At 35.8% G+C, this 144,179-nt stretch overlaps 1 protein-coding gene across 26 annotated transcripts; it reads left to right on the top strand.

The window, feature by feature from the left end:
* The first annotated feature begins 38,782 nt into the window (after positions 1–38,782).
* CSNK1G3 (casein kinase 1 gamma 3) lies at positions 38,783–143,595 on the top strand. 26 transcript variants are annotated; one of them, XM_070233147.1, is made up of 16 exons: positions 38,998–39,134; positions 41,016–41,155; positions 43,337–43,553; positions 73,853–74,278; positions 80,832–80,872; positions 85,318–85,387; positions 99,547–99,695; positions 101,235–101,469; positions 114,158–114,243; positions 114,364–114,448; positions 116,607–116,755; positions 118,035–118,130; positions 122,055–122,150; positions 131,777–131,883; positions 132,389–132,412; positions 141,176–143,595. In XM_070233147.1, exons 4-16 carry the CDS (start codon positions 74,101–74,103, stop codon positions 141,228–141,230), a joined length of 1,371 nt encoding a protein of 456 aa, XP_070089248.1. In that variant the 5' UTR covers positions 38,998–39,134; positions 41,016–41,155; positions 43,337–43,553; positions 73,853–74,100; the 3' UTR covers positions 141,231–143,595. The 26 variants fall into 26 exon arrangements, with proteins under 26 accessions (XP_070089263.1, XP_014586199.1, XP_014586198.1 ...); XM_070233151.1 differs by lacking the exon at positions 43,337–43,553 and having other exon boundaries at positions 116,610–116,755; positions 122,055–122,144; XM_070233148.1 differs by lacking the exon at positions 43,337–43,553 and having other exon boundaries at positions 116,610–116,755.
* Positions 143,596–144,179: the final 584 nt, after the last annotated feature.

The raw sequence follows: 144,179 nt of genomic DNA, 5'->3' as shown, positions 1-144,179 counted from the left end.
AATACAGAGACACAAATGTAAGATGAGACTGAAAGCAATAGATCCTTGTTACTCATGCTAAAGATTTTGGCCATTTTTATAACAACAGAGGGACATTTTGAGCGGGGGAGTATATGATTAGATTTTCTTTGTTTTGTTTTTAAAAAATGAAACACCTAACTCTGGCATTTAAAAAAGATTGTTCAAAATTGGGTGGAGGCTAGTTGAAGTGAACAGAGCAGAAGCCTGGTTGGATTGTACTAAGCAGTGAGTATGAGAATAGGAAATGGATTAGCAAGACCATATCCATCTTTCTAATTTGGTTACAAAGAAAAAGGTTAACACAGGAAGACGTGAAATCATAGGGAGGTTTGCTTTCATTTTTGACACATCTGAGTATGAATACTGTAGAGAGGGCAAGAGTGAAGGTAAGAAAGATGTTGCATTTGCAAAGATTCAGAGAAACCTAAGAAATCAGACTTCTCTTGGGGATCTTACACAATAATTAGGTACATGTACACTTGAAAAGACCCCTCTTTATACCAGGAAGGGCATATGTCACAATATGGCACATATGATAAATTATATAGTTTAGTGTGAGGGAGAGATTGGGTGGGGTTATTAGGGAAGATGTGGTATATAAACTGGGCCTTGGAAAATGGGTAGAATAAGGGTATCCTGAACTATGGTGATGCAAAGTTAGATGCAAGAGACTTTTCAAAAGAAGAATCCACTTCACTTTGTGATTAGGCCGATACAGACAATTAGGACTGAGGGAAACTCCAAGGTTTCAAACCTAGGTGCGTGTGAGTTAGCGGTACTAATTTTGGAAAGAAAAGGGCTGGTGCTCTGTTTCAGTCTCAGAGATGATTTGTTTTCTCCCGCTAATGAGGCAGGGAGCAAGGATCATGAGAGGCAGGGCAAGGGGTGAAATAGAGAAACTGACCAAGATTCAGAAGCTACCAAACTCAATCTCCATTTTGTGGCTTATTTTCTCTTAATGTTTCCCTGAAAGGCAAATCTACTCACATGCAAGTGTAAGCTCAAAGTTATTATGCAGTTTTATCTGTCAGCGGAAAAAAGAGATCAATAATGCCTCATGTTGATGAGGGTGTAGGAAAATCAGCACTCTCATATACTTGTAGTCAGAGAGTGAATCAGAACAAACTTTGTACACTCTGGCAATAAGTATTGAAATTATTTCCTCAGGATAAATTTCATTCATGAAATTCATCCCAAGGAATGAATTGCAAAAAGTACAGGTATGAGGATTTACATGGTAGAGTTACTTATAAGAGTGAAAAATTTGGAAACAATCTACATGCCCTTTGTTAAGAAATAATTAGAGTACAGTATGTCTGCACAGGGAAATATCATGGAAATGTTTTTTTTTAAAAAAAGGATCTCGATCTATATGTGTCAACATACAAAGATGTTCACAATAGAGTATAATCAAAAAATAACAATTTACCAAATACGTATGGTATGTACAATTGCATTCATGAAAATACTCTTTATGTACACACAATAAAAGTCTGAAAAGAGACACAACCAGAGACAAAAATATTATTTTGGAAAGATATGTAATCAACTGTTAAATGTGATTGAGAGTGGGATCATGGCTGCTATCTACTTTTTTTTTTTTTGCTTGTTTATATTCTCTTGTACTCTCTGTTTGGTAATTGATGTAGATTGTCTTATAAGGAAAACATTGTTTTTAAGCTTAAAAAATACCAATCTAAATAATTTGGGATTTACATACATGTCAACGTTCCCATCCATCTTAGCTTAATGGGCTAATCATGAGAAAAAGGAAAATAAATGGAACTTTTGGAGCTAAAATGGGTAAATGAAAAGCCATCTCAAACTCTCAACGCCACAGACTTTTTTTCTTCTTGATGTGTAAAAGGTTCTCTAGAGACTTGAAGTGTTAATGCACTTCACTAAGTACTCAACAAAAAAGTAAGATGCAGCAAGTAAAAATGGCCTTTCAAAATTGGATAGATGCCCAAGTAAAACCCAATTAGTAACAGACTCATCCAAAGTTGAGACTAAGAACTCATTTCTGTTAGAATAGTCCTTGGTCCAGATCAGAGATCATTCTTTTAGGAATTCAAGTCTTTCCATGATGGACATAGCTTAGTTTAGGATTCTTGGGACCCTAATGCTTAACATACCTATGAGAGAGCCTTTCACTCAGAAGACTCACTGAAACAAATGAATTAATGAAAGAATAATTAAATAAATAATTATATGGCCAACAGGGCAGTCTGAACTGTTCAAAATTAGAAATTTTGAGAAGCTGAATATGACAAAATAATAATGTTAATAACAATAATAGTAATAGTAAAAGTAAAATAATAGTTGCTGTAAGGTAAGGCAAATACATAGCTCTTAGAGTCTACTACAAGTGACACCAGTGAATGATATTAGGAAAATGCTGTCTCAGTCAGTTCCAGCTGCTACAGCAAACACCATAGTCTGGGTGGCTTAAACAGCAAACATTTATTCCTCACAGTTCTAGAGGCCAGAAGTCCAAACTCAGGGTGCCAGGACGGTCAGGTTCTTGGTGAGGGCCCTCTTCCTGGTTATGTCCTCACCTGGCCTTTCCTTGGTGCATTGCATGCATGCAGAAAGAGAGAGATCTCAAGTCTCTTCCTCATTTTATAAGGGCATTAATTACATCATGGAGGCTCCACCCTCATGATCTCGTCTAGACCTAATTACCTCCCAAAGACCCCACCTCCAAATACCATCGCAATGGGGGTTAGGACTATAACACGTAAATTTAGGGGGTACACAAACATTCAGTTCATAACAAATGCCAACATAACTTACAGAGGCAGAATGTCTCCTTAATCACAATATTACTGGTTGACCATCGATTGATGCCATTGTTTTTATAGACAAAAAAATGGGTCAACAAAAGTTGGGTAGTCAGCTTGAATGCCTAAAAAAATGGAGATGTCAGAGAGAAAACAGCATACCCACTCAGCATGTCCAGTGGAGGGGGGATGCTCTAGCCCTGTGACTGCTCTGCCCAGTCCCTGTGGCAGGTGACCCTGGTTCAGAGGCTGATAAATCAGGTTATTATAGGGTGATGTCATTAGGCATTTAAACATTACAATTGTCCCTCCTCTCCTCTCAACCACCACCACTCTTTCTCTCATTTCACTTTCACTAAATAGCTTCTGATTGTAATGTGCTTTCCCACACATATTTCCTACAGGGAAGGAATGTGCTGCTCTTGCAGACTTCAAAAGTCCATGGGATAGCTACATTTCTCTTCTCAGCTAGCTGTCATTCGCATTTATACAAGCTATCTTCTGCGAGCTTATCTGGTATATGCTGGATAGCTAGAGGTTAAATACAGCTGAGGAATGCTGACCAAATAAGATGAAATCTCTTAACTGTTTTACTCATTCATAGAATTTGGCCCCTTACTCACAGTCTTCCTTTTTATCCCAAACTCTGCCATCTTCATGGGTGATTTAAACATCCATATGGATATCCCATCCAACATTCTGGCCTCTTGGTTCTTGGTGATATGCACATATTCCATTAGCTTTTTCTTCAGTTCATCTCACCCACCTGCTCCCACAGCCATATCCTAGATCTTGTTGCCACCCCCGAAACTGTTTTACATTCCAAGTCATTAACTCATATTTCTTGTTCTCTGACCACAACCTTTCCTCTTTCTAGCTTGCTGGTTTACTACTCTCATGTCAACTTCTTCTTAAGGTTCTTTAAGGAATCAAAGCAATTCAGAGTTTTCTCACAGATTCTTGTAGTCATTTTCTAAAGATTTTTACTCATCCATCTTTCTTTTTTTATTGTGGTAAAATATACATAACATAAAATTTAGTATCTTAATCATTTTGAAGTGTACAGCTTAGTGGCATCAGGTACATTCACATTGTTGTGCAAACATCCATCTCCAGAACTCTTTTCATCTTGTAAAACTAAAACTCTGTACCCATTAAACGCTAACTCCCTGTTCCCTCCACAACCCCCCACCCCCAGCCCCTGGCAATTGCCTTTCTACTTTCGGTCGGTATAAATCTGACTACTCTAGGTTCTTCTTGTATGTGGAATCATACAGTTGTCGTCTTTTTGTGACTGGCTTATTTCACTTAGCATAATGTCCACAAGGTACATCTGTGTTATAGCATGTGTCAGAATTTCCCTCCTTTTGAAGGCTTAATAACATTCCCTTGTATGTATAGACTATATCTCGTCTATCCATTCATCTCTTGATGGATACTTGGGTTGCTTCCACCCTTTGCCAACTGTGAATGATGCTGCTATAAACATGGGTGTACTCATTCATCTTTCTTGTTGCTGGCAGTCTCTGAAAGGCTTTATAACTTACTCATTTACAGAACAAAACAGTGCTAAAATAATTCTTCAAATATTTGCCATTTATCTTCCATCCTTACTTTTTCTAAAAATGATAGTGATAATTCAAACCCACCTTTTGATGGTGCTTTTGACTAAGCTATTTTATACTTCTGAAATGCTATTCACTGATTGGTTATGCCATCAATAGATATGGTACTCTATTTATGCTAGCTAGCTAACATATGTTTATTGAACATGCAAAGGTATGTGGAGTACTTCCTTAAGAGGGTTTAGACTAATAATGTGGCTTTCAAATCTAGTTTTTAAAAGTATTTTTAATTAATTGCGTAGCCAGCTTTCCTCTCCTTCAGACATATAGGAGATTTTTATTTCCCTCCTTTGCTTGCAGTTAGGAGAGGCCAGAGACTAGTTCTGGCGAATGGGTTGCAAGAAGAGTGTGTGCATCTCTTTCAGGCTGCAGCAATGTAGGTTTACTTCTGGGTCAAATCTCTCTCTGCCTTTGCTGCATCAACTAAGAAGGCCACTTATTCCAGATGGTACAGCTATAGGATGGTGGAACAAATGATCACTGAGTAGCCATATGGAAGGAATTTGCCATGGACAGTTGCCCAGAACCTCAATAGATATTTTGTAAGCAAGACTGTAAGCAAGATATAAACCCCTGAGATTTGTGGCGTTACTTGTTTAAGTAACATAACCTACTCTATTCCAACCAATACAATAGTGGACTCAAACATGTAAGAGGAAGACAAATTGCTTAGTGTGGGGGGAACCCCTTTACGTGTAAGCAGCCCAATTCTTTCTCCAAATAAAGGTGGAAGAGGTGCTGAGAGTCCTCACGTAACTTGATGAGGCAGAGGGGATCACCTTTCTTGTTCACAGGCAAACATAGCCCAGTGACCTAGAAAGGGATATAGGAGGCATCCCCCGGTCGCAGAGCTCTGCCTCCCAGCAACTGTGCCATGGGCGTTGGTGCAGGAGAAAGCCTACCTGACTCTGTGGATTTCTAGGTTTGATAATTGCTGATGCCTGGGCTGAAATCAAGAGGCTTTAACATGCTAAGCCGCTACCGTTACTCAGCCTCTCTGCTCTGGTCCAGAAGATTTCTGACTAGTGCCTGGTCCTGCATGGCTTCAGTGTTTTCTGGGCTGTTCACATACCAGACAGCTGGTACTTTTGGCATCTTGTGTGAACTCTACTCAGAAAGCTTTTTCCCTTACCCTTCCACTTTCAGATTTATTCCTGCTTTCCCAGCATCTGACCGCATTCATAACTTTTTCCTCATTGTTGACATCCCTCCTCCATAATTATTTATACTCACTCCCTTGATTATGCTGCTTCTGGCTGCTTGGGGGAAATGCTCCACCTCTCCCTGCCAGGCCTCCACCTCCCCTTAGGCTTCTGCAGGCAACATCTTGCAATTTACCCTGATCCCTCGTTTAGAATCTAGACAAGTAAACAGGAGATTTCAATACACTGCACCCAAGAAATTATATAATTAGCCACCTCCAGTATCATAAGGAAACACAACAGTCAACCTGTCACTGCATTTGTCAGCATTATATGATATTCTGCCCCCAAATGTTAAATCTCATTTCAATAAATTGTAAGGGGTTGTCAAAATCCTTTTGCAACATTGGAATTGTGTTGTCTTGAAACAAGACTGTTTTAAATATAAATTGCTTCCATATAATCATAGATTTATTTTTAAAGACTTTTCTGTTATTTTACTTGGAGGTTGACTTAATTATTTTTATAAACATACCACATACTAATTATAGTAGTGGTAGGTAGTTGATTTTTTTTATTGTCTTTTTGTGGGGTTGGGGGAAGGGCTTCCAGGATCTCAGTCCTCTGTTATTTGTGCAGAATCCCCCATTGTGCAATCGCTTCTATTACAGAAGCCACAGTAATCAAATAGTCCATCTTCATGTGCCTGGAGGCTTTTATTCAGACATGTGACCAAGACTCTGTTTGTCAGAAATTTTTCTTGAGGAATGTGGGGACATCTGAAAATCATTCATAGTGATTTATTTGAGAGATTTATCTTAAAAGAGGAAGGCAGGGGTCGGCCCTGTGGCTGAGTGGTTAAGTACATGCGCTCTGCTTCAGCGGCCCAGGGTTTCACTAGTTTGGATCCTGGGTGTCCACCTAGCACTGCTCATCAAGCCATGCTGAAGCAGCGTCCCACATGCCATAACTAGAAGAACCTGCAACTAGACTATACAACTATGTACTGGGGGGCCTTGGGGAGAAGAAAAAGGAAAAAAAATAAAAGATTGGCAACAGATGTCAGCTCAGGTGCCAATCTTTAAAAAAAAAGAGGAAGGCAATTGTCCTAGTGCTGCAGCCTCATCCAAACTCGTTTCTCCAGACTCGTAAAGACAGTCAAGTTTCAGAATGCTTTGGGGGGATTATAACGGCGTACACAGAAGGAAAAGTCCAACACGACTAAAGATTTGCATGACTAGAATGCTTCCCAGATGTCTCTTGTGTTGCATCTAAACACCTCTTTACCCTCTTGAATGGTAGCAACTACATTTACTTTTGATAGATTTTATTCCCTAATCATCACTGTAACCAGGGACTCCACTTGTCTCTGTAGTGCCTTTGTATAAATTAAGAAAAGATGCTCCTGCTCCAAGATACTTTACTGACATCTATCAGAAAATTGTTATAATATACTGATTTTATCAGAACAAGACACTTTACTACCATAAGCCAAAAAAATTGACATAATATATATACAAAATTTCATAATGTGAACAACATAACTTATATGTGACAGACATGATTATAACCTTCTTCTTAGCTTGTTTTCCAAGGGCATGAGAAATCCCAAATTGCTAGGTAGAGGTTGTTGCTTCCAATTCAATGGAATCATCACTGCTCATCTGGTGGAAGAAGTCTTTGAGTACTGAGAATTTTGTATCAGCAGAGCACCAAAAAGGAAGGACAGTGGATCATTAGGTTTAAGAGTGAGAGGCGTCACTCCCAATTCCATCCATTGGTTCTTGGACCCATGTATTATTGCTGTAGGAGAAAAGCAGCAAATATTTGCCTCTGGTTCAGAGCACACACTGTGTCTACTCAACAGCACCAAGATTGGCAAGATATCATTTCCTAAGCTACGTAACTGAATATTCAACAGGCATTCTGCTATTCTGTAAGGCAAACTGCTTTCAAGTGATGGCACTTGAGACCAGTGATCCCATGGGCATCAGTATATTGCCTTATTTCACTAAAAAGTAAACTTATTAAAAGCAATATTTTGAAAGAGAAGTTGCTAATGAATAAAGTGTTTGTTAAATCCATAGATTGTGCTGCTTGCAGATGTATGACAGTCAAGAAAAGCAAATTCAAATCCAAAATAAACGTCTATTCCAATGAAACAAAAACTGCACTTTCATGAAGAAATGTAATTATCCTGACACCAAGTGCCTTTCTGGTCCCCCTGGAGTTGGATCCCACACTGGAGGCTCATGTCTGGCTACTGCAAATGTCAAGTTGGACATTCAGCAGTGGCAGGAGGCAGGCCAGCCTTGGTGAGGAGAAGTTCATATAGTTGAACTCATGCATAGGTTCTATTTGTCTCAGTGTGACCACTTTGTTTATGAGCTCATCAAACAAGCACAGAGTATCTCAGGGATTGTCCAATTTTATTGCAAATATCTCATTTATGATGGGAAGTTCATGAATGGGGTCCTATGGACAGGTGTTCAGTCTCTACTAGAACCCAACAGCAAGCCAAGCTGTTTCTCAAAAGGAGAATTATTATTTGGCAAAGAGGATGTGCTTATGCTCAAACACCCTATGGGTCTCTGCTGTGATTTGTTTATTGGAATTTTCACTGGCGTTTAGAAAGCATTCCAATCTGCTACAGAAATTTTGAGCCCTGTTGGATTTACTAGGTCATAAAAGCCAAGTAGCAGCGCTGCCTGCAGTGAAGCCGCAATTGCCTAGCCTTCTCAGGTCACTGGTTACACTCAAAGCTTGCAGTCATTTGGGTCACTCTGTAAACGAATCAAAGAAGCACGTCTATATTATATGTTGCTTCCAAAATCCAATGAGGCCTATCAAGTATTATGCCTCTTTCTTTAATGGTATTGGATGCAAGGTGTATTAACTTGTCCTTCACATTGGCAAGGATATTCACAAGTGCTTCAGACAGGTGAGAAGCCTATCTAAAGTCACTGCTACTTTCTATTCCTGGGTATTTTCAGCATGAAACGATAATGTATTAGACTAGCATGATGCCGTATGAAATGTGAGACAATCAAGTACCCTATGGGCCAAATTGTGGCACAGAGTTCTCGAGTCGTTGTAATCCTGAGACAAGATAACTATTTTGTTCAGGTATATACTGTTATATACAGATATAACAGAAATATACTGTTCCTGCCAGACGAAAATAAACTTCTGATTCTGTATTTATCAAAATAGCATTTGTCAGGCCCATAGATGCAAAGCAAACACTCTTCTTATTTGGTGCAGTAAAGAAACCATATCTGGATTGGCCACAATGATTTCAAAAACAGGTTAGGTTTATGATAATCAACTGGATGAGAATATTTATGAAATATTTCGGAGTCCTATATGATTTCTAAATAGTCAAACAAACTACTTCTGCATTCTTTAAGTCTTTGAAAGTAGCATTTAACTTTGTATCTGCACCACTCCTCTCCCAGCCTCCTCCCAAGGATGTGATGTGGCTTTTGGTTTACTTTCTGACAAGGAGGAGGAGTTCTAAGAATTTTCCTTGATCCATTCTACCATAATAGCTAGGGTTACCATATAATTTATCAGTAAAACTAGTACTAAAAATATTTTTAAAGTATTAAATTATCATTAAACCAGTATACTTTTGATAGGGAAAAAGAGTTCTATTAAAAATAGAGATCGGTGGGGAGGAGGGCAAACAGGGGGTTAGGCTCACATGTGTAGTGATGGACTATAACCAGTTTTTGGGTGCTGAACATGATGTAATCTACACAGAATTCGAAATATATTACAATGTACATCTGAAAACTATATAATGTTATAATCCAATGTTACTGCAATAAAAAAATGGGGAAAAAAAGAAAACATAAAAAACAAACAAACAAAAATAGAGATCAGGAATCCAGTGTGGGGATTTGGTCATTTACTGCAGTTATCTATGCTGATATTGCATTTAGGAACCAGAAAAATAACCATCAGAAGGTTCAGGAACCCACTGGGCCTCTACAGGCTGGATTTGGCTTATGACATATTCATTGCCTGACCTCTTTAGCCTCTGTTCGAACCAGTCAATCATATTGATGATCTATCCTCATTCCCTGGAATGACTGTTAGCCCAGAACCAATGTCCAATAATCCCTGAAAGGTCTGGGTATTTTCCTTTCCCTAGTCCACAGTTACTCTGGTAAATAAATAATTTCCTTTGCGGAAAGCTAGAAAGAAAATCATAGAACACGCTTACGAAGTTATCACAGGGTGATTTCTTAAATTCATCCTGCCTCATCTCGATACTAGAGCAATGCTAGGGAGGTCTGTGGGCGGACTCAGGTCTGAGAATTAGGTGGAGCGGTGACTCTATTGTGTAGCTGAAAGCAGGCCTCCCTAAGTCTAGAGGGGTGTTGCTGCTGTTGTTTTATGAATCAAATAGGGCCTCCATGGGCTACTCTCTAGGGATTCGAATTATAGGCCTGGAGACAATCAGGGTCAATGGAAGACAGGCACATGGACTCAGATTTGCCATACAACTTCCTCAAGTAAGTCCATTACCGGGTCTTCAACCAAGGCAATTACGGCCTTGTCCAAAAACGGAGAAGAGACTACCCTTTGAGACATTCTATTCCTACTGAATATTCCTATAGATCCTCTCTTTTTCAATAACTGGATCAAATTTTGAGTTTTACTTTTGGCCATTTTAGCCCAGCAACTTCAAGAGATAAAAGGTTTTGCGTGTTTATTTGCTTGTTTTTTTAGACATTGCTATAGATGTCTGTTGCCATTCACTGACTTCAAGCTATCTTGTAACCAACTGAAGCAACTACTCAATCCAGTCTCCTCAATCTCCTCATCCTAGGTTGAACATAGGATTTATCATCCACACCAGGACACTCTGGAGAGTGAAAGGGGGTGCTATTAAAAACTATGATGATACAATAGGCGTAAAATATCCAGGAGAAACTGGACATATGATCACTCTACTCTTGCTCTTTATGTTGTCTTATGGCATTAGCCCAAAGTCTTATCTTTAATGGATATTTCATTCATAAGCCTTAATACTAGCTTAATTGTATTGTTTTTAAGTCCAAGCATACCAGATAACCAATCCCAGATTCCTCACATTTCCATCAAGGTCTGTTTCCAGAAATTTCCCCATACTTACTCATCTTAGCAATTTCTTTCCAGTCATCGTTCTTAGTATCAAATGATACCTAAGAGAGACTGTTTGGGCTACCTTGATTTCCATTATTTCATAGGATGCTATACTCTGGAGTGCCTGGAAGATCTGATGTAGGGTCATCTAGCTCAGTGGTATCTGATACCAACATCAGATCTACCATGAAGACAGCGTAATAGCTCTCTTGCAGTTATATTTTGATATCTTATTATTATCATGTGTTCCAATGGACTGTAGCTTATTCAAAAAAAATTAACACTAAGCATTTTCTTTCTACGTTGATGAGCATATCCTACCTAGTCATTTAAATGGGTGTTTTAGTTGAGGCAATATATTTGTGTAATTTGCAGGGTTAATTGTATAGTTTAGAGCTAAGGATTTCTTTTACTACCCAGAATAAATTAGTGATTCCAGTGTGTGTAATAAGAGAATAAAGAACAATGCCAATGGAATGGCAAATGTGGCAAAAAGTGATCATTTTCATGGTTTGGAGGAGAAGGGGCCCAGGATCAATCCTCTGGCTCCAGGACAGAATTTTGTCTCATCAATAAGTGAAGAGTTGGATTAGGTAAACTATAAAGTAACTTCCAGCTCCATTATTCTATGCATTTTTAAAACACCAGCATGGAAAAATATCTGAATAATTACATATCACTTGAATGTGTATGCTTACAAAGTTTAGGGTGCTTTTTTGTTTTTTGTTATCCTGCTTGCAAGAGAGGTGGGCTGAAGGGAGAAGAGCTGTTGGGCTTATTCTATGCTTTGGCAGAAGGAAATCAGTGTAGGCATAGTTCAGGAAATCACTCTGTCACCAGTCTAGAAGATTCTGAAAAGAGGTGCTTGACAAGAGGGTGGGCATGCCAGGATAGAGGGAGCCACCCATGTGGACACTGCAGATTTCAGTTTGAGTATGGTGCTGCTGTTGGCTTTCTCCTTTTTGACATGGGTTATACCCTTTACATACCAAGCTGAATTTCAAGCCTTTCCCACTATTGGACTCTACCATTTGCAACAAGATACACATTTCCTGTGTGGTTACAAGAAGTTTTGCTTTGTGCAAATGAACGTGACTCATGTCCTAAATGTTGCACTCTAGAAAATTAAATAATGTTTTCATATTACTATTTTGAAAAGTTCTTTGACAGTTATTTAAATGACTCGTCTTAGTACCTTTGATGCCAACTAATTGTTACCTTCTCTTGAGTGTAAGCCTTGTTAGACAGTAAATGTTTTCCAGAAAATACATTTTAAAAAAGAAGCTGAAGAAAAATATTTAAAAGCAGATGTTTTACAACTGCTTTTGTGATCTAGAGGCAGACAGTTCATCTTCTATCACGTTTTCTTTTTGTGTTTGTGTGACTCTTGGATTTGATTAACGATGATGAAAAACAATACTATAGGATCAGGAAAGAATACATTTGTCCTTTGAAAGTCATTATTATTGAATTGCTCAAAACTCCTGAAATTATGCTTATCCAGTAAAACTCTGTGGTTTGATGTTCTTTTGTTTCGAATCCAGTTTTCCCAGTTGAAAATTGGGGCTTTGATCTTTACATGTGAATTACTCAACACAGGCCTCAACATGCTCAATTTTGTAAGAAATTATTGTGCTTTACTTCTGGAATGAATTTCCCCAGGGCTTCTTTAATGGTTTGTGCTTTAACACGTGATAGTTTTTAAGTTTTTTTAATTTGACCGATTCCTTTTAAATTTGAATGAGATTCTGCTGTTCCTCATGTACTCAGATGATGCTATTAACTCACGGCCAGTAGGGCACGCACTTCAAGTAGATTTTATAGTAGTGGTGATGTGAGTGCATTGAGACCCAGAGGCTCTTGGCCACTTCTCCTTGTGACGAAAGATGCTCCTGAGTATTTAGGATACTGGTGTAGTCTTTAGCTGTAAAACAGCAAACCTGGAAGTTCACTCAGGGCCTACTCTCAGTCTGGGTCACCTTGGCACCATCTTCAGACCAGCTGAATTAACTGACGACAGACAGTTATTTTCATCTCGGATGTATATCTAGGCTTTTGCTGTCTTGTTTTCTCTTTCTATTTCCTTAGGTTGGAATTGCTTTATTTGCTAACATTTCCTAGCTTAGGTTGAGTTTCAAGCCAAGGACATTACTGCAAGAGTAGCAAGAATAGAAAATCAATACATTACTGATTGCCAGTGAAAATGATTATGAATAACTTCAGTTACCTCTTTATGGTTTAAAGTCCATTGTTCTATCTCCCTCATTTATGGCTTTCTGAGTTTTCATAATGAAAATTTTGTGATTGAATCAAAGATCTAGCAGAAATTATCATGTCTATACAAGTTTGTGATGTGTGTGCCTTTTTTTTAATCTTTCATCACAGACATAAAAAGGATTATTTTCCTCTTTAACTTTTTAATAAGAAAAGTATCATTTTCTTGGTGACATTTATAATAACATGGTCATCTTTAGCCTGATCTAATTTAAGGTAAAAATATTTATCTGTCCACAATAATTTTTACTCAATTTCAGTACATTGAAAAATATATTGTTAGTATGATAATATATTTATTTTAGACCTGACATTTCCTTCAAACTTTGAACATGAAAGAAAATATTTAGCAAACCTATTAACTTAGAAATGTTTTAAATTTTAGAGAAATTACAGAGAACTAGGTCATCCTTTAAGCATTTGGGGCTTAGGAAAACGTATTCATTAGCTGTCAGAAAGTGGGGTGGGTGGGGGTTAAGATGGAGGAAGCTGCCTGGCTTGGTAGGCTCCTGGAGAAATATGACTCTGCAGACAGAGGGCAGCCCTTTGGGGCTCTCTAAACTGCAGACTCAGGAACATTGATTCTGACTCTACCTTTGCAAAGGCTGATTCTGAAAAGAACCAGAATCTTGCTGTCATCTTCAATACTGAATCACTTACGATACTTCGGTTGCAGGCAACAGAAATGGCCTTAGTTAATTTAAATGAATGAAGTAATTTGCTAGAAGGATATGGATATTTCCAAAATCCAGGAAATACTGAAGACACAGACTTCAGAAAAGACTGGAACCAGAACAATTTTGCTGATCTAGGTGTCCATTGAAGTCCAGACTAAGGAATGAAACAGCATCAGTTGTTTTCCATCCCTTCTTTCTTTCCTTTGTGACTCAAATTCTGAGAGAGAGAAAGTACTATTTACCTGTCTGGGGTCCTCGACCAAGGGTGGGCAAGACTGATGAACATACTGCTATGCCTTTATTCACTGGGGATGGGGAGGGGTATCAAAGGGAAACTAGGAAGCTATTAGCAGAAGAAGGGCAGGAAAAAGATCAACGGATATCCCCTGTAGGCAGTATTTTTCTCACCCTAACATTTTAGGACTTGTCATATGTGTTGCCCCAATACGCTCCTCTCTCCAAAGCTCTGTACTCTTGACACTATTCTCCTTTCTCCACAGCCCTATACTCTTGACGCTATCCTCAGTGATTCTCCACCCTTTCCATTATAGGCTTACCCCCAAGGAAGGACTTTAAAACTCTGGTTCAGCTTTGAGAGGACTGTGCATTGAGGAGCTCTTACTTTGGTTAGGCTATGCCTTATGGTTAAGTTCTAGCACAGGCTCTGCTTTATTCTTGAGATCCAATCTCCTTGTTTCTGAGACTCCAGTTCTGGTGACCAGGACCTTATCTTACTTCCCGGATCTGAGTTGGACTAGATCCTTGCTTTACTTCTTGCTTGTCCCTCATCCCCACCATAGGCTTGGATGCTTTCTTTCACTTCCATTGGGTGCTCAGTACCCTGTTCCCTACTGTCAAACTCCCCTGGGGCTCTCTGTCTGATTGCTTCTGGATTTCCCAGTACTGTGCTTCTTCCATCAGAACACTTTCGATGTTCCTGGTGGGATCCTGCTGATGCCAACTGACTGTCCGCCAAATTTTTCTCTGTTTTTTAAATTCAGAAACACCTCTTCATACAGTTCTGGCTCACCCAGGATTCCCATTTAACTCTACCTCTTAAATTTATTTTAGTAAATATTGAATAAACACAAAATCCTAATGATAATATGTGTAAGGTTTAAAGACATGACAAATAATGATCTCCAATGTACCCACCACCCAGTTTAAGAAACAGGATACAAGGCCACCTTATTAAAGTAACTCTCTGCCTGAGTGGTTAGGATGGGCCTATCTCACCTTTGAAGTCAGGAAAATTGTGTTAGAACCTCAGCTCTCATACTGCCTGTGTGATCTTAGACAGGATACTGCAACTCTCTGAACCTTTAATTGGTAAGTTTGAATTAGATGACAGCATTGTTAGCACTCCATAGATAGAAATGGACTTCCTTTATCCGAAGGGTCTCAGTGAGTATCGAGCACTCTGCCCCTCCTCTTACGCCTACTCCCCATGGCTATAACCAACATGTTTAAATCCACCTTGTCCTGAGGTAGGATGCTCACTGGTAGTTGAATCAGAGATCCTTAAATGCTTTGCAAGTGAATAAAAGATTGACCTTAGAGCAGAGCCCAGTGGAGACCTAGGGGTCCTTACTATAGAAAAGAAGGGTATACAGAGGGTCACACTAATTGAGGATTCAGTATCCACACCCCTAGGTTACAAGGTTACATAAGGAACTAAAAGTATCAACAGGAAATTATTCATCCTTAACCCAACCATTTAAACACTGATCCCATTTAAACATCCTCTGTCTTAATACCGGTGTTTACTCCAGACTCTTAAGTCATCTACATTGTGAGTCAGGCTTTTCTGGAGTACATGTCTCAATTATAGAATTTATTATTCTAGATGTTTATTATTCATTTAAATTTGTCCCTTTACTAGACAGAGCTCCTCAAGTTGTAGGGATATTTCTTGCTTTTATTATCTTATCTCCCTGTCCTCCGCACCATGACTGAGTCTCAGCAGGTGTTCAATAAATGTTTGAGTTTCAGGAAAGGTGCAGAGGCAGGGTTCGGCCTGCCCAGCCTTTCTTAAAGACCCAACTTTGATCTAAAAGTAGCGTTTAAGTATTATATGTGCAAAGAAACTAGCTCTAAGATCGCTGCTTTGATACTTTTGATACTAAAAAGAACCAATTTGCACATGTGATTCATGGAAACATGCAATAATGTCAAATCGCCATTTTGTACAAATTAAAAAACCTTTAGACTTATCCCAAACTTCTATCTTATTATTCTAACATCATGTACTCTGCCATTCTGATTCTGTGGTTCAGGCCTGGTGGGCTCTTGAGTGGGCAGGGAGAATACTTGCTATTCAGCTGAAACAGTGAGCAGGAGCTCTTAATGGGAACACTGAATCTTCTCCTCCAACCACACCCCACGTTCCCTACCCCCTGTGTGCTAACTACCACATTATGAATGTGGGGAATGCTCTATAAATGTTGGCAGACAAAATCACACCCATAAGTTAGTTCATTTCAGCTTAAATGGATATGTCCAAGAGAATTGCCACCCACATATGAAATTCCTTGGTTTTTATAGTACCAGTTGTTTTTTCTTAAAAGAAATCCCATTCTGCTAGCAATAAAAATTACTCAAAATTTCAACAATTGTGACATTGTCTTGCAAAGATTACTAAGGGTCTTTTAAAATTCAACTTAGGAAAAAAATCTGTAAATATGTAAAATGTTGCATTTGATTAGGGAAAACAACAGAATTTAACATGTCAGATTCTAAGGAGGACATAATAAGTACTTTAGCAGTTACTGTGTGTGGGTTGATTCTGCAGTGGCTGAACAGCTCAGAATATTGAAAGAGCAGTACTTCTGTGCGTGGGCAGTGGGCGGGAAGGGATGTCCTATATGCAGGCAGCTAAGTGGCAAACATGTTCGTCATTGCAATACAAGGGAAAACATTAGGATAGCTTATCAGTGTAGAACAATTACACATAGACTTCGTGTCAGGCGACATGCATTAAAGCAAGGGACGGTAACCCAGAAGCCATGGTTTAATTCTGGCTCACTTGTCCTAAACAATCCTTGGTCTAGCTCTCATCAGCCCAAGTTAGATCTGACCAGAGACACGTTGGTCATTTGAGGTACCGTAACTTTCCTTTTTCCATAACGTCATTGGGACCTAACCACCTCTGTACCACCCAACTCCATCGTAGTTTCCTGAATTTAGAATTCACTGAAGTTGGGTTTATATGACTAAGAAGTAGCTAACGGGCATTTTGATGAATAAATTCCAAAATTTATCATTCTTAAAAAGGTGAATTCCTGGGTTTAGGCATACTGTGCTTTTAGTCTTTCTTCTAGTATCAGTTCTCGTGTGTTTAATGGCCTTAAGAAAGTGAAACCTATTTTTTTTTGGAGATAGGGAAGATAAAATCACATTTGAAAGCAATTTGAATCCGGAAGTTATTTTTAAGTGAGGATAATTATTATTAAGTGCAGTAGAGAAAAGAACAATCTGAAATTGAAGCAGCCATCACATAAGAAACATCAATCAAATAAAAACTTTTAAATATAAGAAAATGCTTGAAAATGTATGGAGGTGGGACAACAAGAGGAGTATCCGATGGCAATACTCTAGGAAAAAGGCCAGACTCTAGGAAAAAAGGTGATAATCTTAGGAAAAAGACAGTTTGGCATGCCAGGAAACTCATTCTTGGAGGCAATGGGAACAATCACTTTCAGAGTTTAATCCTAAGAGTTCTGGAAAGGTTTGTCGACAAGAAAATTCTCACCCACTTTTCAGTATCTTTTCCCTTTGAAATCCCTCTGGAGAGATTTTTGGGGGCAAGGAATGTGAGGGGTTGTGTCCAAGAAGTGTTATAAGTTGCAAATATCCCTGGAAGTGGCCATGCATTATGTTATTGTTAATCTTGAATTATTTTATCTAACACCTAAAGGAATAGAAATTCAGTAAGAACTAAGAAAGGTAGATAATTTTGGAGCAAGGACACCTGCCCTGGGAGTATGAGAGCACTTGACTGGAGTTGGAAAGATGGGAAGGATTCCGATGCATTAGGGAATGTGGAAGTAAGGATGGGGAGAGTTGGGAGAGGAGGAAAGAAGGCACTTTATTTAAATCACATTTTTCCCTGGATGAGACTATTTTCATTTTAATTTTCTAATGTTAGGACAAAGATGGTGTTTTATATTAGCTGGCAGTTTCCCTACTTGACACAAATTAAAGTGGAAAGAACACAAGCTTTAGAGTCAGAATCTGATTTTAAACCATTCTGTACCTCAGGCAAGTTACTTGAACTCTCTGGGACTAACTGGGGCTGGCAACATGTCTAGTGGATGTATATGGATTGCCTACCCAGCATTCAGTTCTCTAGTCTCCTTTCCTAAGAAAATCCCATATTTCCCAGCCAGTGGCAGTTTGGCAAGTATTAAACCCAATTCTAACTCTAAGAATTGGCTTTGATGGGTACAAGCCAATCATTTCATCCAATTTAGGCTAAAGCTGTACTGAGAGACATTTTGGGGTGGCTTCTGGGATACATGCTAACTCTTCTAAGACATCTGCTATAAGAGATGCTTTCTATCCCTATATGTGGTGCGATGTGCTGTAGTACATCTTGTAATGACTGCAGCCATTATACCACCAGGAAAGAAGTCAGCTGAAATTGAATTTGACACATGAAAGAGGGCAAAGCTGAGAGAACTACAGAGAAATGCAGCCAGAGAAGCATTGAAATTGTGCTTGAAATTTCACCTACGGCTGGACTTTTTAGTTACATAAGCCAATAAATTGCCTTTCTTACTTAAATTAGGTTTTGATTTACATTCTCTATTATTTGCCACCAAAATACTGCTAACAAATACATGAATCTCTTTTGGGTTTTGTGAGGTTTATGGCCTAGCACAGTGCTTAGTATATGAATATCAGTTCAAGTAACATTGCTCCATTAGTTCCTTTAAAAAAATTAATTTAACATGGTGAACACCCACTGTGCTGTTATGTATAAAACATGGTGCGAACTTCCAGAGCTGTGCTGAAAAATAAGGCTGGATCCTTGCTCTCAGGGAGTTCGCTGGTATAAATTAGTGTACTAGTATAAACTACTAACTGGTATATATTAGTCTTTCAATAATTTCTTGTCTATCACTAGAAAAGTGTAAGCAAGCGGAGACTGGGTTCTTCCATCTGCAATAGAAAGTTGAGTTATCCAGAACTTAACAAGTTAATTCATAAATATAGAAATATTGACTATTAGGTTAGGTTACCTGAAGATGTTAATATTGACTATAATAAATAAGGCAATCTAATCATTTCTCATAAATTCCAATAACTGTCAGGGTTCCCTTGATATCATTTAAAAATATAAACATTCTTCTGTGATTCAAGAAAAAATCTAATAAGTACACCACAATTTCTAACATGTCCTATTCAAGTAAATTTAATATAGCTCTAAAGAATCTGCAGATCTTGCATAACACAGAAACATTTTTTTTTCAAGATTTCCAGTTGAACTTCTGCATCTGCTGCTAGCATATTCTGAGTGGGAGAGTGCTTTTTTTGGAGTCAAAATACAATTGCTATTATGAGCATTTTCTTAAGAGTAGTAATGTCCGTTAGTAAATATTACTTAAAATTCAGTTGGATTTTGTAGTGATTTAGATTTGCTTCTTAATAGTTTTGGGAACACTATCTTGTATATTGTTATGATTCTATCTAAAGTACTTCTTACACTAGCATCATACTGAATTGGGTATTAAAACAATTATTTGTAGAGTATAACTTAGTAAAGTTGATCATAGTAATTTCCCTCTGCTATGTCATTCTTTGCAAATGGGAGCACCTACCCTGAAGTGGGTGGATCATCCTCAAAAGTAAGTTAGAATGCACCAATAAGGTGTTTAAAAATTATCATTGATGTAGTAACTGGGATGGTTTCCAACAAGCACAGGACACAAGTTATGTCTAAAATAATTTTCTTTATTATTTCAATGTCATCCACTTGAGCCAAAGAAAGTACTACTCTCTTTAAGAATCTCAAATGTTGGCCCATTTAAATGAAATTTCAATAAGGAGTTTCAATAAATAGTATTTTTCACTTTCACTGGCAGAATTTGATCAATAATAAGTATATGGAATCAAAATAGTTTCTCTTCAGGGTACGAAATAATACTCATGTAACGCTTCTTAAGGAAGCCACGTGGGTAATCCACACAAATGATGACTGAAAAGAAAAGAAGGAAGATAAGGTAATAAGGAACAAACACAGGTTATTGCTAATCACCATCCTGATGTCTCATTTAATCTACAGCTGGTGAATGATATAATGTTCTGTGCTTGCCCAACAGTTTGAGCCAAACTTCTTTTTGAATCAACTGTTTGATTGAACTCTACAGTTGCTGTCCAAGTTTCACAAAGTTTTCGCAATCCATGTAACACAATGTTAGATATAAAACATAAAGCAGAGAGGTAAATATCAAGAAAAGACAAGCTGGCCAGCAGCTATTACAAAGAAAAGAACTTTGTTCCCTGTTTCATGTTGTTGGTTTGCTTTTCCTCTTTGTCCATTTGTGCTGTATCAGGTTGAGATCAAGTCAATGATGAATGGTTCTGTCTCCTCTTCTTTCTCATCTTCATGTTAAATCCTTGTCTGCTTATACAGAATTCAAGTAATTCAAGACCTTTTGGAACTGAGTCAGTCCTTGTGCATCTGTGAAAAGTGAAAGTCACTTCCAAGCAGGACAAGATGGTGTAGACTTGCTTTTCCCTGCTTCTCCCTGCTAAGTACAACTATAAATCACAGAATTGGTGTAAAAGACAATCAAGGGAGAAATGTGAAATGTGGTTAGAAGAATGCAAGGTGGTTTGGGACCCCAGGATTGCAGGAACAACACAGTTGCAGGGTGTCTCATGTACCCCTACCCAACAGAGGAAGGCCACACAGACCAGGAGTTTCTTAAGTTTCAACCTAGAATAGAAGGCAGCCCAGATAGGCTCATTCCTTCCCCAGATCACACTGGAGGCCCTCTGATAACATCAAGTGAACCTGACACCACCAGCAAGGGGGATGGATTGCCAGAAATATGCGACCAGAGGAGGTACTCGCCTTCTCTGCTGGTACTCCCTTTTTCCATTGAGAGATCCTGAGGTAGGTAGGCAGAGTTAGCAGGAGAGACCCAGTAGACTGGTCTGGGAAGCCTCTTTGTCCCTACAGGCCTGAGACTCTCCTCCCTCACCCAGAAACACCAGGACAGCAGGTAGAGGTGGGGATGAGGAGGGACCAGTAGCAGTACCTCTTTTAAAGATGAATTAATACCAATTTTACACAATCTTTTCCAGATAACAGAAGAGAAGAGGACAATTCTCAACTTATTTTATGAGGCCAGTATTTCTCTGATACCAAAACCAGACAAAGGCAGCACCTAAAATAAAAAAAAACCAAACAAACATACAGTCCAATATTTCTCATGAACAGAGATGCAAAAATCCTTAACAAAGTATTAGCAAACCCACTCCAACAATGTGTTAAAATATTATACACCATGATCAATAAGTATTTATTCCAGTCATGCAAGGCTGGTTAAATACATAAAAACCAGTTAATGTAATCTACCATATCAACAAGTTAAAGAAGAAAAATCATAATGTCATAACAAGTGACGCAGAAAAAGCATTTCGCTGCAAAATCCAATACCCACTCCTGATTAAAACTCTGAGCAAATTACGAATCATGGGTAATTAACACAACATGATAAAGAGTATCTACAAAAAACCTACAATGAATATCATACTTAAGAGTGAAGGCTTAAGATCAAAGTAAGGATGTCCACTCTCATCATCTTAATCAACACGGTACTGGAAGTTCTAACTACTGTGGTAAGGTAAGAAAAAGAACAAAAAGGCATACAGTTTGGAAAGGAAGAAATAAAAGTCTATTGTCAGATAACATAGTTGTCTACACAAAAAATATGAAGAAATCTACAAAATAAAACCACATAAACTCCTAGCACTAGGAAGGGTGTTTGGCAAGATCACAGGGTACAAGACCAACACACAAAAATCAAGCACATTTCTATATACTAACAATGAATATGAAGAAATAACAATTAAAAACACAATATCAGGGGCTGGCCTGGTGGCGTGGCAGTTAAGTTCACATGTTCCACTTCAGCGGCCTGGGGTTCGCCAGTTTGGATCCTGGGTGCAGATGTGGCACCACTTGGCAAGCCATGCTGTGGTAGGCATCCCACATATAAAGTAGAGGAAGATGGGCACGGATGTTAGCTCAGGGACAATCTTCCTCAGCAAAAAGAGGAGGATCGGCAGCAGTTAGCTCAAGGCTAATCTTCCTCAAAAATAAATAAATAAATAAATAAATAAAAATATAATATCATTTATAATTGCTCCAAAGAAAACAAAATACTTATATGTACACTTAAGAAAACATGTACGGAATCTGTTTGCTGAAAATCATAAAATGCTAATAAAGGAAATGAAAGAAGAGCTAACTAAATGGAGAGACATACCATATTCATAGATTGGAAGACAGTTGAGTAAAGATGTCATTTCTCCTCAAATTCATCTATAGGTTTAAGGCAATTCCTATCAAAATTCTAGCAAGATTTCTATAGACATAGATAAGGTTAATCTAAAATTTATATAGACAGTCACAGGCCCTAGAATAGCTTAAAAAATCATGACAAAAAATAATAAGGTGGGAAGAATATCTCTACCTGATGTTAGCTTATTGTATAACTCAGTAATCAAGAATGTGGTATCGACCAAGAGATACACACATATCTCAACGGGACAGAATAAAAAACCCAGAAACAGACCTACACGAACATGTTCAACTGGTTTTTTACAAGGGGGAATAATCATTTAAAAGAAGAAATGGTAGACTTTCCAACAAATAGTGTTGGAGCAGTTGAATAAGCAATTGAATAAGAAAAAAACTCCCAAATTAAACCTCATACCTACACAAAAATTAACTCAGAATGAATCATAGCTTGAATGTAAAAAGTAAAACTGTAAAACTTTTAGAAAAAAATAGGAGAAAGTCTTTGGGATCTCAAGCTAGGCAAAGAGTTGTTAGACTAAACACCAAAACACTTTGCATACAAGGAAAAATTGGTAAATTAGACTTCATCAAAATTTAAAAATTTGCTCACAGACAGACCCTGTTAAGAAAACAGAAGATAATGTAGAGACTGAGAGAATATATTTGCAAATCACATTTCTGACAAGGGACTTGTATCTAGAATACATAAAGAACTCCCAAAACTCAATAGTGAAAAACCTAACAACCCAGTTAGAAAATAGACAAAAGACATGAACAGGTATTTCACCAAAAGAATATACGGATGGCAAGTAATCACAGCGAAAGATGGTCAATATCATTAGCTTTTAGAGAAATGCAAATTAAAATAACAATGAGATGTCATTATACACCTATCAGAAGGGCTACAGTAAAAAATAATGACAACACCAAATGCTGGTGAGGATGTGGAGAAACTGGATCACTCACACAGCACTCATGGAAATGTAAAATGGTTCAGTCACTCTGGAAAACAGTTTGGCAGCTTCTTAAAAAATTAAACATCTGACTACTATACAGCCAAGCAATTGCATTCCTGGGCATTTGTCCCAGAAAAATGAAAACTCACATTTACACAGAAACCTGTACTCAAATGTTCACAGCAGCCTTATTCATTATAACTAAAAACTGGAATCAGCTGATGTGTCTTTCAACAGGTGAATGGTTAAAAAAACTGCAGTAAATATATAGCATGGAATACTACTTAGCAATAAAAAGGAATGGACTGTTGATACATGCAACAACTTGGATGAAGCATCAGAAAATTATGCTGAGCAAAAAAAGCCAATCCTAAAGAGCTACATACTGTACGGTTCCATTTATATAACACTTTTGAAATAACAAACTTCTAGAAATGGAGGACAGATTAATGGTTGCCAGGGATTGGGGTGATGAGGGTTGTTTTGGAGGGGGAGGTAGGAGAGGAGTGTGGTTATAAAAGGTAACTTTTGTTAAAAAAAATAGGGATCCTTGTGGTGTTCAGTATCATAACTGTGGTGTGTATATGAACCTACACAAATGATAATATTGTAGAGAACTTCACACTCACATGCACACACAAATAAGTACAAGAAAAACTGGGGAAATCTGAATGAAATTGGTTGATTTTATTCAAGTCAATATCCTCAGTGTGATATTATACCATAATTTAGCAAAATGTTATCATTGGGGTAAACTGGGAATAGTGTACAAGAGATCTCTCTGAATTATTTTGTATAATTGCATGTGAATCTATAATTATTTTAATAAAAACTTCAATTAGAAGAAGTGAAAGCCAGTTTTATACCTTGAAGCCTGAAGTTGGTATATTTAGGACAATTAAAATGAAGTCAGTTGCAAATTTATAGACCTTATTGGTCTAATTTCAGAAGCTGAAAAACATGGACAGAATAAAATAGTTTGAGATGATTTTATATAGATGATCCACCCATAAGGGGTTCCTCCAGGTAATTAGGATATTCATCACTACACCTAAGCTTTAGGGAAATTCACGCCCTACCAAAAATGTTCTTTGGTGCCTCTGACAGACATTTAATATAGTGTTTGGAAATTGGCTGCTATCATTGCTACCATCAGTGACTGACAATTTTTTGAGGTGTTTTTGAAGGAAAGATTCCTGTATAAATTCAAGTTCCTCCAAATATTTTTAATTTCCCAGGAAGAATCTCTCATTATATTCAAATTTTGTGTCCTCAAGAAAACATAATTTTTAATAAAAGTACAAATTATAAGAAAAGCATAGCCATATATTACAGCTATTTTCCATTTTTGTGCTGAACCAAGTCATGATGTAATCCATTGGGACATTAAGTTCTCTACACTGCCAACTTTATCCTGTTTATAATAATTAACGTCATTGTAAGCAATGTGTAACATAAGTCATTTCAAGACATACAAACTCTCACCTGTCTGATGCTTCTTTCAGCACATTTTCAAGAGTCTTCCTATAACCAACTTTCAAACATGAATTTTTAGCGCGATGCTTTATAAGATACCTTATCTTCTATTGTCTCCCCTAGCATGGATTAGAAGATTGGAAGAGAGATGAAAGGGGATAGATTAAAATATCAGTTTGTGCTAAGAATCTTTTTTTCTCCAGAAGATGAATATATAGAACAGACCACAAATAGATAAACTTATGTCTGACAGTAAGCCACATAGTTTGGTAAATCAGTATGGTTTTCACCATGATGTCGTAATATGATTTCCATTTGGGTTTAGTTCTGAGGTTTTAATCTTGTTCATCCCTAGTATATAGAAATTTATTTAAGGGTTTAAGTCTAATCTGGGGTAGGTCTAGGGGGGCAGTAAGGATTCTAAAACAACAACAACAACAATAATAAGTTAATGTATAAGAATGCAGTGGAGTTAATTCACACGCATAAGCAGACCAGAAATTACAGGCCTAAAAGCCCTTCAACTTGGAAATGGTCTGAGTCAGCTAGAATTCCCCTGGCACTCTCACCTCCAAGAGTCAGAGGGAACCAGATAAATTCTCAGAAGCACATATGCAATTGGAGCGGTGGGCATGTTGCCAACACAATCTCTCCATGGTGATCATCTTGTAACATCAAGCATAAGAGAATTGTCAGCTCATGAAAGACAAAGCAAATGTGAAGGGATGCTTCAATATCCAAAATGCAGAGATTTTAGTTAGTATTTTAAAAATACATGTTAATATTAGATATTTTGTAGTTGGTACTAATTTTATAGGCATTGTAAGTTCTATTACTATTTTGACTTTTAACAGTCATTGTATTACCTGTTAATCTTTCCAAAATGTACTCCATGACCTTTAAACTCTTGAGAATTAATTAAAATAAAATTAAATGGTATCTTCAGCATCAGAGAACAATTTCAATAATAAGGAAAAATAAAAGAAGAGCCTTATTTTCAGGATTTTTTGTTATCAAAAGGATATTATTATAGAAAAGAATATTTTGTGATCCCTAACAGAAAAAAGAGTAAAGGAAAAAAGCTAATCTTGGTCAGCATCAATATCCAGAATTTCTTTCCTAGAACATACATTAACACCAAGAAATATTCTTAGTATGGTAATAAGGCAGATTAAAACAGTGGTGTGCTGGACAGCCAATTGTTAAATAATGAGGAGTTTTGTAAGATGGTTGATGTCACATTGGTAGCTTGGAATTGGCCATAGTGGGAATATTTACACCATAGAAATTAGGAAATTCTACAAATTATAGCTCCCCTCTCATCCCCAGAAAGCCAGTTGTTAAACATTTACTAAGATTGTTGGAGAAGTGGCCTCTTACTTTTGTGATTTTGAGATGAGGAACTGAGGAGGGTCCTACCTATCTTAAAATAACTTCTTAACTAGTTTGCCACGATAAGCACTGGGCTGCTCTTAGATAGAGAATTGTATTCAGAAAGTCTGTCTGATAGTGAGCTATGATTTGGAAAAGTACAATAAATTGCTTGTATATAGTCTTATATAGTGTACAAAGTTCTCAACATGGTTGGTGTCATTTGATCTTTACAACAATCCTAGAAAGCAAGTTTCATTATTGTTCTCCTTTTCCAGGTGTGGTAACTGAGGCTCAAGTGGATTTAGTATCTTGTCCAAGGTTACATACCAGTGACGAAACAGACAAACTTTGGTCTTCTAACTTCAGAATACCTTCCGCTACTTCATGTTTCAGAAGGAAAAGTGCACTAAGTTGGGCATATAGGGCTAAGTTGGTTTGGATTGGAAAATCTGGGTTTGAGAAGGGTGTAGAGTATAAACCTCTCCTCCAATAATGGGTAAAGCTGTGCCAAGTAACCAGCGAACAATAAGATGGCACCAGGTGCTTAAGTAGCGAATTGCCCAGAAGGAGAAACTATAATATCAAAAGAAGGCTAGGAATTGTGCCAAAATCAAAGCTGTCAATTAAAAAAAAGGAGCCAATTTTGAATGTCGGTTTAAACCCCAGGGAGTTGCATTCATCTCAGGCACTGCTTTAGGCCTCTATCAGTCAGTGTCCAGTCAGGAAAATAGAAATCACTCTAGGTATTTCAAACACAGGTGATTTAATGAAGACATTTTTTAAAAAATGAAAGTATAATAAGATCTGGAGGATAAGATAGGGAAGGTGATGTCTAGAAATTAATAATTGAAGGAAGTTGCACTGACTCCTAACCTTGAAGATATTTAGACAGCTAACTTTGTTCAAGAGTCACCTTAGCAATTCATATCATTCTAGTTAATTGAGTGGTTTGTGTAATGTATTAAGGTGGGTCTGTTTGGCAAACAGGAAAGGTGACGATCGGGGAGAAATTATCCTAGGGGTTTAGTTCGAATGTAGAGAGACCACGATGAAGATAATTTGAACCAAAGAGTGATCTTGGAATTAGCTCAGGTTCTAAAAGTGGGATTAATGTGGGATTAGTTTCAGAACACTTAGATAAGCTTCTAAAGACAGAAGTTCCCGTTGCTTCCTGTGCTTTACTTCCAGTAATTTTACCAATCTGGTCATCGTCACCCAATCTGAGAGCATGTGAAATTCTTCAGGATCTGCTTCAGAGTGATCTGGAAGTCCACACCTTGTAAAAAGACATGGAATTAAAGGTGAAAAAAATCCACTTACTTCACCAAAGATCAACAAAACTTTACTCTGAAAAGCACGTGGGTCCAGAAAGATTTTTTTTTTTTTTTGAGGATGATTAGCCCTGACCTAACATCTGCTGCTCCTCCTCTTTTTGCTGAGGACGATTGGCCCAGAGCTAACATCCGTGCCCATCTTCCTCTACCTTTTTATATGTGGGACACCTGCCACAGTGTGGCTTGATAAGTGGTGCATAGGGCCACGCCTGGGATCTGAACTGGCAAACCCTGGGCCACTGAAGCTAAGTGCGGAAACTTAACTGCTATGCCACCGGGCCAGCCCCCCAAGAGATTTTTGAAGGTTAACGTGGTTGAATTTGTTTGCTCATATGAGGTAATATAGAATCAATGTCACTACAAGTGTGTGCGTGTTAGGGACGGTAGTGGTGGATGGATATCATACAAAACAACTACACTCCACAACAAAACAACTACATATCTTTCTATTATATATTATGTACATAAACATATTTATATATTATATATATTATGTATGCATATATACACTATATAACATATATTACATATCTAAAGGCATATTATGCATACATACACATATATGAACACACAAACACACATATTTAGAATGTAGATAGTTATAACTTATAGTGACACCCTTTATGACTGCCCACCCCATCTTGGATCTTGTTCAGGCTAGCCCAATAGTATGGTGGCAGTCTCATGCCACATTAGAGAATCCATAAGACATATAATCTACTTGCAGACAGTAGAGAGATGTATGGGAAACTCATATTAGTGAGACCACAATGAAGAGATCATAAAGAGAAAAAATAAGTTTGAGGCAAGAAAAGGGTAAGAATTAGAACTTTGGGGGCACTGGAATGTCTACATCACCGTGCTAGGTCATTTTGAAACACATTTTGTTTTTCAGGAGCATGGATTTGGGAACCGACAATAAATTCATCTTAGTTACACTGCTCCAGCTTGAGACTTGACAAAGATTTAAGCTGATTCTCACATTTTTACCTCGGACTTTTCAGGCTGTTAGAATCTCTGCCACTCTACATGTGAAATTTCTGTATTAAGTGGGGGAAAGCATGCAGAGAGAAAAGCCAAGAAACAACTAAAACGTCTTGGGATCTCAATTTTACTTACAAAATTTTGACTCTCTAACATCTGCTCCCCTGCATTCCTCAAGACAGTGAGTATGGGGATCTGCTCAAAGGAGAGGTGACATGGCATTCACCAAAGGGGAACAGAATGAGGAAGGTGGCAGTTTTCTTTCACTCTCCCCACAACAAAACCACATCCCTTCGTTGGAAGGCAGTCTAGCTGAGTAGCATCAAATCGTCAGAAAAAAGACCCTGACTTCACCCTCACTGTGGACTTTCCAGTCCATGACAGGGGAATTTTAAATTCTGATCATTTGACATTTGATAATCTTCACTTAGCCTAGGGAAAGGCTGCTGGCTTTGAGAAAGAAAAGTTGTGTCACAACACACATACACACACTCACTCACACACATTAATTAAAATATATTCTGAATCTAACACCTCTCATCACCTCCATTATTACCTCGCTGGTCCTAGCCATCACGTGCGTGCACTGTTACAACAGTCCCCTAAACACCTGCCCTTACAGAGAGATCTTCAGATGTAAATCAAATTATGTCAAGCTCCTTCTTAAAGGCTCCAGGGGCTTTCTTTTACATTTCTCTTGTGTAAAATGGATTTTTAAAAAGTACCTACTTTCTGGGATTCTGAAAATTAAATAAGTACTTGGTATATAGTAGGCACTCAAATGTTCAGTAGTATCATTGCTGTTATTATTATATTTATTCAATGTGGAATGAGTTGACAGTTATTTTGTACATATATTTTTTTCAATTACTAGTCATGGTTCCATTGATAATTGCTTGGGAGAATGATTAACCATTGCTAAATAAGTATTTCCCTGCTACTACACATTTTGGAGCAATATATATAGAATGCCCATGTGAAAATCAGTTTCATATGCAAATGATCACCTGCCCTTGCTTCTTTGTTTGAGCTTATATTTGAAAATACTGTCTGTTTTCTCTGAGCAAAATATCTTAATTTAATAGCACATTTCTCCTACTTGATAGCCATATGGGGAACTCCTTGTACCTCAGTTTGGGCTGCTCGAAAAGATGAATGCATTTCTCCTTGAAGTGCCCCTCAGGAACCCCTAGTATGAAATCCAGGAGTCCTGTATTGAGGTCCAGACAAAGCCAAATATACTCCCCAAATCTGGGGAAAAAACCTAACAATTTTCAGGGGATGTGCTAAATAGATAGACAAACAATTTTTTTCCACATACTTTCTGTACTCTTCTTCATTATCAAAGGAACCAAGGCAGTTAACAAAAATACTAATAGTATAGCAAGAGAAAAATAAAAAGGGGAAATAAGAATATAGAAAACAAGATTATTCCAGACTTAGCTCACCAACATGCATGTCATAAGGTAAGTGGACTACCTAGAAATGGGCTCCCAAGTTAGCTCTCGGCTTCCTGGAAATCAGCCCCAAGAGTAAATATGAGTTAAATGACTTATGACATTTGTAGGATGAAAACAAACCAGCTGTTTAAAAGAAGCATAGTTCTTCCTGGCACTGTAACTTAAAAGAAATTTGTTCCTTGAGTCCTCATGTAGAAGATATGATGTGATGTAGGAAATATCCTTAAAAATCTTCCTTCAGTAATTACTATAATGAGTTTCATAGGGCTGTTTCTTACAATGTCCCTCAGTATAAGCCATGTCATAACAGAAAGGAACAGTTTGGTAAAGCAAGTTTATGAAGGTGTATTTTGGGGGTATGGAGGAGACACAAAGTAATGTGGGCCGTATACACTCAACTAAATCCAATGATAAATTGAGAGTAATGGGAGAAATCAGACTGCACATTTTTTAGAAAATCCTCCAAAAATATTTTTTAAGATAAATTTTCAGTATTATGCAACAAGGTACTTTAAAATTATACTCTCAAACAAACACCTCTCTTGCTAATTAATGGTAGACTCATTAATTAGATTAACATCCTCTTATCAAAGCTAAGCATAATGAGGACATGTTAGAATAGACAGTATCTAATTTCAAACAGTGTAACTTCCTATGGAGTCCTCAAGGATAAACTAGTTGAAAAGAGTGCCTCGTCTATAGACTTGTAAGCAGTTAAAAGTTGGAGAATGTTTACTAAAAATAATTATTAATAACTGTTTGTGTACCTATATGGCTGAAAAGACCAATATATATAACGAAGCCAATTGTAGACAAGTAAATACTGATTCTTTGGCTTTAAGAACCTCTCATTCTTTGGGACTTGACATTTGGAATAAGAGTTGATTAAGAAGTATCTGACAGGGCTGGCCACATGGCCAAGTGGTTAAGTTCGCATGCTGTGCTTCAGCAGCCCTGGATTCACAGGTTCAGATCCTGGGCAGGGACCTAGCATCCCTCACCAAGTCATGCTGAGGTGGCGTCCCACATAGAAGAACTAGAAGAACCTCCAACTAGGATATACAACTATGTACTGGGGGACTTTGGGGAAGAAAAAAAAAAAGAGGAAGATTGGCAACAGATGTTAGTTCAGGGCCAATCTTCCTCACCAAAAAAAAAAAGGAAGAAAAGAAGTATCTGACTAGAGACCCTAGTAATTCTCTGACTGGTGTTGTTTCCTGTGAGTAGTATAACTCTTGAGGCTGTGCTTCAAAAAAGGTCTTAGAGTTTTCCTTCAGCCTATTCTTCTCCATTCCTCTCTCATACACATACTTACAGTTGCTCTAATTCAGCTTGACATAAATTACTAATTTAGGATCCCTCTTCCCCTCACTTTCTTCCTCCCTCCTTTCTTTCTTCCTTCCCTTCTTCCTTCTTACTTTGCCCAAACAGGTTCAATCTGGTGGGGTAGTACTGTAGTAAATAATCCCTCAGTCTGATAGTATGTGCCAGGGTCTGCTTATTCCCATCTCCCGCTACTTTATGAAAAGCAGCATAAATACATGGACTTTGGAGTCAGACATACCTGTATTCAAGTCCTAGCACTGCCACTTGCTAGCTGAGTGACCTAAACACTTTGCTTAAACTCTGAGTCTTCCCTTTCTCATCTATGAAAAGGAGAAAATGATACCCCACCTATGATAATTAAAAGAGATGTTTTCTAGAAAGTGCCTGAGACTCTTTAGACATTCAGTAGTTGTTCATTTCACTCTATGCCATTTACTTTTACATAAGGCTTGTAGGCAATACTGATAAAATTATTCTAAGAGTGACATCTGTAAGCAGTGGGTCCTTGTCTCAGCAACAGGGCTTAGGCTCTACCTCCTTTTTAAAAAACTCAAACCCTTCTATTTGCCTTGGTACTTATGTTAGGCACAATAATGGTCCCCCAAAGATATCACATCCTAATCCCCAGAACCTGTGACTATATTATCTCACAGCAAAAGGGGCTTTGCATTAAGATTAAGTCGAGGATTTTGAGATGGGGAGATTATCCTGGATTATCCTCAGTGGACTCAATGCAATCACAGGAGTTCTTATAAGTGAAAGAGGAAGTGAGGAGAGTGAGTCAGAGGAGACGTGATGACGGAAGCAGAATTCAGTGTGATGTGATGCTGGCTTTGAAGATGGACGAGACTATAAAACAGGGAATGCAGGAAGCCTCGAGAATCTAGAAAACACAAAGAAAAGAATTCTCTCCTATAAAGTGTCCAGAAAGAACACAGATCTGCCAACACCAAGACCTTAGTTCAGTGAGAACCATTTTGGACTTCTGATCGCCAGACCTGGAACATAATAAATTTGTGTTGTTTTAAGCTGCTAAATTTGTGGTAACCTGTAACCGCAGCAATAGGAAACCAATCTTGTGCTGTTTTCTGCTTGTCTTTCTTCCAAAGGCTCTGCTATTTGTAAAGTGTAGGGGCTAAAGGTGCTCATTGCAACCGAGTTGGGCTTGTTTCTCGGCCTTTTCAATGGACTGAGTTAAGAAATTTCTATATAAAATACCTGTGAGTTCATAATGATATTTCCCATTCGAATTCAAGATTATAGGCTGGCTAGTTGGTCTCTTTTTTGATCAGCATCAACATCAGGGATGGCAGAATTAGAATGTACCATAATTACTCATTTTTATTTATCCCACATTACACACATAACAGTCTGAGAAAAACATCAACACTACCACCAAAAATATGATTCCTGAAAAGTTAAAAAAATCTTTTCTGCAATTTTTTCGTCCTTAGGATATATCTCATGATAGACATACAGTCAAATTACTATATTTTGAAGTCACTTTGAATTATGAGTTTTTAAAAAATCATTTTACATGTGTAGGATAAGATCATCATTCTTTCCCTCTATTTACCAATCATCATCCCAATATACGGTAGATAATTATTTTTATTGTTTTGAGCAATGTTTTAGTCTATTGAGTTTAATAATAATAATAATGAACATTTATTATAATAATCAGATTGGGTTTTCTGGTATCTGGAAAAGCATTTGAAAGCCAGTCTCTATTTTCTTTTTTGCAGCGTTGATCATGACTCAGTAGCCTGTTCCACGCCACTGATAGATTTCCAGTGAGATGTTAATGTCTGGCTTAAAGGCATGCAGGAGGAGACTGAGAACTGCAGCTCTGCCTTGTAGCCCAAACAACGAGATTTTCTTTAATATTCCAAGACCAGGACTAAGTTGATTAGGTAGCTCGCGAAGAACAAGGCCTACCCTATCACTAAGTACTCAAATAGCTGTAGTAACTTTAGAATACGGAATTTATTTCGTTGTAAAGAGACCAAGCTGATTTCTCTTTGCTGATGATAGTCAACAAGATCAGGAGAGCACAGGTAATATACGGAAGGGAAATGAGACACAGGGCGATATTGGCTGTCATTATCATCAATATAAATTGATGAGCATACACTAATATGCATCAGAGTAACAATTCTAGAAAGCAGCAAGTATGGACATTTGGTTGAAGTTTCTTCTCAGTTAGATCAGGTCACCCAAGCTGGCAGAACACAAAGCATTAAGTCGCAGTCCAAAGGGTTAGGTCTGCTGCAATTGGCAGGGTATCAGCCAGAAGCTGAGGTAGGGCTGCCTGGGGACTGAAGGCAGCTGCATTGGAATACAAAGCTTTGGCAAGGTGTGGCCAGCTTTGTCAGTTAGGAGAATACAAACCTGAAGCCAGGGAGCCTCACATCACAGTGAGACAGTCAGAGATTCTATTAGGGTCAAGCCAAAGAAGTGAAGCAGGACTGAACTACTGCTTGGAATTCAAGTGTTCATGTGGACACAGAGCCAGACCACACAAGAAAGGATACAAGTAGAAGAGACAGCAGCGAGCGGAACCAAAAGCCGGGAAAGAAAGCCTAGTGATCAGGATTCTTCAGCTGCAAACAACAGAAATTTACTCTGAGTAAGGCAAGAAAAACAGAATTGAGGGAAAGGCAAGGGTCGGGGGGCGGGGTGGGGGAGTCTCACAGAAGTGACAAGAAACTGGAAGTCCTGGTTTGGGCAGAACCCAAAATGTTCCAAAGGCTGGGAAGTAGGATCATAGCCACTGTCCTATGGCAGGAACTGCGTGGTCAGGGTGCTGCTCTGGGGATGGAATGCCATTCCACCTCTTTTTAGATTCTACATCCTTCTGCTCACCATTCAAATCTAGGGAGAGAGCATCCATTTGGCATTGTTTAGGCAATACATCCCCCAATACTCCTCCCCCACCTCATAGCACACCTAGAGGAAGGCAGAGCCCCTGGTCATGGAATACAAGGAAAAGGAGAAAGTTCATCAAAAGGAAGTCTGGGTGCTGTTACGAGAGGGCAAACAGATGCTGGACAGCCAATATACCACAAATGTCCAAGTATACATGGTAAAATCAAGAAAAATAGGGCCTGGAGCAATTTTAAATAAAGCTTTGCCTCAAGACCACAAATCCAGTTCCACAAATCTCCGACTTTTAAAGCTAGGAAACAGCTTGGGACCTGATATTTCCAACTTTTGATTACCATTCATGTTGGACAGAAAATGCAGGTTCCTAGAGGTCACATAGTAACAATAAACATATATGTAGTGCTTACTGTATGTCAGACACTGTGGTGTGTGCATTACAGATATATCATTGCATTTAATCTTCCTGATATCAACATGATGTAGGTACTACTGACTCATTCTGTAAATAAGCCAACTGAGGTTACGACTACTTAAATTGTGCAAGGAAGGAAAAGAGAAGGCAAGTGGTATAATCCTAATTATAGCAGAAGTAGAATGAGAACTAAATGGAAGTGAGTGTTCTAAGACATCATCCTGCGTCAGTTTTTAACTTCTGTTGACCTTGTGATCTTGTTCAGTCAGATATGGCATCAATAGCATAATAGGAACAGGTGGGAGGACGAAGCCATGTGAGCCTGGTGAAGAGAGGGATAGAGTTAAGGCCAAGCATGACAGAGACTAAAGAAATGTAATTAGACACAAATGCTGACCCCAACAAGTCCTCTGTTCACTGTCCAAAAGGCACATGAAGTTCAGACATGGCTTAGGCAAGCTTTGGCACCAATGTGGTCCTGACCAGAAGGATATCGTAATCCAGTCATCCTAGTCAGTGGGTGACATTTGAAGAAGTTTGGTAGTTTGAAGGTAATTCATTATAGCAGGACCCTAGCAGTGACCTAGGGTCTGGTCAGAACTGGGACTAGTGAACAACTATCTAAACAAGCTTATACCTTCTCCACATTGGATGGGGTTCTGGAAAAGGCTGAAGTTCCAATTAGAACAGGAAACCAAAGGAGAAGTCCAGTGCTATAGAGTGGAAAAGGATTATAGGGAATAACAGATACGGGAGTTAGAAGCCTACACTCTAATCCAGAGTTCTTACTTGGCACTCTGCTTCGTCAGCCAGAGGCCTGCATGATTCCTATGGGTCAGGATTGATGAGACACTCAGGCTTGGTCAGATTTGGCTTGCAAGCAGGGATGGGCTCTTGAGGTAGACATCAAGAAATATAACTGTGGGGAGGAAAAGGGACCGGGGAGGGAAAATGGAGCAGGGACTAATCTTTATGACCACCTCCAAATCTTAGATTCATATATGGCCCAGAATTAAGGCTGTTTTTGAAACTATTACCAAAAAAAATCACAGCTTTATCTAACTCTTCCATTTATCACAAAACAGCATTCTTTGGGTAGTCAAACTTGCTTAAAAGCTGCCAAGATTCAGACCTGCTAATGGAAAAAAACAAATTAAATTGCCTAGCTAGAAATTTAGCCACTTTTTTGGGCAAGACACTTCTACACTTTTCATAGTGTTTATAGCTTTTCTCTATAGACAGTTTTATTAAAATTCGTTAAGAATGTATTCTTTTCCTCCACAAGATTTTAACATTATGTTGTCCACAAATTGTCTTCTCTCATTAACATCTTGTCTAACTTTTACTTCCTTTTTAATTTATAGATAATATACACTGTACATAGAAAGTATTCCTTTGAAGAATTCTATCGATTGAATTGTGTACCCCCGTAATTCGTATGTTGATGCCCTAACCCCTAATGTGATGGTATTTAGAGATGAGGTCTTTGGAGATAATTAGGTTTAGGTGAAGTCACGAGGGTGGATCCTCATGATGGGATTAGTGCCCTTTTAAGAAAAGGAAGAGAGACATCATGTTTGGAGGAAAGGCCCTAGGAGCACACAGTGAGAAGGCAGCCAGGAAGAGAGCTATCACCAGAAGCCCACTGTGCTGGCACCCTGATCTCAACACTTACAGCCTTCAGAACTGTGAGAAAAAAATTTCTGTTCTTTAAGCCACCCAGTCTATGGTATTTTGTTATGTCAGCCCCAGCTAAGGCAAGGAATCTTAAAGATGTGATTTTATTAAACATTACCGAAGATTATTATTATAAAATACAATATAGTCTCTCAGAAAAGTTTTGTGATTTTGTCCTTTCATTTTTCCATCTACAAAATACTTGAAATCATCATTCCAGGGATGCATAAACCAGTGTCTTGACCTTCTCTAGCTGTACTCATGAAACAATCCAAAAGAAAAGTTGCTAAGTTACAGCTTCCCCCAAACCTGACCTAGCTGCTGTCTATGACTGGCTTTCTCCCAGAATGCTTTCTTTCTCTCCCCTTGACTGCAGGCTTGACTGGGGAAGACATTACTTTCCTGGTTTTAGTAAAACATGTTGCTCTGCTCCGAGGTTCTGGCTATTGTTGCAATGTCTCATTTTGCATCTTTTCTGTTTCTACTTGACCTCTTACTTTTTCTTAATTACATCTATCCTCCAGTTAGTTTACCTTAAGGATAATACTAAAAAAGAAAGAGTTTGCCAATGCCTCAGGCTTTACTGTGTGTCAACCCATAAATCACCATGCTAGGTTTACCATTAGAGTTAAATAAAATATTTGGAAGAAAAAAATGAAGGTTTCTCCTATTTTTATTTTGAAAAGCTTTTTGTAAATATCTTTACCTCATAATTTTGTATTTCATATTTAGCAAGTTATCACTTATCACATCATCTTGGGCAAGTCACTCTCTTTGAAACCATCATTCCTCATTCCTAACGAGGGAAAAATAACAATAGCTGCTATATTACTTCGGTTACGGTATTATTACGGTTGTGAGAATCAGATGGAATAATATAAACCAGAGTTTGTACAAATGTTGGTTGTTAACATTGTTAAGTGGAATTATCTGCCTGTATTTAATTCAGGAAGATTGGCCACATAGTTGATACAATGCACCAACATAGAGTGCTAGTTTAATCTTTGGTGCTTATTTGTATTTCAGGGGTATTTCTTGATCAATTTGTGCAAAACAAGTTTGGCTTAGGAGAGTATTTTAATAGTATGAATGAGGGGTGAGGGGAGAAAATGATTATAGGACAGATTCTTAGTTCTCTCATAATCTTTAATGGTACACTGGAAACATTTATCAGATTTCTCTTTTGACAAAATGCTTTCTTTTCACGTCCTACAAGTGTTTTGTTTGAAAGAGAGAATGGTAGGTATATTTTGTGGAAAGTAAAGCTGCCCATTTTCCCTTCTCTGTAAGCAGTTAGGCTTCAAGTGGGAGAAAGAAGGAAATGGAATAGTTCTCCTGCTTCAAACTCTAATTGAAGGCCTTAACCCTATACTCTCTCCATTTGGTGTATGTGTTGTGGATGCGTGTTTTGGCGCCGTTGGGTAGCCAAGGTGAGTGAGCAGAGGGGTAAGAGGAAGAGAAATAGCAACAGAAGTAAAGAATCAAAAGATGTAAGGGAGACGCGAACATTTACAATGTCTCAAATGTGAAAACCAAAGGCACCAGAAATTTTGCTTTCTTCTTCTTCTCTCCTCAAACACCCACTTGATAAATTCTGGTTTTTTCCCTAAGAAATTCATGATAGTCTTAGACTGAAGTCATTTCGAAGTAACTTCCCCCCTCATTTTAATAGAAACATGAGTCTTTAAACACAGTGCAGGATATGGTTTTTCTTCATGCACACGTTATTGTCCAACTTTTGAAAGGACTTTAGAAGTAAGAATAACAATTTTTTAAAAATTTATGGTTTGAATCCTTCACAATGCCTTCATGGTGGATCGATTTCCATAGAGGTCTTCCAAAGTGCCATATCTTCACTCCAGTTAACCAACTATAAGAGGGAGGAAGAATGTAATCTTCTGACTTTTCTACGTGGGCTGAGTGGACTGGAAAGCATCCTCAGAAAATATGGGTTCTAGTTTGAGTTCTACAACTTGATGATTTAAGTAATGTTTGTCCTTTTGGAACTTCCGGACGTTCAGTGGAAAAACTACCACCTTATACAGTTCAGAGGATTACCTGAGCTCACAAATGTAATTCTCTATAGACAGAAAATGGAATGCAAACGTGAACCACGAGTCATATTTCCAAGCAGTCGAATCCCTGATATTAGCACTCGGGTTACACGAAAGTGGGGGAAAATGTCAACTCTGCGATGTCTCTCCCTTAGACTGGGCCCTAAAATTCTTTGGCACCTGGAGGGCTGTGCTCGGCACCCTTACTCGGCCCAATTGCGCCCTTTGGCTCTTTGCTCACTGAAGCCGCGGAATTTTCAGCAGCTCTCTTAAACCACGGGAGCGTTTTCTTCCAGTTCTCCCCGTAGACCTCCCCAAGCCTCTCCTCCCATGGCCTCACCCATAGAAACGTACTACCCGTATCCACGATTACTCCACGTTCTCCCTCACGCACCACTGGTGCGGAGGTGGGGAGAAAGGAGGAGCTTGGATTTTAATACCTTGCCAGCCAATCAGCGTGCTGCCTTTCTTCCGGTCGGCAAGCCGACCAATCCGAGCACGTCAGTGTAATGTTCGGCTCTACTCGGCTCTTTTCGTCGATGCGGGCAGCTCCGGGGCCGCCGCCGCTAGAGAGACGCTTTCCTTTTTTATTTTTTTTTCCTTGTGTTCACTTCCGGGTCCGGCGCCGATCCGGATGCCCGAGGCAGAAGGATGTTTGACCTCCGGATAAGTGAGGCGCCGCTGTGCATTCATTCCCGGCTGCATCGGTGGCGACAGCAGCGACTCGGGCGGCGACTCTCCGGCCAGAGGCGGCGGTAGGAGGCACCGGCAGTAGTGCAGGGACCGAGTCCGAGCCGAGCGGCGTTCCCTCCCTCGCTCGTTCCTTCCCCCCTACCTCGCTCTCTCGCTCGCTCCCTCCCTGCGCGGCTCGCTTTCCTCCTCCGGCCCCGGCGGGTGTGATGTGCCGTCGCCGCCGCTGCCCCCGCCGCCGCTGACGGACGGACCGGGGGGCGCCGCCCGCGCCCGGGACCGACCCCGCTGCTCGCGGCCGCGCCTCTGAGGTAAAGCCCTCTCCGTGTTGGCGCCCGCGGGCCCCGGCGCGGCCGCGGCTCCCTCCTTCCCGGGTGGGGCCGGGTGGGCTGGGGTCCCGGGCTGGGTGGGGTGCGGCGGGGGCGGTGCCGCGGGCGGGGGCCTCGGGGGAAGGGGGCGAGGACCCGAGCGGGCGGCGCGGAGGCGCGGGCGGCGCGGGGGCCGCGGCCGCGGGGGAGGGCGCGGAGGGCTCGCTGGGCCGGGAGGGGGTCGCGGGCGGCGGGCGGGCTGGCTGTAGAAGTTGCCGGAGTGGCGCGGCCCGAGAGGGGCCGGCAGGGAGGTGGGCGAGCTGGGAAAAAAGGCGGGGGCTTCTTTCGGGAGGGGTTTTGAGGTCGGAGCGCAGCCCCAGCGCGCTTTGCTTGTGTCCAGACAATTACCTTCGGAGTGGGGGATTGGGCCCGGGGGGCGGGGGAGGCAGCGGTCTGCTGGAAGGAGGTGTCAGGGGCCGGCGTTCATTTCGGGGGTAAACTTCCCGTTGGGGTGTTTGTTTTAAAGGGGAGGGGCAAGGATTTACCTTTTTGTTAGAGCTTTTGACTTAGCTCAAAACTTAACCAAGCCATTAGTCGGGGGTAACAAAATTACTCTATTGGTTACTGTTACTGTGCTGGTTTGTTTGTTTATCCCACATGCAGGGGAAGTGACACACAGAAGCGTCGGTTCTCTTGGTCCACAGCCCCCACATTCTTTCCTGCGGGGCGGTGATGGAGATGTGTGTTTGCCCGTGGGGTGGGGGTAGTTAGGCCTGTGTTATGATCCTTCCAGTTCCCCCAGGGAAGGAGGAAAAGTTAATGGGTGGGAGAGAGAGTCTCTTTGTGGGAGATGGCTACTGTTGCTACACTGTGCGAATTAGTTTTAACTCTGTTGTAATGAGTACCAAGGCTGGTCAGTAAGTGACCGACCCCTTTTTCACCTTTTGTTTTAGAACATCGACTTTAATTGGAAAATTAAAAACCTGCTGATTTTTAATAAGTAAAAAAAAATAAATCAACACGTTTCGTTTACTTTCGCAATTATTTCTTGTGATATGAATGACATTTGCCCACAGATAGTAAAAGATGTTGAACTATATCTGTTGGAATATCTTTTAAAATTAAAAATACCTAATTTTAAAGCCTAGTATATATTTATGAAGAATATTTGGTATCCCTAAAATATATAAGAAGAAAAATATCACAAAGATTATAATAAGAATGATTTAGAATTAGAAAGATGTGAGGCCGGTTCAAGAAGACATTTTTCATCAAAAATCAGACCTGATTTGTGACATTCCTAATAGCTACTTTTGAGGAGGGCGTGGAGAGATGTGCTCAGTATAATTTTTGGAATAATTTTATATTTATTCCTAAACTTTGCTCCGACTGTATTCTTAGCTAAGATAAATTATCTTCATATTTTGTATACGTTAGCCTTTATAATTACACAAAAGATGAAAATTATATTTATGGGCATTGAAGAAAGATGATATCAAATAAATTGCATGACTTTGGCATAGATTCTTAGAGTGTATAGACACTTGCTTTCAGGGAGCTTGTATTTCTGGATATGCATCAGGTATAAGTAGTTCTTAGGATGGAGGACAGAAAGGTTAATTTTAATGTTGATACATATGAGACTTTTTTGGGGGATCTTAGAAAATGATTATGTTTACTGCTGATTTATTGTGCTCATTGACCTGCCATTCATCAACTTAAAAATTAATACATTATGTAATTATTGGCATTTTCATTATTAGATTTGCAGGAATTAACTATTAACAAAATCTTCAACTCATGAAAATCATTTATTCCTTCAAATAAAAGGGCTGGGATTAGAATCAAGGGATAATTAATTCAATCTGGACTTTTACTCCGTAGAAGGGACCTTTACTATGTGGTAAGGATGGAAGCGTGGGTAGAATATGAAGATGAAATGAGACCCAGTAGCTGCCTTCAAGGGAGAAGCAGACATTCACAGAAATAATTGCAACACAAGACTCCTGTGGGTTTTACCAGAGGTGCGTGGAAGCATGGGGGGGTGTGTGTGTATGTGTGTGTACGAGACAGAGATACTAATTTTTGACTGGGGAATTATGAATGAGTTTAGAGCTGGTAACACTCCATTTGGGCCTTAAAATATTTTAATAGGCAAAATGGGGGCATATGTATGGGGGTATTTTTCTAGGTGAAGGAACAGCCAGAGCACAGGCGTGTTGGTTGGGTATTACGGGGCCTGTTGAGCTGGACATAAGGCTGCTGTGCCAGGACGTCTTTGTGGGAGGGGAAGCTCTGAAAGTAGGTGGAGATCAGGCCATGGAAGTCCAGAATGCCTTGTATTTAAAAATGAGTCAGTTTGAGGTGTGAAGTGTATAGATTCTCTGCCGATAGGGAGTAGGTAGGCAAATAAGAATCTAAGTTTAAAGAAACAGATTATAACAGAATAGTCAGCTTGTTATCATGCACGCTAATGGAGGAAAGCAGAAAACTATATAATCTAAAACAGTTCATATGTGGCTTTGTCATATTTCTTTACTTGTATTTGCATATGGGTGTGTCTGGTAAGCTGGTAATTGGTTTTATATGAAAGAAATCCAGATTGTAAAAATGTGACTCAGGAAGAAACGGGAAGCTCTCTATTTACTTTTCTGTGTCCCCTCTGTAATCCCCCCCATGCTGGGAATAGACCATTATTCCAGTGGAGTTTATTGGTTCACATTTTTTTCAGAATGAAACAAGTAGTTATTTAGTTTCAAAGGGTTTCCCAAAAGGATGTATCTAACTAAATAGAATACTGAAATATTAAATAACAAAATAAAATACAGGTCACTGGAGAGTTATATTATTGTTAATACATTTGCACGTGAGATTTGTTATGGATAATGTGAAATGTAAGGAATCTACATACGAAGGGAATTGACTATAACAGTGGGATGATAAAATGAGAAGCTCCCACAGTTTCAGATAAATATGTATAAGGTTTTTAGTCATCTTAAATATCAGATGACCCTAAAATAATTTAACCCCGAACTTAATCATTATCAAAGGAGTGCTTAGAAAAATATCACCCTCACAACACCAGTATTTAAGTCCATGTAAAATAATGTTACAGGGAAGACTGTTTGACGGTTTTTACTAACCATTCCCCTTTTAGTGTTCAAAAAGGACTTACATTATAACAAGATTTGTGTTATCTTGAACTTCTCAATAACAGCAATATCTGTTACAATTTATTAAGTGCCTGCTTTGTATAGGGGCCATAAATGATACTGTTAAGACAACTCCATGAGTTAGGTGGTGTAACCCTGGCCCTTGACAGTAGGAGACAGCGTCTTCTAGAGTTTAAGCAATCTGTTTAAGATATATCTTACAAGTATCAGAATGCATATTTCAATCAGTTTTTTTCTCACTTCAAAATCTTAAACCACCAGTGATCTGTTTTTGCTAATCTTCCGTCTTCCTTTTTTGTCTTTTCTCATGCACTTGGCACCTGGTGGTATTCATTGGTGTTGTTAGTATATGTCTGGGTGTTGGTTCTTCAAGGTGCAGTTTCTTTGGAAATGGCAGTTTTGGGGTGTCTGTAGTTCCTTAATTGTAGAGATTCTGTAGGAGCAGACAGTATGGTTTCAGTAACTTAAGCTACCTCAGAGTATCACTTTTGTGCTGATCTGCAGGACAGAACCATACTTGGGATTCTTAATGTGTAGAAATCAAGTGTATATTATCCATTAATGTGAAGTGACTTTGGAGAGCCTGTGAACTACTCAGAATATATGGAATGAGAGAGAGAGGTGGGATAGATAAGTTTTAGAGACACAGTGGAGGCTGCTGTTAGCCTTGTTTTTTCCAGCTCCCTTCTCAAAGCTGAGATTTAGAAACTATAAATCTTTGGGTTTCCTCCTATTATGGGACCTAAGGATGTGTGTAGTGATTTGTTCTTAAACTATGGTAAGTGACTGGTTATATTCTTTCCTGCCACTCCCTGCCCATCTTTTCTAAGAAAGAATTCTTAACAATGAATTTGAAGAGTTTATGTATTTGGTAGATGAGACACATTTTGGTCATTTTCTTTACTAATGATATGTCACGTAGTTTTAATTTAATGAAAATCTATAGCTATATGTTCACATATAGCTAAATCATGTCTACTTTTTTTTTTAAAAGATTTTAAAAATATTTTTTTTTTCCTTTTCTCCTCAAAGCCCCCCAGTACATAGCCGTATATTCTTCGTTGTGGGTCCTTCTAGTTGTGGCATGTGGACGCTGCCTCACCGTGGTTTGATGAACAGTGCCATGTCCGTGCCCAGGATTTGAACCAACGAAACACTGGGCCGCCTGCAGCAGAGTGCGTGAACTTAACCACTCGGCCATGGGGCCAGCCCCTCATGTCTACTTTTTTATAGCTTTCACTAGAATTAGGTAAAATCTCATGATAGATATTCTTTTTCCTAAACACAAATTTCTAGTGTTTTTTCTTTTAGTGAGGTAATGTCATACTTTTAGCTGTATTCAGACTTAGTACGTTTATTTAGCTAATTTTGTATTGAACTACTTTTTTAAGCTGTTAGTTACATTTGCAAAAAAAAAAAAAATTGGCAGAGAGTTATTCTGCCATTATGCTTTTCATCAAGATTGAGAAATTTCATGTAAAGGGCCAAGGTATGATGTTTGGCACATAGTAGGCACCATGTAAATCTTCTCTTACATTCAGAAGTTGCTGGTATATATATGAGTTGTTAGAGGGTTGATTGGTGGGTAGAATAAGCAAAGACTCTTGGGAATGGCCTGTTACAGGAGAATCTCTTTTAATTTACCTCTGCTGAACCCACTCAAAAGATTAAATGATACTTTTCATTTACTGCTTGATCCCCATGCCAGACTGAGTGGCAGCAGACTACTCCCTAGTTTGTTCTCGAACTTATATTCTCACCACTATTGTACACTAACAAACAGTCATTTGCGTTTGTAACCCACAAATTGTTAATGGCAATTATACTTGATATTGTAGTTACATAGTTTAATAAAACATTATTCACTGAATTGTGAAGGCAAAAAGGTGTTTGTATGAGAACCAGTGTCTGCTTTGAAAACAGGCGAGTAGCTAAAATCAGTTACAGTTGAAATAGGTGTAGGTGAAATAACTTTAAACAATTAGGGAAAAAACCCTAAAAAATCTAAAAAGATCCTTTGACTAAGACTGCTTTTAAATGTTTGTGAGATGTCTTTCCATGTTTAAGAAACAGAAACTGGAAGTCACAGGTGATGTACTATGGGTGTGATTTTTGCAAGAAAAAATAGAACTAGAATCCATAGACCCATACTTGAAGAAAAGGCATTAGCCTTGCATTAAAAGATTGTCTGCTGAATGTACATTTTTATGTTTTAGTTGCAATAAAATGTTGAAGGCACGTACTTTTTTTTATGATTCCCCTTTTTAACTAATTTATGAGCTGTTGGTTAATAATAACATATTAAAGAGGGTATCAGCTTCTAAACTATCACCCAGTTTATATTCTCTCTTAGAGATTTATTTGACAGCATCCTCTTTTAAAAAAGAAATAAATTCTGGTATTCCTGAACCTATAGTCATTCATACATTAGGGTGAATTTTTAAATTATCTACTCGTGATCAATCTACAGTTCTAACATATTTCCTAATATGGTCCCTCATCTGATTTCATATGCTACCTTTCAGCTTTTATACAGGGCCAGGCTTAGAGAGGAGCCCTCTTATAATTCCAACATCTCTTCACCCTGAGTAGGGACTGCTGGACTGAATTGGTAGAGGAAATTGTCCCTTGGAAGAGGAAATGCCATGCCCTTGATGTGTAGAGCACTTTAGTTTGGTGCAAAGCATGGTGGTCTAACAGCTTACAGTAGGTACCGCAGCCTAAATGGAAAGGAGAACTTTTAGGTGTAGGAGAAGGAGGTCCAGGTTGGGGAAGGAAAGGTAGATGGAGTATATTATTTATCTCAGCGTTGCCACATTACAATGCCTGAAATATAGTAGCTACTGAAAATGGAACACTGACATATGGAGGTAGGGCTAGTTTTTCAGAACTTTGGTCTGCTGCTCTGTGATTTTCTTGGCTCTGCTCTGCTCTGTGTATTGGATTCATCCTCTGGCTAAGAGCAAGATCACATCTAGGTGTGCATTGGCCAGGAAATCTTTTGCACAAGCCTACCAGCATACTTTTCTCTTCAGGTTTTATTGACCGGAATTAGGTCATGTACACTTCCTAACCAGTTATGGCAAGGGGAATAGTGTTATCATGGTTGGTGTCTACTAACCAGGATATATCCCCTGCAGTTGGGAACGGAGTCTTATTTCCCTCAGTTACATGGTGGAGGGAGGATATTTAAAAAAAGTGTGAGAAGGAAGAATATGGGGGAAATGGATGTTAGAGAGGCAATCAATAGTGAGCACTACATCTACTTGTTTTGAGAATGAAAATAAATAATGCATAGAAATACACTTTGAACTTTAAAGCATTGTACAAGTGTAACGGATGGAAGATTAGAAAGCTGCTTCTGTGTTACTATCTTAAATATGCTCAGGTATGAATGAATATTTTAGGAGGTAAAAACACTGCTGGTTTTCTTATTGACTGAGTCAAATAAAATCAGTTACCTAAGTTGTAAGATTATACATTTTTTCCATGGAGCTCATAAAGTTAACTTTAAATTAAAAATTTGTACCTGTAAACTTACTAAAAATTTTTTCTGAGTTGCTGCTCCCATTCAAAAATTGCCCACACCTTTGATCTCATCAGATTTTTTTATTTGTCACACTTAGAGGAGAATAAGCACATTGACAGAGGAGAATAAGCACATTGACGAAATGGGAGTTTGTCAGTCAGAGGAGGGGTTTATTTTGAGTCATGGAATCCCAGTGAGATAGGAGGAGGAAAGAATGGTTTTCACGTATCTTTAAAGCAGCAAAAAGAAATCACTGGGGAATGGGGAGGCAGGTGAGAATCTTCGAAGTTTAGAATTGAAATGAATCCTGGGAAGGTTAAGTGAAATGCTCAAATCCCACACCTGGTTGGTAGAACTCTCCTATCTTGATTGCTAGTGTGGTGCTCTTTCTGACCAAGAGGTAGGAGGCCGTGAAAAGATTTTGTCTACTTCGCAGTTTTGCTCAGGTCCATGCACTAGTTCTGTAAATCAGTCAGCCAGCTGCCTTTAGTATAGATATCTGTGTTCTCAGGCTTTGGAAAATTGTAGCCAGAGGATTTTTTTTTTTGTGGGTCAACAGACAAATCTTTTAATCTTCCCTCAAGCAGTCAACAACACTACCACCAACACACACACACACAAAGTAACCTCAAACCTAGCCTGCTTAAATGAAAATGCAGAAGCACAATGCGTACTTGGAACAATTTATATATATTTTTATTTTCAAAAAAGTATTCTTAAAGATTTTTCTGCCTTGAGTGTGTGTGAAAGAAAAGAGTAAACACACACATATATGTAGATACATATATGTATATATACAGAATAAATATACAGAATTAATTGTAATTCTTGTAATTGTTGCAGTTGTTGTAAATATACAGAATTAATCCATCCATTTCTTGGAAGGATATTTATGTTAACAGTTATTTATAAATAGTGAGTTTTGGGATGATTTTTATTTTTACACTTTTCATACTTCTGTGTATTGTTTGGATTTTCAGCTATGATTATGCATTATTTTTATCATCAGTAAAAATAGCAAATCTGTTCTTTTTTTTTTTTTTTGAGGGAAGAAAATAAAATCCTGGGGTGGGATATTTTCTACTAACTTAGATTTTAACATATAATTTTTCTTTTATTGTATATTATATATATTGAATGCACTGATACTTTGTAATTGTCTTTATTTTTAAATTGGACTTATTAAAATTATTTACCTTAAAATTTTAAGTTGAAATTGGCCATATGACACTTTTTGATACAAGTGTACTTTATAAAAGTCGTGGACTTCTGAATATTTTGCAATTATTAATTGTGTTTATCTGTTTTTTAACTTGTTTGATTTTGACTTTGGGTGGTATACTTGGCAGTATATTAGAGTCAGAGTTATAGTCAGAGTTTCCTTTAGTAAAAAGGGAAGTGAAAATGTTTTTTTCCTTACACCCAGTCTGTGTCTTGTTTATTTTCTATTTCTGTGGAACACATTTTATATTCTAGCAATGAATACTTTCAAATGGCAATCAAATGTAGTAAGTAATGTAATAGGGAGAAGAGAGAGAAAATTCCTGGTATTCCATGAGTCTTATGTTGTATAAATATATGGCTATGAGGTGTTTTAATAAAATCCTAATTTGGCTTGCAAAAATAGCTTAGTATTGTTTTGGAGGTGAAACTAGTGGGTATCAGTTGTTGGTGACTTTTAAAAAAACCTGGTATTTGTAGATGCATATTTTTATAAAATATTATTTTATTTTCTCCTTTTATTCCAGGGATCTGAAAACAATATAAACCAAAAAAAGTGTAAATCTTCAAGATGTGGAATCCTGTAATGCCAATTTTCATTAAAAAAATGGTAGATTATTTACTGAGTTCTTTTTCTGTCATAGGAGTCTCAGGGCTTGTTGTATCTGATATTTCTTAATATAGTTTAGATTCTGAAAATAATTGTAGTTAATAAAATATCAAAATGTAGGGGCCGACCCCATGGCCGAGTGGTCAAGTTCAGGTGCTCTGCTTTGGTGGCCCAGGGTTTCGCCAGTTCGGATCCTAGGTGCAGACATGGCACTGCTCGTCAAGCCATGCTGGGGTGGCGGTCCCACATAGTACAACCAGCAGGACCTACAAGTAGAATATGTGACTATGTACTGGGGGGCTTTCGGGAGAAGAAGGGAAAAAAAAATCAAAATATAATCACTCTTTAAAAATCATTCTTTTAAGTATTTTCTGATAATTTGTAATGTGCATTGTGTGTTTATTGTATGCTCTGCTGTTTATCTAAATATCCTATTGAAGGTGATTTTTTGAAGACTGACTGAAAAATAAAATTCTTAGCATTGGGAATGTGAATATCAAATAAATTAAAATAAATTTTACTATAAGTACATGTTTAAAATCTCCCAACTGAAAATTAGTGAATTTTTTTCTGTGGCAGACTAAATCAGAGAAGAAAAACAGAGAATTTTAAAGATAGTCCTTGCTATAGGGTTGGGAGTGCTGACACTAACAGATGAGAGGAAAGGTTTTGTGGGGGAGGCAGCTTGTACCAGTGGTTCTCAGCCTTGACTTCACATTAACTTTTCTGGGGAGCTTAAAAAAAATGGCAGTTATTGGGATTCTACCTATGCTAATTTATATTTCACTCTGGAGACGGGGCCAGGACATGGATATATTTTAGGATTTCTATAGGTGATTCCAGTTTGCTGCAGGCTTGGAAATGACTGATTTTTCCTTCTCTTTATACACATCTCTTAGCTCTTTTTACTCTCAAGTTCTCTTTTTAATTGGGGATGGGAGTCTGAAGATGAGATAAGAAATGCATGAAAATATTTGCAGGAGGACCAGGTTAATGAAGTGACTTCTCTTCATAGTTTCATACCCAGAATCCTTAGTGAGGCCACTATACTCATTGCTCGTTAACAGTTTTTCATAAGTATAGCACCAAAGTTAGAGGATTTTTGAAATTTGAAAAATTTGTGAAAGGGAAATTTATCAAGAATAAATTAAGGCATCAATTCAGATGCCCCTAGAAATCTTAAGAAACCTAAATGATAACAACAATCATATCTTTAAAGTTACTATAAATTATAAGAAGACAAGAATTGTTGCTAATCAAAGTCTTATTAGTTTTAGGTTATATTTATCATGTTTGCAGTATCATTGAGTTGAGTTTTCATGGACCATAAGGACAGAAGGGACTTTAACAGTTATTTAGCACTTCTACTCTTTTACTCTGTCTTATACCTTTGTTGATGAAGAACTCGGTTTGTCCCCTCAGTGGAAATAGTTTACTTCAGTTATAGTATATTGTGTGTATAGAATATTGTCTGTATTGCATATAGTCAGTAAGTATAAATAGTGCATTTATATGCATTATACATATAAATGCACTATGATAATAGGGTTTTATGGTTATTGCATCTTATCATTTATGACAGGTCAGTTTCCTTTTTTGTGACTCATTTGATGCTTCTTCCTAGATCAGGAACACCCTTCCCAGTTATATAGCATTTTTCTTCTGACAAAATGAGAGCAAGCTCTTTTATGATGTATTTGATATGTTAAAGTCCATTCAATGAACATTTTTTGCAAGGTGGCAAAATTGGATTTTGCAGTTCTAGTATAAATTTCAAAGATTAGATTTCTGTAAACTGCCCTAGTGGGAGAATTTGTGGTAGAGAAATTTAAGATTGGATAAGGTTTAGAGGACATGTTAGGGTGAACCTATGGAAGACTTTTAGAATTATTTTGAGTTTACCAAAATTATACAATAAAATCAGCACATGATAAAGAGGTTACCAGTAACATTTTGCATATACAATTAGTAACGGAGTAATGGGTTCTGTTCTACAGGGCCATAATTACTTATCAACAATTCTAACACCCAAAATACTCTGAAAACCAAATTTTTTCTTGTATTTTGGCATAAATTGATTTTTTCACAAAACGTGTGAACTGTTCTCTTTATTTCATGTATTTGTAGGTTTCACTGCAGAAATAGTGAATACTTGATTACAGTGTACTGACTTAGACTTCTCTGTGCCGTCCCAGCCTTCTCTAGGGGTGTTACACAATATATGGTGTATACACACTGTATCACCTATCAAAAATACCTTAAAATTCTGAATTCTAAAACATGTTTGACTGAAGGACTTTGGAAAAGGAACTGTGGAACTGCATAAATTTGCTTCTACCCCTTGTTTCTTGATAGAAGCTGCTTAGCATCTTGCTCCTCTGAGATGGGGTTTCAGTAAGATGCTAATACGTACCAAGAGGCACTTTATTTTAATCTGTGTTTGTTCTTTAACAGTTGTTGAAAGCTTTTCTAATTTTTTGACACTAAGTTATTAACCTTGGTCCTGTGGGCCCCACTGTGGTCTCAGCAGGATTGTGTAATTAGGATGCTTGAGATAGAAAATGTTTCGGGTAACTTTGGTGTAGCTCAGTGTTCATAACACTCCTTAGTCCTTGGGGTTATATAATTTTACCTCTGTACATGGTAACTTCATGCGACAGCACCTGCAGGCAGCCCTCTTTTTACATATCTTGGCTTTCTTTTTCATAACAGAAAGAAGCAGGGGTGTGGTTGCAACGTCTCTGTTTTAGTTTCCTTAAACTTCCTTAATTTGTTTTTAAGACTTCACTGCAAAAATCTTTATACCTACTTTGGCTTTCTTTTTTTTCCTATTCTCTCTGTTTTTCACCTTTTCTTTATTATCCCTCTTCTCCTTTAAAATAATATTCCTCAACAAGAGAAGTTCATAATTATGGTGTTCTGAATCAGAAAAGTGTCCTGCTTGCGGGAAAGGTGACAGAAATAAATCAGCATATTCTGGTATTTCCTTAAGAGGACCTTACTGTAGGGGAATGGTCATTGTACTGCTTGTGCAGGGAAGGTGTTCTGTGAGTATGGCCTTTGCTTTCTTTCCATCCTCAAACGCTGAAGGATAGCAGGATGGTGAGCACTGCCGTACATGCTTTTTAAGCTGCGTTTTTGAGTTCACCAAGATACGAGGCACTTTAAGGTCTAGATCCTAACGGGGGTTTCAGAACTCATATAATTGGGCTATGTGCGCTTGCTGTGTGCTCTGAAAGCACTGTAATTCTCTTGTAGTACAGGTGATGCTCTATATTATTGCTTAAGCTATGTGATGTCGGGGATGTGATTGTCTTGTTTGCCATTTGTATTTCCTGTGTTTGGCACATACTAGGCCTCTAATGATTACTTATTTGTTGAATGAATGGATTAATCATTTTATGGTTTTTGTTAGGGAGAATTTTAATGTGTAGGAGCCTTGATTAAAGGCCTCCTGAGGCACCATGCTCACCCCAAACCAATGTAGTTTGCATCCTCACAGTTGTATGAGACAACTATCAAACAAATCACTTGGCCCCAAGATAAATAAAATAATAAACACAAGCATCTGACTGAGTTACTCAGGTTTAAAAGTAGAGAAATACATTATAGAAAGATTTTTTTTTTTAAATGGTAGAAGTGAAATTAAATGCATTTGTGGGCTAGCCAGAAAAAGTTAAAGGAAGTATTACATTTTTTGAGACTTTCTGTTAATTTTGATTTTGTTGTCAGATATTTTTTATATTAGATAAACAGTTCTTCTCTTTTTCTGTTTTAAATTTTCACATACTAAAATTCTGTCCACCCACAATCAAGATACAGAACAATTCCATCACCCCAAAATATTCCCTCATGCTGCCCCTTTGTAGTCAACCCCTTCTTCCCCTCTTGGCCCCTGGCAACCACTGTTCCTATAATTTTGCCTTTTCCAGAATATCATATAAATTGAATCATGTGGTTTGTAGCCTTTTGAATCTAGCTTCTTCCTCTTCGCAGAATGCGTTTTAGATTCATGTGTGTGGTGGCGTGTATCAGTAGTTTCTTTCTGCTGCTGAGCAATATTCCATTGTGTGGATGTACCTCGGCGTGTTTATCCAGTCACCAATTGAAGCCCCTGTTTCTAGTTTTTGGTGATTTTGAATGCAGCTGCCTTAAATGTTTGTGTGCAGTTTTTTTTGGTGAATCTAGGTTTTCACTTCTCTTGGGTAAGTTTCTAGGATTGGAATTGTTGGGTCATATGGCCAGTGTATGTTTAACTTTATAAGAAACTGCCAAACTGTCTTCCAAAGCAGCTGTACCATTCTGCATTTCCACCAGCAATGTAGAAAGAGTTCCATTAGTAAGCAGTTCCTAACATTTGAGTTGGCTATAGTGGATTACTTTTTAGTAATTAGTTAGTTTGATTGCACACCAGAATATCGTGACAATCACATTAATTCTGAATAGGATATTTTTATTGCTGTGGGTCTGTGAGAGACAGTAATTTAGGGGAGCTTCACTTTTCAGTGAATGCAGTCTTTCGTACGCTTTGGACCTGTACTCTCTTGCTCAGATGATGCAGCCTTGATCTCTGTAAGAAAAACCAGTCCTTCACTCTGGTGTTCATATTGGGGATTAAGGTGCCTTTGGACCAGGTCTGTGTCCCTGTCTTCGGGCTACAGCACTTGCTGTGGGGAAGGATTCTCTTGGTTTGGATTGGGCAGAAGGAAATCCTTCTCCTGGAGAAGTGGTTGTACTTTCAGCTTGCTTCTATCATTTGTTGCATGTTTCACTCTAGAATTTTGTGGAAATCAACTAGGTTATTTATGATTTACTGACAGTTACACTATTAAATCTTTTCTATGATGAGTTGACAGTATTAGCTTCATAATTAAAATTCTCAAATGTTAGTACCCTTGAATGAGCCTTTTAAATTTGTGACCTTTGCCTACACTAGACTGTTATTTGTAATTATATGTTTTTATAAATGAGGAAATTAGCAGTTAAGAAGAAAGAATATAACTTTGTTGTAAGAACCATGTATAAAACAGCTACTAACTTTTCTGAAGGACTTTCTTGTTTATCTGGCATTATCAGGGAATGACCTGTTAGATAAATCAGAGGAATAACTTTATACTAAAATATTTTAAAATTAAAATGGAGTTTAGGGGCTCTTGCTGGTCAATGAACTGAATATGCATTTTGTGACCTCCTGTAATAAAGTTTTTTTCTCCTGGTTCATAGCTATGTTTTGGAGAGTTGAACTACAGTATAAATGACCTTTGATTTGTGAAGTGGTATTCCACTGCTTGTGGTATCTCTTAGAGCTATAAATTGCCTGCCTGCCCATACCTTTTTCTTTCCTCCTTTATTTGAAAAAGAGATGATCATATACATTGACATTCCTAAACTTCTAAGAGGTAGTTCATTTGTTCATTCATTCATTCATTCATTCATTATTCAACAAACTTTTAATCAACGTCTGCTGTGTGCTATGTATTACAATAGATAATGGGGAGACAGAGTTGAATAAAATATGATCCCTGCCCTTGAGACATCAGATTAAAAAATTGATACTCTATCTTAAAGAGTAAAAACATTGTCCCCTGTCTTTTCTGTAAATTGGTAGTGAGATGTAGGGGTTTGATCAGATTCAGTTTCAAGTTTTTCTTCCATCAAAAGATCAAATGTTGTCTTTCTTTGTGTGTTGTTAGCAGCAATTGATGATCCTTGCCTAGTTCCATTAGTTCATTAGGAGTTGCACAATGATGATACTTGAATTCTTTCATTTCTTACTTATTAGACTGGAAGACCTTTAAAGAAAAAATTCCCCTCTTCAGTTAGAGTTGATCCTCATTATTGTCAGATTCCATATTTTCAAATTTGTCTACTTGCTACAATTTGTTTGTAACCCCAAAATCAGTATTGTGGGTGCTTTCCCAGTCACAGACATGTGCATGCACAGAGTGGCAAGAATTTGAGTCACCTGATGGCATGTTCCCTGCTAAAGTCGAACAAGGTGATGCTCTGCCTTCTTGTTTTGCTTTTCGGGGCTTATTTAGTGCTTTTGGGGAGTGATTTTGCTATTTAAAATGGCCGCCAAGCATAGTGCTGAAGTGCTGCCTAGTGTTCCTAAACTCAAAAAGGCTGTGACTCCCGTTATGGAGAAAATGAGTGTGTTAGATGAGCTTTGTTCAGGCATGAGCTTTAGTGCTGTTGGCCGTGAGTTCAGTGTTAATGACTCTACAGTATATATTAAAGAAGGTGTCTCTAGACAGAAACATACATAAAAACAAGGTTATGTAGTGATCAGTTGATGAAAATATTGTGACCAGAGGCTTGCAGGAACCTAACCATGTATTTTCCCTAGGAGCAATGATTCACTGTTTGCTATTTCAGAGTTTGCAGCAACTTTATAGAGTGTAATTTCTGGGAATCAATTGTCTTTGGTTTCGCTGAGGTACAAAAGAGTATCTTTTTAAATCGATATAAAAAATATACTGCAGAAAGTTGGAAGTCATGGAAGTACATAATTATGAGGCTTATTCTGGGGCAAATTTATTGCTATATCCCTGGCACCTTTGACTGCACCTGGTACCAGGTACATACCTGATAAATCTCTGTTGAATGAAAAGTAAGTGCCCCAAAATGGAACATGACTTTCCTTGATGGCTTAGAGTTTAAATTTAATGTAATTCCTATGTTTGGGGTTTGCAATCGAGTTGGTGTTTATAGATAGTGAGATAACCTGCTCATAGAGATTGATATGGTGAATATCTCAGTAACGTAAATTTTGTATGACCTCTGCTTGACTTTTGATTCCTACCATGCTTAAAGGGGCAGGAGATGAGCGTGTACATATCATAAATGCTTAGGGAGCTGGACTTTTTCAAATTAATCATTCCCTCTTCTTCCAACTATTGAGACTCATTAGCTATGATAAGGGGTATTACCAATGGGAGTATAAATTCACCTGTGAAACTGAAAAGAGGAGGCACAAAAGACAGTCACATCCTAGTTACTGGAGAACAGTCAGACCTGAATAATTAGAAAATTTATTTAATTAGATTTTCAGTAATATTTATGTATATTAAGAAAATTTAGATTTTAATAAGATTTCTCATTTAAAAATGAACTGAGTTATAACTGATTATAAGATAGTATGTTTTGATACTCTTGTGCTGCTATGTATTATACAGTTGCCTTCAAACAGAAATATTTTTTGACCACAAGTCATAGAAATATATTTACCACAACCTATAGAAATATATTGTACATTGTCACCGAGTGATATATGTGCATTCATATAGAGGACCAAAACAAAATCTCCTTAAACAGAACTATCCTCATTACATGTGTGCTTCATTTTCTTTTCTGTTCGATACTATTTCATTTAAAAAACTGCTGCTTGAGACTCATTGGTTTAATGATCCACTAATGGGTCATGATCCACAGTTTGAAGAACACTGCTCTAATAGAACTGGTGGTAATTTTCAAAGGCTGGAATTTCCTGAATCTTAATAGGAATATACAAAGGACATGACTGAAATCAACTTTCAAAAATGTAAAGTGTTGTGGATGATAGTTACTAAATATTCTGAGACAAAATAAGTTTCTGTGGTATGTAATTAGACAAATTGATCTCCATTTTTGACATTATGGTTAATGATTTAGCTTTTAAAAATAAAGCGTTTAGTCTTTTCTTAGACAACCATAGTTGAGCTCATGCCAGAAACCAGTAACTGGGACACTTGCTGCTAATAGAAGCATGTGATGTAACGGCTAGCTATCACATCACAAATATTCTTACTCATTTAAATTTTGGAGAAGCCAGGAGACATGTAATGTAATTTTTATGTAGACTGAATAAGGCATTTGAAACACTGAATGGCTCATTTCATATAGTAAATATGAACTTTTTCATTTAAGATAATGAAGCAGTGAGAAATCTGTGACAAGTAACGTGAAAAATATAGTTTTAAAAATTTCTGTTCCTTATTTGCAAAGAACATTGAATAACATGCTGAACATGAAAAGAAACCTACAGAAACTTTTGATACTTAATGTTACAGGTACCTGGAACAGTTGTTGCAGCAATATTTTGGAAGCTTGGTAGAGTATTAATAATCATTTTTTAAAATTTAGAACAGGGGGACAGCCCTGTGGCCGAGTGGTTAAGTTGGTGCACTCGGCTTCGGTGGCTCAGGGTTTCACTGGTTCGGATCCTGGGCACAGACATGGCACCACTCATCAGGCCATGCTGAGGTGGCGTCCAACATAGCACAACCAGAAGGACCTGCAACTAGAATATACAGCTATATATTGAGGACTTTAGGGAGAAAAGAAGAAAAAAAAAGAAAAGAAGATTTGGCAACAGATGGTAGCTCAGGTGCCCATCTTTAAAAAAATAAATAAATAAAATTTAGAATTGCTCATTAATGTTTACTTGAAAGCTTTAGCTCTGCGTGGTTTATTATGAGGTAGACCATGCTATACTGATATGTTCTCAGACTACTTACTCTATTTTATCTAGTTGCAGCCTAAAGGAGTTCAGTTGGCTCTGTAATGTCCTAAATTATTGGACCATGCAGATTAGGGAATCTGATTTTCTATTTTATGTTTTGAAGATTCATCAGTGATCATCAAATTAGAAGTAAGCCAGTGGCCTACATTTCTACTCATATAATCAGATTATGTCTGATGTTTTCTGTATTTAGCAGCTCATTTTTATCTGCATTAGTGGATGTTATTATGTCAAAATTGTAATTGTTTATGAAAGCAAAGCAATTGATTATTTGTATTTGCTTATGTATTCTCAAGGATAATTTAAAAATGCATCCTTTTGCCTTTTAAATACAGATATTTAAATAAGTCAGAATGCTGAGAATAGTGATAAAATTGAACATAATTTGTAAATATTTTGTTACTATTTATGCACATTCACGTAGCTTTATGCACATTAAATGGATATCCATTCTTTTTGGTTGTAGAAGGTTTAAGATTTCAGTTAAAGGGGTAATAGCTCTTATAAAAATTAAAATCTTCTTAAGCCTTATAAATCATTATTTTATTTGTGTTATAAGAATTGTAAGCCAGGCTTATTTCTGTGAAACTTTCTCCTTTCAGTAGTCTTTATTTCTATGGATGCCTGATTTTTAAGTTTTCAAGCTGTTTTTCTGTTCTCTTCTTTGCAACTTTTGAGTTTAAAACTTCTGAGAGAAATTTTCAGTTATTACTATTGATTGCATCTATAGGTATAATACAATGGTAGGATTATTTGTGGGCTTTATAACAAATGGTTTAATTTTAATGGACACTGAATCTTCTGTCTACTCATATGTCTGTTTTTACTTGACTACTAGAAAGCAGAAAAATAAATTTAAGCATGGGTACTGAACTGTATGGTATCCATTTTTAATGTTAGTATTACATAGTTTAATTTCTAACATCATTTTACTTCTCCCCTAATTTCCTTACTTAAAACTTTTGAAAGGGGCTGGCCTGGTGGTGTAGTGGTTAAGTTTGTGCACTCTGCTTCGGTGGCCCGGGGTTCGCAGGTTTGGATCTCAGGCACGGACCTACACACTGCTCATCAAGCCATGCTATAGCAGCGTCCCTTATACAGAGTAGAGGAACTTTGGCATGGATGTTAGCTCAGGGACTATCTTCCTCAAGCAAAAAGAGTAAGATTGGCAACAGAAGTTAGCCTAGGGCCAATCTTCCTCACACACACACACACACACAAAACAAAAACAAAAACAAAAGAAAGAAAAACTTTTCTCAGTCTTTTTGCAATCTGTGTATTGTAAACTGCCGTAAATTCTTTTCTGTAACAAGGTTAGCTTTTAAATAAAGTCCAGATGTTACGTAGTTTTTAGGATAGATTGTTTTTAAGAATGTATTTATAAAGTAATTCAGTGAGAAAATAACAATATACTTTTCAGTGGTTCTTAACTTTTTTAGGATCATAAAACCTTTTGGCAATCTGTTGAAAACTATGGATTTTCTCTTAAGAAAATGATCAGGAGGTCCATGGATTTCAGGTTAAGAACTCCGTAACTGTCTTCAGTACTGTCTTCTATTTTCGTTCAAAGCAAAGCAAAGCAAACCAAAACAAAAATTAGGATTTGTAGAGGCACTTAATACTTTACTATTCCATCATTTGAAATGTTCTTATAAAGTTTTGACAATGGTTTTCTTATTTATTTTAGGATGAAAGTTACCTGTTCATAGTAGAATTAATATTTTTATCAAATTAATACATATATATGGTAAAGTATTAAATTAATACGGAAAGATATATAAGTAATAGTCTCTTGCCTCATGTCTCTAACCTTTGAATTTTTCAATAGGTAAAACCACTTTTTTTTTCTTGTAGAAAAGTTAAAAGCCTGTTTAAGTCATAAAAGGAGAAAAGAACATTCCTTTGAACAGGATCATTTAGTCAAGATCCTCAACAGAAGAAAATTCGGAGTTTAAATGATGGGTCATTTTGATATTTTTCTGGAAGGAGTATTCCTAAGCTAAAAAGCAATTTATTAAGTTTTCACAAACTTTAATATTTAAGTATGTAACTGTCCCATGTCTAGTTCTAGATTCCTTCCTCTCTCCCAAACTCTATAGCTAAACTATCTCTGAGTCTGTGGATGTTTAAAACCACTTGTAATTATTTCAGTTTTAAATGCTTCTGGTGGTTATTTCCATAACTTAATGTGTCTACACTTTTCTCTTTGATTCTATGTCAAATTTCACATTATCTTTTTTCTAATTTTAGTTTTTATTTTTTCAAGCTTTATTGAGGCATAATTGGCAAATAAAATTATATATATTTCAAGTCTGCAATGTGACATTGTGATTTTTGTATACCTTGTGAAATGCTTACCACAATCAAGTTTTTGACACATTCATCAACGCACATAGTTACCTTTTTTTTTGTGGTGAGAACAGTTAAGGTCTACTCTCTTAGCAAATTTCAAGTATACAATATAGTATTGTTAATAATAGTCATTATGCTGTACATTAGATCCTCAGAACCTGATGATCTAATAACTGAAAGTTTGTGTCCTTTGACCAGCGTCATTTCTTTCAGCCCCTGGCAACCACTATTCATTCTGTTTCTATGCGTTTTGACTTATTTTTTTAGATCCTACAAATAGATGATCATACAGAATTTGTCTTTCTCTGGCTTATTTCACTTAGCATAATACCCTTTAAGTTCATCCATGTTATTGAAATGGCAGAACTTCCTTTTTTATGGATAAATAATATTTTATTGATTATACCATATTTTCTTTATCTCTTCATCTGTCGACAGACACTTAGGTTGTTTCCATATCTTGGTTATTGTGAATAATGTTGCAGTGAATATGGGAATGCAGATATCTCTTTGAGGTACTTATTTCATTTCTTTTGTATATATACCCAGAAGTGGGATAGCTGGATCATATGGTAGATCTATTTTTAATTTTTTGAGGAACCTCCATTCTGTCTTCCATAGTAGCTGCACCAGTTTACATTCCTACCAACAGTGCACAAAGGTTCCATTTTCTCCATATCCTCACCAACATTTGTTCTCTCTTATCTTTTTGATAATAGCCATCCTACCAGGTATAAACTGATGTTTCACTGTGGTTTTGATTTACATTTCCCTGGTGATTGGTGATGTTGAGTATCTTTTGCTATAGCTGTTGGCCACTTGTATGTTTCCTTTGGAAAAATGTCTATTCAGGTCCTTTGCCTATTTATTAATCACATTATTTGTTTTTAGGCTGTTGAGTTGTACGAGTTCCTTATATATTTTAGATATTAACCCCTTGTCAGAGATATAGTTTGCAAATATTTTCTCCCATTCCTTAGGTTATCTTTTTGCTTTGTTGATGGTTTTCTTTTAGTACAGATAACTTTTAGTTTGGTGTAGTCCTGCTTGTTTATTTTTAATTTTGGGGTCTGTGCCTTTGGTATCATATCCAGAAAAATCATTGCCAAGACCAATGTCTAAGAAGCTTTTTCCCTATGTTTTCTCCTAGGAGTTATGGTTTCAGGTTTACATTTAAGTCTTTAACTTATTATGAGTTGATTTTTTTTTTTTTTTAAGATTTTATTTTTTCCTTTTTCTCCCCAAAGCCCCCCAGTACATAGTTGTATATTTCTCGTTGTGGGTTCCTCTAGTTGTGGTATGTGGGACGCTGCCTCAGCGTGGTTTGATGAGCAGTGCCATGTCCGCGCCCAGGATTCGAACCAACGAAACACTGGGACGCCTGCAGCGGAGCGCGCGAACTTAACCACTCGGCCACGGGGCCAGCCCCAATTATGAGTTGATTTTTGTGAGTGATATAAGATGGGGTTCAATTTCATTCTTTTGCCTGTGGATATTTAGTTTTCTCAACACCTTTTATTGAAGAGATGGTCCTTTCCCCATTGTGTTTTCTTGGTGCCCTTGTCACGGATCAGTTGACTGTATATATGTGGATTTATTTCTGGTTTCTCTATTCTGTTGCATTGACCTATGTGTCTGTTTTTATGCCACTACCATACTGTTTGGGTTATTATAGCTCTGTAATGTAGATTGAAGTCAGGAAGTGTGATGCCTCTATCTTTGTTCTTCTTTCTCAAGAGTGCCTTGGCTATTTGGTGTCTTTTGTGGTTCTATGTGAATTTTAGGATTGTTTTTTCTATTTCTGTGAAAAAAACAATTGGAATTTTGATAAGAATTGCATTGATTCTGTAGATTGCTTTAGGTGGTATAGTCCATTTTAACAATATTAATTCTTCCAGTCCAAGAACATGGGGTATCTTTTGATGTATTTATCTGCCTTCTTCAATTTCTTTCATTAATGTCTTATAGTTTTAGTGTACAGGTCTTTCATTTCCTTGGTTAAATTTATTTCTAAGTATTTTATTCTTTTCGATGCTATTGTAAATGGTATTGCTTTCATAATTTCTCTTTCTGTGAATTCATTCTTAGTGTATAGAAACATGACTGACTTTTGTATGTTGATTTTGTATCTTGCAGCTTTACTGAATTTGTTTATTATATCTAACAGTTTTTTGGTACAGTCTTTGGAAACACATCATATCATAACTTATGGGATGTAGCAAAAGCAGTTCTAAGAGGGAAATTTATAGTAATAAATTCCTACATTAAGAAAAAAGAAAGATCTCAAATAAACAAACTTAACTTTGTACCTCAAGGAACTAGAAAAAGAAGAAAAACTAAGCCCAAAGTTAGCAAATGGAAGGAAATAACAAAGATCAGAGCAGAAATAAATGAAATAGAGACTAGAAAAACTATAGAAAAAATTAATGAAACTAAGAGCTATTTTTTTAAAAGATAAAATTGACAAACTCTAAGCTAGACTAAGAAAAAAGACTCAAGTAAATAAAATCAGAAATGAAAGACGAGCTGTTAACAATTGATCCTGCAGAAATACAAAAGATCATAAGAGACTACTATGAGTAGTTATATGCCAACAAATTGGATAATCTGGAAGAAAAAGTTAAGGTCCTAGAAACATAGAAGCTACCAAGACTGAATCAGAAAGAAATAGAAGATTTGGATAGACCAGTAACTACAAAGGAGATTGGATTAGTAATAAAAACTCTCCCAACAAAGAAAAGCTGAGGACCAGGTGGCTTTACTGGTGAATTCTACCAAACATTTAAAGAAGAATTAACACCAATCCTTCTTAAACTCTTCCAAGAAATTGAAGAGGAGGGAACACTCCCAAACTCATTTCACCAGGCCAGCATTACCCTGGTACCAAAGCCAGATGAGGGCACTACAAGGAAAGAAAATTATAGGCCAATATTCCTAATGCATATAGTTGCAAAAATCCTCAGCAAAATACTAGCAAACTGAATTTAATAGAACACTTAAGAGATCATACACCATGATGAAGTAGGATTTATCCCTTGGATACAAGTAAGTTTCAACATAAACAAATCAATAATTGTGTTAACCATAGTAACAGAATGTAGGATAAAAATTGTATGATCATCTTAACAGGTGCAGAAAAAGCATCTGACAAAATTCAACATCCTTTCATGATAAAACTCTCAACAAATTAGGTATAAAAGGAATGTACCTCAACATATTAAAGGCCACGTATGACAAGCCCACAGCTAACATCATACTCACTGGTGAAAGGTTGAAAGCTTTTCCTCTGAGATTAGGAACAAGACAGGGATGCCCACTCTCACCACTTTATTCAGCATAGTACTGGGAATCATAGCTAGTGCAATTAGGCAAGAAAAATAAATAAAAGTTTCCAAAATGAAAAGGAAGAAGTAAAATTGTCTTTGTTTGCAGATGCTTTATTTTTTAATTCTCTGCTAAGAGTGATGAGATTCTGGCTCACATGCTCCCTCTTCCCCTTCTGTCTTTAAGTGTTTGGATAGTCATTTATTTATTGCTTCTCTATTTTTTGTTCTAGCAAATTTACATCATCTCTTCACTCTGTACTTTGTAAGGTGCAGATATTATCTCTATCCTTCCTTCTACCTCTGCTACTTCCTCTTAACAGCTGAGCTTCTGTCAATTGTAGTGTTATTTTAACACTATCAAGCTTGGAAAAATTTATATTCTCTTCTATAACATTTACCTTGCATTTTTTGGGTAAGATTGATTCTAAAAGCTGAAAATCAATTAACCATACTTACGCTATTAGGACTTTGGTAGAACCAAGTAGTATGCTAGGGTTATTTATTTATTTATTTTGATTAGCTCTCTGTGGGCCCTTTTTGCCGTAGCTCCGGAAAATTTTCTTTGAAAATTTCTTTCTGTTAATTTTCTATGTCTTCCCTGTTAATTTCTATTATTAGTTGGAAGTTAGAGGTATTGGGTGGTTTCTTTCTGTGTCTTTTCTTTTAGTTTCTATTTTTGTTTTACATTAGGATTTTTCCCCCACTTTATCTTTGATTATTCTATTTAATGTAGCATTATTTTCTTTTTCTATGTATGTATTATTTTCTTCTCAAAAGCCTGTGAGGATCTAATTGTTTTTCTTTTTTCTTTTTTTTTTAACTTCTCTTCTGTTTTTGAATGATCTGCTTCCACCAGATTTTTTATTTCCTTTTTTTTGTGTATTTTTCTTTTGTATTATTAGCTTTCTTTACGAATCTAGAGGTTTTTTTTTTTTTTCTTTTGAGGAAGATCAGCCCTGAGCTAACATCTGCCAATCCTCCTCTTTTTGCTGAGGAAGACTGGCCCTCAGCTCACATCCGTGCCCGTCTTCCTCTACTTTATATGTGGGATGCCTACCACAGCATGGCTTGCCAAGTGGTGCCGTGTCTGCACCTGGGATCCGAACTGCCAAACCCCGGGCCACCAAAGCGGAATGTACGAACTTAACTGCGGTGCCACCAGGCTGGCCCCAAATCTAGTGATTCTTGATTGTCAGTTCATATTTGTGAATGAGGAATTAGGTGAAGATTTCTGGGTAAATGGTTTGGGTTTTCTTTGCTGTTTTGTCTGCTTTGCTGTCTTTTTCTTCATCAATCTCTTGGAGCCTTGTGTACGTGGATGGGGTTTTTTGACTAGCAGATTCCACATAGGGTTAACACAAAGTGCCAGATGGGAATGGATTTTATTCTGTGATGTTAGCATATATTTCTCCCACCCACCTCCACATTCTCATTTGGAATTTCCTTTAGTTTCTTTAGAGATTTGTTTTTGTTTTTGTTTTGTTTTGTTCTTTTACATAGGAGATAGTAACAATAGTTAGTAACAATTATTCCACTCCTTCATTTTTGTCTCTGCTTCCCTTTCCTTTTTTACTCCTGCTTACCATTTCATCTGATTTCCTTTAAGAAGCCTTTCTGGACTTCTGTATGGCAGATCAGCTTTTTACTCAGCTATGGTCTTTTCTGGCACTTAGTTTGGGCATTAGCTTCCTTCATTGTTTCATCTGTCAATACATGCTTCTTTTCTTCCTATCTTCCAAAAGTTTGGTAATATTTCTTGTCTACCTCTAAGTTTATTTATTGATATGGATATATAAAATTATAGTTAACTCTTTAAAAAAATCTAATATTGCCACTGAAGGGTATATCATAGTAGGAAAACACACTGCAGTTTTGTAGGTTAATGGTTTGTTTCCTCTGCTGTCCTGTATGTATATGGTCTTTTTGTTCATAAATGTCTCAGAGCCTTGTATACATGAATGGGGCTTGTTGATTGGTGGGAGACGTCTTGCCCCCCGCAGGTTGGTTCAAATTAGGGTCTGGCAACACTGAGGTGTTTAGATATGTAGAGTATAGTCTGACAAGAGGGAGTAGACTGACGCTGCATATCCAGATGGAAAGGCACAATCCAGACTTTGGGGTGTAAGAGAATTGACAAGAACAATGCTAGAGGTAAAGTGGGTAAGAATATGAACTCAGGAATCCAACTTTTTGTAATCATATTCTCGTTATACCATTTACTACATTTACTAACTTTATGATGTTGGTCAAGTGGTGTAATTTCTCTGAATTTTAGTTTCCTTATTGGTAAAAATAGGGATTGTAATAGTACCTTACAATTGATGAGAATTGATGAGTTAATCTATTTAAAGTATGTAGCATAGTAAGTGTTCAGCAAATGGCAACTAGTGAGATTTTACACAAAAATCCAGGTTTCTGGGTTTTCTTGAAAAATTAGAAAATCTAGTATTCCTGAATGGCAACAATTGTTTATAGCCGAGTAGTAGCTGCCTCTTTTAAATGGAGTATTTGCTTTCTAGTTTGCCATAGCCCCCAGTTTCCCTTATTGTCTTACACTCCTCTTGATTAACTCATTTATGTTACCTGCCTTGCCTATTTGCACATTTGGATTTCTGACTCCTGGTCTACTGGTATTAGCTATAGCTAAACGAATATCTGCAGTCTTCAAGACTGATTTTTCTTGGGTGTTAGGACGAATCAGTATGGAAGGCAGAAGCACAGACAATATGAGAAAGAGTAATTCAGGCAAAGGATTGCCGTCTCATCCAGGAAATTCTTGGGAACGCTTGTAGCATATCGGTTGGCATGTGAGGTTCAATGATGTGCTTCAGGTGAATGAAGAGCCTGATGTTAGGAGTTTTGGTGATGTGTAACTGGGAGGGCTCTAGGTAGGAATCCTACAACAAAAACCTGGAAGTGTTTAGAGATACAAAGAACTCATTTATTAGTCTGTAATAACTAGTGACTGTCTTAGGTGCCTGGCTAATGTGTGAGGTTCAGAGATCATGAAGTTACATATAAAAAGAGTCCTTGACATCAAGAACAACAGGCAATTATAATACTGTGCACAATATAGGAATATTCTTAGAAATCTCCTAGTCTAATCCTTCTATTTTATAATTATTAAAATAAACTTAGACAGATTAAGCCTTGCCCAAGGCTTCAAAAGTCGTTGAGATTCCAAAACCTATTTTTTTCTAATCCTGTGCTCTTTTTTGTACTTAGACATGCAGGCAGCATCAAAGAGGTCTGGAAGCAGATAGCTAGGATCAGAAGACCTGGGAAAAATGGTGTATTGAGCAGGGTACAAAGATTGGGACTTACGTGTGAGAGAAGGTTATGTTACCTTATATAACACTTACTCTTAGAAGACTGGAGCTAGAAATGCTTCTCAGGGGCTTGAAGAAGTAAGTGGCCATGTCAGAGAAGCCCATGTGACAAGGAACTGTAGGCACCCTGTAGGACTGGAGGGTGACCTCCATCTGAGAGCCAGCAGAAAGCTGGGGCCCTCAGTTATACACTGCGAGGATATGAGTTCTGCCCACAACCTTAAGGAGCTTGAAAGAGGATTCTTTCCCACTTTAGCTCCAGATGAGAGTGCAGCCTAGCTGATACCTTGAATGAAGCCTGTGAAACCTTGAGCAAATGGCTCAGCTGAGCCGTGCTCAGACTTCTGATCCACGGAAATTGTGAACTAATAAATATGCATTGCTATAAGCTGCTGAGTTTCTGGTAATTTGTTACACAGCAATAGAAAACTAATACTTTTGGTCATGTCCAAGTATATTGTATTCTTTAGTGTAGTGTCTTTATATAATAAACACAATGCTTTGACATCTAATTTGGAATGCATAATCCATACTCTCCTGAGCCTTAAAAGCATGACAGTCACTGCTCTGGGCAGCAGTGTGAAATGGTAAGAGTGCCACGTATGGCCTCTCACAGCTGCTTAACTCTTTTCTTAAAAGCAGCCATAACAATATGTAAACAAATGAGCATGAATTCATTCTTATAAAAATTTACTTATGAACACTAAAAGTTGAATTTCATATACTTTTCGTGTGTAACAAAATATTATTATGCTTTTAGTTTTTTCCCCGAACCATGTAAACATATGAAGACTGTTCTGAGTTTGCAGGCTCTACAGAGTAGGCGTGGTCTAGATTTAGCCTGCTGCCTGGAGTTTGCTGGCCATTGCCATAGACCAACTTGTAGGCAATTCTAATCTTGTTTGCTAGGTGCTATGATAGGAAAAGTACTAGCACTATTTGAAACCCTTAAAAAGAAAATATTTTAATCGAAAATGTAATTTGTTAAAAATATTTTTAAAAACTAAAAAAAGAAATCTATTATTACAAGTTTATGAACAATTTCCTGAATGTGATGAACTGGATGCAGTAAAATAGGAAACAGCTTCATTTCTCACTAACCAGTATTTTCATATATGTATATACTTTATTTTCCCTTTCCCACTCATAGATATTATCCTAGTGAGTTTCCATTGACTTCCTGTCACATATTTTAAGAATAAGTTCAGGGCCAGCCCTGTGGCCGAGTGGTTAAGTTCGTGGGCTCCACTTGGGTGGCCCAGGGTTTCGCCAGTTCAGATCCTGGGCGCGGACATAGCACTGCTCATCAGGCCATGCTGAGGTGGCGTCCGTCCCACATGCCACAACTAGAAGGACCCACAGCTAAAATATACAACTATGTACCCGGGGGGATTTGGGGAGAAAAAGCAATAGAACAAAAAAAGATTGGCAACAGTTGTTAGCTCAGGTGCAAATCTTTAAAAAAAAAAAAAGAGTAAGTTCAGTTTTGGCAATGGTCTTATTTTTGTGTATTAAGAATACCTGTCCCACTTTTGAGGTTCAGTTTTAAGCTAATTCATCGCTTCTTCCTGTCTCTCTCTCCCCACCTCTCAGTTTCGGGCTAGGCCCTTGGTTCTGGAACTTCTGCTGGGGAAGGGATTTGGGCTGTCTCTCTTTCTCTCTCTCTCTCTTTTTTGTTAAATTATAATTGACATACAATACTATAATTAGTTTCAGGTGTACAACATAATGACTCTATTTTTGTACATTAGAGAATCACCACGATAAGTTCAGCCACCGTTTGTCGCCACACTAAGTTATTACAATATTATTGACTACATTCCCCATGCCCTACATCACATCTTGGCGCTGTCTCTTGACTTTCTTCCCCCCATTCGTTATGCTGGCCCTTGTTCCTCTAGGGTTCATGTTGGGTAGAAGGCGGTATGAAAGGGAAAGGGCAAAAGTCCTTCAATATATGATATGCTTTCAAATGCTGTTTCTATTGTGGGGCAGTTTTGGTTCTTCACAGGCCTCACATGGACCTCTTCTGTAAAACAAGCAAACCTACAGATATTGCTATACATAAGTATATGCATGCACAGGCATTACAAAAAAGGTCTGGAGCATACACACTAACTGAAAGTAATTGTTATGTCTGAGTAGGGCAAGTGGAATGAGAGACAAGGCTCATGGTCATCCCAAGGGGTATTTTTACTTTATATTATTTGAATTCTTATTACATGTAGAAGGTGTTTGGATATTTGATTAAACATAAGCAAAAAACTATGTATTGAAAATAACAGAAATTGCAAAAGGAAAATTAATTCCTCCTAAATAGAAAAAGTATAGAAGGGCCCTTTTAAAAAAGTCGTCTAAAATAAAATACTGATATGTTCATTAACTGTTTAAAAAAGTAGCATTTTCAGATAAGTTTTATAAACTTACAAATTTCAGAAAAGTTTTATGATAATGTTATAGTAGGGAAAAATGTACTTTGAGATATAGCATTATTTGTTTGGTTATTTGGTGTGGGTTATTTCTAAAAATCACATTTTGAAGTGTTATTTACATATAAGGCATAGATTTTGTGTAGTTTGATGAATGAGACAAATGTATACACCCATTTAATCACCTCCCAATGAAGATATAGAACATTTCCTTCCCCCAGGAAATTCCCTCATGCCTGTTTCCAGTCAAACTTCCCACCAGCCTAGGCAACAACTGATTGAATTTCTATCACCACAGCTTATTTTTGCTCATTCTAGAACTTTCTATGACTAGAATTGTATAATATGTACTCATTTTTGCGTAACTTCTTTCACTCAATCTAATATCTGAGAGAGTCATCCATATTGTTGTATGTATCAGCAGTTCTTTGCTTTTTATCACTGAGTAGTATTCCATTGTATGAATATACCAGCTTGTTTGTCTGTTCTCCTAGTAATAGACCTTTGGATTGTTTCCAGTTTTTGGATATTATGAATAAGGCTTCTGTAAACACTGGTGTACACGTCTTTCTGTAAACATGTTTTCATTTCTCTTGGGTAAATACCTAAGAGTGATATTGATAGGTCATAGGCTAGATGTATATTTTAGTTTTTTCCCCAAAGTCATCCTATTTTACACTCCCACTAGCAATGTGTGAGAGTTTCTAGTTTTTCATTCTTGCTTGGGCTTTTGTTTATTGGGAGGTTTTTGATTACTGATTCGTTCTCCTTGTTATTGGTCTGTTGAGATTTTCTGTTTCTTAATGATTCCCATGGATTCCCGCAGTGATCCCTGTGAGATGAGACCTGAGTGGGTCTCCCAGGAAGGGTCCCACAATCTGGGGGAGCTGGATGTCCTCCTTGGACTCTCTTTTTCCCACTGGAGACACTGTAGGCCCAGGGGGCCCCTCTAGGTGTGGCAGTGTGCTGGCCTGGGGGAGGGATAATGCAGTCAGAATGTAGCTGCTCCTCTTGCCCTTCTAATGTGGCTCCTTCTCAGTCTCTGGTCCAGGCGAGTGTTTCAGCCTTATCCCCAGGTTCTGGGATTTTTTTCAATGGTGTCTTGTCTGTGGATAGTTGCTAGTGGGTCTTCTTGTGAGGGGGACTGAAGTTGGGAGTGACCTTTGTTGCCATCTCGATGACTTCACCCTGTAGGGCTTTCTGCACACACAATCATGATGTCTGTGAATAACAACAGTTTTGCCTTTCCCTCTTCAATTTTCGTGCTTTTTGGCATCCTTTCTTGCATTATTGCACAGGCTGTTTCTTCCATGCAATGTTGAATAGAAGATCTGAGAGCAAACGTTGTGGTTTCCCTGTCTTGGTGGAGAAGAGTTCAGTGTTTTGTCATTAAGTATAATATTAGCTGTAGATTTTTTTGTACGTTCCTTTTAGTAGGTTGAAGAAGTTCTGTTCTCTTTCTGGATTACTGAGAAGTTTTAGTCATTAATGAGTTGAATTTTATCAAGTGCATTTTCTTGTCTGTTGAGATATTTTCTCTTTTTTCTGTTAATTTGGTGAATTTATTTCAAATAGTAAGTCTTACATTTCTAATATTAAACTCTGATTCTTGCTTATTAAACTTTTTGTGCATTTGCTTATGTTTTGTAAAGAATTTTTGTATCTATGCTCATGAGAAATACTGGTCTAATTTTCTTTGCTTCAGGTGTTTTTGTCAGGCTTTTGTATCAGGGTTCTGCTGACCTCACAAAGTAAATTGATCAGTATTCTTTATTCCTGTGTTTCTGAAAGAGTGTAATAATAGTGTTTTTTTTCTTTAAATATTTGATAGATTTCACCAGTGATAGCATCTTTGTGGGAATATTTTTTTTAAATAATTAAATTTTTTAAGTAGATAGAGAGCTATTGATATTTAGTTTCATCTTGTATCCCTGTGTTGGATTTTTCAAGGAATTTGTCCATTTTATCTAAGTTATCAAATTTACTGATATGAAGTTGCTTATAATAGTCCTTTATCCTTTGAACATTTATTAGATCTTTAGTGATATCCTTTCTTTCATTCTTGTTATTGGCTATTTGTATATTTTCTATTTTTATTCTTGATCATTTTTGCTAGGAGTTACCAATTTTATTGACTTTTTCAAAGAGTCAACTTTTGGCTTTATTCATTTTCTCTATTGTTTATTTTCTATTTTATCAATTTTTTTCCCTGGATAATTTCTTTTGAGCTTCTTTCAGGTTCATTGACACTTTCTTCTGCTTTATCCAACCTACTTTTAACTGTATCCAGTGAAATTTTTCAATTCAGATAAGATCCTTTTTATTCTAGGGTCTCCATTTTTTTTGTTTGATATTTTCCCGTTTATCTGCTGAGAGCTCCTATGTTTTCACTCATTGAGATTACTTTTGCATGTAAGATGGGATATTAACAATAGCTTTATTAAAGTACTTCTTCCAGTTATGTCTGATTTGCTCTTTTCTAGATTTTTTTTTTTAAAGATTTTATTTTTTTCCTTTTTCTCCCCAAATCCCCCCAGTACATAGTTGTATATGTTTTTTTTAGTTGTGAGTCCTTCTAGCTGTGGCATGTGGGATGCCCCCCCCAGTCTGGCCTGACTAGTGGTGCCATCTCCACGCCCAGGATCTGAACCAGCAAAACCCTGGGCTGCTGGAGCAGAGTGCGCAAACTTGACCACTTGGCCACAGGGCCTGCCCCTAATTCTATTTTGCTCAGAGAGTATACTCTGTAATATTTCAGTTATTTGAGACATAGTATATCTTTTCTATTCTTTGACTTTCAGTCTGTGTCTTTGCATTTAAAGTTGTGTCTTATAGATAGCATGTAGTTGGATATTGCTTTTTTACACTGTCTGACAGTTTTTCCCTTTTATGGAATATGGTTCATTTTCATTATATATGTATTTTTAAGTCTACTGTGTTACTGTTTCTTTTTGTTTCATCTTTTGTTTCTCTCCTTCTGTTTATTATTTATGTTGTTTAATGTTTATTATTCCATTTTATTTCTTGTCTTAGCTTTTTAGTTATTCCTATTGCAGTTAATTTAATTTTTAGTGTTTGGTCTTGGTATTATAATATGCCTTTTTTTAAATGCAATCATTTTTTCTTTTTTTAAGATTGACCCTGAGCTACCATCTGTTGCTAACCTTCTTTTTTTTCTTCTTCTCTCCAAAGCCCCCCCCAGTACGTAGTTGTATATTCTAGTTGTAAGTACTTCTGGTTCTGCTATGTGAGAAGCCGCCTCAGCATGGCTTGATGAGCAGTGCTAGGTCCGCGCCCATGATCCGAACTGGCAAAACCTTGGGCCACCGAAGCCGAGCACATGAACTTAACCACTCGGCCAGGGGGCTGGCCCCACAGTGTGCATTCTTAGCTTGTCTTTGGCTACTTAGAATTAATATTTAACCACATGATTCTTCACAAATATAAGAACCTTAAAATAGTGTAATTCCATTTACTAACCTCCCTCCACCATTTGTGTTGTCATATATTTTACTTCCACTTATGTTACAAATGACACTAAGAAATTATTTGTGCTTCAGACAGAAATTTATCTTTTAAGGAAATGATTTCTCATTTCCAGCATTCTTCGTTTCTTCTTGAAGTTTCGCATTTCTATGTGATATCATGTGATTTAATTCAACCTAATGTGCTATTTAAAAAGTATTTCTTGTGGTGAAGGTATGCCGGTCACTAATTCTTAGCTTTCTTTCATCTGAAAGTGGCTTTCTTTCACTTTTGGTTTTAAAGAATAACTTTACTGGATGTAGAATTCTTGGTTGAAAGTTTTCTTTCTTCCTTTCATTGCTTTCAAAATATCATCCCATTTTCTTTTGGGCCTCCATTGTTTCTAATAAGAAGTTAGAAGTTCCGCTGTGTGTTGTGTAGTTTTTCCCTCTCTGCTTTCAAGATTTTTGCTTTATTTTTGGGTGTTAGTACTTTGACCATGATATACCTAGATTTAGTTTTCTTTGCATTTGTCCCTTATGAGATTGCTGAGTTTCTTCAATTTGTAGGTTAATGTTTTTCACTGAATTTGGGAAATTTTCAACCATTATTTCTTCAAATGTCTTTTCTTTCTTCAATTTAGTAGAACGTTAACAGCTATTTAGTAGTTTTAAAGTTTTCTTTTCTAATGCCAGTATTACAATCATCTTGGAGTCTGTTTCTTTTGATAGCTTTGTTTCCTGGCTGTGGGTCACATTTACTGCTTATTTGTATGTCTGGTAATTTTTAGCTTTATTTTGGGCATTATGAATTCAACATTGTTGAAAGTCTGGGTTTTTTGTCTTTCTAAGTATGTTGAGTTTTGTTCTGGAATGAGTTAATTTCATTGGAGCTGTTCTTAATCCTATCTAAGCTTGATTTTGAGCATTAGTCGGGTCAGTCTAGAGTACTGCTTACTCCAGGGTATGGTCCTTACCCTCATGACCTGGTCCTTTGTCATGTCTTAGCTGAATTCCTGGGATATAATTAGGTTCCTGCACCAAGAGTAAGATAGGAACTCGAAGCTCTCCCTTTAGTACTGAGGAGTCTTTAGTATCTCTGTTCTTCATTTAACCCCATAGTAGCCATTGTCTGCTGTATATTTCAGAATATTGTGCTACCCACACATGTAGCCTATCCTTCTGCCCTACCCTCACTTACCCCAACACTGCACAACTGCCTCACCTTCAGTACCATGTCCTGTGAATTCTATTGACTTCAACTGCCTCAAATTCTGTGATTACTGAACTTTATCTCCCTGTGCTGGTCAGAAAATTGTCCCTATCCAGAAAGCTTGGATGAATGTGGGACTCACCCCACGTGTTTCTCTTTTCTCGCAGATCAGTCTGCACTGCCTGTATCCAATGCCTGAAAACAGGTGGTTCATGTGTTCTGTCCAGTGTTATAGTTATTTACAGCAGGAAGGAAGTTCAGTATCAGTTACTCTATTATGGCTGGAAACAGAGTAAACAGTGTATGTTACTCATTTAGTTTTACATATACCAAACAGATGCTTACAGTTTCATCTGCAAAATAAGGGTATGGCAAATATAATACGAAACTTTATAAATAGATTGCATGTTAAGACTAATTGCATATTTGGGAAGTTGCTGAACATTAATCAGGAAATACTATTTGTTTCAAGCCTTGTTATAATTGCCTTTTATAATCAAACAGTTTCAGAAATAACAATTGGAAATCCTTAATGGTGATCCTGGTTTCTTTATTAGTGACTGTCTTTTGAAGTCAAAGCTTCTTTAATTGCAAAGAACTAGAATCCACTCAAATTGTTCAAACAAAAGTAGGCGGATTATTTCAACTTGCAAATTTACTACAGAATTGAAGTATGTTTGATGGATGAAATTCCTGAATTCATGAATGGGTCAGGCTCCTCCAAAAGCCTTCAACATTTTTTTGAGCTTTACTGTTTTCATCTGTATATTAGAAAGTTTAAAACCTACCTTCAACTCATAGGGTTGATGCCTGACAACATTTCTTAACCTTGTGAAATTATATTTATTTTTTATTTATTATTTTTATTATTTATTTATTTTATTATTTTATTTTATTTTATTTATTATTTTATTACTTATTATTACTTATTATTTATTTTTTTATATTTATTTTTTAAGGCCTGGTTTAAATGTACGTAAGAATTCATTGTTTTCCTTCATGGGTAGCAAGATTGTTCTTTGTATTATCGCTTCAGAGCTCCATTCCCATATATAGTTAATGAGTAATAAATATTTGAATAAATGAAGATCAAATGAGAATGTATATCTGAAAAGACTTTGAAAATTATTAAGTGTATGACCATGTGGAAGATATTTTTATTAAGATCTTTTATTGATTTGCAAAACTTATCTCCTTTTTCTGCTTTTAAATTGAAAATCTTATATTGACTTATTGGAATTTTTTGAGTATTTTTTTAAATTGAAATGATTTTAAGTTGGAAGGTGTGGGTTAATGAATGTATATTGGCTTATTAAACAATCAATACATTCTGTAGTTTTTTGTTTTTAAGAAGTAACCAGATCCTTGATGTTTTCTTGTTTTGTTTTTGTGATATCTTTGGTATTAAAGTTTAGGAATAAAGGGTCATGGCTAATTTAAGAGTCTACTGTGGTTTGATTTTAGTGGGCATCAACAAATAGCAATAATCCATTGCCTAAACTTTTGTTAATTTCCCAAACATATGTTTTTAAATTCTCTAAGTTTACTAATTTTATTTTCTTAATATTCTAGCTCTCTATCAAAATCAACTCACATCATTGAGAAGATAATTTTGATGACATGTTTTGCTGAAAAGACAACTGAGAAAAATTTTACGAATGGGATGAACACGTGCCGGTTGATTGACTACCTACTGCAATTTGAATGTTAGCATTACCCACCTGGTACAGTTACCTAGTGATGTACCTGTTCTCACAATACCCTATTTCAGTGTGCTTGTCTTGATTAAAGAATTCAAAGTGGAGTACCGCAAACTTGATATGGATAATAAAAAGAAAGACAAGGACAAATCAGATGATAGAATGGCACGACCTAGTGGTCGGTCGGGACACAACACTCGAGGAACTGGGTCTTCGTCCTCTGGAGTTTTAATGGTTGGACCCAACTTTAGAGTTGGAAAAAAAATTGGATGTGGCAATTTTGGAGAATTACGATTAGGTAAGGCTATTTTGTTTACTACATTATGTTGGAAGAATTTTGATTTTAATGAAAGATCCTTTCTAATGAAAATGATTTACTTATTGTTTAGTTGTTTAATTGTTGTGGTAATTTTAAAGAATATAGATGTTGGGAATTTCTTATGTGCTTGTATTTTCATTTGTAAGGAGTTCCCTAGTATAGGAATGTCTATTTACTTGAAATTAAGTATCCAGAATATGGGAGAAAAGGAAGTAAATTAAAAAGCCCCAAGAGGCTAAAATAAGTGCCAGGAGGGCCTTTGCAGTGTATTTTTTAGAATGATATTTAGGCTACTTTTTCAGATTTGAAAACATTTAGTAACTGATCACTTTAGGAGTATATATATGGCTTAAAGTCAAGGTAATATGCTGAAACCACATAAAAATCAGTGAAATTTACATTGTTGTAATTAATCCCCCACCCCTCCCCTGCCAGTGTATCCAGGGTGCTGCTCGGGAATGTATGTGCTTAACAAGTGATACAAAGTACTGACTCAGTTTAATCTTATTTATAAGCAGGCAAGTTTGGGAAACATTGGTCCAGTTAAACCTCCTAACTCTACATTTAAGGCAGTTGAAACTCAGCGAGGGAAAATTACTTGCCAAATGTCGCACAGCACTTTAATGACAGACTTAAGATGAAAATCTAGTTTTTTAACTTCCCGTACAGTAGAGATGTAGCTGTCTTCATTGACGAGAAACAAGAAGGAGGGTAGCACGGTTATATGGGAGTCAGTATTGAAGTACCTTGAGGATTCTGGTCCGTGGACTGCCAAGAGTGGAAACTTGAGAAGTAAAAAAAGAAAACTTGGCTTCACAATCTTCCTTAGATCGAACTCCGCTTGTTAGATATAAATCCAGTTATGTTATATCTACTCAACTGCTTCTCATTTTCATCTTATAAAACACGCTAATTTGTAGTTGACTCCTTCGTTTTATTACCGTTTTGTGTAGTTAATGTACGTGAAATCTTTGAATGAAGCAAGCCAATAAAAGGCAGTGACATACTTTGTACATAGCTGTAATATGATGTGACTGGCAGACTCTTTTGCATGTTGGTAGGGACTCAAATACTTGAAAGGTAAATGTTTTACATTTTGCTTTTTGAAGGGTATTGAATTAGATCTTTTGAAATTCTTAAATTGTTTCTGATTTTGAAGTTAGGAAAACCAGATTATTTACTTGTCTAACTTTGAGCACCATTCATCCCTTCATTCAAAATTTATTGCATGTCTGTCATGTATGAGGCATGATTAGGCACTGATAATAGACTGAAAAAATATAAAAATTGCCCATGCCGCTGTGGAATACATAAGTCATTTAACTACTCGGGGCCTCAGATTCCTCAACTTTAAAATGGGATTATTTCTACTTCCTAGGTCATTGTGAAGATTAAATTTAGATGATAATGTAAAAGGACCAATACTATACCCTCATATTTTAGGAAAATAATGATTTGCTGCTCCTTTAGAAGACAACATCAAGATATTTGCTCACTTTTAGAATTAAAATTATAGCATATTGTTTGTATATTTATTTAAATTTATTTATATAAATTAGCTCTACAGCTATCTATTATGTCATATATATATTTGTACTATATCCATCTATTGCTCTCTGTGTGTATGACTATAGTACTTTGGCCATTTTTATTCAAAATTAGTTTCATATAATTTATGTTAAAATAACTACACATATATACATATATATACAAAATAACTACATATATATATGTGTGTGTGTGTGTGTCTACCCACACAAAACAAATCTAGTAGACCATTTTAACCAGGGCAATATGAGAAACCATATGTACCAAATACTGAAACTTTATATGCTGCTTACTGAAAAAGCAGTAAAATACCCCTTTCTTTTAGTCTGTGAATAAGCAGGAATAGGAGTAAGATGACTTCTTAGTCTACCTATCCATTCATCTATTTGTATCTATCTAATCCGTTTATGGATGTTTATTGTATATTTGTATACATTTATTTATTTAAATATATTATCTATATATGTATCTGTGTCATATATATTTTTAATATATGTCATGTATTCTTGTAGAGCTAATTTAATATGTTATTCTTTCTTATTGATAGACTATTAAATAAAGGGGCATTTTACTCCTTTTTTTAAGGCCCCAAATGATTTCTCTGTACAGAAAAAGTTATTATAAGCATCATTCTTTGTATAACTGGACAAACTTGCTAATGTTAAAAGCTAGTTTGAATTCTTAAAGTGCTTTCTTTAAAACTACATTAATATACACATCTTGAACATTTGATTCCTGGCGCTAAAATGTTTATGGTTAGTATTGGGTAAGAAAGAATATAAGGTATACATGTTTTAGGTAAGTGATTTTTACCAAAGATGCTATCGGCAATTTGGGCTGGACAGTTCTTTATTTGTAAAAGACTGTCCCACAGATTGCATGGTGTTTAGAACTTCAGACCTCTTGGGCACTAAATAGGAGCTGCCCCTCCATCACAAACTCAAATGCATTCCCCTACCTACCATTTCCAGATGCCCCAAGGAGAAGACAGTATTACCCACTGTTGAAACTTCTCTTAGAGGTAATTATTAAAAAAAAAGTTAGACAGATGTAAGAAATTGGCCTTGAGATTTTTAAAAAATAGGTAAACATTTTAAATGATAATGTAAAATTAAATTTAAGTAAACGTATTTTACTATCATTTTTATCTGTATTTTTTATTGTAAAATGATGAATTGATGTATTTTTGTTTCTATTTTATCTTTATATGTGTTGGTGGTAAGACTTGCATTCTGCATGTTAGTAGATGTATTTCTAGCTTAGACAATCAACCAAAACCCCTAGAAATGTTTTTAACAGGCACTGAATGAGACCAAACATAGCTAGTTAAATATAAGGTTGTATTATACATATTTTTTATTTTTCTGTATATTGTGATGTTTTGACATCTTACAAAGCCTTTCTGGCTGGGGAGAGACTGCTCCTCCTGGGGCTATCAATTATTAGAGTAACAAAGAACCTAGTTGGGAGCATGCCGTTGATCTGCAAACTAACCAATCCAGAACCATACCTCCTCTGTGTGGCTGGTACACTGCAGGAGGCAATCTTCCTCTTCCTTAGTCATCCATTGGCCAGGTACAGCACAACTAGAGACCAGCTCTATAGCCCAGAGGCCACCAGAATTATTCACTACCAGAATTACTTGCCACCAGAATTATTCAAACTAGCCAGTCCTAAATTATTTACCTGCCCTACCTTGCCTTTCCTGTGGAAACTCCAATAAAAGCCCTTGGTCTAAGCTCTCCCCTTGCTCCTGTCTTCTACTACCTGACCAAAACGTGGTGCTTTTCCTGTGATCCCTCTCCAGGATCTGTGAGTATAATAAACTTTGTTTTCCTGAGCCTCTTATGTGTCCCCTCTTGTGGCTACACCTGACTGCCTATCGCATGAAAGAACACAGAACAAGAGTGTTATATATTGCTTTGTGAATTGCTACATCTGAAATAAGATACTGTAACTTTGACATAATTAAGTATGCCATAGGAATTTTCGTAACTTCTCGTTTTTGTTTCTTCTCTTCTTATTCCTATATATAGCTCATAACTCTTCTTATTTTATTTATATTTAAGAATTGTTTTGTTGAAAATTCTGCAGGCCTTACAATATATATCTAATAAATATGCAGATTAGAGTGGATTCATCATTTTTGTTTTTATTGATGATTTTCTACTGTTGCTAACTGAAGCATATTATAAAACTAAACTGAAAAATGTGATAATTAGCAATAGACTATGATGCTATAACAAAGAGATCCTACAATATTGTGGTGTTAAACAAAATAGTTTTTCTTTCATATAATGAACCAGAGGGAGAGTACCCAGGGCTGTCAGGGTACCTCTACATCCGCAACATGAGGCTTCTGTGTGAGGTGATTGCTCCAGTTGTTGCTATTTCCCAGCCAGCAGGAAGAAGAAAAAGGGCCAGGAGAGCACACATTCATTCTTGGAAGTGGGGAGTGACATACCTCATGTCCACTCATATACAGAACTTAATCACATGACCACACCAAGCTGAAAGAAAGGCTGGAAATGTAGTCTCTAGCTGGACCACCACTTTAAAACTTAGGCATTCGATTATAGAAGAGGAGCATGGATTTTGGTGGGTGACTAGTAGTCCCTGTTATGAATATATATATATATATAGTTTCTGTAGAACTTACTTTTCTGTGATAATTACCATCCAAACACAAAAAAATTGTTAAAACCATATTTCCAAGGTCAATATGGCGCAAAGCTGTGTTGGAAATGTCTTTTGAAATTGGATTAAAACAACAGTTACCTGGAACCAGTCTACTTGGAGCCTTCTCTTAACTGGATTCCTTCCACACAAACACTCCTTCCCTCTCACTCATATTATACACACAGACACCTACCTTGTGCATCATTTGTTCATGCATATAACAAATATTGATTAAAAGCCAACTATGTGTGGCTATGCCTATGGTAGATGACAAAAATGCCTTGGTAGTATTGTTTGATCATTGTTCATATGTTTTTAAATATGACCCTCAAAGTTGAGCAAAATCTCTAATGTTCAAAAAAAGGTGATGCTTTTAGGATTTAGTGCTTTCTGCTGTGATCTACAAGAAGTCATTTTACCTATAAATGCCAACAAAAAACAGTACTTTTAGAAGTATTTGGTGTATTTTGGTTCTGTGAAATCTGTATTTAACGAAACTTTTCATCTGTGATTATTTTTCCCTTGTGTACTTGTGAATAAATAGCATATTCAAAATAGTTATGAAAAGATGATAATATCTTGAGGAAATATAAATTCCATCTGTGAACTCAAAACAGAATTGTTCCTTTGTTAGACACCAGTTCTTTAAGATTAAGTGTCTCACTGTTTCATTAAATTTTTAACTATACACTTACTCTAGAGGATGCCTAAAATTTCATATATAATATATTCTTGAAAATGTATTTGAAGGTACATCTAAATTCTGAACTAATTAACTAAAAATATGTGTTTTCTAATATTAATTTTTAGTATTTATAGGCTCAATGAGTACCTGTATACAGCTTAACATTCACCCACTTTTGGTACTCCTATTGAGTTCCATCTTTGTGTCATCTATAATGGGTTTAAGAGACTTGGTATGAATGCTATTTTTTTAACTTACTTTTATAAAATAAGGACAAAATTCAGAAAAGTATTATATGTTTTAACAAACCCTGCTGCACAATGGTGGCAACATGTCTGAGACTGAAATTTTGCCTAGAAGTTTTACTGCCATTCATCAGCTGCTGTATGAGAGGAAGTTAGGGGTATTATGCTGGAAGATCACGTGTGAAAGTTGATGATTGCCTATTCTGTGTTCAGTAGCCAGTGTGACCAGGGTCAGCTACTATCATGGTTAAAAAAACAGCTATCATTATTCTATTTTTCTTATAAAAATAACACATGCTTATTGAAAAAATATTGGAAATTCTGAAACCACATATGGTTCTATTTTTTATTCTTTTTACTGTGCTTGTAAAGAATCACATTAATTTATTTATCAAATTGTCTTCATATTCTTATTGCCTCAGAAATTCTCCATAGTATTTTACTTAGGCTACAGATGCTGACCCATTGGAATTTTGTAGATTATTTTCAGTTTGCCAATACCAAAGGTTTCTGTAGTTCATTTGGAGTTTTTACATATTAATGATATTAAATCTTTGTTCTAGTTTGTCATTTACCTGTCCTTTGTATATGATACATTTTTTCAACATACAGAAGTTTGAAATATTTTATGCAATCAAGTCTGTATAAAATCTTCTGATATTTTTATCTTTTTCTGTTTTTTTTTTAATGCTCAGAAAGCCTTCCATACATTGGGCTGATAAGTATATTTTCTTGTTTTATGGCTTATATCTAACTCTTAAAATATCTGGAATTTAATTTGGTTGTAAGTTGAGGTGCTATAACCCTTTTTCCCCTTGAAGCTGTTAACTGCTTTGTCAGAGCCAATTAATGAATAATACTTTTCTTACTTTATTTCATTTTTAATGCATTCCAGATTTTGCTATGTATTTGGAATATTTTCTAGATTACATTTCAGCCCTAATAAGATTTACATCCCATAATAATGAAGGATTTAAAATGAAGTGGTGATTGGGAGAGAAATTTTGTATTCCTGTTTTTATATGAGAGTTCTGATTTTGAAATTTAGTTTAGCATATGTTTGACTATTGATTACTTTCTGAGTTATGTACAGTATTCCAATAAAATAAGAATCTTTCCATTTTTATGTGGGCTAAAGTATTTATTAGTATCACTTTCTATTCTGAATCCAGGTGAAATGCTAAATACATCATTGAGTTCATCATAAGTTTAATATTTCCTTGTCATTGAGGTTTTTGCTAAATAGTTAGAAGCAAAAACCTATGCTTGATTTAAATATACTGTGTGCTTTTTTTTCTCTCACAGAACAGTTTTATATAATATTTCTTTAAAAATTAATTACCGGTAGAATCTGACTCCTTTTTTCTTTTTCAAGGGAAAAATTTATACACAAATGAATATGTGGCAATTAAACTGGTAAGTTCATGTTTCTTATTTTTCCTTAAATATTACTGGGAAATTGATGTGCATAACTGATCTTTTGTTATTAAGTTCCTAGCATCACCATGCCCCTCAAGTGTATGATAATGTATAGCATGTCTGTGTCTTTCTATGCCATGAAAACTCAATCCCTGTACTTTGTAATCAGATAGAATACTGTACTTTGGAAGCATTTTAGAATTGAATTTTTGAATTTGGCACTATTTTTAATTTAAGGAAGCTGGCATATTGGCATTTTTAATTAGGTAAAAATTAGAAAGCAAGATTTCTCTTTCTGATTCAAGCATTTGGGTAAAAGTGTCCTTAGTATTCAGGATTATGTTGTTTGAAAATATATTTCCAGGTAGCTTCCAAAATCTCTTTTTCTGTTGATATTTTATATGTGGTAAAGCTGACTGTTGCCTGACCTTCAGGGCTTTATAAATGCTTGATGTGGGTGGAGGATAGCAGGGAAAGCAAACTCCCACGGGACTATTCTGAAGTCCTAAATGTGCCCAGTACCACAGCTGTAGGGCAGTGTTTTTTTTTTAGTAGAGTTGGGATCTGGGAATTTTTATAAGACATAATTTCTTCTGGCACAACTTTTCTATCTGGTTTGCCAGCCAGGTTTCCCTGAGGTTAAGCATGACTTGGTTTTTCCAGTCTGCCTGCCATTGTCAATCTTCTCTCTGCCAATACAACCACTATTATTAGGGTAATGTGAGGTTAATGTATAAGGAGAGACCATTAGAGGAAGAGGCAAATGGGAGAAATAAAAAAACTTTTGGGATCAGATAGAATACTGTACTACTTAATTTTAAGTATCTTTGTGAGAGTAGACTGAGTTTCACTGCAACAAATGCTGTTTATTTTCACTGGGAAATAAAGATGCACAGTAGGGTTGTAGTGCCACCAGGAGAGAGTGGCTGGTTGACATGTGGATTGGGACTGACATTTACCTAGATAAATTCACCTTGGTTTTAAGGTTTGGTCCTTGGCTTTATGACAGAATATCTGGTTTGGTCATCTCATTAAGACTGTCACTGTTACTCAGAGGTGAATTCACAGTAATCAGTTCACACAGTTCAAGCTCTCAGAGTTGTAAATATTTAGAAAGATTTAATTTCTAATTTATAATGAGATATTTTACTATTGCAGGTCCAGAATGCCCCAAATTAGTATAAATAATATATTTTCTTTCTATAGGGATTACAAATTTCCCTCATGAGCATGAAATTAGGACAAGGGGAGTTAGTTTGTATGAGTCACAATAGGGAGGATGCGGAGACTGGACAGTGTTTGAATGAACATTGCTGCTTTTCATTTCTTTGGAATTCTTCCTTTTCCCATGTTCTAGGCCAGTGGTCTGGGATCTAGACATTGTACAGTGTTAGGAGTGGGAGTGGCACGTGAGGGTAGAGGTGTGGTAACACCCGTATTCTGAATTACTGATGCAGCAGCCTATAGTGAGCAGCTCCGCTCATGGGAGCATGTGAATGATATTTAACCACTATGTTACGGAGAATAAACCATTGTGTCAAAACAGGAGCCACTGCTTTAGTGTGACCTTTCCTTCTCTGTTTCAGTCCTTAAGTGGTGACCCCTAGGTCCTTTTATTTTCCGATTTGGAGCTTGTTTACCCTGTTGACACCATTGAACCTTAGTAAACATTTATTATGTCATCTTTCAGCCTTCTTATATATGCACACATATATTACTCTTTTTAGTTTATCTTTGTGCCATATCACTATCCACTTAATTATTTTTCTTCTTCTTTTGTTTTTTGAACATTCTTTCTCTGCTCTGATTTATCCCTTTTTAAAGCACAGTCATCACTACATATAATAGTTGTGGTTATTCAGTGTTCTTTGTGGGCACTGGGAATATTTTCGTATCTTTGTTTAGTATTTTAAGGTTGAAGTATGATATAGAGTCATGTTCACTTCAAATTTATCAAAAAAGTATATTGGCAGGACAGAAAAATTTTCACATAAACTATTGGACTGTATTTGGTACTTAGTTTACTAAATATATATATATATATATTTAGTACATACATAGGTACTAAATACATATTTAGCATATGTATTACTATATACTATACATATACTATATGAATAGTATACTATATATACTATATATAGTATACTATATATATGTATACTATATATACGTACATACATATGTATATATAAATGTAAAATGTCCTTATATATTTTTTGTTTGTATCTGTTGTATCTGTTTATAACAGATAACATAATTTTGTTCAAAACCTGCCTTAAAAGTGATTACTTGCAAATGTTATTTCTATATGCCTTCAGTGCTGATTTTTGTACTTTGGTACAAATGAAGGCTTTATTTGATAACAGTGACTGCTCTCAGCTCTGTTATCTCTTAGAAAGGTTTTTACATTTATTTAGTGTTGTCCTAGTTCAGACTGATAACTTGTTCAGGGTAATTTGTTAATTCACTCTCAGCCACTACTTGCATATCTTGTTGTTTGCACTTATATAATAACCTGTTGTCCGTGAATAATGAAAATGTCATCCTGTGATGAGGTGACTTCTGTTTGTACTGGAATCAAGTGGAACTGACTCAACTAAGTTAGAACTGGGTTTCTGTTTTTACTTAAGGAATATTAATGATTTAATAAGTTATGTATTTAATTTCGCTGGTGATTGCATAAGTGACCATCTTTTATTACATGTTATGGTTATGTACTATTATATAGTTAACTGAAAAATTATTGGTAACATAGCATTCATTATGTAGAAGGCACTGTTTTAAGTCATATATGTGTATGTGTGTGTATATGTGTATTATATATATGTATAATGAGAAAGATAAAGTTTTTCTCCTCTTTTATAGATGGGGGAACTGAAAAGTACAGAAAGGTTAAGTTGCTTGTCAAAGTCACACAGCTAGTAACTAGTGGATTTAGGATTCCAACCCAGTACAGTTTAGATTCAATGTCTGTGCTTGTAACTATTCTACTATCCTGCCTCTCAAGAACTAGGCTGATTATTTTCTCTTATAATAATCTTTATGATTGTAATTGTTCCATTGGGCTTTTACTAGTCTTTGTTGAAGCCGTATCTGAAGTCTTTGTTGTTGGTTGTAGTTTCATTATGATATGTCTTGGTATAAATTTCTTTTTAGTTATTCTCTTTGGCATTCACATTCCTTTTGAATCTGTGGTTTGTTATCTTTCATCTGTATAGCAGTTATTTCTTCAGTTCTTGCCTCTGCTCGCTTTTCTCTCTCGTTTCCTCCTGAGACTCTTATCAAATGCATATTAGATGTTCTCATTTCATTGTCCAGATCTCTAATCATTTTTTCTGTATTTTCTGTTTTTCTTCCTTAATAATGCATTCTGTATAATTTATATAGATGCATTCTACATAGTTTTCTAATTCTGTAGATGTTTTTCTGTGTCTTACAGTTTCCAAATTATTTTCTCTGTTGTCTCAATCTACTGGCAAACTAAATTTTACATTTTGGTTATTGTAGTGTTTTTTTATTTCTTGAAGTTCTGTTGGTTTTGTTTAAATTTTGTTACCTCTTATACTTTCCTGTTGGATCTTATTCAAATTTCTTATGTCACCCTGTTATAGTTTCCTGTATTCTGCAGATGTTTTCACACATTCATTATTTATTTCTTGTTTCTAAAATCTATGTTGCTTCTGTTTATGTTGTCTCTGTGTATGTGTGTGTGTATACATAAATCTCAAAAATGTTGAGTGCAAAAAGCCAGAGACATACATATAAAACATATACTGTCTAATGTCATTTATATGATATCCAGTAACAGAAAAAACTAATTCAAAGGTGATAGAAGTCAAAAAGTGGTTACCTCTGAGCGAAGGGAAATGTTCTGAAGATTTTTTGAGGTGGTAGTGGCAGGGATATATACAGTTAATAAAGCTCATGGACCTAATGCTTACGAAGCATGTTTTTTATTGTAAGTTATGCCTCAACTAAAAATTTTAAAAAATATGTTGTTCCTACCATCAAAACTTTCATATCTCCATCTTTGTTCTTTCTTTCTTTTCTATGACTTCACTTTAACCTAGAACCTTTACATCATAAATATACAGTTCAGAGGTGAATTCTTGGGAACAGGAGAAGTAGAGTAAGGACACCATTCCCCTAGTCATGCATGTTCGGATTATACTTTTCTTCGGGGTCAAAGAATCAAACATAGATTTTCCTAATGCTTGGTCTAATAGGCACTTAACCTTATGTACATTTATGGCATCAATTTACTTTACAATGAATGTGAAGTTTATTTTTATATGGCTCTAACTTTTAGAGAGACAAAGATGCCTAATAAAATATTACATTATATATATGTGTTGATACCAAGATTTAGAATATTTGGAAGTGGAACCTAGTGTTCTTTTAATAACTTAAATATTTTTTGTTGTTTCTTTTTTAATTAGGAGCCTATGAAATCCAGAGCACCACAGCTACATTTGGAATACAGATTCTACAAGCAATTAGGATCTGGAGGTAAAGTTTTATATTCATTTTAAATTTGTAATAAAAGGGATTGATTGTCATGATCATAACTCATTAGTTTCAAAGAATAGTATTTTAAGTTTCATTAAAATGCATCACTTCTTAAGGCCATGGTCACTAGCCGTTTTCTTGCTAGAATCTTGATGTTCCCTTTTTATTTTAAATTTGACATTTTTGGAGCTTTTTGTGTTGGTGCTAATATGAGTAGAGAACATTGTGAAAATATTTAATTTGAGAATATAAGATGCATATAACTTCCATATTCTTAGCCTTTTTGGTGATATTATAGTTATTGGAATGAATTATAACATTGTGGTAGGCTGGAAATGGCCCCGTAAGAGATACCCATATCATCATCCCTGGAATCTGTAAATGTTAGCTTATAGCAAAGACTTTGCAGGTGTGATTAAATTAAGGATCTTGGGATGGGGAGATTATTTTGTATTTTCTGGGTAGTCCCTAAATGCAATCACAAATATCCTTATAACAGAGAGGCAGAGGGACATTTTACAAACACGGAAGTGGTAAAGGTAAAGTGGCTATAATAGAGGCAGAGGTTGGAGTGATAGAACCATAAGACAAGGAATGCTGGTGGCTGCCAGAACCTGAAGAGGCTTCTAGGATTCTCCTTTAGAACCTTCAGAGGGAGTGTGCCCCTGCCAACACCTCGATTCAGCCTAGCAAAACTGATTTCAGATTTCTGGCTTCCAGAACCATGAGAAAATCAGTTTTTGTTGTTTTAGGCTACAAGTACGTAGTAATTACAGTGACTATAGGAACTAATACAGATATATTTTTACATAAACTCCAAATCTAAGTGAGAATGGATATTTGGTGCCACTGGAAAAAACTAAGGAGAAAATTTCTTATTGTATGTTGCATTTCCTTTATGGTAAAGCTTCTCCCAGCTCTACTTTTTCTGTTCGCTCCTATTCTATTACCTGTAATGATTTTATATGTACAGTTTCTTACGAGGTAGGGATATTTTGTTTCCCAGATTTTATAAAATGGAATTTTTTCATGTGTCTTTTCGTAAGCACATGTTTATATTTTAACTGGTAGAGCTGTCCATTTCTTAATACATTTTCAATTCTGCATTCTTTTTTTCTAAGAGCATACTTTCCAAATGAGTAGTCATTGTGGGGACAAGAAGTTAACATTTTGTATTATTAATCTTTTTATCACTGTAGACTTCTTGTAATGCATATTTAAGTCTGATACAGACAGGACTCTAGGAGTTATCAAAATTATCATTGACAACTGAGATTTAAAGGATAGGGAGATAAAACTAATTACATGTGGACCTACACATATTAGTTAGGACTAGCAAGTGACAAAAAGCTGAGAAGCTAAGTGGAAAAAAAAGTTTATTGGCTCATGTACTGGACATTCAGGGAAAGGACCTATATATAAGGCATTGCTATATCCAGGACTTGCTGTCATCAGGGACATTTTTCAGTTTGTCTCTATGCTCTACCTTTGTGTGTGTGTGTAAACTTCATTCTCTGGTTGAACCTTCTTATGAGAAAGTAGAGGTGGTTACCAATAGCCTAGCTTAGCAATTGTAAAAGCATCCTTTTCCTAAAAATTCCAGCAAATGTTCTAGAATTGAATCTTACTGTCTTATTTTGTGTCCCGTGCCTTTCCTTGGTTTAATCATTGTGAATTTGCTTTCCCAGACTTAGCTCTTGTGCTCATCCCAGCAGCTACCTGAAACTCAGGGACTGGGGAACGGGAGAGGTGGTTGCCTATTGGGAAATTGAGGTGGTATCAGAAGGAGGAAGATTGCATGCTGAGGAGATGGCAACAGGTCTATCTACTTAAGTAGTAAAACTACCATTTGGAAAAATAGGATTGAATACTTTAATTGGATAAGAATGAATAAGTCAATTTAGAGTTTAAGAAGTCATTGAATTGAATACCAGATTTGCACTTACTTTTATTATTATATTCTTTGGCTTTTTTAACTTAAAAAATTATTCGAAAGATAGTAATAAAAATGAAGCATGCATCTTTTACCACTTGAATGCCATAGGACTACGGTGTTGCACAACTCCAGGGACCACCGTTTACAGGGAAGTTTATGTATTTGAGGGTGCTCCCCTGTGCTCTACGGCATAGCATTTACATAGATTGAAATATGGATGGTATTGCCTGAAGGTGTGCATTGTGGTGGCTCTGAAACTCTGACAAGTGTGGTTATTTTTGAGTATTTCATATGAATCATGTGAATTTTGGTTACTTGTTAGTGTTTTTATCATGAATTTTAAAAACATTTTTGAGTACCCATGTGAGCCTAGTAGAAAAACAAGAATGATTAATTGTCTGGGGAGAAACTGACAACTTTAAAATAATTTGATGAGGCTGGCCCTGTGGCTGAGTGGTTCAGTTCGTGCATTCCACTTTGGTGGCCCAGGGTTTCACCCATTTGGATTCTGAGCACGGACATGGCACCACGCAACAGGTCATGCTGAACCGGCATCCCACATAGCACAACCAGAAGGACCTACAACTATAATACATGGCTGTCTACTGGAGGGCTTTGGGGAGAAGAAGAAGAAGAAAAAAAGATTGGCAACAGATATTAGCTCAGGTGCCAATCTTTAAAAAAAAAAATTGATTTTGGAATTGATACTTAAAAGGATTATGTTTTCAGACTGCTCTTAATCATAAATGGGCCATTCAAAGTAATTTAACCTATGACTCTCTTATGGTATGTTATTTCTTTTAAGTAGCAACTTGCTTGTCAGTGTTAACATTAGATATATTTAATCAATATCCAGAATATATAAAGACCTCCTAAAACTCAACAATAAAATACAAACAATCCAACTAAAAAATGGGCAAAGGACTTGAATAGATATTTCTCTAAAGAAGATATACAAATGGCTAATAAGCACATGAAAAAAGGTCAGTATCACTAATCATTAGGGAAATGTAACTCAAAGCCACCAAGACATACCACTTCACACCCATTAGAATGCCTATTATCAAATAAACAAAAAACAACCCACAAACCAGTAAACAACAAGTGTTGGTGTGAATGTAGAAAAATTTGAATCTTTGTGCATAGCTTGTGGGAGTGTAAAATGATGCAGCCATTGTAGAAAATAGTATGTGTCTTCCTCAAAAAATTAAACATAGAGGTGCCAGCTGGGTGGCTGAGTGGTTGAGTTCGCATGCTCCACTTTGGCAGCCTGGAGTTTGCTGGTTTGGATCCTGGGTGTGGAACCATGCACTGCTCGTCAAGCCATGCTGTGGAGGCAGCCCACATAGAAGAACTAGAATGACCTACAACTAGGATATATAGCTATGTACTGGGGCTTTGGGGAGGGAAAAAAAAGAAGATTGGCAACAGATGTTAGCTCAGGGCTAATCTTCCTCAAAAAAAAAAAAAAAAGGAAATTCTGCCACATGTTACAATATAGATAAATCTTAAGGACGTTATGCTAACTGAAATAAGCTAGTCACAAAAGGACTAATATTGTATGATTCCAGTACCCAGTGAGGTACCCAGAGTAGTCAGATTCATAGAGACACAAAGCAAGAATGGTGGTTGCCACGGGCTGAGGGGAGAAAGGAATGGGAAGATATTGTTTCATGGGTACAGAGTTTCAGTATGGGATGATGAAAAAGTTCTGGAGATGCATGGTAGTGACGGTTGCACAACAATGTGAATGTACCTAATGCTACTAAACTGTACACTTAAAAATGGTTAAAATGATAAATTTTATATCATGTATGTGCTATGATATGCATATGAGGGGCTGACTCTTTATATTGCTTAGCTTTCCATAGGATTAGAATATTGTTTTATACCATTATCACTTTCTATGATAGCAGAAATTTAATGTATTGAATAGTCTTGTTTTGTCAAGACATCCACTCAGCATTTAGTGAGTAAAATGAGGGTCTAGATTTGGGAGTCATCAGCACCTGGGTGTTTTTAAAGCTAAGGGAATGGGTGAGGGCTCCTGGGGGGGAGTGTAGAGTGACAAGAGAAGAGGAACAAAGACAAAACCGTGCTGCCCACTGCATTGGGTAAGAGTAAATTTCACTGTCAGTAACAAAAAGCATGACGGCAATAGCTTAAACAAGTAAGGGGGTGTTATATGAGGAAAAATAAACAAGGAGTCCCGAGGTGGGCAGTTGTAGGGTTGATATAGCTACTCAAAAGTAAGGAATCAGGCTCTCTCTAGCTTCCTGCTCCTATTTTTAGTACGTGACTTTCATCTATACAATCCTGGATTTCTTGTAACAGGAGGGAGGAGGGAGGAAGGAAAGGATGAAATTACTATCTATAGAAGGATAACTTCTAATTCTTTATCTCCTTCCTCCATTCTTAAAATGGTTATACATGTATGTCCCTATTGGAATCAGAAATTCTCTGTACCTAGAATTACACTCCCTACCTTCTTTTTCTGTCACTTTTCCAATGATTTTTCTCTCTTCCGCAAGACCTGCTTGCTCTTCTGAATTACTTCGTTCTATTAGTGGCACACCCATTCAAGCTGAAGGTGTTAGTCACCTTTGATTTTGATTATTGGGATAATCAAAAGTTCTGTCAGTTCTGTCTCTTAAGATGTCTCTTTCTCTTCTTCTGGTCTCCACTGCCGCTTTTCTTTGAATTGGGCTTCTTTTTAGTGCATCTCACCTCCTTACCTCCAGTCCTCATAGAAGCTCATCATTTAGCGTAAAGTCCAAATTTCTTTCTCTTTCTACTAACTCACTTTTGTACTAAACTTACTTTTCCTTGAATAGATCTTATTATTTTCATATGTTTGTATTCGTGTTCTTCTTTCTGGAATGTCTTTTCTTTTCCTCAATGAATTCCTTCTTTCTTTAGGCCCCAGCTAAATGTCAACTTTTTTTTTTTTTTTTGAGGAAGATTAGCCCTGAGCTAACATCTGCCACCAATTCTCCTCTTTTTACTGAGGAAGATTGGCCCTGAGCTAACATCTGTGCCTATCTTCCTCTATTTTTTTATATGTGGGACGCCTGCCACAGCATGGCTTGATAAGTGGTGCATAGGTGTGCACCCAGGATCTGAACCAGCAAACCCCAGGCCACCAAAGCAGAATGTGCAGACTTAACTGCTACACCAACAGGCTGGCACCTGTTTTGCAGTGCATTTTCTGACATCTGTTTGTTTCTTTCCAGAAAAGCTGCTTCTTTAACCTGAAATTATTTTGAATATATCTTTTTCTTTTCTCCTATCATAGTATTTGCTTATGTCTCTCTCCTCCACTGACATTTGAACTCTTTGAGGACAATTAAGTGATATTCATCTTTTTATTCTGGAAACTGAGCAGAATGATTGACAATTCTAGGTCCTTGGTAAATGATTGAAATGATAAACTCTTAAATGAGAATAGTAGACTATTTTCTTTCATAGATGTGAAGTTGCACTACATAATCTTCAAAATTTCCTATAGCTTTTTAACTCCTGTGATCATATGTTTAAAGTTTGATATTTTAATATTATACAAAATTGTTATATTATTGAAGTTTGTTTTTCCTTTTTTTTTTTCTGTTTTTTCTCCCCAAATCCCCCAAGCACATAGTTGTATATTTTAGTTGTGGGTCCTTCTAGTTGTAGTATGTGGGACGCTGCCTCACCGTGGCCTAATGAGCGGTGCTATGTCCACGCCCAGGATCCCAACCGGTGAAACCCTGGGCCGCCGAAGCGGAGCACACGAACTTAACCACTCAGCCACGGGGACGGCCCCAAGTTTTTCCATTTTTGACAGAGAAGTAAACATAGCCATACAATTTCAAAAAATTTACTTTAATTAATTTCATTTTTATTATCCTATTTTAGATTAATTCCTCATTTTAGAGATCTAGAAATAGAAGGAAAAATATCAGTGATGAGAAATTTTTTAAATTAATGGAAATAGTAAACCAAGGAGATATGCAGATAGTTTTTTAATTAACTGAACTGTACCATTCAGTCATCTAAAAATAATCACTTCCCAGGGAAGCGTAGGTTTTAATTATTAGAGTTAATTCATTTTTTTTATTTACTTGCAAAAAAGATCACTTGAATTGTTGATACCTCATGAAAACGCATGGGACATATTTTGAGATTTATGGGGAAATTTTCCTTGAAGATCTGTGATTCTGAGTAATGCTTTTTTTATATAAAATTATTTTCTTGATAGCAGATGGTTTATGTTATATTGGGGGAAACTGCAATTATTTTTTCGTTGAAATTTCTTTATCAGCTGATATCTTTACCATAGAGAGTAAAATAACCTTTTTTCTGTCATAAATTACTGTTCTTGGAAATCTCTACCTCTAGAAATTATATTAAATATACTGTTTGAGACAATGCATACGTTAAATCATTGTTTCTCAAGTGAGTGGCTTGACTTTTTGATGTTCCCTGAGCTCCGTAGTTCTAAATACTAATTTGATAATAGCGACAGTGGCTGTTTCTAAAATTATACATCTTCATATCATTGCCTTCTAGGAGCCGTTAGAAAAGCTTCTCTTCCTGCTTTATACTGACCCAGCTGCCTTCTTGTTTGTGCCTTGCTATAAAAAGTCAGGATTTCTGTGTACCCTGTGTGTTTTGCTCTGGTTTATTGATGCCTCCATTTTCGCATTCTTTTCAAGACTATTTAGCTCTGTCTGCTAGCTAAGTGAGCGTTGGTGATTCTATGATGTATGCAAGTTTTATCATACTATTCACTTTTGAGAAAGATTGTGGGTAATAGTATAAGCCTTTTAAATATGGGTATACACAGTCAGTAGTATCTAAAATTCCTTTTATTCATAGAATTTACAGATCAGAGTCTCTCTGACCATTTGTTAAGAAATTCTGCTTTTTCTAATTAAGTGTCTGAGAAAATGGAAAGAAAATAATATAAAAACCATGAAAGTTGAGTGAATAAATTAATTAGAATATTACCTATTATATTTTAGTTTTAACAAAAATAATGAAGAATCCTATATGGATGAGTTAGTGGTTAGTGTAGGCTTTATCTCAGCTGGAATAACCAACAGTTTATGTAGCAGCTTCTTAGAGTTCCTTTTTCTATCTTAATGTAATTGCTTTTAGAAGACGCCTTAAGTATGTGTAATACTTCTAATTCTTTATAGAGGCCTCTCTGTATGGGAATTGCTGTAAGTTGTGCTGCGCTAAACATTTAAGAATGCTGTGCATGAGCGGTATAGGAAAGAAGGGTTTAACTGAGAGTGGTTTCAGTTTGGTTTATATGGTGCAGGTATTAGGATGGTGGTTTGCTGTGTGGTAATTATATTTTCAGTGGTTAATTAGCCACATAAGAGCCTTAAACAAAAACCAAATCATACTTTTGAAGAGGATATGACTAAATGGTGATGAGGAATTTAATTTTCTAAAATACAGCATCATTTTTGTAATTCCCTACGTAATAGTAAAAAGGTACAAAGTATAAAGCCATGAAAAAATATGATGATTTCGTGTTTCGTTTTTATTTTTAATTTAAATATAAAGTAGCACATTGTGAGAAGAAAAGGTTGTAAGCTTGCAGCTTAGGGGTAAGAATGATAGATGGATAATCCATTTTTTTCTTTAATTATTTTGGCCCAAAGAGGATAATAACTGAATAATGAATAATATAATGTAATGAACATAATATTCAATATTCACGTAGTATTCAGTATAATATAGTAAATAATTACTTGTTTATAGGTGATATTATTTTTTAATGTTCTTTGAAATTTAGAACAATTTCTAAATGTGTAAGTAGAATTATCATAGAAAGGACTAGTGCTTCTTTTTTTTTTTTTTTTTTTTTACAGTGGGGTGGCTTTATTCCTTTTATTTGGGGTTAATTGGTAGAGTTTTACTACTAAATGTGGGTGCTGTGGTATTTTAATGGAATGACTTTTACCAAGTCCGGAACTCAGTGCACCTGTTTATTCATATCAGAGCCCACTATTCAGCTAGGACAGTGATTCTCAAACTTTTGGGTCTCAGGATCCTTTTATACCATTAAAACTTTTTGAGGATCCCAGAGAGCTTTTGCTGTTATGGGTTATAGCTATTAATATTTGCCATATGGAAAATTAAAAGATATAAAAATAACATTTTTAAATAATATTTTAAAATTACAACTATGTTTTCCAAATCAAAAAAATGTGAGAAAAGTGGCCTCATTTTACATATTTTGCAAATCTCTTTAATGTCTGACTTAATAGAAAACAGCTAGATTCTCATATCTTCTGCATTCAATCCATTGTGATAACACGTCAGGTTGGAAAATTTGACTCTTCACTTGTGAGGGAACGAGTAAAAAAGGTAAATAAAATTTTAGTGTTATTATAAAAATAATTTGTTGTCACTGACCTCCTGAAAGGGTCTCATGGACTACCCCCCCTGCCCTAAGTGTCTCCAGACCGCATCTTGGCAACTGCTGAGCTAGGAGTATAAGCATTTGTGCTAAAGGTTAAGAATGCCTTAAAGCAAAACTCCCTTAGTAAAGAACGGCCTGTGTGGTAATTCTGTGCTTAGTATTTCTAATCAGATTTTAGGTTTTCTTATCTAGAGCTATAGAGTTTAGTTTTCTAATAAGTATGTTAATACTTTTGTTCTAATCCCTCCTATTTAACATTTTACTTAAACAATCCCAGACCTGAAAATGGAAAGAAACATCATGATGTTATTTATTTTAATGATATGCTTAAGTGTTGCCCACCTATAAGGGGCTGATACTTCAATAGCTGGCACAAAGACTGAGCAGTGTTTAAGAGTGTTAGACCTCCTGTTGTTGTTTTGTGACTTAATTAATGTTGTTCTGTCACTTAAATGGAATGCTGAAATATAAAATGAAGTGTCTAGTAAAATTTATTTTGGGAGAGTAAGGATGAGACTGTATTTTCAAATATTATGTGAATTTTGTATTCTTGACCAGTCTTACTTGAGCTTTTCTTGGGGAAAAAATATGCTTGTCTTGAAAATTAGGGATGTTAATAAGCATCCTTGAAAAATAGCGATGTTGGAAATGATCAGAACTAACTTTCATGAATTCACAATGAATGGCTTTTTATAGTAGTCTCGAAAATAATTTTAAAACAATTGGAATTGGGTGGAGTATATGTTTATAGTTGAAAATTCACTGGGATATAAGAACAAATACAAAACCTTGCCTTTGCCCATGAGTTGAATTGCGTTCATGCAATTCAGTAGCCAAACAGACAAAGCTAGTAACTTAATACCTCCATTACTCTTCCTTCTAAGTCTTTCTGAGCTTCTCTTGCCCTCTTTTCCCTCACCTCTCCCACTTCTAAAAACCCTCCTCCTTGTGGACTTGCCTACCTTATTTGTATTGCTGTGGTTGTTTTGTTTTTTCTTAGGGTACTCCCCAGCCTGTGTTTGTTAGTTGCAATTTTTCCTAACTCTTAACAATTTAATTTGTTTGCTCAGTGTTAGAAAACTGCCCATACTTGTCTTGGGAAATGAAATGCTAGTTTGACTGTCACGGTGTTTGCTTTACATTCTTGATTTTTAAAAAAATTATCACTCTTGATTCTATACTTAAGTGATTTAAAATTTGCGTTGAAATACATTATTAATAGTTATCAAAGAAGTTTCTGCATTCATTGACTCGTAAAACAGTATGTACCTCAAAAAGTCATTTAGAGTTAGATCATCTGTATTTTTTCAACCAAAAATCTGTGCTGAGTCATATTTTAGGGTAGAATGATGAAGCTGAGGTATTTTCATTCAAATTGTATCCTAAATGTCTGTTTAATTTACTCAGTGAACTGTAGTGCTATTTATGGAATTTAACCATTTTGGATAGGTAGACATATATAATTTTGAGACTCTTTGAAACCATTAAAGAAAGGAAATTTTGGAGAAAATTGAAGCAGTTTCCTCTTTTCCCTTTACTGATCTTTTTCATGATGTTATTTTAGATACCCAAGGGTATATGTTTATAGCTTGATTGAATGTCCATATTAGGTGCACAGTAATTCTCCCCTTAATGGTGAGTTGGCTTATATGAAATGTAGCAGAACAGATTTACTTATGCATATCCCTCCTCAACTATGAACATTTTTGAGTGAATAATGATGAATTTTCAGTCATGTTTAATAGGGATGGTTTGAAAAGGGAAGACTTGAAGCTTGAGTCAAAAGAAAAGTTGGCAACTTGGGTGGCAGAACTAGGGTAGAAATTCTGAAATGTAGCCTTAGAAGAGCTCAAACAAAGTGAGGCAGAGTAAATCTGGGCGTTAGAATGGACCTATTTCTTCTGTTAGGGAGGTAGGGTGGGGAGGAGGAGGAAGCCACACTTACATTATAGAGCTGACAGAGTCTGAACAGTATACTTGGCTTTGTTCCTGGGAGCTCCAAAATGAAGTTAATGGTGAAAGTAGAGGTAAGCTATATAACTTTGAATATTAGGGAGAGTGTTTGATTGATTATACTTAATACATGGGTTAAATAAATGTGGTCTAAATCTTTTTCTAATTCAAGTTTTTCTTTGTGGTCCCAGAAGAATTTTAAAAATGTGCATTTTTTTCCTGATTGCAAAAATAGCATATATTGTCCATAACAATTTGGAAAAGTTTAAAAAATATGAAAGTGAAAGTAGAAATTACCTGTGCTTCCAGTAATCTCTGTTAGCTTTCTGAGTCTTCCTTTTGGTATTTTTTTCTACTCCTATGTATGTTTAATGATGTGTTAAAAACATTTTATTTTAAAAGTAATACATGGTTGTTGTAAACAACATACAGCATCCTTTTGATGCTATACCAAAACTTGACAAGTGGTAGTTTCTTAAAGGTGAGATGCAATGTAGAGTTAGGAGCCTATTCTCTCTTACATTAAAATCCATTGTACTTTAATAGATCATTTACCTGTGCATGATTTTGTAAATACGTGCATTAGCCTTTTGGAAAATACTCATTCACTGAGTTGTACAGATTTTCAAGTATTGACACATTTCATAATCCAAAATTAGATCATAATCACAAAAAATTTTTTAAGTGTTGGGAAGTAAGGTCATCCTGGTGGATATAAATGTTGCAAAATTCTAATTTTTACTCAAAAACTTGAATTTATTTTATTATAGTGGCAAATAGGAACAAGCAGTTATTTCAGTTTCTCTTGAAGTAACAGATTCTCTTGTTCGAGAATGCCTTTTATTTCTTTTTTTTTTTGCTTGATTGCACTGTTGAATAGAAGAGGCGAAAGTGGACATCCTTGTCTTGCTCCCAGTCCTAAGTGGAAAGCATTCAGTCTTTCACCATTAAGCATGTTGTGAGCTGTGAGTTTTTCCTTTTTTTTCTCCCAGTTTTATTGAGATGTAATTAACATACAGCACTGTATAATTTTAAAGTGTACAGCCTAATGATTTGACTTAGATTTGTAGTGAAATGATTACTACAATAAGTTTAGTTAACATCCATCATCTCATATAGGTACAAAAAAAACGAAAAAGAGGAAAAAAAAGTTTTTTCCTTGTGATAAGAATTTTTAGGATTTACTCTCCTAACAACTTTCAGTATACCATACAGCAGTATTAACTACAGTCATCATGTTGTACATTACATCCCTAGTACTTATTCATCTTATAACTTGAAGTTTGTACCTTTTGGCTACCTTTCTCCGGTTCCCCCTCCTCCCACCCCCAGCCTCTAGTAACCACAAATCTGATCTTTGAGTTTTTCTTAGATGCCCTTTACCAGGTTGAGGAAGTTATCTTCTATTCCAGATCTGCTGAGAGTTATGTCAAATGCTTTCTTAGCATCTGTTAAGATGATCTTATGGATTTTCACATTTATTCTGTAATTATGGTGAATTATATTGGTAGATTTTTGAATTTTAACCCTGGGTTAAATATTCCTTGATCATGATGTCTTGTTCACACTTATATCCGTAATATCCAACCCAGTCTCATTAGTATGTAGTGAATGTTCAGTAAGCATTTGTTGAATTAATTAACACAGTGAGATTCCTTAAATGGTTTTGTATTTTTGGAAACCTTTCAAAATGTTTGAAAAAATCAGTCACTTAATAAACCAAAATATATTGCTAATCTACTCAGAGATCATTTCACAACTTCAACTGTTAAGAATATAGATGGTGACTCAGAAGGAAGTAGAAAAGCCCTTACACAGAATCTCAGAACCTGTTTATTTTTACCTTCTATATATAGTTCTAACAAGCTTGATGATCTGGTTTCCTTGCACCCTACACATCAGAAGTAACAAACTAAAGAGTGGAAATGAGTTATTAGAGATTGCTAAATTAAGAGCCTAAAAGTTAACAATTTTCAGTGGCATAGACAGGAAGAAAGCATTGTAGAAATAATTTTAAAAGCTTAGTAGCTCAGAACTTTTGATAAGTCTTAATTGCAGTTCCAGGCTCTTAATGTATATAGCCTAGTAAAAGCAGTATTTCAGAGTTAGAGTAAACTTTAGTGAGCCTCTCATCCGCTATTTCTGAGCCTTTTTTCTGCTTTCAGACGTATGAGGGGTAAGAATGGCTCACGCTAAGATAATGATTCCTAGTATCAAGGAGCAATGTTAGGAGGCAGTGCTGACATACCACATGGGAGTGTATGAGAATGTCTGTTTCCGGGGAGGGGCCATGTATACAATTGGAACTTCTCTCCCTTCCCCCACCCCTGCCATAGTTATATTTTCTTACCTCCCTGTCCCCAGATGTTCTGCTGCCTCACTCATCTTCACATTTGAGGAAAACTGGTCTTATCCAAACTACTGATATTATAGATAAGCAAACTGAAGCCCACTTGAGAGGTCGAATGGTTAATATCAGGCCAAACCGTGAACCTAGATGTCCTGGCTTCTAGTTAAGTGTTTTCTGTTCTGCCCATGCAGTAATTAATACTCAAAATGATAGAGTAAACGACAAAAATGAAATTATATTCTCCAAACTCTATTTTAAAAAGAGTGAGAAGGTTTTATCATATTTTAGAAAGATTTTTTTCCCTTCTAAAATTACTACAAAAAAACCCACTTGGAAGTAAAACTGAGACATTTAAGATGGAAGTTCATTTCCTCATGACAAATAAATAGATAAATGCAATGTTAAGACAAATTGATCACCTATTATATGTTGGTTTATTGGGAGTCTGTTAGTTCTGAAAATAAAATACAGATGATTTCTGTGCATTTAGACTTTATATTTGGAGTTTGTTATTTTGTATTGTCACATAATGAATTATTTAGTAATTAGTGGCATAGAACAAGAGACTTTATTGTCTCCCAGTTTCCATGGGTCAGGAGTCCAGGCGTGGCTTAGCTGAGTCCTCTGTTGAGGGTCTTGCCGGGCTGGAATCACGGTGTAAGCCTGGACTGCGATCTTATCTGAGGCTGAATTGCCTTCCAAGTTCACTGGTTATTTCCAAAATTCAGTTTCTCATGGCTGTAGGATTGAGGCTGTCAGTTCCTAGGGCCTGCCCACCGTTCCTTGGCATGTGGCCCCCTTCAACAACATGGTAGTTTGGTTTTTTAAGGCCAATAGGAGAGCTTCTCTTGCTTTGTGTATCTCTGACTTCTAGATGCTCCTTTTAAAGGGCTTACCTGATTAAGTCAGGCCCACCAGAATAATCTCCCTTTTGATTAATTTGAAGTCCACTGATAAGGGCCTTAGTTCTATCACCTTTGCCACATAACATAACCTAATCACAAAAGTGAAATCCGGGAATCTTGCCCACACTCGGGGAGGGCATCATACAGGGTGTGTACACCAGAGGATGGGAATCTTAGAGAGTGATCTTAGCATTATGCCTACTGCAGGGTTATTAAAGAGAATTCCTTTGTTCAGTAAAAATTGAGTCTTTGCTATGTGCCAAGCATTTCTCTAGGCCATGGGAATCCCAGGCTAGAATGCCTAGTTCCTGTCTGTGGTAAGGTGGTGGAGACCAACAGTTTAGCACTGTTTATAATGTAGTTCAGTAATGCAGCTGCAATAGAGGTGTAATGTGGCTACACTGTGAACATCCAGAAGAAGGTATAGAGAGGGAGGAGGTTTGGTCAGGAGAAGTTTATTGTGTATGGAAAAAGTAAAAATACTGCTATAGTTCTTGAAACTACAAAATTAAAAGAAATTGTTTATTGATTTTCTAGGAAGAAAAGTTTGATATTTAAGATGAAGAAATTATTAAAATCCTTTTTCTTTTCCCCCAGATGGTATACCTCAAGTTTACTATTTTGGCCCTTGTGGTAAATACAATGCTATGGTGCTGGAACTGCTAGGACCTAGTTTGGAAGACTTGTTTGATTTGTGTGACAGAACTTTTTCTCTTAAAACGGTTCTCATGATAGCTATCCAACTGGTAAGTAAAGCAGGATGTTTTGAAGTTGTTTGAACAATTTTGTGGCTCGTTTGGTCACAAATTTATATTAAAAGTTTAAAGTTTTGCGACATTATCTTACAGGGCATTCAATCTAATAAAAATGTTTCTGCTTTTCCTATCATTGCCTTTTTAGAATGCATGTAACTTAAAATAACTGAATTGAGTGTTTTACTTGTATGAAAGAAGACTTTATTTGAATTTTGTTTATGATGAGCCGGGACGTCATCAAAGAGTTGACACTTTAAGATCAGAATGCTCAGTTTGAGAATTCACTTGTTTCCAGCATTCTTTTCATGTAGAAGATAAATACTTAGAAAAGAGATCCGTGAGAAATACAGATTCTTAGTCTTGGTAATAAATTCTAACAGCCCAGAAAAAGAAGGAACAAACTAATGAGAGAGTCTTATAAATTATTTAAATTTCAGTGAACTTATGGGGAAACAACTTAGAGGATGATTTTAAGGCAGATTTGAAATAAATGCCAAAAAAAGTATGCTGCAGAAGTCTTAAAATTGTTTGTATCCATAGACTCATTAATTCCACCTCTGCAAATGTATCCTATGGAAGTATTCAGATGTACTTAAAACTTTTTGTGCAAAAATGTTTATAATAAGATGGGAAATAACCCAAATGTACGGAAATAACTGAGTTAGTGGAATAAATTATTAATAGCCATAAAATAATAGGCAGCCATTAAAGAGTGTGTTTTAAAAGAATGTTTCATGACCTTGAAAATCTTCATATCATTAATTAAAAATATAGGTCGTAGAATATTACATATTACATAATCCAAAATTTATTAACAAATAAAATGGTCTGACTGTTTACATTGCATTGCCAACCAGTATTATCATTAAATGAAGCAATTTTATTTATTTATTTGTAATGTTCTATTTTGTGACAGTTTATACAATGAATGCTATTTGAGAACATGTAAAGCAATTAATAAAAATGTACTATATTATAATTGGAGTTGTATTCCAAAATTTTCTAATTTCAAGATCTTTTTAAATGTTTAATACCTAAGGAAAAAGGTAAAGAAAGCAAGTTATAAAAAAGAAAAAGAAAGATATACTGAAGGGTGCTGTTAATTGTTTTTATTTAACAGTTTAGACTCTTTAAGTTTCTTTAATATAGTTGTGAAAGTTGCTCGATTATTGAACTGATAAGGAATAATAAATTGTAACTTTATCAATATGTCTGTTTATACTTTTCAGTTCAAGATTTTGTATCAGTAAAACTTTTGATTTTATGAGGTAGCATCATCTCAGTGTTGATTGTATCAGACTTACTGATATGAAAGGAATTCATAAAATTCAAACACTTTCATTTACAAGTGACCATAATGGTAAAAGCAAAGATTTTTAGTCATAATTGGATATGTATATTTGAGAAACTATACACAGATAGCATGTTACTTTTAAAGGGTTGAAACAATTTCTGATTTTTTTCTTGCCTCTATCGTGCTTTTTTATGCTAATCAAAGCATAAAATTTTCTTTTTTTTTTTTGAATCCAGATTTCTCGCATGGAATATGTCCATTCAAAGAACTTGATATACAGAGATGTAAAACCTGAGAACTTCTTAATAGGACGACCAGGAAACAAAACCCAGCAAGTTATACATATTATAGATTTTGGTTTGGCAAAGGAATATATTGATCCGGAGACAAAGAAACACATACCATACAGAGAACACAAGAGCCTTACAGGAACAGCTAGATATATGAGCATAAACACACATTTAGGAAAAGGTATGTGTACCTTTCGTAAGTATGGATGTTTGAATTCAGTAACTATGCTAACAGTATGAGTTTTTATGTTATTATGATTCAGTTTTTGCAGGTTACAGTTGCATCTATTGTAATTTTTATTTATCACATCTAACTAGAATTTACTTTTATTTATATTTAATAAAACTCTTAAACTTGGTCACTCTGTAGTAAATTAATGACAAATCTTTACATTCACTATCTCTTTTTTTCATATGATAACTTGAAATGTTCAACTTTGATACAGTTAGGGTAATGCATTTGATTATTTCCTATTAAAGAATAAGAGAGAATACTTTTTAACAGAATTTAGTGTGTACAAAGATTTTAGTGAGACTAGAGCTCTCTGATCCAGCTATCCAGGGAGATAGCAACCTGCCTTCATACATTTACTGCTAAGAGTACATAAATACTGTTTACTGTGTACTAGCTGTATGATTTTGGGCATATTATTAACCTTTCTAAAGCTGTTCTTCTTTGTAAAGAGGGTAAAATAATATCAACCTCACAGGGTTTCTTATGTTTTTTTTTTGCCCTGGTCCAGGATCCAATCCAAGGTCACACATTTCATTTATTTGTCATATCTCTTCAGTCTCGTCTCATCTGGAACAGTTCCTCTCCTCTCTTTGTGGTTCATGACTTTAATATTTTTGTGGAGTACAGGCTATTTTGTAGAATGTCCTCACTTTGGATCTGTCTGATATGATTATATTTGAGTGTGCATTTTTAGTACAAATATCATAGAAGTGATTTGTTCTCAGTGCATCATGTCAGGAGGCACATGATGTCACTTGGTTTCTAGTAGCTTTGATTACTTGCTTAGGGTGGTGTCTGCTAAGTTTCTCCACTTTAAAAGTTTCTTATTTTCCCTTTGTAATTACAAAGTATTTTCTCAGTAAATCTTTCAGATTATGTAAATGTGTTGTTACTCATCAAATTTTTGCCCACTAGATTTAGCATCCATTGATGACTTTATAACTCATTTTATTGATATTCTAAAGTAAGCAAAAGCTTTTCCTTCTTCCCCCATTTATTGACTTATATCAATATGGACTCATGGATTTTTATTGTATTGAATATATTATAGTGCATTACTATCATTATCTATTATGATGCTCAAATTGTCCCAGATTTGGCCACTGGTGGTTCTTTCAAGTTGTCTCCTCTGTCCTTTTGGCATGTTCTTATGGTTCTTTGAGAACTTCTTTACTTTCTGGTGCAACAAGTTTTTCCAGATTCATCTTGTAGTTTCTCTGCTCTAGCCCAGAAAGAGACATTTCTCCAAGAAGCCCTGGGTCCTTTTATTGGATAAGGGTATGTAGAAACCAAGATTTGGGCACTGGGTATGCATTGCTAATTGGTATGTTATTGCTTCTACGCCCGTTTTGCAGCAGAACTAGGAAGTGTGTGTGTATGTGAATATACACATACCTACACATGTGTATGCACATATATACATATATTAATCTATCTGTTAAAAACCATGAGTTTATATTGATACTTCTAATTTTAGTCTAATACCACAAACTAGTGTCCCCCCTTTTCGTATTTGTGATTCCCTCCCCTTTTCTATATTTATCTCTTTCTTTTCCAACAGTGAGAAATCTGTCTACCACTACTCTAATATATGCACTCATTTTTAAGAAGCCAAAGTTACTCAGAATGTAGTTTCAGATTTGGTAATTGATAACACTTTGTAAAGCGAGGTTACTAGAATTGCAATATTTGTAATTCTTATTTTATTGAAGAGTTCTTTTTCAAATAGAATTAAAATTTACAGTGAATAAAGTACACAGTATGTGAGTATATAATTTGTAAGCATTGACAAGTGGACACACCTGTAAACCTATCAAGATTTAGAACACTATCATCACCCTTTAGATTTCCTTCTTGCTCTTTCTTAGAAATCTCCACCTTCTCCAAAAGCAACCATTGATCTGACTTCTATCACCATAGATTAGGTTTTCTGATTCTCTTACTTCACATAAATGAAATCATCTGACTTCTTTCCCACAGTGTAATATGTATGAGATTCATGTATGTTGTTGCAAGTATCAGTAATGTGTTCCTTTTTATGGCTGAGCAGTATTCCATTGCATAAATATACTACAAATTGTTTATCCATTCTAATGTTGTTGGAACATTTTGATCATGAAGTTTTTTACTATTATAATAAAACTGCTGTGGCATTCTTGCAAATCTTTTAGTGAGCATATGTTTTCAGTTCTTTTGGGTAAAAGCTAAGATTAGAATTTGTTGCGTCATATGCTAGGTATTGTTTAACTTTATAGGAAACTGTCAATCACTTCCCCCAAAACGTTCGTATCATTTTCTGTTTCCACCGGCAATGAATGAGAGTTGTTTGTTTCACGTTCTTGACAACATTTGATGTTGTCAGTCTTTTTCATTCTAGCTGTTCTTTAGTGGATATGTAGTGGTATTTTATTTCCTTGTGACTGATCATTTTGAGCACTGTTTCCTGGGCTATTGACCATTTGTATATCTTTTGTGACATGTGTCATTTATTGTTGATTTGTAGGAATTCTTTATATATTCTGAATATAACTCCTTTGCCAAATTTATGCTCTGAATATTTTCTTCTAGTCTGTGGCTTGTCTACTCTTTCTTAATGGTGTCAATTGATGAGCAACAATTGTAAATACTTATGAAGTCTAATTTATCAGTTTTTTCTTTTATGATTACTACTTTTGAATCCTAAGAAAATGAAGACATTTTATATCTTCTTATATAATCTAGAAATAATTTTTTGTATGGTGTGAGATAGGGGTTGAGGTTCTTTTTATGATACCATATTCCTTCCCATTGAATTACTTTTGTGCCTTTCTAAAAAAATAATTTCTAGATTGTGTTTACAATAGTTCAGTCTTAAACCACAGTCAGTTTTCATATCAGAGGAAGTCTGGCTTAATTTTCTGCTTTTAGATTCTCTCTCTGCCATCTCACTCACAAGAGAGAATAGACAGGAATGTAAACCAACCAGTATTTGTCCATCATCCCTGCTCTAACCGTACCTTACAGTATGCAGTCACAATTTGTATAGCACCATAGAAGTCATCTAAGCTAATCTTTAACTCCTGGTCTTAGCTGCTTCTCTAACCGTTCTTCCCAGACTTGTCTGCTATACACTGCATTTCCTTGCTTCTCTTCCTCTCAGTCAGGACTAAGTAGCACTTGGTATCTTCCCTGACAGCCTGCCTGACGGTAGGCTCATGGTATTTTTTCCTTTCAGATGTCAGAATTGCCTGAAAAATGTAAATTTGCCTTTCTTTAAGAAAAGCAAGTTTCAGACTTCTAAAATTATAAAGCACGGTTGTTTTCAGGTAATTTTGGGGGTAGTGCCTTTCAATAGCAAATTTTCCCTCATAGATTTAAAATATGATTGGGTAGATATTACAACTTTCAGGATTGTGTCCTCTATTAAAACCAGGCACACCTGTATTTACATGAACAGTATCTGTGAGAAATTTTTGTTTCATGGTAGTCGTTAACAGACTATTTTATAACAACTAACAAAGGTTCACCACTAATTTATTGTGAGACATGAAGTCACAACTTCCTAATGGCCTAGTGTTCTTCATCTGAACAATGGTAAATGTAAGCATTCTATTTGTAGCAATGGCAAAGTGAGTCTATGTTTGTCCTTGTTAGGAAAAGCCTTCAGAGCTTGGGAAATGGCATTTAACTATTGTAGTAATCTCTTTTCACTCCTCTTTCAGGAAGAAAACAGAAAATTATTTCTTTGGGCAGTATTGCAAAGAACAAAAGCTTTAATCTTTATTTTCTCTCATTTATAAAAGTCTTGCTTCTCAGTTTTTTTGGAGGAAGATTAGCCCTGAGCTAACTGATGCCAATCCTCCTCTTTTTGCTGAGGCAGACTGGCCCTGAGCTAACATCCATGCCCATCTTCTTTATATGTGGGATGCCTACCACAGCATGGCTTGCCAAGTGGTGCCAGGTCCACACCTGGGATCCGAACCGGCAAACCCCGGGCCACCGAAGTGGAACATGCACACTTAACCGCTGCACCACTGGGCCGGCCCCCTTCTCAGTTTTGATGTAGAACTTGGGAGTAATATTAACAGAGAGAAAATTTGTTTGCCAGATGACGTGAATTCCTATTTTTTAAAAAATTAAGAGTAAGCTAAAGTAGTGTGGGTTTGCGTGCTGAAGAGGTAAAGCATCTGTAAGTGTGAGATGGTTGTGAACATGGGATATTCCGTGGTGTTTTCAGTTTTGAGTACTTGGCTTTGTGAGGAGTGAGGAAGAGAGAAAAAAGCAAAAGTAGTGAAAATGTGACCTTTTTGTAGTGGTTTTATTTGTGTATATATAATTTGTTCCCTCTCTGCTTTGCCTGGACCGTGGTGATTACTTTTGAAGCCTTTTACTCATTCATTCGTTCTTCTGCATTCAAGGACTTCCTACTCACATGAACTTTTCAAAATAGAGAATTTGGTCAAAGGAACATTTGTACAGGTTTCTAAGTATTTTTGTTCTGTGGAGACTAACACTGTATCAGATTTAAGAAGAAAAACGGTGTTCCTAATACAGTAAAATGGAAGAATAGTGTAAAATCATTTGGCATCTTTATTTCTGTGGTATATGTCTATTGATCCTAATTAGGTGATTTATGCTCACGAGACAGATGCAGCAATTCACTTGTACCCTTTTCTCATACCTGCTTAAGTCACCGTTCAGGATGAAATCTCAATAAAGCTGTGTGTAACAGATGTGGATTTCCATGGTCTGCTTTAATGGAAGCTTTCTTTAGTATTGTCACGTTGAATTGTTATTTTTACTTGTGTCTGATCAAGGGTCTTCTTTTTACTATCTTTTTAAAGACTTTTTTTGTCAACTACTTTGAACCTCGTGTTGTAATCTTCCTTGGGCTCATTTTCTTTTCCTTTTCTGTCTTCTCTTGTTGGAGTCATTTGAAATTAAGTAAATTCTGTATGTTTCTCTTTAGTAAGTAGACTTAAAATTGTCTTTTATTTTTTAATTATTATTGAGTATTCACAAATAAAGAGACTAGGATTTGAGGAATAAGTTGCCAGTTGCTTTGCAAGTGTTAATAAAAATCTGTGTTCCATAGAAGAATGATATTTTAAGCAATCCTCTAAGTAGTAAAGCTCTCTGAATAGGAGAGAAGGAAGCACAGGATTATGGTGTTACAAAAATGCCCTCTTTCTGTGCTATCATTCTGTGATATGATTCGTATAATGTAATTTCTAGGTTAATTGTCTAAATTCCTTCCCAAACACCTTTTAACAGTTTAAAAACATATATTTACATTTTATAATTACATTTTAACAGTTTAAAAGTGTAGTGCACAATTCCTTGCTTTTTCTAACAAAGTGTGATGAGCATAATTGGCATTTTCTTGATGGTTCAGGGTCACCATTTTCCTATGATTCTTATTATGTAGTGATACCCTCAAGGTCAGTAGGAGAGTGTTAGGATGTTACCTTTATCTAAATAAGCATAGAGAAAGTGCAGTTTAAATAGTAGTCTACTTTTTAAAATAGGCATTTTTTTAGAGCAGTTTCAGATTGATGGCAAAATTAGGTGAAAGGTACAGAGATTTCCCTTATACCCACTACCCCAACAAATGCATAACCTCTGCTATTATCAACATCCCCCACCTGAGGGGTACATTTGTTATAATTGATGAACCTACATTGACACATCATTATTGCCCAGAGTCCACAGTTTCCTTTAGGGTTCACTCTGTGTGTTGTATCTTCTTTGAGATTGGACAAATTTGTAATGACATATATACACCGTTTAGTATCATACAGAGTAGTTTCACTTCTCTAAGCATCCTCTATGCTAATCATCCCTCCCTTCCTGCAATGCCTGGCAACACTGCTCTTTTTACTGTCTCTGTAGTTTTGCCTTTTCCAGATGTCATATAGTTGGAATCTTTTAGTATATAGCCTTTTCAGATTGGCTTCTTTCACTTAGTAATATGCATTTTAGGTTCTTCCATGGTTTTTTTCGTGGCTTGATAGCTCATTTTCTTTTAGTGTTGAATAAGATCCCATTATTAATGGAATTAATATTCCATCTGAGGACCACAGATTATTTATCCATTCACCTACTGAAGGGTATCTTCATTGCTTTCAGGTTTTGACATTTATGATGAAAGCTGCTATAAACATCTGTGTGCAGGTTTTTGTGTGGACATAAGTTTTCACCTACTTTGGGTAAATGCCAAGGAACTCAATGCTGGATTGTATGGTAGGAGTGTGTTTAGTTTTATAAGAAACCCTCAAACTGTTTTCCAGAGTGGATGCACCACCAGTGAACGAGAGTTCCTGTTACTCCACATCTCATCAGCACTTGGTATTCTTAGCGTATTGGATTTCTACCATTCTAGTAGGTGTGTAGTGGTATCTGATTGTTGTTTTAATTTGTTAAAGATCAGCTGACTATATTTATCTGGGTCTATTTCTGGGCTCTATATTAAGGTCATTGATCTATTTGTCTGTTCTTTCACCAATACTTATTGTAGCTTTATAGTAAGTCTTGAAGTAGTGTATTTTTTAATAGATTTTTTTGGAGACTTTAACTATATTTTCGCTTACTTTTTATGATGGTGTGTAGCACACCTCCTGCTGGTGACACTTTGCTTTTCTCTTCTTTTGATTTACTTCCTCTAACCTGATAGCCAAACTTCTTGGAATTACATCTAAAGTAAGGGAACTAGATTTCAAGAGAACTTCCTTAGACTCAAATGAACGCATATTCTGGGTTCCAGTGCTCAGATACTTTTTTTTTTCTTTCTGAGCTCTTGATATTGCTAGATGAGGTATCTGGATCCTTGAGTTGTTGCTGCGAATTGTCTTGCATAATTGTGCCGCCTCTTTTCCCTTTCAGGTTGTGTTCTCGTTTTTAAAAAACCCATCTTAATTATGTAGTTTTGAAAAATGTAAATGAGCTCAGTGAATCTTGAAGAAGCATATTTTTGTTTTTTTGTTAGGTGCCAGGGAGAAGTAACTTTTAATATTTTAGAAGGAAATATAAAGTGAAACTTTTACTTGTAGTAATTTTTGTTTTTATTTTTTGTTTATATATAAAGAATTACTTAAACTTTCTTCAGGGAGAATTTTTGTTGTTATTTGAGCTCTCCTCATGCCTATGTTTAGCTTAACATGTCTTTTGGCCTCATTGCTTTTTATTTTTGCAGGAAAATGCAGTAGTAAGTTTATTTTTGCAAATATACATATGTATATTAGGAAGTTCCCTGCTTCTAAGCAATGCGTTTAATGTATTTCTTTTTTGACAGACGTAAATTTGAGTTAATGGAAAAGGGGCTATTTTCTGTTGTCGAAAATTGAATTGAAATTCAGTTGAAATGGAAACAGTGCTAGGCACGTGAGGAATAAAATCAGATTTAGAAAGAGAAAAGTAATGTTGAGATACAAGAGTTGAATTTTTAAATAGAAAAGCATTGTAGAAGGGTTTCAGTAAATATTTGATTAATTGATGGGTTCTACCTTGCTTTCTGAAATGAAAGAAGTACAAACCTGTGGTTTGAAATCCTGTCTTTACCTTTTTAGGTATATAGTTTGGGGCTAGTCTCTTAACCTTTTTGAGCCTCAGTTTCCTTATTTGGGATTACTAATACCTACTTTGTAGCTGTAGTTTTAGAAGATCACAGACGCATGCTAGGTTCTTAATATGTGTTGGTTGTGTTTATTTTATAATACATATATTTTTGAAGAGCAAATTTTAATTGACTCTACATAACTTTAAAATTTATTAAAGAATCTATTTAAAAGAATCTTTAATGATGTCTGTTCTAAAGCAAATCGTCACTTTCTAATTTCTTAGTTGCTCATAGCAAAGCTCCCTATAATAATGATTCTTGGCTTTGAAGAAAACATCCATTTCCAAAAAGACTTTTGTAGTTAAGTGCTTCAAAAAATGCGAACAGAGTTTAATAAGGGCCAGATTACCTTTGGAGATTTTTTTCCCATGTAACAGAACTGTTAAAGCCCTGAGGAGGTATTCTTTAGTTACTGTGTTTCAAAGAGAAAGCCTTCTCCCTGACCTATTTACTACATGGTGAAATTTACTTCCCAGTTTGTCAGTTGGTCAAAGAACACAAAGAATGGAATTATGAGGATAAGGTGCATTTCAGAGTGAGTTTCAGTAGTAGGTTTATTTTACTAGCTTATATTTATAGCTTGAATTTTTAAATACTGTGTGGGTTGTGAGACTAATACTGTTCTCTGAGACAACCATATAGGCGAGATCACCTTGTGATCATGGCTTGTTGACACTGTGGTAACTAAAGCCCCCTTGGATGAAATTCAAAGGGGAATTGCCTTTTATACTGAATTCCTCTCCTTAATAAAGAACCCTACTGTAGGGTTCAGGGTATATCGTTTAGTCTTTTAAACTACATACTATAATAGTCAGGACTTGCATATGTATTGATAAATTTATTCCTACATATTTCATGTTTTTTCAATGCTGTTGTAAATGGTATTGCTTTTTAAATTCGTTGTCCAATTGTTCATTGATAGTAGAGAAATACAGCTGATTTTTATATAGTGACCTTTTATCCTGTAACCTTGGCTAAAACTCACTTATTCTAATAGATTACTTAGGATTTTTTACATATGCAGTCATATTGTCTACAAAGAAAAATAGTTTCACTTCTTTATTTCCAATCTGAATATCTTTTTTTTCTTGCTTTTTTTTTGTGCTGAGAAGAACTTCCTGTACAACATTGAATAGAAAATGTGAGAGTGAACATCCTTGTTTTGTTCTTGATCTTAGGGTTGCCTTTCCCCACGTAAAAGCTATGTTTGTTGTAAGTTTTTTCTAGAAGTCTTTGTCAGAATGAAGAAGTTTCCTTCTATTCCTTGTTTGAAGAGAGTTTTTATCATAAATGCATGTTAGATTTTGTCAAGTGCTTTTTCTATATCTGTTAAGATAATCATATGATTTGTATCTTTTTCTCTATTAATATGGTGAATTATATTGATTGATTTTTGAAAGTTAAAACAGCCTTAACTTCATGGGATAAACCCTACTTAGTCATGGTATATTACCTTTTTGAGGATTTTGAGTCTGTGTTGAGGGATGTTTCCTTTGCTTGTAATGCCTTTGTCTGGTTTTGGTAACAGGGTAATGAAATGCATTGGGAAGGGTTCCCTTCTCCTCTACTTCCTGAAAGAGTTTGTGTAGAATTGGTATTGTTCCTTAACTATTTAATAGAATTCACCAGTGACGCCATCTGGCCTTATGTTATATTTTGGGAAGATTGTAAATTATAAATTAAATTTCTTAAATTGTTATAGAGCTATTTATGTTTTCTTCCTGAGGCAGTTTTGGTAATTTGTAACTTTCAAGGTGTTTGTCCATTTCATCTAAGTTGTTGAATTTATTGGCATAATGTTAGTTCATAATATTCCTTTATTATCCTTTCAATGTGTGTAGAATCTGTCCTGATGCTCCCTTGTTGCCCCTGACATTAGTAATGTGTGTTTTCTTTCTTTTAGCCTAGTGAGAGTGTTAATTTTATTAAACTTTTCAAATACCAACTTTTGATTTTGATGGTTTTCTCTATTGATTATCCATTTTCTCATCATTGGTTTCCTCATTTATCATATTTTCTCCTTTCTTCTACTTATTTTGGGTAGTACTGGCATAGACATAGGATAAATGGATCAGAATACAGAGCCCTGAAATAGACCCATACGTAGACGCTCAACTGATTTTTGAGAAAGGTGCAAAAGTAATTTAAGGGGGAAAATGATGGCCTTGTCAAGAAACTGTGTGAAAATAACTAGATATCAGTATTGAAGAAATTGAATCTAAAACTTCACCCCACACCAAAAGCAAAAAGAAAAAAAAAAAATGACTTCAAGTGAATCACAGATTTGAATGTAAGAACCAAAACTATGGAATTTCTTGAAGATAAAAAAGGAGAAAATCTTGTGACTTTAGGGTAGTGAAAGATTTTCTAGATAGGACATAAAAAAGTGTAAACAATAAAGAAAAAACCCCAATAAATTGGTCTTCATCAAAAGGTAAACTTCTGTTCTTTGAAAGATACTGTTAAGAAAATAAAAAAAGCAAGCAACAGTGTGGGAGAAAGTATTTGCAAAACTTCTATCTGAAAAAGGCTTGTATCCAGAGTATACAAACATCTCTTACAACTTTATAATAAGACAAATACTACTATTTAAAATACGGTTAAACTCTTTTAATGGATACTTCACAAAAAGATGTGTGAATGACAGCACATGAAATGACATTCAAAAACATTAGCTACTAGTAAAATTCAAATTAAATCAACAAGCTAACACTTCATGGCCACTAGCATGGCTAAAATTTAAAAGACTGACTATATTAAATGTTGGACAAGCTCTCTAGCAGCTGGAACTCTCATATATTGCTGGTGGAAACAGAAAATGGCACAACCCTTTTGGAAAACAATGTAGAAGTTTCTTATAAAGTTAAACCTACACTTTACATATAACACAGTAATTATACTGCTAGATATTTACCCTAGAGAAATGAAAATACATGTTCACAGAAAGACTTGTATAAGAATGTTCATAACAGCCTTATTCACAGTAGCCCCAAACTAGAAGTTACACAAATGTCCATCAGTAGATGAATGGAGCAATATATTGTGGTATACTACTCAGCAATAAAGAGTAATGAACTACCGATACACACAACAATGTGGATGAGTCTTGAAAACATTACACTGAGTGAAAGAATCCGAACACAAGAGTCCATACTATATGATCCCATTTGTGTGAAACTTTATAAAAAATCAAATTTGATACAGAGTCACAGAAAGCAGATAAGTGGTTGTTTGAGGCCAGTAGAGGGGGAGGATAACAGGGGCATAAGGGAACCTTTTGGAGTGTTTGAAATACTTCTTGACTGTGGTTGTACTTAGGTGTGTGTGTTGTCCAGATTTTTCAAACTGTACCCTTAGAGTGGATGTATTATTTTATTATATGTAAATTATACTTCAATAGAAGAAGTTTCTTTTTTAGTTCAGAATCAGCTGCTGAGCTTTTTAAAAAGTGCTTTTGCCCACCCAGCATCGTTCCCAAGGAATCAATCTCCAGCATTAGGCCTGCTCATTTGAGGATTTTAAATGTTTCAGAGGTGGTTCTGATCAGCAGGACTTCAGAAATAACTTTTTCTTTGCATGACTTTTATTCTAAAGACTCCCAGGATCTAATAAAGTGAAATTTTAGTTATAAAAGGCATTACTGATTTTTTTCATGTTACTCATATCCCCACTTTGATTAATGGCTTTAAAAAGAACTTTGTCTATTTTACTTATTTTAAAAGTTTGCTATTTTTAATAATGCATGCTTACGTTATCATAATACAAAATATAAAAAAAGATTTTCTGTTATATCACATTTTTTGAGTATTTTACTAATGATTTGATGCATATTCTTCTAGATATTTTCCTTTCCTTATAGAGAAGGGACATATATTTTCAAATATCCATTTATGTATTTAGATAGTGTGTGTTGAGTGCCTGCTCTGTGGCAATTGTTATACTAGGTCCTGAGGATAATGAGCCAAAGAGACATCTGCCTTCCTGTGACTTGCTGTGGGGGGATACATCTTAATTAAATAATAACACAAATGTGTATTTTTAAATTGTAGCAAGTGTTACAGAAGACAATTATAGAATGTTATGAGATTACATAGTAAAAACTAAACCCTTTTCTGACCCTTTCACCCTAGTTCAGATCCATGCTTTGAAATGTTTGCTTTTTTGAAAGCATTTAGTACTGCTTAGATAGTATGATTATTCATTTGGATGAAACATCTTGCACATAAACATCCTCTTATTAAACTTTACTATTTTTCCTTTTATTGTTAGTCAGCATTTGTGTATTATTTTAAAACATTAAGAAATCTCAAGTATTTAATTTCGGTGACAAAAAATTGAAAAAAAAATCACACAGCAAATATTTATAAGTGTCTCCCTGAGTCTTAGTCTGTGACTGTCACTCAGTTATTCTCTGTAAAATGTTTTGCTACTAAAACAACAATAGCAACTTTAAAAAGTGGCAATCTGTTCTAGCAGCATATTCTTGGTGATAGCAGAGAAGTTATTAATGTTGGCATGTGTCAAACACAAGTGTTTTTTAAAATATCTTAACACAAAATACTAATTGTGTTTAATATTGATGGCGAGTATGTGAGATGGAAATTTTCTGCTTATATAAATTTAGGAAATGCAGCATTAAATGAAGTTAAACATTTTTGTCTCTAGGGTTTTTCAGAAGCTTTAATATGTTACTTTCTCTGAATCTTTAAGATGGAGCTTTAGTACACAGTGACTACTTGACTATGAAACCCTTTCGTGCTTGCCTTCTACTTCTGTGAACAGATATCTAAGGAGAGAAATAAATCTCCAATAGCATCTAAAAAAATCATAGTGACATATTTTAAAGATGCACAATAATTTTAATGTAAAAACATCGTTTAACTAGACATGATTTTGTCACTTATGAACACTAGATCTGTATTTTATATTTATATACTGAACTTTTGGGAATTAACTTTTACGTAACAAAAGAATCAATTCTCCATTTTGCACCCTTAACTGGGAGAGGAAAGTGAAATTTATGTTTTTCTTGTATTTCAGAACAAAGTAGAAGAGATGACTTAGAAGCTTTAGGTCATATGTTCATGTATTTTCTGAGAGGCAGTCTTCCTTGGCAAGGTTTAAAGGTACTTATTTTTGTGTTTACTTATTGAAGTTCATAAATTATTAATATATTAAGATCTTCTCTTCTAAGTATTTAATTTTAAAGTCACCTCTTTCTCAAGCTTTTTTCCTTTCTGTTTTAGGCTGACACGTTAAAAGAGAGGTATCAGAAAATTGGAGATACAAAACGAGCCACACCGATCGAAGTGTTATGTGAAAATTTTCCAGGTAATGAATAATGCCACGTTGGTACATGGACTTATACACAGAAAACCAGAACTGTTAATTTTCATTGCTTAAGTTATAAATACGTTTTTCATGCTTTCAAAAAAAAATCTCAAAATATGATTTAAAAGATGTCAGCACTTGATACATAGACTATAGGAGTAATTTGTATATTTGCTTTTTGTAAGATGGTATTAATAGAAGAAAATTCCGTCTTTTAATAATGTTGACCCATACTGCCTAAAGTAATGTTTTCTTCAGTGACATACTTTTAGTAAGTTAAACTATTTGCTAAGAAATACCAACTGTAAAGTTTTGGTACAGTGTTAATAATTTTAGTCTCATTGTCAAGCTCAAGGGAGATGTGTGAAGTATGATTTAGTCTAGTTTTCAAAATACAGTAAAACCTTACTAACCTTACTACTTTTAGGCTAATTTTATATTAGAGACCTTTATGAAAATAGATTAGCTTTCATGTAGATTTTTAGCAACTCAAAGTAAGTTGACAAAAATTTACTTAAGATTCCTAAATCAATTAAGAAATGAGAATAATGTGCTGCTAATGTATTAAAATAAGTGCTGTGATTTGTGCAATAATAATAAATAAAAAGAGAACCAAAGTTGAAGATAGAAGACTGAGTTCATATCTGACTTTAGTATTCACAGGTTCTACTGTACAATGCTGGCATTATCATTATTTTAATAATAGCAGCAGCATAATCAGTTTCTTTCTCAAGTTTGGTATATTATTCATTGACAGCAAACGTTAATTATATATTTTTCTTTCTTGTTTTAATATCTAGACCTGGAAGGTTAAAAGAAAGTACCGGTTGATTGTATTAGTAGTTTAAGTGTAGGCAGATTGACTGCATGTTGTTAAGAAGCCCATACAAATTTCTGCAGCGAAAAATGGGGATGCCAAAGTAAATTAACCAGGTGATTAGCTAGAAAGTGGACTAGCGAAAGAGTCACCATGTGAGGAGGGTCACTGGGTGCCACTTTTGTTACCGGTTGGGTTGTGCGTGATCCTATTCTTACTGGCCGCCATGAATGAATTGGATCAGAAAAGCAGCTAGGTGTTATTTGCTGTCCCTTACTACAGTGATTTTCTGTGCCCTGATGGTGAAACACTGCTTTATTAATTGCTCACTATTTTGCCTGTTGATTTTTTATGGCTTTTTCCTTCTTGTCCTTCTGGAAAGTATGACCTTTTAAAAATATATGTATCTCTCTCTAATAATTCTGAGAATTATAATAGCATGCAGAGATTTATATACTACCAAATAAATTGTTAATTATATGACCAGACATTAAAAGAAGATTTAAACTGTACTCCTGTGTTGTATTTCTGAGATCTGTTTTAGCTTTATTTTGCCAGGTCCATTAGTTGGAATACCGCTTGTAGCCAAGGTTAGGAATTTGAATCCTCTGTTGGTCAGTGAGTGTGTGTCACTGATTCTAAAGGGAATCCAGCAAGCTAGTGCAAATGCTTTCGCGTGAAAATCAATTCCCACCAATATTTAAAATTTATGAACTGAGTATGGTGCTTTGTGAGTAAATAATTATGCATTATTAAGTTGCTAGTTCAACCACTAACACTATCTAAGATTTCTATTAAAAGTAATATTGTAAAATAAAAATTTTAGCTTTTCCTATTGAAATGAAGCCAAAATAATGTTTGTTAAATTAAACTTCTCATTTCTCTTTTGTCCCTATTTCCTCCCTTCCTTTTCTCTTTACCAATACTCTTTTTTTTGAGGAAGATTAGCACTGAGCTAACATCTGCTGCCAGTCCTCCTTTTTGTTTTGCTGAGGAAGACTGGCCCTGAGCTGACATCTGTGCCCATCTTCCTCTACTTTATATGTGGGATGCCTGCCACAGCATGGCTTGCCAAGTGGTGCCATGTCTGCTCCCGGGATCTGAACCGGCAAACCCCGGGCCACCAAAGTAGAACGTGTGCACTTAACTGCTGTGCCACTGGGCCAGCCCCTCCTTTTCGCTTTTTTATTCCATTGAAATTAAACCCCTAAAATTTTAAATTGCAATAGAATTTTGTTATTTTTCATGTTTTTATAATAATTTGTGCTTTTAGACATTTAAAGAATTTTATTAACGAGTATATAGGAAAGTATAATCAGAATAATTTTTACTTCCTTCTAGAAGAAATGGCAACATATCTTCGTTATGTAAGAAGACTAGATTTTTTTGAAAAACCGGACTATGACTACCTAAGAAAGCTTTTTACTGACTTGTTTGATCGAAAAGGATATATGTTTGATTATGAGTATGACTGGATTGGTAAACAGTTGGTGAGTACACTGTGCTGTATAATAAAAGATTATTTGTAGCACTTTTCTTTTTCATGGTGCAGATCCTTGAATTGAGTTCAGAACAAATGATTTTTTAAAAGAGTTCATTTTATTTCCTTTCTATGGATATTTCAGGTAGCATAATACTAAAATTATTCTTTGAATTTTATAAAAACCCCACATTTGAACTCCCTGCTTTTCAGAGTGATGAATTATTTTGAGCTCTTCGTTCCTGATTTAGTTCTTAATGTAAAATTTACTTTTTAAAATATTCTAGTGATTACTTTAAGAAGTCAACAGGTTTTGTTTTTTGTTTACTTCAGCCATCTTTCGAAACATTTGTAGTTTAAAAATATGTTTTAATCATTCTAGCAGCTTTAGGTTATCTCTTGGAATAGATCGATACTTAGAAATTGGAGCATGTGTAGGTTTTTAAAACTGTACCTAAGTTTTATAATAAAAAAGTTGTCTTGATTGTAACTGTGAGATTGGCGCTCATCGCTTAAAGAGACAAATTCTTAAACTATTTCTTTGAAGAGATGACTTCTATAAAAGCAAATAATTATTCTCACTAGTCTTGTTTTTTAATAAGTAACAATGTCTTACAAAATTTTCTTCACTTGTGGCTTACTCAGTGAATTTTTATCCATGTTTGGAACTACTGAGCTCTCAGATTCAACTAGTTTTCAATAATTGACTTGCTTAAGTGTTTAAACTATGTTTTTCTTAAATCCAAAGTGATTTGAATATATATGGTATCTATGATGCAAATCTGAATAAACTTTTGATCTTAACTTTTGAATTATATTTGAAAGTTAAAAAATTTTAAGCCTCTTCTAAGTCAAAATATTGACAATAAACAGTTTTGTTAGCTTAATTAAAAAATTATTTCCTTAATTTTCTTAAAATACTTTATTCTGTTTATATATTAGCTTTGAAAATGAGAGACATAAACATATTTAAACAAACATAAACAAGGAACTTTCTTTTTTTGATATGAAAATGTAACCTAAAAGTAAGGACAGATTGGAAGGTCTTTTGTTGATATACAAATAAATACTTGATAAAATATTTAAATATGTTGAAAAGACTTTAAAAAGTAGCTATGTTCTCTTTGATTTAATTTGTTAGCTTTAACAACATGTTTTGAGAATGTCTTTTCTTAAGGCCTTTATTTATGTGTCTTTTATTTTTCCCTTGACTCTTTTAAGCAGCTACATGATTTTAAATAAGACTTCTGAAATAGAATGTATTGATCCTAATTGTCATTGTATTGTAGCCGACTCCAGTGGGTGCAGTTCAGCAAGATCCTGCTCTATCATCAAACAGAGAAGCACATCAGCACAGAGATAAGATACAACAGTCCAAAAACCAGGTTTGCTGCCCTTTTAGATATAAAATTCTTAATTTGCTTCTGTTTTACTTTCTGATAGTCTATAAATATATTTGGTGTTTTCCTGTGCTCACATGACAGCTTTCTATGTGTGTATGTGTGTGCATATGTGTGTGTGAGTGTATACATACACGTGTGTACATACACATGTATGTACGTATTGAAGGATTGATGTACATATTTTTTTCTTCAGTAGATAAAACAGATTCTATATACACATATTAAGAATTGAAAATACATATATTTTCCATAAACTGTTTCCCCTAATGTTCACTATTACTTTAATAATCACATTAAAATATTTAATTATAAATTCCTAATTTGTGGTATAAATTAGTTTAAACTTTGAGCAATATTTGATATTCTATTAGAATGGAAGTACTTGGATACCCTGTTGGAATGAATTGTAATATCAGTCGATTTTTCTAACTATAGTCTAGTTTAGTTCAATAAATTATTTACTGAGTTTCTGGTATTTGAAAGCTACTGTTCTACACATTGCAGAAATGCAGAAGTAAGGAAACAATATAACCTCTAAGAAATGATCTTTTAACAGTAGCTAAGAGCTCAGTCTCTGGAATCAGACGTACCTGGATATGGCTTGACCCTGGGCAAATTATTCAATCTCTCAAAGCTTCAGTTCTTTCATCTATAAAACAGAAATAATGCATGTTAATTCCTAGCATACAGTTAAGCTTTCAGTAAATCTTAACTCTTGTGGCTGATGTTACTGTTATCATGATTATTATAATAAATTCACAAATAACTATAAGGCAGGATAAGTTCTATTGCATGAAATATATTAATAAAGTACCATGGAGGATCAGTGGGATATGTGGGATCTATAAAGATTTTGTGGAGAAGATGGCTTTTGAGATGAATCTGAGAAATGAATGGAATTGTTCTTTTTTTTTTATGAGAAAGAGTGGCCCTGAGCTAACATCTGTGCCAGTCTTCCTCCATTTTGTATGTGGGACGCCTCCACAGCATGGCTTGATGAGCGGTGTGTAGGTCTGAACCCTAGATCCGAACCTGCATATCCTGGGCCACTGAAGTGGAGCACGTGAACTTCACAACCATGCCACTGGGCTGGCCCCGCAAATGGAATTTTTAAAGGCAGATGAAGGAATAAGAGCATTTTGAGGAGAATGAAGAGTACAAAATATGAAGCAGAAATTTTTAAAAATGTAGAATTTGAGGACTAGCAGGCAGTTTGGAGAGTGGGTTCAAGATAAGGCATAGAAGGTCTATCGAGAGTGAAAAGTTTGTATTTCCTGGGTAAGGTAATTGAAAGCTGTTGCAATTTTAAGGAGTGTTTTCACTTTTCTCTTTTTTTGTAAAAAGAAGGTTTATTGAAGCCATCTTTGACATAAAAAATTTTGCTATCACCCCAAGTTTTTAAACAGTCTTTAGGATTTTTGGTTATAACCCTTTTTGGAGAAGGATAGTGCATTATCTTTTTTTCCTTTTACATCTTTTATCCCATTAGAGCTCAAGTGAGGGTTAAACAAGAGATGGACAATCAAAGGGAAGAACACAACTTATTAAAAATCATGGCAAAATGAAATGCTACATTTAGGAGATATTTAAAAATATTATGCTTTAAAGTACAGCCAATTTAAAAAGATTAGTTTTAGAATTTTGCCTTAGGAAAATGGGGACAATAAAGGGTCTTATGTATAAATTACTTCAAATATAGATGACAACTAGTTGATAGCTTGAGTACTCTGATAAGATGCTGTATATAGAAAGAAATGGCCAGAAGTCAAGACTTGGAGTTTGTGTTTTATAAATCAGAGTTAATTTTTCAAATGTGCTTGGAATAAAATCAATAATTCATGTTCCCTGAAGATCTCCACTTGAGCTGATAGGTATTATAATAAATGAATCTCTTCTTTTATTGTTGAATTAAATTATAATTTAAATATTTTAGAGTTTAACTTTCTACATATTTCAGACATGTCTTGCTGGCTAGATTGTGAGCTCACTGAGGGTGGAAACTATATTTGTGTAGTCCTTGTTGCACTAAATGTAGGGAGTCAAATTTTTTTTTCTGTAAATTCTTTAGGATAGCTTATATATTGAATTTGAAACCTGGATATACAGACGGTCATCATAACAGAAAAGTTGTATATCTTGGAAAAATTTCTTAAATATCTGTGAAGCAGTAAACAATTTAAGTTATATGGAAAACCCATAGTTCACAATTCCAATGGAAGAAAAGTTAATTCTTGAAATGACTGAAACCTTTGTAATGGCCCAGATAAACAATTTGTAACCTAGAGTCAAAGCTTGAAGTTCAGGGGATCCTGAAGTTTTGTAGAAAGTGTTGGGTGCCTGTAAATGTTTATTCTCAGGGGAAGTTGCATGACTTTTACTATCTTCTAAACGAAGTACGTGACTCCCAAATGTTGCCTGGTGTCCTAGGCAACATTTAGATATTTGATTCAATTTTAGCATCATTTTCAGTCTTTTCTCTTCTTTACATTTGATCTTATCTAATTTATTTCAGTTTAAGCTATAAATTTGCTGAATTCTGGTGATGAATTTGGAGGGTTTAGTGAAAAGACTAATTATAGAACTATCGTAATTGTTTTGGTGACATACTTCATGCCACACAGTATGTCATTTTGCATTGTACAATTTAATTTAGGAAGCTTAGTGCTGAAACTTTTATTCATTGTGTCTACTTGGATTTAACTTCTCTTCTCCCAAAGGATTGGTTAGGTTCCCAAATACTTAGGCCCCCTATAGCCCAATGTACTTGGCACTTTGTGGCAAGATTTTCTTGACTTTGGTTGAAAAAGAAAGAGCCCTGAAGGCTTTAGAACATGTGATTGTGGTAAGGAGCTAGGTAGTATTATTGGAAGAGCAGTAGGTTCTGAGTTTGAATCCCTGTTGTACTCCGTGCTATTTCTCTGACCTTAGGGAAGTGTTTAGCATCTTGATGTCTTCATCAGTAAAATGAAGGTGATACCATCTATCTCAAAATGAGATACACATGTAAAGCAGCTAGTGCAGAACCAACATGTAAGAGAAACTTTAAATATTGTGTTCCTTCCCCTTCTTTTTGTTAGCGCTATCCACATTTTCCTGAAATATAGAAATTGACCCCTATTCAGCCACTACTCCTAATTCTGCCAATAGAGTACTATTAGTTTGTGGTTATTGCCATGCAAATTTGCCAAGTCATCTAAAAACAGAAGGAATTATCAGCCTATTTCATGGAAATGGGTTCTGTAATTTGAACCAGATAAAAAGAGATCAAGGAAGCAAAGCGATTCATGTATGTAGGATTGTCATTTAAAAAAAAGTGTTTATCATATCCTCATAGTACTCTGTATAGCATTTCTCACTTTTCAAAGAACTTTTCTGTCTTCTCATATTATCCTCACAATCAGAAACAGCATCCTAAGCAGGAGAGACAGTTTTCTAGGATCCTAAGTACAGCTATTCAAGGACTATCATTTTTTATCTTGCCAGAAGTAGTTCCTCATCAGAAAACCAATGGGGACCTCTACTGTAAGAAAACGTAGTGGATGGCTTTTTAGTACTTTTATGATTTATTTGAAGTGCTTTCTTGGGCACGTCATTTTTACCTCCCTAGGTCTTTGTTAGCTTCACTTATAAAGTTAGTAGGTGGAGTCTATGATATCTAAAGACCTTTCATTTCTAAAATTCTATGCTTCTATTTTATTTTTATGATTGATCATTACATAATTGTAGAAATTTAACTAAAATCTGTCCACATACAGTATGCAAAGATAACTACATCTGTGATTCAGAATAGTCAGGATATTTTAAATTTCCTTTTATACGTTTGTTTTCTATATTACAAGGATGAGATGTTTAACATATTGGGTTTTTCTTCTTCCATGCATGCCACATGCATTAAATAAATGGCAGTCGGCAGACCACAGGGCAGCTTGGGACTCCCAGCAGGCAAATCCCCACCATTTGAGAGCTCACCTTGCAGCAGACAGACATGGTGGCTCGGTACAGGTATTTTCTGATTTTTGCATGAGTGATTATTTCCCAAATTTTACAACTAACCCTTTTTTGGAACTCATGGCATGATTTCATATCCTAATGAGAAACTTGTTGCTGAACTCTCCATAATACTATTCCTTTGTATTTAACCAAAAAGCAAAATTAACATGGTCTAGAAAGACCACCAAGGATACTAAGATTTTGCCTTTGTTCATTTTTGCAAGTATATGCAACAATATTTATGTCAGTCATACACAACAGGTTAGAAAAACAAACTGTATTACTTGAAATATATGTTAAACTTGATTTTCTAGTAATAAGCTCACTCTTTTTTAACGTTTTAAGTAATAGAACATTTTTAGGTCTTTTCTGTTTCATTGATTTTGCCTCCTTCAAACTTAAGTCAGTTAAATAGATATCTGACTTTTTTCATCCTTAGTTCTCAGAATGTACTTTCTGATTAATTGGTCAAATAAACATGACCCTAATTTTTATAATGGTATATTTTATTTGTGCTTGTAGAAAATATCAAATGGAGAAAATAATTTCAAAGGCAAGTATTTATTAAATAATTCCCACAATTTTCTGGATATTTACAAAAATTTAAAGCAGTTCTTTATTTTGTGATGTGTTTCTTTTTTTCCCCTTTTCTATACACTTGAGATAGTTAGTATATTCTGCCCTCCCATGCCCCTTACATTTTAATCTTTTGTATGTATTGTAGAAATAGGAAAGGATTACTGAGTCTTACTCCTTTTAAAATGTTGGTTTAAGGTAATCTAAATCCTGGTTTAAAGTGATGGAAAGGATAAGTATTGTCTCAATCCATTTCAATTTAGAAACTTTTTGAAAAAATTGATCTTTTTCCTCCACATATTTTCACTTGAATAATTTTCCATTATGTTTTTATGAAATTTGCATTTTTCTTAGTGTGTGTATATGTATTTAATCTACTGAATCTATGCCCTGGATTTTATTCTTTCTTGATTTACATTCTAAAAAAAATCAATTCTTGATGAAATCTTATGAGTTTTCATGTTTTTCTTACCGTTAAATTTTAGAGATCATTTAAATTATGTAACCAAATATTTTTATAGAACTTTGTCGTCTGTGGAACTTTCAGTCATGTGTAATAGAAGTATTTAAATAGTTCTATAAAAGTCTAGACTGCGGGACTCAGAGGCAAGGGTGCCTGAATTGTGAAATTTTTTATGACCTCAATTCCTATAATTGGAAAAGTTAATTGAGCAAATTATATTTCATTTGCATAACACAAACTGGATTGTGTATATATCTGTATACATTTACAAGTTTCTAAGTGTTATATGTTATTATTGCAAATCTCTTGCTCAGTGTTCAGGGAAATCCACAATAATTAAGACACTATTTGAAAGCTTTCCTACCACTTCTGTACCAGTACCACAAATTTACTTTCTTAGCTTCTTCTTACTCCGTTGGATTCCTAAAGGTGGCTCATGGGATCTCTTTGGACCATCACAGGGTGAATGAGTTTGATTATTGGCTCATCGCTCCAGTACTTTATGTTCTACTTTTTCACGTGATTTCAAAGAGTTATTTCAATTCTGCTCATTTCTCATCATCTCTTTAAAACTTTTCTGCCTATAGAGACTATATCTGACTTCATTCTGAAATTCAATAAGTGATTAATTTTACTTACGAGAATTCTAGTAACACATAGGTCAAACAAAAAATTTTACACTGTTTTTATTGGCTTCTTGAATATATTTTACAACATTAACTAACCTGATATGATGAATATTAAACAAGTTTGACTGTCATGAAAACTTACTAGCAGCCTAAGTAAAAATCATGCCTGAATCCTGCCCCACCCCAAAATATTGAATTCATAATTTATATCCTACCCACTTTCAAAATTTGAAAAGTTATGTGACTAATGAAATTGTATAATTAGACTAACTAAATTATAATTTAAAACTAGTAAGAGAGGAAAGAAAATTACCTAAAATCTAAGCTAATATAATTATTATAATAATTAAATAATACTACATGTGATTCTGAACAAAGCAAGGAAGGGAACCAATGTGTTCCATCATTCTCATCATCTGATAAAGGGTATAGATCAAAGAGAGAAAACCTTTCTACTAGTAGAAAAGTATGAGAAGAATTTGCCTTGGGGTTCTTTGTGTGATGGTTGTTAAACCACCTATTGGACAAAGTTTCAGGCATTTAATTTGCAGGAGATGCAGAGACTTTATATGGCAATTGAAAAACTAATCCTCAGTACTAAGGGCATATCATCAAATAGTTTCTTTGGAAAGACATTTCCATAGTAAGTAGATAGCTATCTAGTAATAAAATGTGGCACAGATTTAGCATATTCATAGGCAGAGTTAGCAGTTACGTAAAACAAACCACTTTGGGCCTTGACATTGCTCTCTCCTCTATCGCTGCACTCTTCCATGTGTCTGAGAATTGCTGTTAGTGTGGCAGCACAAAGCACTCCAGGCTGGTTCCAGTTGGCATGCAAGGTGAAACTTCTTGCCATTTTGACCTACAGAAAGATCCTCAGATATTTATTATTTCAGATGTGCTTTTATAGGAACCAAATAGTAGAGTTTAAATTTGAACTCCTTATCTTTCTGGAATTATTATGTATATTACAGATCAGATATACAGGTTACCATTGATTTCACTGTGGTTGAAAGCACAAGCTCTGGAGTCAGATTTGAGTTCAAATTCTGTGCCTTTGATTACTCATCAGTGAAATGGAAATATTCATAATACTTTTACCTCATGGTTTTGTTGTGAGAATTTAATTTTTTAAAGAAGTATTTGGCATAAATGCTGGGGCTTAGGAAGTGCTAAATAGTAGAATAATCTATTGCTTTTGTGAGAAACTTGACCAGTATTTTTATCCATCTCTGGGAAGTGAAGTGAAAAGGTGCAGCCAAAAGAAAACATCATCAAATGGAATTTATCTAATTTTATTCTCTCTCTTTAGTGAAATCATGTTAATTGGTTAACCAGAGGATACAGCTATACATTTGATAAACTTTTCCCACTCAAGAGACTAAGAATAACATTTAAACATCTAAAGAATTTATTTTGAATCTTTTCTTGGCTTGTATGTGTTAAGCTTCTAGGGGACTCAACTGTGCCCCTCTCTGCTCCCCTTAGTGTCCTTGGTAATAAGAAACTTAGACCTTCCACTCAGTTTCTTGGCCAGTCATTATTTGGCAAATATATACATATATATAATAAAAATATATACACAAACACTCACACTCACTAATGTCTACTAGGTGCTAGGCACTGTGCTACTTTCTTTGAATAAAAAGAATAACAGAAATATGGTGCCTGTCCCCATGGAGCTTTCAGTCAATGCAGAAAGCTAATAAGTAGAGTGATAAGTGGAGAAAGTACAAGGTACTATGAGAATGTATAGGAGAAGTACTTCACCTGGATTTAGTGGGTTAAGATTTCCTGGAAACAGTGTTATCTATTTATATTCTACTTTTTTGCGTGTTTTCAAAGTGAGGAATCGGTAGGAGTTGGCAGTTCAAGAATGTAGAAGGGCTCAAGAGAGGAGTGTAGCAGGCAGAGAATGAAGTCTATGTAAAGTTGTGGAGGAGAGGGAGACATACTGAGGAGCTGAATAAAATTCAGTCAAGCCGGTATGTGCTGAGGAAGGAGGCTGAGAGGTAGGGAGGAGCAAATCAGGAAGGACCTAACAGGTCTCGTTATAAAATTCGGACTGTATTCTGAGGATACTGGGTAGCTATGGAGGAATAGATAGAGAACTGACTTGATTAGATTAGTGTTTTCTAAAGATTGCTTTTGCTGGAGACTAGGTTGAAGGGAGACAAGTCTGAGGCAGGGACAGAGCTATGAAAAGGCTATAGCTGAGGAAAAATGATAGGTAGTGGAGAGGAAGAGAAATAAAAAGGACTTGAAAGATAATTAGGAGGTAGAATTTAGTTGGGTATGGGGGCTGAAGGGAGAGGAACGGTTCAGTTATCCCTTTTTGATATATTTCTACCTGGCAAATCTGGATCTCCAAAATTAGATTTTAAAATGTACCACTAGCAACAGATAGTGCTAATCTCTAATTCCTTTGTAGCTGTGCCTTTGACTGTGGCGCAACAGCATTCAGTTCGGTGCTAACTGAAAACCTGATCCTATAAAGCTGAGAGGTAATTGCAAGCAGAGGGAAGAAGACAAATATTAAGAACCCTATTGAAAAGCTGTTTTACATGGTATGGTATACCTCCTGATTGTTTGGAAATCTCCTCTAGTTGTACAGCCATTGGTTTGCATTTAAGAAATAATGTGACTGAGTGCCTGGGGAAAAAGGGCAGAATCACAAATGTTGCAGATGTGTTGTGCAGCCAGGCACTGCCGATGAAAATGAAAGAATAACGTTAATTATTGTAATAAGAAGTCTGGTATTTTAGTTAGTATAACTTTAGAAGTGCAAGTACAGGTGATGATAACAGAAAAAGAATCAGACAAATGTATCTTGAAATGGTAAGAAAATGTGTAGTTCAAAGTCAGAGGGGTAATAGATGCTATATCTCTGTCAGTTCTCCATTATGCTAATTATTAATGCTGACCTTTCTAATACATTTCAAATAACAAATTTTCTCTATCAAATCTTTGAAAATACAGAGGTACTAACAAGGAGAAAAACTCAGTGATTAGTACAATTATATCTTTCTATTCATCATTTTCTGGGGTACTGAAATCTGCAAAAGAAAGCTTGTAGAGGAGAGTAGTTATGTACATGCCTTTGTTACATGAATAACTTCCAACTCTTCTCCTTTAGTTGACTTTAGGAAATTTGTTGTCTGGTTGTCATTGGGGTAGATCAGCATTGCAAATTTCTTTTGATATATTATTTTACAGTAACATTGTAATAGCATCTCAGAAGACTGGAATACTCAAGAACATAGTGCTCTGCTCTTTCACTTCTGTGAGTGAAAGTTAGGTTGAAAATCTGTTTTGGTTTATCTTTGTTGAAAGTTGAATGAGAATGTCACTATGCCTTCAGGTCGTGAGTTGGAATATCAAGAATATCAATTATAACTGTAGCTGTAGATTTTAGAATGTGTAAGAGAGTTGGTTTCCTATAGTACCTGTGAACCCTAGCAAAGGTCCAATAAACTCATTGGGAGTTACTCTTAACTATATCTCATTTATCAGTATACTTTCTTAGAGGTGACTTTTAGCAAAAGCTGAGTGTATAAGGAAAATATATAATGTTTTAGTATTTCTAATATGTTTATGGATTAGATGGAGATCTGGTTAATTACATATTGAGTCTTTACCGAGCACTTGGTAATATGCTTACAAGAGCTCACATAGAAATTAGGAAGATAGTAGTAAAACTAATTTGTATGAATTTATTGTATTTGGAAAGTATATTAATTGGCCTTTTAAGATCATTGACTACAAAGATACTGTGTGTTATCTTTGTACTCAAAAGTCTATGTGAATGACTTTCTTGGGAATTAGATTGGCAGACAGCCATTAAGTGAACCATCATTTATCTCCCACACTTAGCTGCAGTCTGTGCTCCTCCACTCCCTTAAACCCTGGTAAACGAATAGTAAAACTGCAGTCTGGGTGCCTTTTTTTTTTTTTTACCTCTTAAAATAAGAAGTGCACTAAGTTTCTTATCAAAGTGGGAATATCAGAGAAAATTTCTTTAAAAACAATAAGAACAAAAAACCCTGTAAGACACCTGAATTATTTTTTGAAATGTTAAGCCTTGAAGCATGTCATTTTTACATATACTTTCGTTAAGGAAATAAGCCTGATAAACACTTACATTTCAGAGACTGTTATGTTTTAGTTCAAGTTATAATTCTAGAAGTGTCATCTAAATGGAATTACTCTTTAGAATTTGACTTATAAAAATAATTTGTATATATTTGATTGATTGATTTAGATTTCCAGGAATATAGTGACATTATTTATAATATTATGTCTTTGTTTCTTCTTTGTAAAATCCCTTTGGAAAAAAACCCACTAGTTTTCTTAAGTGAAAACCATTTTAATGCCATGATACACTCTCAAGTCACTGGTGTTAAGTAGGCTAACTTTCCAGGAGAACTGTGTTATCACATTGATTCCATTCTGACCCTGGGATATTGGCTTTGACTCAGAGGCTTAGGGAATCTGGGAAACCCAGGAAAAATTACAATAAAAATTTACATAAAGGAAGTTATTACTTCCTTCTGGCCTGGTTCTGGTCAACCAGGTAAAATGGGATTTGAAACCTTTCACTAAAATAAAGTTTACTAAAGTCAGGTATGACTGTGTGTGAACTGAAGTAAGTCAGATTATATAATTACAATGCATATGTAATTGCTGTTGCTGAAAATTTAGAATAGCTGGGTTTTAAATTTTCAATTCTATGACTTAAAGTAAGGGAAGACACGTTAGAAGAGCTGCCTGTAATTCAAGATGGGGTTCCTCCAACTATGTGGGGCCATTGAATAAAAAGGAGGAAAAGAAACCTGTTGAATATTACGTTGAGGGAAGAGCAGTGGAAATTGTTCAGTGAACTGTTTTGATTATCTACTACATGTGAGGCACTGCTAGTTAAAGGTAGTGAGAACACAAAAGTGTAAGGTAAGAATTCTGCTTTCTAGCTCCTTTCCAATTCAGTGTAGGAGCTCTGACATTTTAAAAATTGAGAATAAAGAACCAAATTATGTTTGATATTTAGAGCAAATAATTGTTTTTAAATGTTTTCAGAAAGAGAGAGAAATAAAGAGAAAAAATTGACACAGAGCTCAATAAAATAACAGAAAGGAGGAAGTAGGTGCCCCAGAAGCAGAGAGTCAGACTTAGATGTAGGTCTGTTCCTCTTGGGAACATGTCCCAACACGTTCCTCTCCTTGGATTGTCTCTAAAGATGATCAAGGCAGTTTTGTGTGTTTTCAGCTAAGGCACAAATGCAGTGTTCATTTTTAAGTACTTGTTCCACATCGGATAAAGGAAAATGAACTTCCATAATTCCTGCATTAATTCAGATATATTGGTTGGTTTCTAGTTACTTTCCTTGGCGGCAGGGGAGCCTTTTTCTCCATGCTAGAATATCAGGTCCTTGAGGGCAGGGATGTTTGTCTTGTTTGTGGTATTCTAAGATCCTAGAACACTGCCTGGCACATTGTAGCCTCTCAGTAAGAAATTTTGAGTTAATTAAGTTTTAGAAATATGGGGCTCTGTAAATGGTACTCTTAAGTCTAATGATCAGCTGTCAACTCTGGTGCCTAGGCCTTTGATATGTTAACATTTTTTTTCTTATGAAGAGATCAGGTAGGGGAAGCATCTAAGATGATTCTTAGATTTTGAGCCTGGAGATATGGGGAGATGGTAGGGCTTTAATAGAAATTGGAACCACAGGAAAAGTAACAAATTTAAGAGGAAGTGTGATAAATTTTGTTTTGGAAATATTGAGTTTGAGGTGCCAGTGTTGGTCTAGCTAAATGAACATGTGGGTGAGTGGTTAGGCTCAGGGAATCCTTTACATAGAGGTGATAGATGAAGCCATGATTGTAGGTGAAACTGACAGTAATAATGGTGGCCACTGTTTATTGAGATCTTACTCTATGCCAGTCATGGTGCTTTATAAATTGATTTCATTTCATCCTCATATCTACCGTGTTAGGTAGATACTGCTGTTTCCCATTTCATGGTTGAGAACACTGAGGTTTAGCAAGATAGGTATCTTTCCCAGGATCACCTAGCTAGTAAGTGGTAGAGCCAGGTTTTGAATCTACCTTACTCATCTTACTCCAAAGTCATCAGCTGCTGCCAAGTGATACAGAAATGTACAGGAAAATCAGGACTGAGCAAAGACCACTGAATATATTTCCTAGGAATCATTGGCAACCTTCCTAGGAATCATTGGCAGCCTTCAAGAGAACTCTTATTAGAGTTGTAATGTGGGGACAGAGTACAGAGTGCAAGGAGTTAAGGAATAAATGAATGGAAAATTTTATGAAAATGGAAGTAGTAAATTAAAAAGGCAAGTTAGGGGAAAGCAAGAATAAATAGGACAGTAAAGTGACTTTGCAGGACCAAGAGAATTTGGGAGTTTTCTTAGGGTTTTTCTCTTGTCTTAAGATTCATTCATGCATGTATGCATTCATTTATTTCAGCAAATATTTATTGAATGCCTGTTCTGTGCCAGGTGTAGTGGGGAGATACAGCAGGAAACAGCACATGGTTTTGCTGTCACAGAGCTTAATTTTTCTTTTTTTTTTTTTTTTTGAGGAAGAGTAGCCCTGAGCTAACATCTGCTGCCAATCCTCCTCTTTTTGCTGAGGAAGACTGGCCCTGAGCTAACATCCGTGCCCATCTTCCTCTATTTTTATATGTGGGACGCCTGCCACAGCATGGCTTGATAAGCCGTGCATAGGTCCACACCGGGGATCCAAACCAGTGAACCTCAGGCCACCAAAGCAGAATGTGCAAACTTAACTGCTGTGCTGCCAAGCTGGCCCCACAGAGGTTAATTTTAATGGAGGCAGGGATGGAGATGTGTCAAGAAACACGTCAATCAGTCAGTGAGGAAAACATCAACATGGATAACTGCTATGCAAACAATTAAAAACAGAATATAACTGAATGTGACTGAACAGAAGCTTTAGATTGTATGATGGATAATGCCTGTTTTAGAGACATTCTCTGAGAATCTGAAAGATAAGAAGACAGCCAATAAGCAGGAAAAGAACAAGGCCTTAAGGTGTAAATAAGCTTGTCATTATTGGTTGGAAGCTAGAGAGCAAAGAGGAAAGTGGTATGAGATCAGAGTAGGCAAGATTCAGATCTTGTGGGGCTTTGTAAATTAGGGTAGAGTATGGATCTTTATTCTAAACAAAATTAGGAAATCGACACTTGAAGAGTTTTAAACAGAGAATTATACTGGATTTAATTTACATCTTAAAAGGAGCACCCTGGTTGTTGTATGGACAATATATTAATGGCGGGGGATATAAGTAAAAGCAGAGGACCAGTTATTAAGCTTTTACTCGTATTTACACGAGAGAAAATGGTGGCTTGGACTGAAGTCCTGGTAGTAGCAGAGTAGGGAGAAATGATTAAGTTTGAGATGTGTTTCGCCGGAGGATTTAATAGGACGTGCTGATGGATTAGATGTGGATTTTAAGTCAAAGAGAGGAATCATAGTGACTCCTGGATTTGGGGCTTGAACAACTGGGTGAATGAATGGGCAATATGAAAGGGAGACCTGGGCATGATTACAGATTGAAGTGAAGGATCCATTGGAAGGAGCGTTGTTGAAGTTTGCAAGGAAAGTAATTCGTGTTGTAGCCAAGTACCAAAGGAGGTGAGCACATAAGAGGGAACAGATTGAGACGTAAGTGTAAGAGTTAGCCTATAAAACCAGAAGGAAGGAGACAGAGATTTCAAGATGAAAAGGAAATAAGTTGAAAAGCAAATATTGGATAGCCTTGATCTTTAATAAAAAGCTAGATCTATTTGTATATTCAGTTATGTACAACTACATACTAATTGTTTTATGTTCCTCATATTAACTTTCTCATTTAAATGCTTTAACCTTAATTATGTTTAACACTGTGTAACCAATTATTTTGTGTATATATAATTTTTTTTTTTTGCAGGTTGTAAGTTCTACAAATGGAGAGTTAAACACAGATGATCCTACTGCAGGACGTTCAAATGCACCCATCACAGCCCCTACAGAAGTAGAAGTGATGGATGAAACCAAGTATGTGTTTGTTCTGCTTCTTTTAGTAACATTTTGTTCTTAAACTGCATGTTTGAGATTTATAGTCATGTACAATTATTTCAGGAAATTTTTTTCAAGGAGTAAGTGCATGTAAAAAAAGTGGTATGTTTAATTGTTTTGATCACTCAGTTTAAAATAGTGCTATTCCAGTAAATATTTTAATAATACAAAAATAGTTATTTAAGAACTGTGCTCAAACTCATATTTAGAATAAACAGCATATTTTTAGCTTTTTATTTTTAGGAATGTTGATGTATGAAAGTTATTGCTGTACTATAGATGCTCTTTTATTTCTGTAAGCATAAGTATTAATTTTATAGTATCCTGCATGCATTAATAATTAGTTTTAAATCTTTTTGTGAATGTAAAGTATAATCTGCTTGGAAAAAATTAAGCATGAAAACCAATGTGATAATTTCAATATGGGCTGTTTCTGATGATCTCTCTCTCTCTCTCTTTTTCCTTGTATTTTTTTTGTGTATAGCTGCCAGAAAGTGTTGAACATGTGGTGAGTTCTCAAGTGTAGGCAGGCAGAAATAGCTCCGCTGACTGTAATTTCAAAGATTTAGCACCATTTTGTGTTTTTCAAAAAAAAACCTTTCAACATAGAAATCGTAATTGGTAAAAGTTGTTCAAAAGTATTTGATGTCATTTATGTTACCTCTGAAAAGCAAGAAATAATTGTGTGAGGAGCTCTTTTGCCTGCTACAACTTTTTTGCTTCAAGTGATGTAGAATTGGGGCACTTTTTTATTGAGTGGATGTTGATACACCAACCCTGCTTGTGCTTGTGCATTTGTTCTGTAACACAGAGGCTTTGTTTGCTATTTTATTTTAAATAGAAAGACAGGTTTTTGAGTTAAGCTTCCTTTTTTCCTGTTTGTAATTGTTAAATACACGTAGCAAACCCCCATGCCCGCCCCGATAGTATCACTAAAACAGTATTTCATTTACTAATTTTATTGCCATTGAATACACATGGTACACAATCGATAAATTTCATGATAAACTATGGTGAGAGAGTGTTACGAAAAATCATCTACATAGTTCCTGCTAATTGCAGATATTATGAAAAATAATATTCCTATTAGTTGAAATAATGTTGAATTTAAACTATTTTCTGACATTTGCCTTTAGATGTAATGCTGTGTTTAAAATGCTTCTCTCAGTGTCAGAACAAATTCTTAGTCAGCCTTGGAGTGAATAAAGAAAGTTGCTTAGATTAGTAAATTTTGGAACATCCTACTCATATCCCAAAGGAACCTAACTTCCAAAATAAGGCTTATTTGCTGGCTGCAAGATGAGGAAACTTCTGTGGATATTTCCTTTTAAAGAGTAATGATCAAGTATCAATTTTAGTCAGTCTTGTCTATGGAATTTATTGACAGTATGACTTAGTTTAGTGGATTTCAGGATATAATTAGTCATCTACATACTTGTGCATTTTTACATCAAAACTAAAAACAGCAGTTAATGCTTATTTGTGTGCGGTTATAACTAAGGACAGTTATAAAAGTAGGGTGGCAGTGTGGCTGATTAGAATGCACGTGTCTTTTGCAGTTAAACATAGGTTATAGAATCCTACTTCTGCCCCTTACTTGTTACCTTCTTCAGGCTTGTTGCTTTTTCTGTAAAATGAGGCTAATAATACCTACCTCATAGATTCTTGAGAAAATTAAAAGTGATAAAGCACTGGTATTTTGTCTGGCACATGGCAGGTACTCAATAGCTGTTATTACCCCTATTTTTCTCCACTTCCAGCTGCCAGTGACCTTTCTCATGTTCGTTGGCCCAGGCTTGTACTTCTTCCGTCACTGTCCCCAATTTTTACTTCTATACCCACATTCTTCACTGAAACTGGCTGTTCTGGTTTACATCCTCCTAGAGACCTGCCTTCAACTGGATCTATTACGTTTTTCCATTTATTCATTCAACAGTTGCACTGCTTGGATTTCAGAAATATCTAATACTGTCCTTGCCCTTGAGTAGATTACACATCAGCAGGGAAGATTGCGATTGTATTAGTATATGTCACTATATGATAAATACTATGAAAAAATATATAAAGGCTTTTTAAAGATAGAAAAGTATGAAAGAGGATGTTAGAGCTTGTAAAGAAAAAGACTACTTACTGGCAAGATGATGAGAGCATGCTTTATGGAGGTGTTTTTGAAGAATGGCATAGTAATTTAGTTGAGGTGGGTGTAGGGGTGTATGTTTATGGGTTTGGGTTTCTATCTGTACGTGCTGGAAGATGAGAAAAAAGGAAGTGATAGGAAGGCTATTCCTGAAGGAAAGCTTCTCCATTGCTTGGAGCATCAAGTCCAGATTGCTTGGTGTGGCACCAGCGCCCCTCCTCCCTTTCATAGTGCGGCTCTGCCTGTCTTTCCCATTTTCCATTCTGAACCCTTTTTTCATTGGTTCCTTAAGTCTGCCATTGATATTTTATTCTCTTTATCTATGTTCCACTTTTTGAAACTTCTTGAATTTCTTGAAAATAAGGCCTTTTTCATCTTCAGATCCCCAAGGCCTGAAATAGTATGCCTCAATAAATTATTACTAAATAATTGACTAAATAATGTAGTGTATCCATACATTGGACTATTAGTTGACAATATAAAAAAATGAAATTGAAAACATTATGCCAAGTGAGAGAAACCAGATTCAAAAGGCCATATATATCATGTGATTCTGTTTCTATGAAATGTCCAGAATAGGCAAATATATAGAGACAGAAAGTAGACAGTGATTGCCTGGGGCAGGGAAGAGGAGGATGGGAATGACTGCTAATAGTAAGGTGTTTCTTTATGGGGTGATGAAAATGGTTTGAAGTTAGATAGTGGTAATGGCTGCAAAACTCTTTGAATATATTAAAAACCACTGAATTGTACACTTTTTAAAAGGGTGAATTTCATGATATGTGAGTTATATCTTAATAAAGCAGTTATTTTAAAAAAAATGGATGGCAATCCATGATTTCAGTAAAGGTTTACTCCAGATGGGTTACAGAAATCCTCAGAACTTCCCTAATTCTTCATTACTTAAAAACTTTCTTTAGACACATAACAGGTTGTCTTTCCTTTGATCAGGGTTAGTCGAACAGTCTTACAAGTTTATTATTGCATTCCTCATATCCTCTTGGTCTGTGATTAAGAAATGTGAACAGGATTTATTTTTCTGCTTTTTATTCTACAGTGGACATTTTAGAGTCTCTAGTTTCCTAGAATAGTACCTCAGAAGGTAAATATATGATTTCCAAGTGCTAGAAAGTATTCTATTCCCCCAAGTATGAAGTGGCTCTTTCATTAGTAATGAGATTTTGCTTTCCTCTTTTTCTGTAGCGGAGAATTTTTTTCAAGACAGATAATACAAATGGATCATTTGTTCCAGGAATTTAGGATAACACATCTTGCTTTAGTGTAGTTGTTGAGTTTTTAAGTAGTATGAAATTATCATTTTTTTTCTTTGTTTCTCTTTCTTTCCCCTTTCCAACATTTACTGGATAGTTATTGTGTGTTCATATATGATGATTATGCAGATAAGTCAAGGCCCTTGTGTCCCATTAGAGAAGATAGTAAGTACACCAATGACTTTTTCATAGTGGTTTCAACCCTGGCTTCCTATCACACTCATCCAGGGAGTTTTAAAAATATGCCAGTGCTTAGGCTGCACTATCAGAGTTTCTGATTTAATTGATCTGTGCTGGGGTCTGATTACCAGTATTTTTAAAACGCTTTTAAACTGATTCTAGGGAACAACCAGGATTGAGAATCATTGGTCTAATACAAGGCATTATAGGATTGGCACTATAGAATACAATGTTTGTTATTGGAATTTAGAGACTGGAGTATGCACTTCTAGCTGGGAAGATCAGAGAAGTCTTCACGGGTAAGGATATATTTGTACTAGTTTTCCAAGATGAGTATGATTTGGCAAAGGAGGTGGATAGAGGGAGTCAGAGAGAAGAGGTAGAGCAATGATGTGGAGCAAGGAAGGAATGGGGTGGGTCTGAGGAGTAAGCCATGTGGGGAGAGAATGTGTGAATACATTGGTGGGAACTGAGATCCAATAAGTGTTCAATCTCAAAGGGCCTTAGTAGCCAAATGAAAAAAACCAGACGTCTTTTCACAGCACAAGAAAGCAAGCTGTGGATATCAAGCCAGTAAAAGATATAATCAGATTGAACCATAGGAAAATTAATTTGGCAGCAGTTTTGAGGCTTACATCATTTCCTGTAGTTCATCAAATTTCAGAAAATCTTCCTTTCTTTCTCCCCTAGGATAGGCTGCCTGGAAAGGAATCCTAATGGAGGGTGAGAGAAGAATGGAAATAGGTTGGAACCAAATTTTAGGAGCTGTGGGGACTTAATGCCTTAGACGGTGGAGAACCGCTGCTGAGATTAAGGAGGATAAGGGCATAGCCATATTTATGATGGGGGAAGTTTGGATGGCGGATTGGAGAGAGGAGACACTTAGAGTGGGAAGTCACTTAAAAGGCTCTTAGCAATGGTGGAAGTGAGAAGTTCCGAACTAAGCCAGCATGAGAGGATGGAAAATTTTGAAAGTCGTTTCAGACTGGAGGGACTAATTGGATGTGAATGAAGAGGAAGAAATTTACGATGAGGTTGAGTCTGCAGGTTCCTAGTTAGAGTGGTTATATGGGTGGTCTTGCTCTCTGATCTAAACTCTTCTTGCTTAACTAAAGAGTTCCTCATTTTAAATCAAGAGATCCAGAGATATAAATTACATTTTAGGTATACATTTTAAGGGGAAAAAATCCCTTGTCAGAGAATTAAAGATTAGATGTCATAAAAGATATTTTCCATATATTCGTCACCCCAGGTGAAGAGAGGATAGATTCTAGAGTCTTAAGTGGATAGCGCCTGGCAGGTCCCAGCAGTCTCTCAAGTACAGGATGAGCCGGTGAGTCTTTGTAGAAGGACAGATAAGAACCTCAGATCCAGACAGAGAAGCATGCTTCAGTTTCTGGGTAGGTCTGTGAGAAGGAAGTATATGTCAACAATCCAGGAAGACAAGCCAAATTCTACATGAAGAAGAGGACAATGAGTAAAAGGGACATGGTGCAATATCAGTAGCAAAGTCTTGACTCTCACTATGTATGTTTTCTACCAAGTTAGGGCTTTGATCTGTTATAATTTCCTGTTTTCTACCTAAACTCTATTTAAAGCAACAACCTTAAAGTTCATCAGAAGCAGGACTTAGTGTTTACTCCCAAAGGATTTAAGAGTAGAGATGTGGCTTCAGAGCTTTTAGGCTAGCTGCGGAATGATCATGTCAGAAGCATGAACCTGACTTGTGGGAGCGTAGTGGCTCAGTGGAACCACATAAGCAATAATCAAAAAAGAGCCAAGGAAAAGAGAGGCATTGACAAGAATGTGATTTAGATGTTTGGTAAGCTTAATCAGTTTCCCCAAGGTAATTGTCAACAGTCCAGATCTGAAGAGACCCCAAATGAGCTATGAACTAATGTATGAGAAAATGTAGCCACTGAGCAGCAAGGGGCTAAGATATATTTAAAAATTTTAAAGGTTTGAATAATTTTTTAAGACCAGATAATTGAGTTTATTGATAAAAATAGCTTGCTCACATCATCTCTGAGAACCTCTGTATCTGCTGATTCCTGGAATCTTTGCTATTATTTGTAGTTATTATTACCAATAACTTTTTCCCCCTTTCATGTGTACCAAGTATTAAAATTACATTGCCTCTTTTTATGCATTTGCCTGCACTCATATAAATTCATGGCATGATGTCCACTCAGTATCTCCTGTGCTCAGCTCAGAGCATCTGGGACAAGGCCTCATTGGAATTAGAGAAGCGGGAGGGGCGACCTGGCTGCATCTAGAGAGCAGTGCTTCTGGGGATTGAGACTCCCTTAAGAATCTAGTGCAAGCCATTTTTCACCAGAAAAGCTTCCACAGCCCCTAAAATCGGCGTTTTTTGAGGTTTCACTAGGGTTTGTGGTTTATGGGTAAGAACTTTAGCTTTGGAATGTACTCTAGAATCTTGACTAGGTTCTTACTCTAGGAGTTGCATTTATGAGGCAAATCATTTTTTCATTAAGTGAGGAACCTTGTGCCCATTTGTAAGATGTATCTGTGAGCAGGATCTTATGAAGCTTACGTTCTATGTGAAGGCAGATAATAAGCAAATAAATAAAATAAATTCAGATTAGTACTTAAGTATTGAGAGGGAAATAAAACATTTATGTGACAGAATGGCCATATGGCAGCAGAACTATTTTAGATTGAGTGCTCCCGCACAGGAGACAATTGAGATGAGACCTAACTTCTTGATCACTAAGACTATAAATGAGTCGTTTTGGTAATGACTTTTAAAAAACCAGCCCCGAAGTTAAATATCAATTTCCTTCTTAACTTCTGTAAGTAAGTATATCATATTTTGAGAGCATCTGTGTTGTCTCTCTGTATTTGGATGCATTCATATTGCATAAAGCAAGGCTGCCCTCTGGTGGTAGTCTGTTTAATAGCATGCCAGCTTTACTTCTGCAAATCTGTTTCAAAGGTGTGCTCTTAATTTAGTGGGATTTATTTGTGAAAAATAGATATCTTTTTTTTAGATTGCTTTTGAATTTAAAAGGCCTTTACAATTATAATTTATTTGAACATCTTATTTAGTCTCAAATAAATGCTTGGAGTGGTTTTCTCTGTTCAATGATTTTTACACGGTTGAAGGAAAGATTACCTAAGAAATGGGAAGAAAACTCTCAGAACTGAAAGCAGATTAATGATACTGGAAAAATAAGCAAGGTGAATTGCTAATACAAGTGTAGGAAATGTGAGACTTGAACTTGTTTATCGAAACATGTATTATATTAAATTCCCCATTCCAAAAGGCTTTATACCTTACAACACTTTCTCAGTAGAAAATTGTTAGAAAAATGTATTTTGGAATTTGAAAAGATAAACAACAGTATTTAGGAACAGCGAACATTATTAATAGGACTTTACATTAAATGGTTAATAAATTTCCATTAAAATATCATATTCTTAAATTTAATAGTCTAAATATTTGGTCTGTTTCCTCTAAATACTAATTTTTTAATGTTTTGGTTTTTGCAATATGGATGTTTTCTCTTTCCTAAGTCTTTAATTGAAAGTTTCTTTTTGGAATAATGGTTTTCATCTCTTACAGAGTAGTTTGACGAATAATTTTTTGTTTTGCTTTTGTATTTTAGAGAATTCATATAAGAGATTTGAGAAAGTATTAGGTAGCTGACAGGAAATAAGTTTGACTATTTTTCTAAAACCAGGGAAAATCTATTTTACCTATAGTCTTCATTTACAGTGTTAGCTCTTTTCAAGGCCTTTGATTGGGCAATTTATTTCCATTCTTTTTGGTAGTAACCTCAAAGGAAAATTCATAAAGATTGATAACTGCACGTGTTTCTAGTTGAATCTTTATCAGGTGATATATATAATTTTGAATTATTCACATTCCATGGTCTAGTCATTATGTGCTGTTTGAGTGCAGTTAAAAATGCAATTGTGTAATTTGGTTTTGAAAGCCATGTAGTCATTCCATAATCATGGCATAAAGCACAATAAATGGTCTGGAATTATTTTGGACTAAAGATAGTGTGGATGGAGAGATTGTGTAATTTAACTGGACAGTGTGGATTTCTGTTTACCTTTATTTCACAGAAAGATATAAAAGATATCTAGCAAGCATTTCATTTTTCATAATCTTTTACTGAATAGGACACTTAAAGCTGTACTGTCTCTATTAGGCTTAGCTTGAAAATGTTGAGTTAGGGGCTGGCCCCGTGGCCAAGTGGTTAAGTTCATGCACTCTGCTCCGGTGGCCCAGGGTTTCGCTGGTTTGGATCCTGGCATAGACATGGCACCGCTCATCAGACCATGCTGAATCAGTGTCCCACATGCCACAACTAGAATATATAACTATGGACTGGGGGCTTCTGGGAGAAGAAGAAGAGGGGAAAAAAGAAGATTGGCAACAGATGGTAGCTCAAGTGCCAATCTAAAAAAAAAAAATGTTGAGTTAATATCCTTTTATATAGATGGGCTGATAGGAATTACAGGAACATCTTTATAAGGTCACATTATATACAGGCTTTGAATTGGCAGCGTTTTGTTGATGGAATCACTGTGTGTATAAATATGCCTTGCTTTTATTACAAAATATGACTTACACATTAATATACATACGCTGGGCTTCACTGCGGGGAAAAAAGAGCCTCTCTATGTGTGGAGCCTGTTATCCTAATGTTCTGGTAGATTGATTTCCTTTTAAGTGTGGAAGGGTAAAAAAGCCAGGTTTCTAGAATATATATATGTGTGTGTTATATATTAGCTGCTGATCACAGATTCTTAATTAACTTTCAGTGCGTACCAGCGTCAGCGTTGTTCTGCATGTGTTACGTCTTCTCATGACTGGGAGAGTTTACTTTGAGAAGAACTAGTTCTCTCAGGGATCATCTCTAGATTTTTTTCACTAGGAATAAAAATAAGTAGGATATTTCCTTCATAGACTGCAAAACTGAATCAGTTTTCACTTACAAAACTGGGTCACCTTGATTATGCTATTTTAAATGTTAAGCATAATTTTTATCTCAATTAAAATAACTTGTGATAAGCTTGTCCTTCTTTAATCTTTAAAGATTTAAAAAGTACCAGTCTTGACATTCTTATTATATTTAGTGTATTTTCTCTCTTTCTTCTTTCTCTCTTCATCATAAATATGATGGAACATGTTGAAGGGTGTGTTTGGGATTTCCCTTTTTATTTTTGGAATCTAGACTAATTCTTAGTGAAAATAAAATCCCCAATATTAGGATCATTATTGCTTTTCTCACAGTGGCTTCAACAATCATATATAAATATCAGGAGCACAGGGAGCGAATGCATAAGGTGAACTTTATAAAAGCATGTCACTGCCAGAAAGTAATAGGTATCCAAAATAAAATGTAGTGGGTTGGTTAGGATTCAGAACTCCATAGCTTCTCAAGTAGACTTGGTGTAAAGCCTTTTCAGTTTAGTTGCTCCTTTTCATGTGCATAGAATGTCTTGCTATTCCTAAAAGGCATGTTGATGAGACAATAGCAATAACTCTGCCATAGTTTCACTAATATATATGCTTCATTGGCATGTTCACTGTTTATCTTGCACTAGCCTGTTGCTTTTTATGACCATTTAAATTAATATGATAGATTCAGCCTTTGTTACGTTTTAGTGCTTTTGTAATAAAAGGAGTTTCTCCCTCCATCTGCAGGTGCTGCTGTTTTTTCAAACGAAGGAAAAGGAAAACCATACAGCGCCACAAATGACTCTGGACACAGACAGATCATGGGGAGTTACTTACGTGTTCATCTGCTGTCTTGTGACTAAAATCATCTCTGTAGTGACCACATATATTTTCAAGGACTCACTCTTAGAAACAAAAATGTCATACTTTCATACTTCATTTTGTGGTTGTCTTACATTCATATTTTTTCGAATTTAACTTTTATGGAAGCTTTAAAGTTTTGTCAAAACATGAGTGCTTTGCCCATCAGTGAATGGAATGGACCAATGAGGTGGTATTGGTGAATACAGTTCTATAGAACATTTTCAGAAGCTCTCCTCCTGTTGTAGAAAGCAGTACAGTATCTTCAGTGTCAACCAGTTATCTACCGAATCTGGCTTTTTATAACTTCTGTAAGAGCATAATCAAACAGGAATTTTCTCCCCAGTGGATAACGCAACAGAGAAAACAGAGTTGCCCACATATCTAAAAGAAGTTATTCCTTGAGAAGTTCGTTTTTTGTGTGACATCTGCATTGATTTCAGTCTTACTGATGGTACTGCTGTTCATGAGGCATCTTAACATTCTCTCTCTGAAATCATGGTACAGCCACTGCCCAGAGGTACTGAGGAAAAAGCTCTGTGGGTTCGGCGGATGGTAGTAGTAAAATGAATTGCGAGTAGTGTGGTAAATATGAGCTCTGCTTTTGTTGCACCACTATGTGAAGTACAGTGTTGCCGAAGTGGCAAAAGCGCTTATTTTAAAAAATGCAAAATATTTGTATAATGTAACTTTTTGCTTCCAGATAATAATGTATGTTAGACAGCAAGAAATGAATACTTCAAGAAATAAGACATGTTGGAGTTTAAAAAAAAAAATACACTAAGGAGAAGAAATAAATGTGAATCTCATTGCAATGTGTAAAGTTGAAGTCTAAGGAGATCCCACTGAAACCTACTGCTGAATGATTACGTTCTCCTTAAGCAGAAAACTTTCGATGTGCCATGTAATGGTGTCTGTTTATTAATTATTTGCTCTTTGATAAAAAAGAAAGACCCCCAGCAATAAAAACTGGGTCACTCTATTGCCCTCTGTGCACATTAGTCTCTTGTATTCAACTTTGCTGGTTCTCGGGAATTTTCCTACTTTTTAGCAGAATTTTGATGATTGAAAACTATTTTGGAGAGGAGGGATCAGGTGCTTTGCCTCCGTAGTCTTTTGAAGTGCCTGCATACGAACAAAGCGACGGTTCTGTAAACAAGGAAACCCAGTCCACTTTTCAAGTATGCTTTGTTTTAAACCATAAAGACACAGGTGTACTTTGTCACATCCTACTAGCCAGGATTTTCAAGAAGAGTTACAACAAAAAGACTGGCTAGAAATACAGTTATGTTGCCCAATCTCATATCCAACTTTCATTTATAAAATGGTTACTTACTCCTTCCGTGCAGCCCCTTCTTTGTCTTTAAGTGCCTGCCTCCAGGCGTGCTTATTTATTTTTATTGTCTCAAGGTAACATTTAAAATGTGTAATTAAAGTAAATAAATCTACATTTTTGACTTCATTATTGCATTTACAGGGATTTAATTGTGCTTTGTAATTTATTTTTCTTATTAGCCAAAAGCAGTGCATTGTTTTTGATGAATTAGGCACCCATATGAATACTGTAAATCAAGACATTGTTCATCATTGTTGCTCTGAATCCTATGAATGATCTTTTTAAGTTCTTGATTTTAAAGACCTACACTCAGCCTAGAAAACATTTGCTGTATAATTTGGTCAACAGAGTCCATTCTATCTATTTGTATACTGTCATGATGTCTTAAACTACAGGAGTTACATACTGAGTTTTTATTTTTGTTTGCTTTGAGCAAGGTAGATGGATGTTTTGGCCATTATAATGTGAAACCACTTCTTTCTTTACAGTATTTGACCAAATTTGTGTGTCTATGATATTTGTAAATACATGCAATATCTGTATTTCTTATCATAAGCCTATTTAGTTTTATTCTCAGTAGGGTTTTTGGACTGTACAGTGTTTATATGATCTGAACTCCTTATACATAAGAAGGTGTGTATATTAATCCAATTATGGACTTAAAATATTTTAAAAGTATAAATACCCTTATTTGCTGCAAAGACCAGTGTGTAGACATTTGCTTTTTAGCAATATTTTTAAGTGCTCCATTTTAATGCCAAGGAATAAGTCTTTTGGCAACACAAACTGGTCAATAATAGGTAATGCAGGTATGTTCAGGTTAAGCCCAACAATGTTTTGCATTTTTATGCTTCTTTTCTGTCAACACTAATGAAGTCAACATTGCCTGAATGTCTGAATAATGAAACACATCCCTGTTTAAAAGTATGTAACTGAAAAAGAAATAAAAAATAAAGGTAGTTTTTTTAAACTTGCTCTTTCCCCTTTCCTCTAATCATGGGTAAAATAATGCCACTCACTAATTTAAGATCGGGATTTTAAAAATTCAGTTCATTTAGTTTAGTGTGTGTGAGAAGCAGAGCTAGAGGAATATGCTTTTGTGTTTTCATTTTTGTCTTGTTGGAACCCCATTGTGAAGAGCACATACCAGGAAGGATCTAATCTTTCTATAATGAAAGTTTAAAAAAATTTTTTGTTACACTTCTCTGAACTACTTAGTAGAGCAATTAATTAAAACTGATGCCACTAATAAACCAAGGGAAAAGGAATCATTTTATTCCTTTTGAAAAATGAAGTCCTACTATTATGTTCACAGAAATGAAACATTATTAATCCAACTTTAAGTGAATGACTTTAACATCATTGCAGATGGAGAGCGTTTACCTGTGACAGTATGTCACAGTTTCATCATGCTAGGTGCTTTAAGGGATTTTACAAAATGGTTTTAATGGCTCTGCTTCCTGAAAGATGCTACAGGTAAGATAAGGCGAAGCAGCACACACTAAGCCCATGAATAGTGTGTCCACTAAGCACCAGCATTAAGAAACTATAGAA

This window comes from Equus caballus, chromosome 14 (genome assembly GCF_041296265.1).
Source record: "Equus caballus isolate H_3958 breed thoroughbred chromosome 14, TB-T2T, whole genome shotgun sequence".
Classification (NCBI taxonomy): Eukaryota; Metazoa; Chordata; class Mammalia; order Perissodactyla; family Equidae; genus Equus; species Equus caballus.
Note: the sequence above shows the minus strand (reverse complement) of the source record. Positions and strands in the feature narration are given on the sequence as shown.

Excerpts from the sequence above, each read along its gene's own strand:
- CSNK1G3 (XM_005599470.4), top strand. The coding sequence starts at position 74,101 with ATGGATAATAAAAAGAAAGACAAGGACAAATCAGATGATAGAATGGCA. Across the intron at positions 74,279-80,831 it reads TTTTGGAGAATTACGATTAG|GGAAAAATTTATACACAAAT; the intron begins GTAAGGCTATTT and ends TTCTTTTTCAAG. Across the intron at positions 114,449-116,606 it reads GTTATGTGAAAATTTTCCAG|AAGAAATGGCAACATATCTT; the intron begins GTAATGAATAAT and ends ACTTCCTTCTAG.